Source organism: Melanerpes formicivorus, unplaced genomic scaffold (assembly GCF_026170545.1).
Source record: "Melanerpes formicivorus ecotype bairdi unplaced genomic scaffold, bMelFor1.0.p_v2 SCAF_10, whole genome shotgun sequence".
Classification (NCBI taxonomy): domain Eukaryota; kingdom Metazoa; phylum Chordata; class Aves; order Piciformes; family Picidae; genus Melanerpes; species Melanerpes formicivorus.
Window position 1 is genome coordinate 3,610,691 of NW_027142362.1, and position 140,927 is coordinate 3,751,617.

Genomic DNA, 140,927 nt, shown 5'->3' on the forward strand with positions numbered 1-140,927 from the left:
AACAGTGGTGGCACAGTCCCCAAGTGCTCGGATTAGTAACGCTCCAGTGTATGGCATTTCACAGCCTGGGACCCCGGCCCGACCCACTGTGCACACCTGCAGGAAGGCCTGGGCTTGCCATCCCTTCTCCCCCCTCCTCCTCTTTGTCTACTGCCTTCATCTCGACTCCTCTGAACAAGCAGTTTACCTTCTCTCAGGCAGGGCCTGTGCCTGGTTTCCTGTCTGTGCAGCATCCCAGGCCTGACAGAAGCAGCTCTGTCTGTACTACAGTGTCCAGACACCACAGCATCCAGAACTGTGAACTGATTTGCAAATAATTATTATGGGAGGAAGCCCTGCCTTCCAGCGCTGATAACTTATCTGGCATACATCAACCTTTCCCCAGCCTCTTCTCTGTTCTTGCTTTAACAACTCATCCCCAAGCACGCTGCTCCTTTGTCAGGACTATCCACCCGTAGTACCCACATTTAGGAGAAGGAGCTCTCTGATGGCAGGGTTTCTGCAGCAGGGCTGTTTAGATTTGTTGTGATTAAATCACAACCATTTTCTAATTTGTACCTAACACACACTCAAATCCCTCCTTAAGCCTGAGATGTACAGGCACATTCTGTCTTTGCTGCTGACTTAATCAAGCAGCAGAGCTGCTCTGTGCTCTCTGCAATTGTCTCTTGCACAGGAGAAAGAGAGAGAGGGTGAAAAAAAACAAAAGGGCAAGGAAGAAAGAAACACTTTGCAAAGGGCTGCTATTATCCACGCACTACGGCGACAGCATATTTAGTGTGTTTGTGGCTCTGGGGCTGCAGTAATTAATTGTGTGTCTGACACTGGCTGGCACAGCCTTGCACCCGCAGCTTTCCCACCACACCAGCAGAAAAGCAGGCACCCCAGTACCCATGGATGCCAAAATCAGACCCCCTCCCCCAGGCCTCCGTGGGAAATGGGTGCTCACCCCAGGTTAGCTGGGGGGAGGCTGGGAGGGAGGGAGGGAAGGTTGCCCCACTGCCGAGTGCCAGGCAATGATGGGTGTGGGGATGGCTACAATGAGGGGCTGTTAGGGCAGCCTGGGGGTCACCATCCCTTCCCCACAGCCTGGGTCCTCTTTCCTCTCCCTGCCCCTGTCCTCACTGTAATTCCCCATCAAGAGCAAGATGCTGTCAGCACCTACACATGCCCCAGTCGTTGGAAAGGGGGTGTCACCCCAAACCCCTCTTCTCCTCCATACCCTCCTGCTGCAGGTGGAGCATCTGGGAGGGAGCGTACTCTGTAATCTCCCCTCCACCTTCCACCTCCCCCAGCCCTGGCTGCCTGCACAGGGAAAAGGGGTGCTGAGGGTGGAGGGGGGGGGGGGGGGGGGAAGGGGGAGAAGGGGATTGCAGCCAGGACACCCCCCCAGCTCCCCCTCTGCCTGGCCAGGGGCTGCGCCTGCCCTCCCCTCCGCCGCTGCCTGCTAACGCCGCTGCTCAGCGTGTGCAGAGGGAAGGAGGGAGGGGGGAAGGAGCGAGGGAGGGGACCTCCCTATCTGGCTCTATCTCCTCCGCTGCCTCTCACATGCTCCGGGGAGGGCGATGCGGCTCCCCGCGTCCCGCTGAGCGAGGCCGCGCCGCACCGCGCCGGGGCTGCCCAGCGCAGGGCAGGGGGGGCTGCCTGCGCCCTGCGGTCAGCCTTCCCTCCCCCCCCCTTCCCCCCACCCCCGCCTCGGCTGTCTTTGGTGGTTTTTTTTTACCGGTTTATTTTATTTTATCTACTTTGATTTTATTTAGTTTTATTTGATTCGGATTTATTTGATTTGGTTTTATCTTTGTTTCATTTACCCCACCTGGGAAAAAAAAAAAGAGAAAAAACCCCAACAACAAAGCTGCCGCTCCCCGCACCGACCCCCGCGGCGGGCTGGAGAGGCTGATGCGGCCGCTAAGGTAAGCGGGGCTGGGGGGCTGCGCGGGGCCCCCCCCGGCTCCCTGCATGGCCCTTCCTCCGCGGGACCTGTTGAGGCTGTCGCTATCGGACCCCGGCTGCCTCCTCCCTCCCTCCCTCCCTCCCACCCGAGCCCTTCCGATAAGAACCCTCGATTATTCCTTCCCATGTTCTCTGCCCAGCTCGCTCCCTCTGTCCGGCTTGACACCAGCCTGGCGTGCATGCGGGTGTTCATTTACTCTCCCTTCGGGTGGCCGCCACTCAAAATGCGCCCTGCTGGGCCAAGTCAGTCTAATAATTCCTTGCAGCCCAGGGATGAGAACAGGCAGTACCCTCCCCCGTTATTTGCCCCTTCCCGTTGGGTAGCTCATCACGGGGCTGATCGCGCTTATCGAGATCGGAGCGCTTCGTTTGCAGACACAAAGCTTCCCCATCCCTCCCGCTGGGTTGCGAAGCGCTGGGGTGTAGGCAAGCTCCGAGGGAAAGAAGGGGGTGACAGCTGGCCAGATGTGGGGCATTGGCAGGGATGGCCACATCTGTGTGCAGGGAGAGGATGAGTATCGTGAGCATGGCTGGCCGAGGGAAGACTTTGCTGCTGGTGGACAGAGGCCATCAGTGAATAGCCCATAGCCTCAGCCAGAAGTCGGGGAGGGGGGCAAATACAGCCCGCAGCTCAGAACATTGCAGAGGCACCAGCCAGAGGGGCCCCCTGTTGAGGCTTGCTCCCACTCCTGGGACCTGCACGCTGCCCTCCCTAAACATTCTATAGGTTTAAGGAAGGCGGGCTGTGTTTGCAAGACAGGTGCTTTGTGGTGTGGTGTGGTTGCAAGGCAGGAGATGAAAGTTTGGTGTTGTTTTGATGTGATTCTTGATTGCTGCCTGTTGGAGTAATTGCATCGCAATTGCTCAGAGGTAGAATCAATTTCCCCAAATTGAGATTTTAATGGGAGCTCGCAAGCTGCTGTTATGTCATGTGGTTACAGGCGGCGTTGGATTGCATTTATTTTATAAACTGGATACTTTTGCAGACGGTGCAGGGATAACAGCACCACCCAGTGGGGCCCAGCCCGGCCCCAAGCCCAGCTCCAGCCTAGCAACCCCAGCCCAGCCCAGTCCCAGCCCAGCCCAGTCCTAGCCCAGCTCCAGCCCCAGCTCCAGCCCAAACTCGCTCCAGCTCTGCCCCAAATCCAGCCCTGAGTGGGACACAACTCTACAGAAACACCTGGTTTCATTTACTGAAATACCTACAGAGAAGCTGGATTAAGACTGTTGGGTGGTTTAGGTGGTTTTTATTTTTTTCCCATGAGAAGGAATCTCCCAGATGTTCAGGAAAAACTTTTGCATGAGCTGCTGACACTGTCACTTAGTGTTCCATGACTGAAGCCCCAGGAGAGGTGTCCTGCAGTGAGTTACATTTCTGGCCACTGCTGTCAGGAGTTGACAGAAGAGGACCTGGGAGAGGTGGTTGGGTTTCACAGTTGTTTTTTTCCATAGGGTGTTTCAAACATCCCATTCTCAAAGGGCTGAAGGTGTAGATCTACAAACACTTGATGCCATCTGCCACCTTCAAATGAGGGCCAGGAGATGTCCTTAGCTGACCTGTAGGTTAGGGGGGGGGGGGGGGGGGTGGAATTAGGGAGCTGTGCTTGCACTTTGTCCAGATACCAGTAGCTTTTAAAAGCAGGAGAGAAAGGCTGTCCCATTGCACAGACTTGTTTCTGTCTCTGCTGATGAACACCCAAGTTCTCTGCAGCTCTGTGCTGCTCACTTTTTGGCAGTTCAGACTTATCCATCCTTTCTGCTGAGCTGACACTTGGCCATTTGAACTTGCTCTTGGGCACCTCCCAGCACACTGCATTTTTATTTCTGTTTAGAAGGGAGCCCAGATGTAAAGAAGATACACTACAGAGATACTGCTTGGTATTTACCCCAACCAGGAGCCTGGGCCAGGAAGACCAGCTCCCTGCAGAGAACTAAATATACAGATGGTGAATTCCAGCCAGCCCTCCAAACACTGCCGAACAAGGGATGGTTACAGGCTCCCATGTGTAGGAGTCAGGCCTCACCCCACAGGGCTTTGCTAGCAAGGGAAAGGGAGAGACACGAATGAATGCCACCAGTCAAAAAAGTCGTATTTGCCTGCAAATATCTCTGCTTGTTTTGCTTTCTGTCATGGGTGAGACTGGAAGTTTTCCACCAGCCCATCTTTCCCTGGTCCAGCCTGGCTGGTTGTGAGCATTAAGAGGCGACTTTTATGGCTGTGAGCATGGAGCAGGCATTCTGAACAGAGAGCCCACAGCAAGTGACTTCAGCTGGGGCTGCTCTGAGTTAATCTGTGGATGCAAAGATGCAAGTCAACAAAGCATTGGTTTATGTATTGGTGTGACAAAGCTGTATTTTATTCCACCTTCAACCCCCTGGCCTCTTGTACCAGACTGGTGTGTCTGATGTTCACAGGGGCAGCTGTGGGGAGGCAGATTAGCTGCACCAGCAGATTCTTCTCTGCTCTTTGCCACACAGAAGTGAGTTGGTTTCCAAAGCCCAGCTCCATGCCACCACCTCTGCCTGTCCCATCAGTGTGAAAGCTCAGAGCAGGGCACTAGTAAGACCTTGTGGGACACTTCTCCTGTCAGCTGCTCTACCAGGCGTTCTACTGCAAGGCAACAGGTTAGGAAGAAAGGTTCAGCAGCATATTTGGCATCTTCAAGGTGCACAGCTCAGGGAGAGCATCCCCTTGGGCTGTCAGACAGGAAAACTGCAAAATGATTTTTAAAAACCTAAATTATGAGGCAAAGGAAGGTTTTTAAAGTGAACTGCAGCGTTTTTCACTATTGCAAACATCAGAGGTGTGGCTGTCACTGCAGAAAGATGAATAGGGTTTGGGGCTTTTTTTGTTGCTTCTTGTTCAGGGTTGGTTTTTTTCTTTAGAGAGAGACTTTTCCAGAGCACAGGTGTTTGGTTTTACTTCCACAAGCATTTTGGGATCAGTTGTCCAACCTCCCCAGAAAATAGCTGGGGGGTTTCCACTACAAACATAGTTTCTTCCCCCTTTAGTGAGCAGTTTGGTGTTTGCTGCTCACCCCAACCCCTGCCACTGCAGAACATTTCAGCATTGGATTCATTCACGAGTGATCCCACCTTAGCCCAGCCAGGCCACAGGCAGCGTTCACTGAACACCTTGTCCCAAGGCACAGCAGGCAAAGGCATGTGCTGAAGCCATGTGGAGAGAGCTGTGTGAAGAGTGGCCACGCAGAAAGTTCATGGGAGAGTCAGGAGCAGCCCAGGAGCCCTGACATCCATTCCTCTAACTGCTAGTTCCAGTGCCCATGTTTACTATTTTCACCATATAATTACAGGTAGTGAATAATTCCATTAGGAAGGCCGTAAGGGGAAGGATCATCTGTAAACCTTAGGGCTCAAATTAGACACGTTCATTCAGCCCCATCGAAGCCCACAGCCATGCATGGCATGACGCAGGGCAGAGGGAAAATAAAAGCTCAGATGAGTGATCCCAGCTGAGTTTCCCCTGGGAACTGGGAATCTTCCTGCTTGTCCTGCAGATACCCCCGAGAAGGCTGTCGGCTAGCCCCGGCTGTGATTTGCACGCCTTGCCTCCGTAACGACACCCAGCACAAGAGTGAAGCTGTGTGTGAGCACGGAGGCGCCTTTGCCCCCGGCGCGGAGCCGCTGCAGCCCGGGCCCTGCTGTGCCTCGGGGGTGTTTGCATTTTAGCGGTGGGTGGTTTCCCGCACGCTGTTTGCAAAGAGCGGCGGGCTCGGCGCTGCCGAAACGCGGAGCCCCCAGCTGGCCTTGGAGAAGGGAAAGAGGCTGGGGGAAACACGGTCACTCTGTGTTTGCAAGCCTAGACAGCCCCACCGAGCAAGGCAGAGATCCGAACTGCACACAGCCTGCGATTCGAGACAGCAGTTTGAAGCCTTTGATTCGGCTAATCAGAAAAGGTGAAGGACCTTTGAAAAGCGTGGAAGGAGGAGCAGGATTTCAGAATCACACCTTATTTGGGGCCTTTTCCTGCTCTGCAGTTACGCTTTGGACACATCTGTTGTTTTCTCCAGCGAAATCCGCTGCTTTGATCGGTGCCAAGAACAGCAATCCCATTTGCAATGCATGATGCAGCTGAGCAAAAGCAAGGAGAAATTTGTCCAAACTGGAGCCAGGGGCATCAGGCTGCTGCTTTATGGCAGTGCAGTTTTCCCTACAGCAAAGGCAGAAGCTTCAGCAAGGGTCTCGTTCTGAAAAGAATGCTTCAAAAGTGGATTCCAGTCCTGTTGTTGCCCTGTGCCAGCTTGCCACAAAACGGCAATACCACAGTGGTACTTCAGGTCAAAAGCACCAAAGCAGCCTCGCTGCAGCTATTTAGCAGCTGGATTTTAAAAGTTCCTAATTCAGATGGTATTTTTTGAGTTAAAGATCAGTACATCATGCTCTATCTCACCAGCCAGGATAGCAGCAGAAGTGGTGCTTTTCAGACGGAACTAAAAGCTAAAGCTGCATGGCAACAAACAGCACACAGTGCGAGCAAGAGGAAGGGATTTGGGGTCTGAAAGGCCATCCCCTGGATCTTTGTCCCCTGCCTGGGCTCTCCCCAGCACGTGGACCCTCTCCCACCCACCCCCACCTTCCCCCTAGGCTCCTTCCAGCTTCCCCAGGCCCCTTGCAGCTCCAGCTGCCTACACATCCCATCAGCAGGCATTTCTTCTTGGGTGGTAACAGCAGCTGGCAGGGTTTGGACATATTTGCCCCTGTTTGACATCCCCCACAAAGAGGTGCTTCGAGTAGGCGTTCCTCCCACACTGCCTTAGCTACAGGTCTGGATCCGGCCTGCCAGCTTTCATCTTCGGCCCAGCTCAGCCCGGCCTGCCAGCTCTTCTGCACACAGAGCTCCTTCTGACTTTAGTGGACATCACTTGAGTGCAGATGTAGGAAGATCAGGACCAAGACAGATCTCTGGTCATGCAAGCAAGGCTTCAGGATTTTTGGATCCCATCTGGGTCCCAGATGGAAAAGTTACAGCATTTGAATTCCAGTTGCAGCCTGGATAAAGCCCCAGTGAAGCTCCTCCTTCATTTGGAGGCAAGGGGGCTCAGATCCTGAGACGTGGATAAGTGGTGTTAGATCCCTTCATAGATATTTACTCCTATCTCCTCTTCCTCACTTCACCTTCCATGGGAGATCTGTTGTAGCTGAATCACAGATTCAGTCTGCAGCAGAGGAGATGACAGACTCTTCTTGGAAATGTCCAGCTACCATCATCACTCCAGAAAGTACCCTTATGGGTGATGGTGAGGCAGATGAGAAGGGGATTTCCAAGGACAACCAGAAGCAAAGTCAAGGAGGCCTATACCAAGCTGCAGGAAGAAAGACCTGCTGCTGCTAGAGGGCATTTACAGAACTGGGAGAAGAACTGTGTATCCAACAACCAGCATCCTTTTACTCTTTGTATAGGATGTCTAAGTGAAAAGGAGATGAAAACATTAGGATGGCAGGGGGGCACTCAGTTGAAGGAGGGCTGATGCTCTGTAAAAGGGAAGTTAGAGCATATTCATTAAGCACATTACACCCACAGGCACTCTCATTCAGAAGTGAAGTTGTCTTAGTTTACTGTAGCTAAAACATCTTTCCTGTGGAGCAGACCCATGGTGGGGCTGCAGATCCAGCCTGCCCATATCCTTATGCTGTGGCATCACAGGAGGTAGAGAAGAGCAGGATTCTGAAGCCCAGCAGGCAAATGTCTGTTCCAAGCTGCTGCTATATCTACAAGGTCAATGAGCAGAGAGAGTGCTCCTAGGACTGCCCTGAGGGCTGCCCAAAGGATCTCTAAGGGATACTTACAAGTGTGATGCCAGGGCAATTGTACCAACACAATGGTGAGACATTCAGCCCAGGTCTATACATGGGCTGGTGGTACAGACTAGGCTGTTGTAGTGGTCCTGAGAGAGCACAGTCCCCTCCCTCAGGCCTCAGTGGGCTGGCAGCTGGATTTGAGGAGCCTTGGCAGTTGTTCCCTTTATGAGAAGTGTCGATCTAATGATAAAGATTAATGACATTTGCTGTTTCTGAGTCACCAGGGTTTATTTCACCTCTGCCAGTGCCCGTGCAGGTGAATGACCTGGAAAGGTTGTGAAATCCTCACACCTACCAGGCAGCCAGGGCTGGAGTGGCATGGCAGAGCTCCTTGTACAGAGAGGACCATACCTCAGTGGGCTGGGGGCTACAGCATGGCTCTCAATCCCTGCTGTGCCGAGCATCTCCTGCCTCAGTTTCCCCCCTCTGCCATACAATGGACTTTTTGCTCCAAATGGCTTCGTTTTGAGCAACTCCAAAGCACTCTTGTTAGGCACATGGGAGAGAAGCAGGGAGGGCATGCTGTGTGTCGAGACCCCAAGAGGTTATGAAGAAGCCCTTCTCCCGAATCGCAATGGAGCTACCATGCGTGACTGGGAGACACAACGCAAAATCCCAAGAGCCCTTCCCGCAGCCCACCCTGCGTGGGAGCGCTCCCCTCTTGCCCACAAGGCACGGGAGGGTTTGGTGGCTCAACCCCCACCAGTAACCCCCTCGCCCGGGTGTCCGAGGCTCTCCCTTGGCCGCTGCCCGCCATGGTCGCGGCGCTAGGCGGCCGCTCCCCGCCCCTTCCCCGCCGCCAGAGCAGCATGGCCGGGGAGGCGGGCGGAGGGGAGGAGGCGCAGGCAGAGGATGCCGGCATTGGAAGGCTGCCGGGATGATTGATGGTTTGGGCTGTTTTGTAATGGGAGGGGAAGGAGAGGAGGAGGCGGAGAAGAAGGAGAGAAAAAAAAAAGTCTGTGTAATCTTGCAGTGCGGGGGCCAGCGGAGCGCGGAGCTGGGGCCGCCCGTCCCTGCATCGCTCCGCGCAGCCATGTGGGGCTTTTAATTTTGGTTTTGGTTTGTTGCGTTGGGTTTTCTTTTTTCTCTTCTTCAATTCTTTCCTTCGAGTCATTTATTTTTTCCCCTTTTGTTTGTGTGTTTGTTTTTCTGGTTGTTGTGTTGTTCGTGTTTTTGGTTCGTTGTTTGGTTTTTTTTTTTTCCCCTTCCTTTCTTCTCCTTTTTTTTTTCCCCTCTCCTTTTTTTTTCTTTTTTTTTTTCTTTTTTTTTTTTTTTTTTAAACTCTTCTTCCAGGGAGAGGATAGTGGTTAAAGCTCGAGCTGGATGGATGGGTATGGGGAGAGGGGCAGGATCCACAGCCCTGGGACTTTTCCAAATCCTCCCTGTCTTTCTCTGCATCTTCCCTTCAGGTAAGGAACAGCCTCTTTATTTTGAAGCATTTTTTTCCTTGTATTTCTCGCAGCCCTTGGATAGCCTCCTCCGTTCCCCCTGTCTCTGGGCCTCTTTCTCTCTCCCTCTCTTTGCAGCAGTTTGCCACATGTTTAAAATACGCAAGCGGGGCTCAGATTTGGGGGTGCGTGTGCCCCCCCCCCCTTCCCGTTCCCTTTTCCCTAAGCAGTTACGGTGAGTGTTTTTCCTTGACCTCATCTTCTTTGTCTCCCCGCTGCCTCATCCCACAAGGAAGGAGGTGGTCGAAATCAAAGCAGTTCCCGGCGAAGGCTGTTTCTGACAGCGTCAGGCAGGTTGCGTTGTCCTCCCGTTCCCGGCTGTGCCTTGAAAGGAAGTGGGGGGGACGGGGAGGGACCCACACAGAACACCCCAGATGCCAGATTTCTGCCCTTGAATACCGCTGGGGGGGGGTGGGTGGGTTCCCGGTCCGAGCTCTCCAGTAAGGGAAAAGCCGGAGCGGTTGCGAAGGGGGTGAAGGGGGTCGTTGCTTTGTGATTTGGATGATCGAGTGTCCGGGGGGGGGCTCATGGCCGCGGGGAGCGTAGCCCCGGGGCTCACCTGGGGCGGGCAGCGCGGCGGAGGATGCGCGGGCGGCACGGAACGGGCTCCCCCCCCCGATCCTCGCTGCACCTTCCCCGGCCTCGGGCGGGAGGTTTTGGGGGGGCTCAGCGCCATTATTTCGTTGGAAAACTTTCCCCGGCCAGGCCCTGGGAGCTGTTGTGCTGTCCGAGGGCGGGATGGCAACCAAATGGTCCGGCAAAGCCTCGGCTCCCCCGGGCGAGCCCTTCCCCGCGCCCCCCCGGCCGCTCGCACCTATGGCTGGGCTCGGCCTCCCCCCTCCCCATCCCCAGTTTGTTTGTATTGTGTCAGAAAAGGAGAGAATTTCAGAATTACAGCTGAAAACGCCATCTGTTTCCAATGAATCCCCCATAGTTTTTCACAATGTTTTTGGCAGATCTCTGCCTGCAAATTCCTTCAAGCCCTGAGTGCTTGTTTTTGTTGGGGGAGGGGAAACCCAGTCCACAGAGGCGGATTTGTTCCTTCCAAAACTCTCCAGTTTCTTTACCTCTTTTTTTTTTTTTTGCTTTTTTTTTTTTAATTTGCAAGGGGGGTTAAAAAAAAAAAAAGAAGGAGAGCAAGCAGGAGAAAGAAAAGCCCAAACGCTTCAACCTCCCCCTTCAGCTTTTTAGTTCAGCAAAGCTTTCCTCCTCTTCTTTTCTTTTCTTTTTAATGTATTAATTTTTTCATCGCCTCTGCCTTTCTTTTGCATAACCGTAGGTGAAGCAGTCTTGCACACACATGCAGCAAATAAATAAATAACTGCTTTATGCCCTTCCTTCCTCCCCCCCCCCCCCTTTGCCCTCCCAGCCCTGCTGAAGGAAAGCGAAGCCTTTTCAGCACTGCCCTTTAGCACTGAGGTGTCGCTCTGGACCCCACTTTTCCCAGGGGACTTCCCGGCAGGCTGGAGGTTGAACCCCTTTTTCCTTTTCTCTTTTTTTTTGTTTTTAATTTCCCTGGGAACTCTGGAGCTGCTCCCATGTGTGTTGCTTAACGCCCTTTTCGGAGCGTTTTGAGTTGCAAAGCGTCGAGGCCGTGAGATTTACGGTGCAAGAAAGAACTTGATAGGAGATCTGGCTGCCTGCTTTGTTTGATTCTGCCTTCAGCAGTCAAATAAGGTGCAAAGAACTGGCAGAACGAGGCAATCCGGAGCCCGCGGGAGCGGGGCGCAGGCAGAGACGGTGCTCCCCGTGCGCAGGGGCTGGGAGCACGCCGGGGGCTTTCGGCGAAAGCTTTTTGGGGTGGGAAGGTAGGAAAAAAAGGGGGAGGATTTATTCCCTGCCGTATCCTTTGCCCCTTTTTTTTCCTGTGCTTCCTGGGAATTTGCGGGCTCCCAGCAGGTTCCCAGGCCTGAGGAAGCTTTGCCCCCCTCTTGAGAGCCCCGAGTGAGCGGGGCTGCTGGAGGCTGCCCAAGTGGGTGCTCGGCGTGTCGGATCAGTGCCTCGCCGAGTCCTGCCCTATTTATTTATTTGCTTAAACTCCCCCCTACGCGCACACTCTGGGCTGGATTCCCGCTTGTGCCGCTCTCACACCAATGGCTTCACCCTGCCGCCTCCTGGGCGGCCCCCACCACCGAGCACTCTTGGGCTGGGAGCACTGCAGAGGGTCCCTCCGTGTGGGTCAGGGTGACCACTGAGCGTGGGGCAGCTGGGGAAGGAGGTTTGAGCAGAGCAGGCCTCTGCTGACAGTTTCCCCAGCAGAAGTCTTGCTCGAGGCTTGTGTCAAGTCCCAGTGTTGGATGCTCAAGGGTTCTCTGTCCTGGCTGGGACCCTGATTTCCTGGGGTGCTTGGCAGACAGCCCCTTGTGCCTCCCAGCACAGGCTGTGCTCAGTCTTCTTGCAAAAAAAATTCCTTTTGTACTTCAAAATCTGGCCATGGATGTTTTGCTCCAGATGTCAGGCTTTGGTCTCTCCCTCATACTCCACTTCGCTTTGGCTTTGCTGTTTCAAAAGCAATTGGGACTTCCTGCCCTTGGTCCAGCTGGGCACTGCAGTTGGTTCCAGAGAAGGGTCCTTCCCTGCCCTAGGTGTACCGGACCGGTTGATAAATGGCTTTTGTCTCAGCGGCAGGGAGGGACGTGATTGCAGCATTAAGCTGAAATTGAGAAGGGGGGCTTAGAGGCTGTTAAAACAACATCTCCCCAGCGCCGGGAGCGGGGAGCGGGGCTGGGGGCCGGGGAAGGTGGCGGCAGGGAGGGAGCGCGCCTGTGCGGGATGTTGTCGGGGCAGAGAAGAAGGGAGGGATTCAGATGTAAACCTGGAAATATTCTGGCTGCCCTATTTTGTTGCTCACTTGGAGCCCTTCTCATACCTCAGCAGAAATTCTCTGCCTTGCCGGCAAGGCTCCGTGGTGGTGCTGGAAGACGGTGCCTCGATTTCATGTAGATGTGTTGCTTTTTTTCCGTAGAAAATCCCAACATTCCTTTCCCTCGATTACTGGGAACAGGGGGATACTAATAGTGACTTTGGGGTAATTGTGGCCACGGCTGAGGTTTCCTTCTTTGTGGCCTGAACAGCTGTGCACATGAAAGTGCTCGCAGGGCTGGGCAGCCATAAAAACTTCCTAACCTGGGGGCTCTGCCGAGTCTCTGCACCAACCTGCTGTCCCCAGAGAGCTGGGCTGCAGCCCTGGATCAGGCCCCAGCGACGACAAGTTTTGTGGTCTCTCTTCTGGCTCCCTGGTGGGTGCATCCCATAAAGTAACCCTAGGCTTTGGCATGGCAGTTCATGGCCTGGGCAAGCCCCTCCTCAGCCCATCCATCAGTCTTTCAGGGGAGCCCACAGCTGAGCCCTACTGCTCTCAAGGGATGACTGCTAATGGAACAGCAAGGAAGGGCTTGCTTAGGCTGTGCTTTTCCCAGGAATGGTTGGACCAGATGATCCTTGAGATCCCTTTCAGCCTGATACTCTAATTCTGTGAAAGTCAAAGGCATGGGTTTGGTTCATGTGGATGAATTTCATTGCATTTGATACGCTTTTCCCATTGGAGCAGACACCAAACTTGGAATAAGGGAGAGTGTGGGAACCCAGGACCAAAAGAGCATTGGAGTCCCAAGTGGTTTGGAGGAGGCCACGGTGAACTGAAGGCTGCTGCAAGCCAGAAGTGGGATTTTGAGGAGGATGGAGGATGTTTTGAGATGCAGCTGTGGTGGGACAAGACCAGGGAGTACCCTGGCCTTTCTCTAGCTGTCTGGATGGTGCAGATCCAGAGTGAGCTGTGCAGGCAGGGCCCAGCACCCAGAGTGCACTTGTAAGAGGAGAGCCTGTAAATGCCTTTAAAAAGCTTTGTCCCCTGCACTTGGTAACTGCTGGCATGAGAAGAAGAGGATATTTATTCCCTTGTCCATGAGCTCTCAAAATAACAGGGCGTTCGATTGTAGCCTCAAGATTGCTTTGCACTCAAGTGCAGCCCGGCTGAGTAAATCACTGCTTCACCAGCTGAAATTCCTGCAGCAAGGGGGAGAATTGAATTATGGCCAACTGCAAAACCAGATGCCATCCCCTTGATGAAGTCATCGGGCTCTTACTGCGGGAGAACAAGCTGGCTCCTACACACACGCAGCCCTCGTAGGCGCAGACTGAGCCTCTCTGTCTAACGGCCTGGCCCTGCTGTGTGGGGCAGCTGGAGACTGGCATCCCTGCAGATGCAGGAACAGTGAGTCCTTCAGGGTGGAGCCCCAGAAGAGCATTGAGTCCCTCTTTCCGCTGCAGGAGCATCCAGGGGAGTTTGGCCTTTTAGTTCCCAGCGAGCAGAGCTGTTCCTGCCTGTACAAGGGTTTTATGGGTCAGGCAGAGAGCAAGCTTCACTTGAGCCTGAAGTACTTTCTCCTCCCTCAGTTTCCTCTCTTTCCTGGACAGCTGTTGACTTTGGTCTCCAAAGCCCTAGTAATGATCTATGGCATTCTGGTTTTCAGACAAGCTACCTTTTTTCCTTGCTGTGTGACACGCTCCAGCCAGCACTTCTTCTGAGATGACAAGGACATGTGGCAGGACGTTCTAGGGCTGGATCCTGCCTCCAGGCTTTACCAGCCCACAGCGATCTGAGAGCATCACTGTGCTGGGGATGAGAGGGTGGAGAGCTGGGGCAGTGGGGGGGGGGGCGCGTGTTTCAGTTAGAAAGTTACTTTTTTCTCTGAAAATTAAGCCCTGAGCTCAGCAGGAGCTACCCACCAGATGCATTTGAAACTAAATAAACCTCTGAAGGTCTGTGAAGGAGGAACAGATTTTGTGGCTTCTATGGAGAACGAGTCTGGTGCTGGGTGGGAGCCTAGCCTGCAGGAGGGCTTCCAAAGGGTCCCCAGAGCTCTCGGGGGCAGCTCCAGCACTAGTTGGGTGCCTGGTGGGCTCGTGGGGCTGCTGTTGGCCACCCCACGCCCCGCATGCCTTCGATGGAGCTGCTGCAGTTTTTTGGCAGGCCTTTAATTGTATAAATTTGCCTCATCCAGATTTATGTGCTCCGGGCTTTTCTCCATCTCCTCATTTCGTGTCTCATTTACCTCTGCGTTTGAAGGGCTGAAATTTCACAAGAGCACAGCGGGGATGATTATTCCTAGAGGGAATCCACACCTGTGAGCAGGAAAGCGTTTCCCTGCCAGCCCTGCCGCGGCCTGGGCGAGGGGGAGGAGGGCGAGGGACCCGCTGCTACACCTGGGGGGCCCCGGGCGCTGGTGGGTGGCAGCCCTGCCTTCAAAGGCACCCTGGGAAAACAGCTTCGGCGTGGGGAGAGTGATGCCTGCTGGAAACTTGAAATGCTCGGTGGTGGGGGTGGCTGGCAGAGGTGGCCATGCCTGGGTAAGGCTGCTTCAGAGGGAGGGCAACATGGGTGGTGTGGGGCTGCAGGAGGAAGTCGAGGGTGATGCTCCGTGCAGGGGACAGGAGGCTGAATCCAGCTCTCTCCCCGTTGGGCTTGTCTTGGGTGAAAGCCCTTACATCCTCATCTGAAAAAGGGACTGCTCCCCTTGAGCTTTGGCTCTGGAAGACTGTGGGTGAAAGCAGCTGGGTGCTCCCCAGCTGGAAGAGTCAGGTGTGCAGCTCCAGCACCGCTCCCCAGCCCACAGCACGCCGTGGCGGAGAGCCAGCTTTGTTAGAGCCCTTCTGCAGATGGAGAAGCGGAGAAGATCACTTCCCTCCCTCCTTTTGTCCTCCATCCACCAGCTCAAGGTGGAGCAAAACCTGCATCCTCTGAACCATCTGTTGGAGCTGCTTCCTCCCAGCAAGATGAAAGCTCAACAGTTGCGGCAAAGGCAACCCTGAAACCCGAATCTCAGGACTGGAGTTTTAAGAGCAAAGTCTGCAGCGTTGCTGCTGCTGGTTCATCTTTTCAGCCCATCGTGCCTTCTGAATTTCCCGGGATTTTTCCATTACTTCCCAGAGCAGCATCACCAGCCACTCCAGGCTGGGAACATCGCGGTCGGTGCTCTCTCTGATGGTGTCTGCGCAGCCTTCTCCCTGCCTGGGGACGTGGAGGTGAGGCTGGAGGAGCAGTGCTGGCGGAGGGGGCTGGGGAGAGCCGCATTCATCCCCGCTAAGCATGCCGGGTCAGCGGTAAGCTGACTCTCCCAGCCAGAAGAGCTGACTAAGTGACAGGAACAATCAAGGGCTCCTTCGGCAGCATCCAGCGGTTCCTGCCGTAGCCGGTGAAGACACTGACTGTGCTCTTTTCCTGCCTCTGCTTGCCCCATGTCTTTGTGATGCCTGGAAAATAGAGATGGGGGGCTGTGAACTCGGTGCTGAGGACAAAAAGGAGTTGGCTGTGGCAGCTCCTCTGGATGCTTTTAGTGATTGACACAGGATGAAACGAGGAATCTCCATCTCTGCCCCTTTTTTTGGCTTGAAAGCACTGAAGCAAGCCTTGCTCCAGCATCCTCTTGAGCAGGACAAGGACTGGTTTTAAAGAAGCTGCGTGGATTGGGGGATGCTCTCAGCTACATCTAGGGTCACTCTCTCAGCACGTCCTTTGCCTGGATTTAATGCATCTGCTGCTTGTGCCGGGAGAAACGAGCACAAACCCCAGGCTCCAGCACGGAAGGTGGCCCCTCGGAGCCAGTTTCTCCATGCACGCCCTTGCAAAATATGAGCTCCAGCTCTTTAAGAGAGTCAGGTTTATTTTTCTTCTTCAGCTCCCTCCTCTCAGTCCTTCCCCCACTTCAGTGCAACTGAAACCTGATCTAATCCCTTTGCACATGGGTAATTTATTGGTCTATTGGGCTTTTCTTGATGGCAAATTGCATTGTCTTTCTTCCTGGGTTGAGGCTTTGGAGCAGTTTGCTGCATTCCTGCAGCTTTTTTCTCAGGGCTGATCTTTCACACCCCCTCTGAGCACAGTCAAATCAGTTTTATTGGGCCTCTTTGTTATGCAAACAAGGCAATAATAACCAGGCTATTATTCTGCAAGATTGTGCTTGATTAACAGTTCAAAGGAGGTCGCTGGAAGAGCCCGCCGCTGCCATCCCGCACAAATCCTTTCACCAAGCTTGGGTCAGGTGGCCCTTGGGTCTTCCTCACCCCACGGTGCCCTGTGGGGCTGCAGGAGGGCTGCCCCTGCCCATGACACCCCATCCATCAGGGCTGTGGACAGCGCTGATGGGCTTGCTTCTCTCCCTGGTGTGATGAGGCGCCGCTTGATGTGTGTTGTAAAACAGAATCACAGAATGGTTTGGGGTGGAAGGGACTTTTAAAGGTCATCTAGTTCCAGCCCACCTTCCACTGGACCAGGCTGCTCAAAGCCCTGTCCAGTCTGTCCCTGAACACTTACAGGGAGGGGGCATCTACCACCTCTGGGCAGCCTATTCTGGTGTTTCACCACCTTCATTGTAAAAAACGGTTGTTCTTTTTATCTGTCTGCTCTCCCAGCCCATGCAGGCACCAAGATGTGAGTCCAGCATGGCCAGACTTGCCCACTGGGGAAGTGCAAGAGGCTGGACACAGAGAGTCCAGACAGATGTCTTTCATCCCCTTGAGTTTTGTTTTGGATTCCTGAAGTCTTGCTGGAAGAGGTGTCATCAGCCAGGTTTTTAAAGAGCAATGTGATCTTTTTATACTTCTTTTTTCTTAATTTTTTCCTTTCTTTTAAGTCTCCTGTGGGGTGGTTTTGGTGCTGGTGGTGGCTGCTGTCTGCCCAGGAGCTGAGCAGCCCCCATCCTGAAGCTGGCAGATGTCGCTGGGATTTAGCACCTCCGAGAACTGTGCCTTTCCTTACCGAGGTGTCAGCATAAATATGTTTATTTAGATTACTTACATAAATATGTGTTTAGGAGCCTAAGCCTAGGTGCTCAGATCTGAGGCCAAAGGTAATTAGGCTTTACTGTGTTATCCAAAAAAGCCTTTGAGTGCGTGTGTGGGGCTCGCACGCCGACACTTCGGTCCCATACATTCGGGAGGGCGCGGGGTGATGTATTTGCATCACGTGGGGGTGATGACATACTTTCCAACCCCTTAGTGACCAAGCAGTGAGCACTTGAAAACTAACAGATCTGGTTTACATGCACCCAAGAGTCTTTAAAAGAACTGGCTTTTGTTTACTGAATGCGTTGGCTTTGGCTTGCCTCAAGTACTGCGTCCTGTTCTGGTGTCCCCAGCGTAAGAAGGACACAGAGCTGTGGGAGCGAGTCCAGAGGAGGCCACAAAGATGACTCAAGGGATGCAACACCTCTGCTATGAGGATAGCCTGAGGGAGCTGGGGTTGTTCAGCCTGGAGAAGAGAAGACCCCAGGGGGCCCTCAGAGCTGCCTTCCAATAGCTGAAGGCATCCTACAGGAAGGCTGCAGAGGGACTTTACATGAGGGTGTCTAGAGACAGGACAAGGAGGAATGGTTTGAAGCTGAGGGAGAGCAGGGTTAGACTGGAGCTTAGGAAGAAGTTCTTCAGTAGGAGGGTGGTGAGACTCTAGAATAGGCTGCCCAGGGAGACTGTGGCTGCCTCCTGTCTGGGTGTATTCAAGGCCAGGTTGGAGCAGCTGAGCCTCGTTGAGAGATGTCCCTGCCCATGGTGGGGAGGTTGGAGTAGATGAGCTCTAAGGTGCCTTCCACCCTGAGCCATTCTAGGATTCGATGAAATTCATTTCCAGATTCTCATTGGAGGAGAAGAGATGAATTGTTTTGGGTCTTCTGTGTGCTTGTTTACTGGAAAAGCATGATTTGCTGAACTGAAATCCAGGTGACCTGACCCCAGCTGAAAGGGAAATAGGGGGCAATGATAATTAGAGGGCTGTTAGTCCGATGTGTGTGTGTGTAATATGTTTGAACACTTAATTTAACAGCGTGCAATATAACACAGCAGTGACAATGATCTTAAAGGTCTTTTTCATCCACAATGATTCTATGAGAGGGGCAGGGCAGCAGGACCTCACTTGTGTGGTACCCCAAGGCTCCTGAGCAAGCGGGAGCAGCAAGCTGGGGTGGGTGGACCACGGGATGGTTGCTGGCTTGGAGGAGCAGTGCTTTGTGGACTGGGAGCTCTGGAAAAGGTCATGGCACATGGAATCATGGATTTGTTAGGGTTGGAAGGGCTCTCAGGGATCATCTAGTACCAACTCCCCTGGCATGGGGCAGGGACACCTCACACTAGACCAGGTTGGTCAGAGCCACATCCAGCCTGGCCTTAAACACCTGCTTGGTGCCTGCTGAGGCAGGGAAGGAGGTGAGCTCGGGAGAGCAGTGAGCTGTGCCACAGCAGTGTGGCCCACCAGGTGGTAGGCTTGGCAGGAAACAAGCCTGCCGGGAGAAGGTCTGGTGGTGGGGCTGGGCAAACACCTTCCAGTGAGGACTTTAAAGTGCAAACCGTTTAGCTTATCTAGAGGCTTGACAAGTGACTTGATTACGGCGTGCAGTATCTGTGTGGGAAACAGGCTGGTCACTAACGGACCTTTAACTGCCTCGGAGCAAATCGCTGGGTTTTCTCATGTCCTTACAATGAAGGCAGATAAAACCCACTTAGAACCCAGGCCAGTGTTTTGTAAAGGTGATAAACTGAAACAGCCTGCCGGGGGGGGGGGGGGGGGGGGGGTGGCTCTTGAGACCCTGCAAACCAGGGAGGTCCTCATGGGAGGTGTACCTGAGCAGGCATGGGGCATCAGGCTACCTGTGGGTGAGGGGGAGCTGTCTTAGCCCAGGGGAGTGAAGGATTTCTTTTGCCTTTAAACTCTCCGAAACCAGCTTGGATGGGGTCTTGAGTAACCTGGTCTAGTTGAGAGGCATCCCTGCCCATGGCAGGGAGGTTGGGTTAGATGACCTCTAAGGTCTAGGAGGACAGACTGAGGGAGTTGGGGCTCTTCAGTCTGGAGAAGAGAAGGTTCCAAGGAGACCCAATTGTGGTCTTCCAGTACCTGAAGGGGGCTACAAGAAAGCTGAGGAGGGACGTTTTAGGGTGTCAGGGAGTGATAGGAGTGGGGGTAATGGAAAAAAAAATAGAGATGGATAGATTCAGATTGGATGTTAGGAAGAAGCTCTTCCCCATGAGGGTGGTGAGACACTGGCACAGGTTGCCCAGGGAGGTGGTGGAAGCCTCATCCCTGGAGGTTTTTAAGGCCAGGCTGGATGTGGCTGTGAGCAACCTGCTGTAGTGTGAGGTGTCCCTGCCCATGGTGGGGGGGTGGAACTGGCTGATCCTTGAGGTCCCTTCCAACCCTAACAATTCTGTGATTGTTCCAACCTAAGCTGTTCTATAAAACCACTGGTTTCAATATACTGAAGGAAATTTTGTCTCTGGTTTGAGTGGCACCAAACCCTTGACAGGAGAAGATGATGGGGAGGTTGGGAGGTGGCTGGGCTAGGAGGGGTTGAAGGAGCCTTTGTGATGGACAAGGGTGGTGGCATCATCCAGACCCGGGGCTATCATAGCGATCCCAGGAGAGCCTTGCTGGGCTCCTGCTTGAGAGGATTTGTTTCTGTGCTAAGTCATCTGTGGTTGAAAAACAGATCCATTGTGAGTCGATGGAAAATAGATTATGCAGAATTGAATAAACATCATTTCTTGGCCTGGCTACAAATGAGCCTGCACCACTGTGCCAAGGCTGCTGCCAGAGGGGACAAGGCAAGGCACGCCTGTTGGGAGGGGGAGAGGGTCCTGTTTGCTCAGCCTTTATCAGGTGTGGTCAGGGTTTGCCAGAGCTGGTGGCCGCTGCTGTGGCTGGGAGAAGGTCTGTGTGAAAGGTGAAGTGCGAGCAGCCCCCCGGCACACCCCCTGTGCCAGCACCTGGCCTTGGAAACCTGGCCTTATATGGGGCCCAGAGCGAAAGGAGCTGCTGCCAGGACCCAGCGATAGCATCTCAGAGAGGAACACTCCCCCTTCAGGCTTCGGGAGGATGGAGATGGGCTTCCCTGCCCTCCCTTTGCCTGGGAGTTTTTTAACTCAGTACCTCATAAAGTTCTGTGTGACCCTGGGCAGCGCACGGGGAGGGGTGCTCAGCACCAGGGTGCTGGGGAGCTGTTTGGCAGCAGCAGTCTGTAGGCTACCACCGCTCGTGCCTGCATCTGCTGATGGCAGAGAACAGAGCCTGTCCTTAAAGAGCAGCACACTGTGGCCTTAGTGCTGCTGAAATCTCCTCTCTGCAAAGCAGCTGAAGGGCTGCAGCAGCCAAGGTGGTGCTCGCAGGACGAGGTGCTTTGCGCGGCGTCTCCGGGGCCTTACCAAGCTGTCAGGTGAGATTGGGATGTGTGGGTCCTGCACGTCCAGGGACATGTCCTGCAGCTGCTCCTGGGGCTTTGTTGTCTGCAGTGACAGCGTGTTCAGCTGCATGCAGCCCCCAGGCATCCCGGAGCTGTACATTAACGTAACTAGGAGCAGAGTGATTTTAATTGCCCGATGCCACAACTGTTCGGGATGACCAGCAGTGGCAGCGCTGGTCACACTCCTGCAGACTTCTTTTGACTCCTCTCTTCCACTGGGAGGCTCCTGGCAAAGCTACACTTGCATCTTTCATCAGATGGGGTGAGATGCAATTTCCTTCTTTTCCACTCCGATAAACCCACATCCGCCCCAGGAGTGCTGCTGCTTGCGTTGCCCCTGCCCTCAAACATGCTGGCTCACGTCACTCCCTCCGTGCTGCTGTGTGCCATCATCCCCTGCACTGAACGCCATCTAGGCCACAGCAGGCTCCACCTTCACACGAGGAGGCACTTCTTACAGTGAGGGTGATGGAGTACTGGAGCAGGCTGCCCCAGAGAGGTTGTAGAGCCTCCTTCCCTGGATGCTTTCCTGTGTTGTCTGTCTGCTCTAGGTGATCCTGCTTTGGCAGGGGGGGTTGGACTCAATCATCTCTAGAGCTTCCTTCCAACCCCTAACATTCTGTGATTCTGTGTGCAGGGAGGTTGAGTTTGTGTGAGGGAACAGCCTCAGGCTGCAGCAGGGCAGGTTTAGAATGGACAACAGGAAGGATTTTCCCACCAAGAGTGGTCAGGCATTGGGATAGGCTGCCTGGGTGGAGTCACCAACCTTGGGTTTAGGTGGTTTGGATGTGGTGCTTGGGGATATGGTTTAGGGGTGAACCTTGCAGAGTAGGGTTCTGGGTTGGACTTGGTGATCCTGAGGGTCTTTCCCAACCTCAATGTTTCTGTGGTTCTGAGTTATGGTTGATCTCAAGGATGTTAAGGTCTTTTCCAACCTGGCAATTCTGTGACGAGTTAAAGGCTTTCCACAGTGCTTCTTGCAGGTTTAAGTGGACTGCTGCCAAGACAAAACAGTTCTCAGTGCTGTTGCTAGCATCTGAGCTTATTAAACATGAATTTTAAAGCTGTGAGGAACCTGTCACCATTTCCTATTTGCACTTCACTCTTCTTGGAAAGGGAGAGGAGACAGGCTTGTTTCCTGAAGCTGGGCTGCTCAGTGTTTTACCGCTCGGTCTCCTGTTCTGATTTTCCAGCACCAACTGTGTTTAGGTTTCCAGCACTGTGATGTTTAAAACACACTGTTTGCCCTGTAACAATACTGGGGTTTGTAACTTTCTTTTTAAACAAACGTGAAATGGTTTTGGCACAGCTGCCTTGCCAGCCTCCCTCTAAACAAACCCCGAGACAGGAGCGTGCAGGCACGCCTGCAAGAGGCACCGCAGAAGCATCTGGTGACGGTGGGGCTTTGCTGCTTGTCCTTCTGCTGCCTTATGTGCCTTGAGCCCATCCTGTCTCCAAACCCTCCAAGGGGGTTGATTTAGGAGGACAGGAAGGAAAACAGTGAATTTCAAGAGGTGTGGGCCTGGGTTTGCCCAGCAGAGCTCCGGACTGCTGCAGGCAGAGCAGTGCCCGTGTGATGCTCAGCGGTGGCCGTGTGCTTCTCACACAGCTGCTTTCCAGTCTGTTCTAGGGAAGCCACTGCCCCAGGGAACAGATGCTGGGAGTGGGGGGAGATAGGATCCAGTATTTCTTTGCCCTTCCTCTGCCTTGCCAGGGGGCACTGGGGCTCTGGTTGAGCCTGGCAAAGGCAAGGCCCTGCCTTTATCTCTGCGTGGGCAATGCAAGGCGGGTGCAAAGGGGAGGTGAGGGCTCAGCTGGCATCCCCACACCCTGCCATGCCGGTTTTTCTCCTCCACCTCTTGTTCTCTCTCAGTGGGCCGTGATGGGGAAGAGACTCCCAGGGCTGGGCAGAGCCACACGGTGCTCAAAAAAGAGGGGATTTGGCTCCTGCTTCTTTGCAGGGGGGCACAGGGACATGGGCAGGCACTTTTCCTGGCACTGCTGTGACTCTGAGGGTGGTGATGGGGCTGCTGGCTCTGCTGCAGCGTTGGTCATGGCACAGATCTTGCTCTGACCTCTGCAAACTGGCACGTGGTTAGGGCACAATGGTCATGCCAGGGCTGGGTTTCCCTATGCCCACAGGGGAGGAAGTGGGAGGTAGACAGATTTTTGCCCTGATGGACCTGAATCTGGACACCAGGCACAGTAATTGATGCAGCACAGAGCTTTGAACACCACTTTGAAACCCTCCTTGCCTCTCGCCCCATGTTAGTGGTCCTGCCTTATGCCTGCTGATGAATGCCTCCTATTCTCCCACACCCCGGCTTTCCCCTCCAGGAGCATTCATCTGAATGCCGGGTGCTCTGACCCTTTGTGGCTTAAACTGGGGCAAATCCTGTTGGTTTCTTTGACTTTGATGCATGAGAACTGGGTCATGAGAGTTGGGTCACATCTGCTGAGCAAGGCCCTGTCACGCGGTAGAGCCAATATCATGGGTTTGGGCTGCAGGGGGGAGATGCTGACCTCTTGCTGGGGGTAAAGGCACTGCCATGGGTTTGGGCTGCAGGGGGAGATGCTGACCTCTTGCTGGGGGTAAAGCCACTGCCATGGGTTTGGGCTGCAGGGGGAGATGCTGACCTCTTGCTGGGGGTAAAGCCACTGTTGTGGGTTTGGGCTGCAGGGGGGAGATGCTGACCTCTTGCTGGGGTTAAAGCCACTGTTGTGGGTTTGGGCTGCAGGGGGGAGATGCTGACCTCTTGCTGGGGTTAAAGCCACTGTTGTGGGTTTGGGCTGCAGGACAAGAGCCCAAACTCTACCTCACTGGGGGTAGGCTTGGATGTCCTCCATGCAGGCGTGCAAGCATTGATTGACCACCTTGTGCTTCCCTCCCCTCCTGCAGTGACATCTCCATGCAAGATCCTCAAGTGCAACTCTGAGTTCTGGGCGGCCACGTCGGGCTCCCACGCCCCGGGCACGGAGGAGGCGCCCGAGTTCTGCACGGCGCTGCGCACCTACGCGCACTGCACCCGCCGCACCGCCCGCACCTGCAGGGGCGACCTGGCCTACCACTCCGCCGTGCATGGCATAGAGGATCTGATGGTGCAGCACAACTGCTCCAAGGATGGCCCCACCTCCCAGCCCCGCCTCCGGACCCTGCCCCCCGGCGACAGCCAGGAGCGCTCCGACAGCCCCGAGATCTGCCACTACGAGAAGAGCTTCCACAAGCACTCGGCCACCCCCAACTACACCCACTGTGGGCTCTTCGGGGACCCCCACCTCAGGACTTTCACAGACACTTTCCAAACCTGCAAGGTGCAAGGGGCTTGGCCGCTCATAGACAATAACTACCTGAACGTCCAGGTCACCAACACGCCGGTGCTGCCTGGCTCCACGGCCACCGCCACCAGCAAGGTGAGCCCGGGGCACGTCCCCATGAGCAGAGGCGGGCGAGGGCAGAGCTGCTTCTGAACAGCTTTACTTTTCTGCCAGCTCTCTCCTCCACCATTTGCACTTCCCCTCTGAATTTGAGCCCTTGGCCCCACATGTCAGATGCCCATCCTTCCTATGTCCCCACCTTCACTTCATTTGCTTGTGGTTCTTGCTGAGCACAGCCAGCCCCGTTGTGGGTAGCAGGCTGAGATCCACAGCTCAGGGGGACACCGTGGCCAGGGTGGGGGATTGCAAATTAAGAGGGCTCCCACCTGGGAGGCTCCAGGTTGCTGTGAGCAGCCAGACCAGTAATGATATGACAGCTTGTGGGGGCTACCCAAGGTCCAAGCAAACCCAGGACTGCCCTCCACAGAGGCACCAGCTTGCAGGGAAAAGCCTGGAGGGAGCTGAGATCCTCACGTTGCCTTTCCCTCTGCCCAGGCTTATAATTGTCTCTGTGGTTTGCAGCCAAGTCAAGGCATTTTGTGGGGCACAGTCTGTTCTGGAGGTGCTTTGTCAGCATAAATAAACATCCTGAAGGTACAAGGCAAACACTGAGAAAACCCAAGTGAAAATGTGCTGCTGTGGTACAGCAGGACTTGTGTGAGATGGCCTCAACTTCAGGAGAGACCCAGAGCTGCTCAACTGTTAGGATGCTTCTTGGTGCACAAGCTCTAAAGCTAACAAGGCACTTTTTGTGCCAAAAAATGGAGGCTCAGCAGGAGGCAGCCTCTTGCTTTTGGAAGGTGTCCTGTCCCACTGTGCCTGGGAGTTCTGCTTCCCTCTGCTCGTGCAGGGAGAGGAGAAGCAGATGCAGGACAGGGACTGCTTTCGGCTCTGGATGTGACCTTTGCAAGGAAGCCTGGCTTGAGGGAAGTGGTACTTAAGGACCCCAGAGACCTGCAGTTTCTCAGCTGGATCCCAGGATCTCTATCTTAATTGAGCCTTTTCAGCTGTTATCTGCCTCACGGGCTTGTGGTGAGGAGGGATTAGTCATGAGATGTGCAGCATGAGCTGTGGGAAGCGTTACTGGGTCACTGCTAGGGGACCATGTGCTGCTGGAAGGGACGGGAGCCTCTCAGTGCCCAGGGCTCTTTGTGGTTTTGCATTGTGTTCTCTGGTCTACCCTGCGCTGGACCCAGAGGAGGTAGCAGCAAGGGACCTGTGTTTGAGCCCAGCCAAGGGTGCAGAGCAGTGTTGGACTCGGTCCATACCCATATCACCCCCAGAAGGGCCTGCCCACTGCCAACATGGGGCACATGTGTGTGGCTGTGTGGCTGAGAGGGAGCACGACGTGCTCTGGGGCCCAGAGGCCAAGGCTGTTGGGCAGTGAGTGTCGAGGGACAGGAGGAGGTCCAGCCTTATGATCTAAATGCCATGGGAGCCAGAGGAGCTTCACCTAAGGGAGGCAGGGCTCATCCCCCTCTGCCATCTGCCAGGCCCTGGAGGCAAGACAGTGCTGCATGTGTGGGCATGCCACTGCAGGCCTGTGGGGAGCCATGCTCCACCCAGCTCCAGCTACAAAGGAGCTCCTATCTTGGGCCTGGAGATAACAGGATGGATCCAGGTGGTACCTTTCAGTCCAGCCTCTGGGTCTTGACTCCATACACAGTGTCCCAATCCCTGTCCTGAGTCAAGGTGGCCATGTCTGGGTGCCTGAAAGGATGAAGCACCTGGCCCTGCTCCGCTCCCGGCTCCGCTGAGCGGATGGCTCCTTCACCTCCCCTGCTGCTCCCGGTGCCGGCTGTATGCTCTGAGGCGCTCGTTGCTCATCGTGACCCTGCTTCTTTTTTGCCTCCCCCTGCAGCTCACCATCATCTTCAAGAGCTTCCAGGAGTGTGTGGAGCAGAAGGTGTACCAGGCGGAGATGGACGAGCTGCCCGCCGCCTTCGCCGACGGCTCCAGGAACGGGGGGGACAAGCACGGGGCAAACAGCCTGAAGATCACGGAGAAGGTGTCGGGGCAGCACATCGAGATCCAGGCCAAGTACATCGGCACCACCATCGTGGTGAGGCAGGTGGGCCGCTACCTCACCTTCGCCGTGCGCATGCCCGAGGAGGTGGTCAACGCCGTGGAGGACCGGGACAGCCAGGGCCTCTACCTCTGCCTGCGCGGTTGTCCTCTCAACCAGCAGATTGACTTCCAGGCTGTCCGCTCGGCTCAGGCCGCCGAGGGTCGCGCCCGGCGCAAGGGGCCCAGCCTGCCGGCCGCCCCCGAGGCGTTCACCTACGAAACGGCCACGGCCAAGTGCAGGGAAAAGCTGCCCGTGGAGGACCTCTACTTCCAGTCCTGCGTCTTTGACCTCCTCACCACCGGGGATGTCAACTTCATGCTGGCTGCTTACTATGCCTTTGAGGACGTGAAGATGCTTCACTCCAACAAAGACAAGCTGCACCTCTACGAAAGGACACGGGAGCTGGCCCCGGGCAGCGCCGCTCCCTCAGGGGCCTCCGCTGCCCTCTGGGTGCTACTGCTGTGCTTGAGTCAGTGTTGGTTGTGCTTGTTGTAGAGGTTTGCTCCTTCACACCGTGGGAAGGGGAGCAGGAGGGAGCCGGGGATGAGACGGCGGCGCGGGGCAGCCGGAGGTTGGATGTCAGAGCTGCGTGGGGTTGTCCTCAGACCTCAGCTCCTCCGGCTGGTGCCAGGTCCTCCACTTCCCAGCTCGTGCGTGGGAAGAATGTGCTGCCAGTGGGACCAGTCAGGAGACCTTGCTGGACTGTGTCTTGGCTGGACCTTCCTCACCTCCTCTTCCTGCCAGTAGTGTGGGTGCTGAGGGGTCCCCAGCGCTCCCCTGCGTCCCAGAAATGCAAATGGCCGCTGTGGCACCGGCGTGCACAGCCGTGGCTTTGTCACTGGAGAGCAGAGCTCCTGAGGACACCGAGCAGTGAGCCAGGGCCAGCACAGCAGGGCTGGGTTCCTGCTCGCTGGGGCTGTGCTCTGCTTTTTGGGCATGTCCTGCTCTGCCCACGGCCTCTGTGTTGCAGAAGGTGATGCAAGGGGCTGGAACAGTGGGGAATGGCCCCACGCTTGCCTGGCCACCAGTGCCAGGCACCTCCTGGGTGGAAGGAGGACATGTTCCTCAAGCCTCAGCTTGTGTTTGCTGTAGTTAAAAGGGCATCTCCTGTTGTAGCCAGTTCGTTCAGCTGATTCACTCAGTAGTTTTATTCCTGGCTCCCTTATCTCTGCCTGGACCCACTGAGGACTCTTGATGGCAACAGGAGAAACCTGGCCAGTATTCAAGTGGTTTCTGCAACTTCTGCCCGGCGCTGGATGAGTCTCTTGCACCATTTGCTCTCCAGTGCCCTCAAACTGGGAGCAGGGAGGCTGCTCAGTGGGAGAGCCGAGCTGCAGCTCCCCCCAGCCCTGCACCCACTCCTGTCTGTGGCTCGGCCAGGCCCCAGGATGGAGCAGGAGCGTCGTGCTCTCCTTGTTTGCTGCTAGGTCTCTGCTCCGCTCCTCATCCTGTGAGGCTGTGACTTGCAACCCCATTGCAGACCAGTTGCACTTTAAGACCTTCTGGGCTTGAATCAGAAATGGGGCAATGTTAGAAAGCCAGCCAGGAGAAGGGATGCAGCAGAGGACCCCCCCGGCTGCCTCCAAGTGTCCGTTCCCTGCCTCCAAACCATTCATAATCATCTTCCTCCACCACCTAGTGCTTCCCATCTCCTCCTCTCCATGTTCCTCTGTGGTTCACCTCATCATTCACTGAACAAACAGCAGGGCCCCCTTTGGTCTGTATCTTGGAGACCTCCTGATGGATTTTCCCTCCTTTCCTCAGGGGGAACTTCTGAGAAACAAGCCCCAGAACACATCACTCTTGGGGACATCTCTTGCTCTCAAGGGAGGTCTCTGGGCCTGATGAGACAAGCTAGCACCAAAAGAGGTGGGAACAGGCTACATTTGGCAGTCTGAACTGGTGCCAGGAGGCAGGCTGGTGTAAATACTCAACGTGACTTAATTCATTGTGTCCTAACAGCTCTAGAGCTCCATTTGTAAAGCAGCAGAGAAATGCAAGATTGTGTCCATGGATGTAATTTATATTGTCTCTTTAATATATAGAGCCCTGGCATTGATCTCGTGTGACCTGTACAGATGAAGAGATGTAATTGGTTTTTAAATGTTTAAGGGAAGAAAAGAAAACAAAAAGATGTGTTTACTACTTTGCTCCTTGCTTTGTTTGCTGGTGCCCCAGGCCTGCCACGGAGGGAAGGTGTGGAAGTGAGGAGAGCAAGGGCTTGGAGGTGCTGAGAAGAGCAACCACTGGACCATGGCACAGGACAGTTGAGTCTCCCAATGCACTAATTACTCAGCCAAACTGGTTTGGAGTTTTGTTGCTCATTTTGTTCAGGAAAGAACCATTCTGGTTTTTGTTACTTCCCATGAGAACTAAAAAGCAGGATTTGAAAGCCAACATTTGTCACAGGGGCAGAGGAGCCCTTTGGTTCTTTCTGTGTTAGCTCCCAGGTAACAGCCAGCTGTGCACTGCATCCCTCTGAAGGCAGGAGGCTTGCAAGAGGACAGGAGGGATGGGTTTCAGCTAGAAGAGGGGAGATCTAGACTAGAAAGATGTTTTTCACCAAGAGGGGGGTGAGACACTGGCGCAGGTTGCTCAGAGAGGTGCTGGATGCCCCATCCCCGTTCAGATGGAGCTCTGAACAACCTGCTCAAGCTGAAGATGTCCCTGCCTAGTTCAGGGGGCTGGACTGGATGACCTATAAAAGTCCTTTCCAACCCAAAGCACTCTAAGCTAGACAGTACTAACAAGTCCCTACTCCCCCCAAGCCCTCCCTGTCCTCTACAGCAATCCTCCTGCAGCACACTGTGCGGTGCTTTAGGGGCAGTGTGCAGCCCAGGCAGGTTTCTCTGATCATGGTGTGGTTCAGTCCCACTGTCCAGTGGTGGCCAGATGTCCTACAGGGGCTGGGGCATCCCTTTTTTGTTGTTGTTGTGTTCTTTTTCAGAAGCAAACAGTGAAGCACTTTATTTTGGTTATGTTTGACCCAGTTCTGGTTTAAAGGTGAAGTGTGGCCAAGAAAGACCCAATACTTGGAAACAGACAAATACAGAGGCAAAGCAGGGAGGGAGGGGGAGGTGAAGCCCTTCCCCCACCTCCTCCCTGCGTTGAGACCCACAGGAGTGTCACCACCTGTATATACTGTAAATTATTTATTGAAACACAAGTAAAGTTTGAGGGTTTTTGACAAAGAATGAGTGGGTCTGGTTTTGTTCCCCCTGGCCTGAGCGGTGCTGCCCTCTTCCTGCAGCTTTCTCCCACCTCTGACCCCTTGGGAGTTGATTTCTGCCCTAAATTCTCCTGAGAGTTGCCCTCTGGAGCTTTTTATTTCTCTACAGCCAGATGAGAGGAATAAAAAAGGGAGGATGGGGGGTGGGGAGAGAGGGATAGCAATAAGCAATTTCCTGGAGGTGTGCAGCAATGGAGGCCAAGCCTGCACCATCAGCAGTGGAGGCCAAGCCTGCACCATCAGCAGTGGAGGCCAAGCCTGCACCATCACCAGTGGAGGCCAAGCCTGCACCATCAGCAATGGAGGCCAAGCCTGCACTATCAGCAGTGGAGGCCAAGCCTGCACCATCAGCAGTGGAGGCCAAGCCTGCACCATCAGCAGTGGAGGCCAAGCCTGCACCCTCTCCTTTCCCCTGCTCTCCTCCCCAGCAGCTGGGATCTGCATCCTCACAATTTCCCCTTCCAATGGTCCCCTCCTTTGTTGAGCATTGCTCTCGCCCCGGCTGGGTCTGTTACTGCCCTCTAATGAGGGAAACCAAACCTGCAAACGTTAGTGCTCATTTTCCTCTTCTGAAAGGCTCCTCCTTAGCCTAGCATCTAAGGCCAGGAAGATGCTGAGGCTGAGCTGGACACAGACACCAAGTGCAAACAGGCACGGGTTGGGCAAAGCCGTGCAAAAGACACCCAGCACCAGAGATTTGAGAGCCAGCCTCCCCCTCTGTTAGAGCCCTGGAGTACCAGGAGCTTTCAGAGACAGCCAGAGCCACTCCTGCCACCACCTACACCAGCTTGCAGGAGCTTGGCTTCAGCCCAGTCCTCAGTCAAAATCCACCCAGAGTGCAGGGAGCCAGGGGCTGTGCCTTGCTTGCTGCCCTGCCAGGGCATCTCACCAGCCTGGGGCAGCCAGCAAGCAGCAAGAGCACACTCACATCTGGTGAGACCAAGTGCTGCTGCAAGGGGATAATAACCCCTTACTGAGCAGGGTGTCCCACCCTCGTTAGTCATGTGGCACTGTAGCTTCCCCAGGAGCTGAGTAGTGAAGGCACAAGGCCATAAAGGGGCACTGGGACACAGGTGGCAGCTCTTGACAGGTTCAAATTGCTCTGCAGGCCTTGGTCCATAGGTGATGTGGGTGCAGCCCCAGCTTCTGTGGGCAGCCCCTGAGGGCACCACGGTCCAGTTCCATCTAACCTTTCTGAAGCACATCACCCTGTGATGGGGAGCTGCTCACATGCCACAGACTGGTGTCATGGGTACAGTGTCAAGCCCCATTTTTGTCTCTCCTTGCCCATCCCTTGGTCTCAATCCAGAGCTTTGGCTTTCTCAGAACTTTGCATCCATCCAGTCGGCGTGAGCAGGGACAGGGGGCACCCAGCTGCCCTTCACACCCAGCTGTCTGGGAATAACCCCAAGTGCACAACGTTGTTTACCAGAAAAGTGAGGCTTTGCTGGGACCTGGCTGCCCTCTAGAGGGTCCAACAGCTCTGGCACAGCATAAAGCAAAGGGCACTCCTCAGCCTCCCCATCGCCTTCTGGGCGGGCTGGGAGGTAGGGTTGGGGCCTGCTGCCTGCCCCTGCACAACAGCTTTGCCAACCTCCTTGGGCAATGGGTCCCCTCACTGAGGTGAGCCAGTGGCAGTGACCACAGCTCCAGCCTGTGCAATGTGGACACAGCCCAGCTGGCCCTGGCCAGCACCCTGGGAGAGCCACAGAGCTGCATGGGCCAAAACCTAGCAGCAGATACAGGGCTGTGGGACCAAGTGGGGCTATGGAGATGTGGGAGGTTGAGTCACACCAAGGGGACATTATCCCATCAGCTTTATAGAGGCCTCAGGATACAGCTGCTTGCAGCACGGTGCTGTCGGCAGGGGGGTGCTGGGGATCAGCCGTGCCAGGGAGCACATACCAGTGTCCCCCAGTGTCCATATCCTTACCAGCCCCATGGCTCCAGCTCCTCAGGCCTCTGCTTCTCCAGCTTTCCTGCAGGTAAGAGATGAAGCCAGTGCTGAATTAGAAGGATCACCTGCCTTGGGTGGGTTCATATCCCTGTGCTCTGGGCAGGGACACCCAGAGCAGCTCCCCATAGTCCCTGTGCCTCCCTGCAGCTGAGCCCTCTGCCTGCCACAGCCCCCCCTGCCAGCAGCTGGTCACTCTTTCCATTAGGAAATCCATTTGGGGGAGAATGGAACTCAGCTGTGAAATTTCACTCTTGGCTGAAACTTGGCTCAGGAGCAGAGAGGCTGGGGAAGGGCTGGACGCAGTGGCTCCAGGTGTGAGAAGTCCCCTGCACAATGAGCTCTTGTGGGAGAAATGGCTCCGGGCCCTGCACCCTGTCCTGCCGGTGGGCCTCACTGCGGACAGATGGAAGGCAAAGAGCAAAGCAGCCCACAGGATGCCATCACATCCCACCCAGGGAGAGGCACATCCTGCCCAGGAGGGGCTAGGGGTGGAGGAGAACTCCACTGATGCAGAAGGAGCAGCACTTACCCTAGAGAAAGGGGACTGCTCCCCGGGAGAGACCCAGAAGAGATGGAAGATGAAGACAAACTTCAGTGCCACCCCAATGAAATCCTGGTGGAAACGGGCAAGGAAATTCACAGCTTCTCTTGATTGGGTGGAAATTCCCATCCAAAGAGGTTTCCAAGTCTCTATCACCACAAGACTGTGAGCTATGTAAAGCAGCCAAGAAGAACATGCTAAATCCTGCAGGGTGAAAACACCCATCCTGGCATGCCCGTGGCTGGCAGGAAAGGGCCCCTGAGCCCATAACCACCCCCAGCTGAGACCTCACCTGGAGTACTGCCTCCAGCTCCACAGCCCTCAACACTGCAAGGACATAGACCTGCCAGAGCAGGGTACAGAGGAAGGCCATGAAAATGGTCAGGGGGCTGGAGCACCTCTGCTGTGAGGACAGGCTGAGGGAGCTGGGGGTGTTCAGCCTGCAGAAGACTTCAGGGAGGCCCAACAGCAGCCTGCCAGTACCTGAAGAGGGCTACAGGAAGGCTGCGGAGGGACTGTTTGCAAAGGCCTGCAGGGACAGGATGAGGAGCAACAGTTTGGAATGAGAGATTTAGATTGGATGTTAGGAACAAGTTCTGCACCATGAGGGTGATGGAACACTGGAACAGGTTACCCAGAGCGGTGGTTGAGGCCCTAGTCCCTGACGATATTCAAGGTGAGGCTCAGCAGGGCTCTGGGCAACCTGAGCTAGTTGAGGATGTCCCTGCTGACTGCAGAGAGGGTTGGACTGGATGACCTTTACAAGTCCCTTCCAACCCAGACCATTCTATCATACAATCATAGAAAGGTTGGAAAAGACCTCAAAGATCATCAAGTCCAACCTGTCACCCAACACCTCATGACTGCTAAACCATGGCACCAAGTGCCACGTCCAATCCCTTTTTGACCACCTCCAGGGAGGGTGACTCCACCACCTCCCTGGGCAGCACATCCCAATGGCTAACAACTCCCTCTGTGAAGAACTTTATCCTCACCCCCAGCCTAAACCTCCCCTGGCAACAGGACAGCATCTGCAGGATCCTGATTCATAGTATCATAGTATCAGTCAGGGTTGGAAGGGACCACAAGGATCATCCAGTTCCAAGCCCCCTGCCATGGGCAGGGACACCCCACACTAGATCAGCCTGGCCAGAGCCTCAGCCAGCCTGGGCTTAAACACCTCCAGGGACGGCACCCCAACCACCTCCCTGGACGACCCATTCCAGGGCTTCACCACTCTCATGGGGAAGAACTTCCTCCTCACCTCCAGCCTGAATCTCCCCACCTCCAGCTTCACTCCATTCCCCCTAGTCCTATCACTGCCTGAGATCCTGAGCAGTCCCTCCCCAGCCTTCTTGCAGCCCCTTTCAGATCCTGGAAGGCTGCTCTGCTTCCACCCTCTCCCCACACCCCCCACCTCCCCCAGCCACACCACGCCGGCCCGGTTCTGAAAATCTCAGTAACACTTTTTAATATACAAGAATCAAAAGTACAGCAGTTTTACAAGGTAGGAAAATTTCATACATACTATATAAACAACATATTTACAGCAGAAATCACTAGGACAGTGGCTTTGTTTTTTTTTTTTTCTTTTTCCTCATTCTTTTTTCATTCTTTTTGTTTTCTCTTCACAAATATAAATTAATTACTGTTTTCTGTTTTGTCTTTTTTAGTCAATAGGTTTAAAAGTCCACGTGGGGTTTTGGGGGTTTGTGTTTTTTTTTACAGTAAGAGTCCTTCTCTCCCCACCGAGGGGAGGTGGAGGTCAGGAAGAAATGGGTGAAAGCAGAGCAGGATTCTGTGTGGATCGCTTAGAACTAACTGTTCCCAGAAGGGCTTCGGAGTGCTGCTAAGTATCCCTCCGAGTTGGGCCTGTCCCTGCAGCAGGTTTCGGTCTGCAGGGCTTCCACCCTGGGAATTCACAACTTTCCACCATTTCCAAAGCAGTCAGGCTGAAAAACCTCTCTCTTTTTTTGTCTTAAAAATCACCCCCACAGCAAGTTGCTACTTTTGGCCTGCAAAGAGCAGAGCGCCGAGCCCGCAGCCGCCTCGGAACGAGGAGCCGGGCCGGGTGCCGACACAAACACCGCAGTGACACTTGTGACTGTGGACCTGTCCCCTCCAATCCCACCTGCACCCAAGTGACTGTGTCTGCTTATGGTCCCTGTGGTGTGTGTGTGCTCAGGGAGCGTTTTCTCCTAGCTCAAGTTCTGCAGCTTCATCAAAGCCAGCGCCAGCGAAGGCCCCACCCACCACGAGTGCGGGACTTCAGCGCCAGGCTAACGGGACAGCAGGGACAGCTCTTTGGAGGACATGGGTGAAGCTTTTTGCTGTTGCATAAGAAGGAGAACCCCAACCAACCTCACTGCTGGAGCTTGGGATGTGCAGAATCCCCCCTGCTTGGACACAGAAAATGCCTCCTGCTGGGGTGGGGTTCCAAGTTTTCCTGCACCAACCGTTAACACTGGTCTGGCCAGTACTGCCTTTTGCTACAAGGGTATGGCACAAACTTTCCACCATGGTAGCACTATTTGGTGAACAAAAAGAGCAATTCTTTATGCCCCTCTGAGGTTTCTTCCATTTTCACATTACAAGCTAATACCTCTGGAAAGAAAGGACCTCTTTGTTGAATACCACCACAGCAAGCGTGCCTGCAATCACAGCTTAGTGAGAAGCACCTCCCATCACCTGGCAGCTCCAAGGGGGGCTGTGGAAGACTTGCCTTCACCTCTTCCTGAGCAGGTAAACACTTTCTGGGGGCAGTGCAGTGCCCCTGAGGAAGCCAAACTGCCCTGCCTTTGGGGAACATCCTGCCAAATGAAAGCAAAAGGGGAGAAGGAGCAAACCACAGCCCGGGTGCCCCCTTACAGCACTGGGCTCAGCAAGGAGTGAAGGCAGCAGAGCGCAAGGGATGCACCGCATGGAGAGGGGACAGGGGACATTAGTGTTGGCTTGCATGCACCTTCCAAGGTGCTGGCTGCAGTCAGGAAGCCAGCCCTGAACAGCCATCTCCCTTCAGTCTTCTGGGGAAAGGACATCACAGCTTATTAGGGTCAGATACTGGCAGCTTAATAGGAGGCCCAGCTCCTGTCCCCCAGCAGGAAGAGGAGTCTGGAACAGGCTGGTCTTGAATACTGAGTTCTGGGAGGTGACATCCCCTGACACCATGCTTTGGGCAGCCCAGCTGTCAGGAGAGCTTTGTGGTCTCCAGGGATGTGACTCTACAAAGACCTAGGACCTGAGAAACAATCATCCAAGCCACTTCTGACCCTCTCACCACACCAGTCTCCAGGCTGGACACTGTTCCGCACCATACACTGTGGCTCAAATACTTGGAGGAGTGTTTGCTCTGAACTCCGCTGCGCTGGGCTGCAGACTCCTCTCTTCCCTCTGCCATGCTGGGCTCCTGAGACACTTGCTCCAAGGGTTTTTAGGACCCAGTCCTGAATTCCTCCTTCTCTCCCTGCTCACTCAGGTGTTAAGTCCCCAGGCACATTTCCAATCTAGACAGAGAGAAGGTCTTTCAGAGCAGGTACCTTCAGCAATTCAGAGCTACTTCTGACTGCTGGGTTGGTGGCAGGAAGGGAACTGTTCCCTGAACAGGGATCAGTCCACTGGATTCCTCTTGAACTCTGCTCTACCATCCCTTATCTTTTGGGTTCCAGCAGAGGTTTGTGACCACTGTTTCATGAAGCACAGAGAGGAAACGACTTGCCCAAAGACTGGAGCACTGCAGTGGCAGAGAGATTAGGAATTTCAGGATCCCCAGAGCCATCTTTTGACCTTCCAGCTCCCCACCAGCATCTGCTGGTTCCTGGACCAGCCAAGCTGCCCATGTCAGGAGGGAAGAGGAGTTCTGTTAAGATAAATACTGTTCTCACCCCAGTTTCTTTCCTGTTGGCTAGAACTGAACTAAGCCTTTGCTAAAGGAGTCTTTTTGCTTTTTTGGTGTCTTTTTCTATTTTTCTTCTCTTCACATATCCCAAAGCCCCTCAGAGCCAAGATTTGCCAGTTCCAGCCCTGGAGATGGGAGGAAGATCCACCACATCTCTTCTGTTGCAGGGGACACAACAGCAATCAAAGCAGAGCCAGTTCCTTGAAATGGATACAGACACAGAAATGGTAATGTGGCCAGGGAAGCAATGGATTGTCACCAGCATGGCTCCAGCTCCTTTGGAGTCACTCTGCAGGGACATCAGGTCCCTCTTTCAGCCAAGCTTGACTGCTGAGGGACTCTCCTGTCCCTCCTTCAACCAAGCTTGGCAGCTAAGGGACACTTGTATCCCTCCCCTCAAATATGTCTTCTCATTGCCCTATGCTGGTTACACACCAAGCCCAGCCCAGCCCAACCAGTTTATCCCCAACCCCAAAGCAGCATCTGTCAGGTAACATCAAGTCAGAGCAGGCACACAACCTTCTCCACCATCCTAAGCAGCACAGATCCACCTCCTTGGCTTGGGGAAACACTGGCTGGGGAGAATTCCCTTGGGTCCATCAGACAAGGACAAACAAAACTAAGAATGAGGCAGAGCAAGGCTGTTTCCAACGTTCAGTCGTAGAAGAGGGTAAAGGAAACGGGAATCCAAACAAGAACCAAGACTTGGGGAATCTCTTCCTCCACCTACTCCCTCAAAATCCTCCTTGACCCAGCCAGATGATAGCAGCATGTTCAGAGTTTCTGGTTGCTGGCCTGGAGAAAGCAGCTGCTCTTGCATCAGACCAAGCATTGCGGGCGTCCGCTTCGCCCCTCTGCGCCCCTCTACGCTTTCCTTACGTTCCAGTTATAGTCTGGGTTGTTTTTCTGTTCCAAGGACCTGTCCAGCGGTGACCTGTGATCCAGAGGTGACTTGGAGTCGTGGGGGGACTTCTGAGAGGGGGGCGAGCGAGGGTCCGACATGGCAGAGTGCGGCGGAGGGAGCGGCTGTTTGTAATCCGCCGACTTGTCTGTGTGGAAGGACCGGTAGTGGTCCGAAGGTCCCTGGCCATGGTAGCCCATGGGCGGCCTGTGGTCAGACATCCGCCGGAAGTCCTGCTGGTGGTAGTTCTGGGGCCTGAACTCGTCGGACCGTCGGCGCTTGGAGTCGTGGTGGTGCCTGCAGAGACAAAACGAGGGGGTGGAGGGCAGGCCCCAGGGAGAGCCTGGGGCCCCCTGCTGGGAGCACCGCTGGGCGCACCTCCCGGGGATCACAGGGTGCTAGGGGTAGGAAGTGACCTCTGGAGATCTTCCAGTCCAACCCCCTGCCAGAGCAGGAACATAGAATCCAGCACAGGTCACACAGGAACACATCCAGACAGGCCTTGAAAGTCTCCAGAGATGGAGACCCCACAACCTCTCTGGGCAGCCTGCTCCAGTGCTCTGTGACCCTCACAGTAAAGAAGTTCTTCCTCATGTCAAGGTGGAACCTCCTGTGCTGCAGCTTACACCCATTGCTCCTTGTCCTGTCACAGTGCACAAGTGAGCAGAGGTTGTCCCTGTCCCTTCCTTCCTGACACCCACCCCTCAGATATTTATAGACGTTGATCAGCTCCTCTCTCAGTCTTCTCCTCTCCAGCCTGAACAGCCCCAGGTCTCTCAGCCTCTCCTTATCAGGCAGTGCTCCAGTCCCTAATCATCCTTGTAGCCCTCCCTTGGACTCTCCCAAGTAGATCCCTGTCCCTCTTGAGCTGGGGAGCCCAGAACTGGATGCAGTATTCTAGGCAGGGCCTCACCAGGGCAGAGCAGAGGGGGAGAAGACCCTCCCTCCATCTGCTGGCCACACTCTTCTCCACGCAGCCCAGGATCCCACCGGCCTCGCCGGCCAGCAGGGCGCAGCGCTGTCCCACGGAGCACTGCCAGGCCGCTCTGCAGCAGGGGCAGGGCGCTTACCTGTCGTAGTAGTCCCGGTGGCCCCTGTGGTCTCGGTCGCTGTTGTACTGCTCGTAGGGCCTCTTGCGGGAGAGGTTGTTTGGTCGGTAGTTGCCCGAGCTGCGGTGGGGCTCCCCGCGGGACCGCCGGTCCCCGTAGTGGTGGTCCTTGTACCAGTGCTGCTCGTACTGGTGGTGCCGCTCCCCGCCCCACATCTGGTTGCTGTTGCCGCCGTAGTTGAACTTTCGATCCCTCTGCCATTCTCCTCGGTCTGCGGAGAGGAAAGCACCGCCGGTGAGGCTCTCCCACGCTCTGGGGTGACCCCACTGCTTGCTGAGCTCTCAGAGACGTGTGTGTGTCCCTCTTGCTGTGCCCCTCCAACCGTCTCCTCCCTGGCTTTCCCTGTCACATCCCTGCCAGCCTAAGCCATCCTATGGTCATTACTCTGGCAAACCTCACCCTGTCCTCACACTCTTTCCATCACTGCTACATGGAGTTTTACACTCCAGCAGTAAGTCACTGCAGCAGCAACAGGGGTCCCCTTCCATCACCTTTAAACCTGCCCTGCCAGGAGCCCCAGAGCCTTTGTGCCCACAGCCAACAGCCATTAGGTGAAGAAGGGAAGGTGGCTCCTGGCCCGGCGGCGCTCACCTGCGTTGCTGAAATGCCTCTTGTTGGGATGGCCGTAGTTGTCCCGTGGGTGCCCGTGCATCTGCTGCTGGGCATGGGAAGGGGGCAGGTGGATCTTCTGGGAGTGAGGGTTGTGAGGCACGTGAGACTGGGACATCACAGAGTCGCGGCTGGAGCCCGAAGGCTCCGGGCGGAACGGCTTCTTCATGCTGGACATGTCCTCCTTCTTCTTTTGCTCCTGCAAGGTAGAAGAGAGGGTTACAGCTCAAGAGCCCTTCCACCACAAGATTCATACTACCTGAGCAGCAGTCCTGCCTGACAGGCTCTGGATTCTGCTGCAGACTCCCCAGGCTGTGAGTGACACACCTCTGAGGATGTGGTGATCGACCTGTGCCTGAGCATGGCACAAACAGCAGTGGAACAAAAGTGTGGAGGAGCTGCACAGGTTTGCCCCATGTGGCTGTTTTTACTTCCTCTCTTTACAGGGCAGCACTCCCAGGCTTTTCACTCTGAAGGTCAGCTCAACACAATGTGCCACACCAAGCAATGCTTTTTTCTGGGTCAGGACAGCCAGGACAAAGTGACCAGTGGTGTTAGGTGAAGGGAGAAATGCCACACAAGGGAGGAGGCAAAGGCAACCACACTGTGCAGGTGCTTAGGAAAATCACAGGCTGCCAGCAGCAATAAAGCAAGCCCATGGTAAGAGGCAGAAAGCTCTGACACTTCAGGAGTGACAGGTCTCAGAGAAAATGCACTTCAAGATCTCACCTCCTCTTCCTGTGATCTTTTCTTGTGAGCCATCTTGTAGAGTTTGTGCAGTTTTCTGGCATCAAATTCTGTGAATTTGGACACAAATATCCATAGGTTCCTGGAAGGATGTGAACACGTTCTGTTAATTGCTACATCAGCAGTTTAAGTGGCCATCACTTTCATATCAGCATCAAAGCAGCTCTGCCCTCTCTGGAAAGAGAGTCTCAACCCAGCTCAGGACAGGATGGTCATGTGAGCTGGAACAAGTCAAGATCTTCAAAGAAAGATAAAGAAGCCTGCACTGATTTATCTAAATCATCTCTGAAATCAATCTAAAGGAAACCAGTGCAGCCTGCAGGCAAAACCCTCACTTGAGACTGGTCGTGGACTGAGTGGGCTAGAGAACACAAGGCTTCACAGCTTAAGTAAGAGGCAAATTTCACAGTCATCCACATCAAAGCCAGCAGCCTCTGACTACCATGTTAAACATCACAGAGCAACCAAACACAGCAGGATGGTCCCTCACCTTCTCCACAGCTTGATATGATCCTGGTCACTGTAGGCTTTAAGGCACTCAGAGATGCGGTCCCCAATCTTTAGGAGGCAGTTGCGTGTGTGCTCCAGCTGCTCTTGAACTGTCAGTCCCTTATCAGGCTTGTCAAGCTGCTTCAGGGCTTTTTTGACTGGTCTCATCCTTTCCTTGCACTTGAAAAAGCAACAGAGAGCAGAAAGGCATTCATTTGGCACAGGGCTCTCTACTGTTCCCTTGGTAATTAGACAGAGCTGCATCAGCATGAGGTTATTAGCGTTGTCTGATCATTAGGCAAGGAGAAATCAGCTCTGGAAACAGTAAGATGTCAGACATGCTGCAGCAAAGCACAGAATGGCTTAGGTTGGAGGGGACCTCAGAGAGCATCTACTGCAACCTCCCCACTGTGGGCAGGGATGCCTTTCAGCTAGACCTGGCTGCTCAAGGCCTCAGCCAACCTGGCCTTGAACAGGGGGAAGGCAGCCACAACCTCCCTGGGCAGCCTATTCCAGAGTCTCACCACCCTCCTACTGAAGAACTTCTTTCTCAGATCCAGTCTAAACCTATACTGTCTCAGCTTCAAACCATTCCCCTTTGTCTTGTCCCTATACATCCTCATGAAAAGTCCCTCTGCAGCCTTCCTGTAGGATCTGTTCAGCTATTGGAAGGCAGCTCTAAGGTTCCCCCTGAGTCTTCTCTAAGATGAGTCTATCCTCAGAGCAGAGGTCTTCCAACCCCTGGATCACCTTTGTGGCTTTCCTCTGGACTCACTCCTTCTTGGTCACCTGCTTTTAGAGAGGGGCAGTTTGCTTTGCAAAGTGTTAACCACACACAGTCTGCTCTTGCAGGGACCCCACAGCAGGCTGGGAAGTGTAGCCAAGCACACTGAACCGACCCACAGCCCCAGCTACAGGAGTGCTCACTCCACATCCTCCCTGTCCATCCCCAGCTGTGGTCACTTCCATCTATTGCTTTTACCACAACTGAAAGACATGAGCTGAAAGCCTCACTTTCATCAGCTGGGTGCAGCAACACTGGGCACAGACAGTAAGGCAGACAGGTTCCTGATACCTAGCTGGACCTTTCATGCATCACAGTGGAACAAAAAGCAGACCAAACTAACAGAGGCCATGCAGCAATTTTGCATTTGCATCTGTTTTAAGAGGGGTATTTATTTCAGCATTGTCCTGTGCAAGTCAGGCCAAGGAGACTCTGCCATGACAGCTTGTACCAAAAGGCTATTTTTACTGCCAGCCTTGCAGGCACATTTGCTGCAAGAGCATTTACACAGCTAGGGAAGTGCTTACAGCTCAGACAATTCCAGACCTCCTACAGCCATACAAGGTCACCCTCAAAGCTCCCCTGTACTTCCCTGCCTGGAAGAGCCCCAGTGGCTCCTTGGCTGTCACACAAGGCTGTAGGTTCTTCTGTAACTCACAGCTGTCAAAGGAGTGCTGGGAGCTTATCAGCTGAAGAAGAGAGCCCTTCTGCATGCTCTGTTGAGATGCTGCCCTTTTCTGCCCTGGCACCACTGGATAACAGGTAAGCAAACCCTGGCTCCCCTGCTGGGCTCTCTGCAGTGCTGGAGGAAGATACTCACTATGCTGAACGTCTCCTGGTCCAGGTCGTCATCCTCATCCTCTCCGATGGGGATGGGTTCGCTGCCTGCGGTAATGTGGACAGGACCTTGTGACCTCTTCCCTTTGCTTCCAGATTTGGCTTCACTACCTTTAGGCTTTACAAGGACAAATTACACACATCACACAATGAGCCAGCCTGCAGGATCCCAAGTGATCCAACCAACAATCTCCACGCTATTGTTACTGGCAGTTTGTTAAACCTGGGCACGGCTCCTACAGCTTTCCTCCCAAGCGCTCAAACCATGTAGCTGCAACGTCTCTATTTAGCTTTATGTCACCCCTGAGGGAGAAGAGAGAACCCAGAGCCAGCATTTTGGACATGAATATGGTTTTCAGACTCATGGGAAGGACACCTGCACTGAAGGCTTGGAAGAGAGGTTAAGCTCAAGAATATCTGCCTCTTGCAAAGGACATGTCTCTGAGGATCTGCAGCTTCATGTGATGCTTCTAGTCCTCAGACTCTCTGAAGAGCCACCTCACATCATGGTCTGTTATGTAAACCTTGACTTCTGTGACTTACCTGCAGAGTCAGAGCCCTTCTGAGTCAGTGTCATACCAAAAATCACTGGAAAGCAAACTTCCCCCTAGATATGCAGCAAAACTGCTTGGTTTGTACCACGAGCTCAGTGCCAAAGCACACTGGGCATGCAGCACACACCTCTTCCTTGGGCAGGTACTTCAGGTCATAATTCTAGAAGCTTTTACCCCTCTTCCAATTTGAACCCAGCCTCAGGGCAGCTGTAGTCAAAATTCAAGGGACATTTTAGTCCACAACATACCACTGATGCTCAAGCACTCATTCTGGTGAGTTCTGGACAGTGAGAAGGACAGCTCACAGTCTGGATGGTGTGGACAGTTGGGTTATTTGGGGGGAGTTTAAATTAAAGGGGAATACAGACAAGGAGCTGCCAACCCTGCAATAAATCACAGCTGAAAAGCACTTTGATCTGAGTGCTCTGGGCCCTTCCCCCACTCCTCTTCAACATCAGCTATCTGGCTGTCACAGGGACAGTTGTACTTTAAAGGCAGCCTGACAAAAACTCGTCCTTTTTGCTCACATCCCATCAAGCCCTAGGATATATTTATTGCCTTTTCTGCTTTTTATTGCAGTTCTTCACAGTAAGAACTCAGGAGGGATGAAAAAAGGATAAGAGCTCACCCCACAGGGCTTTACTGATGTCCCTTCACACAGAGCCTTTCATGAATCATAGGTCTTACAGGTTGCCCTTCTGCTCAGGTTGTTCCTTATCTCTTAACTGCTCCTGGGAGTACCACGTACCTTCTCCTTTTTGTCTTTTGACTTCTTTTTCTCTTTATCACTTTCCTTCTCTTTCTTAGTGCTTGTCTGTTTTTCCTTGTTCTCTTTGTTCTCTTTCTTCTTCTGTTTCTTTTTCACTGGGCTCTTTTCCAAGCCATCCTCCTAGAAAATCAGTCAGAGCACAAAGCTGGAGTCCCTCACCTCACAAAACACTTCCACCCGGGAAAGGTACATCCTCGGAAAGCAAGCCAGTTTTGAGGGCCATCCAACTTTGCCCTCACACCTCTTTCACACAGACAGCAAGCCCTGCTCACGCAGCTGCAATCCACCCAACCCTTGACAAAAGGACATAAAACCCAGACGAGCCCCAATCTGCAGCTAGCTGGCAGGCTGCAGATAGGCACCGCTGGCCTGTGCCAGCTGCGCTGGTGAACGTGCAGCCCCTGAGGTAGATACTGATCAGCACACGAACAAAAAGCCTTAGACTCCAAGCCAAACCACTCAAAGGCAACAGCATGACCTTGCTAAACTCCAGCTTCACCATTGGCTGGTGTACTGAAAAGGAGAGGGAAACAATTCCTCTTTCTCTCCTTTATAAGGGCAACAGGCTTTGTCCTGAGACAACCTTTTCCTAAGGTGCTACGTGGCCGTGCGTGGCCGTGCTGGGACCCCTCAGGACACTTCAAGCACTAAGCTAAAAGAGTAGGTGGGAAAGGTCCTCCTTCCACCCCAACAGCTGTATGCATGTTTTTGTGAGTTTGCCAGTCTCCTGTGGTCCTCCAACCCCACAGGATGTCTGCCAGGGGTGCTTCTCAAGGTGAGTTTCTGCAGTAACAACACAGCTCAAGGGAACTGATCCACCAGGTTGACTCACCTTGACTTCACCTTCTTCTGACTGGTTGTCTGAGTGCCTAGGAGGGGAGAGCTCATTCCCATGCTCATCTTTGACTTTGGGAGCCTTGTTCTCTTTCTTTACTCGTGGTTTCCTCTTCTTTAGCTTGCCCTAGTGAAAACATGGGACAAGTGAGGTCATGTGAATAGCTAGAGCTGCTTCCTGGGGACATATCCCATTTCCTCAACAGCATGCAAACAACTGCAGGTCCTGCAGGGTGGCAAGAACCCTGAGGAGTCTGAGCCCTTCAATAATAATTACCTGCCCCTTATTAATTGCCATTCCAGTACCACAATGCAATCAGACAACAGACAAGTCCATATTCTTTCACAGAGGTGGTGTCCAGTGGCTTGGGAACAGCAGCTGCCTCCCACCATCCTGTTCATCCTGAAACCTCCAAAATCAAAAAGCCACATCTCACCTCTTCCCCATCCTTCATGTTTTCTTTCTTGTCCAGATCTTTCTTCAGCAGTTTCAGTAGATAATCAACTCTGGTCTGGAGCTGCTTTCCCTGAGGTTTCTTATCTGTCTCCACAGGCAGGATCTTTGATAAAGAGGTAAAAGAAATAAAGTAAAATGCACCTACATTCACCTATCAAACCCTAACAAAAGAGATGCACACCAGCAGCAGTCCTTCCAGGCCCAACAAAGGGTTGGAGATGCTGCACCTGCTAGGGCAATAACAAGAGTCAAGCATTTCTTCCAGCTTCCATGTGGACCCTTCCTGTGTAGCCCAAAGCCAAGCTCCTACCAAGCATCCCTCCCCTGGGCCTTCTACAGTAGTGAAAGGGCCCCAAGGCATCTACCTAGGCTCTCTACAATCTTTTTTGTAACTGTGCCCAGAAGAAGGACAAAAACCCCAAACTTCTCCTTTTCAAACCACCTTTGGGATCTTTAGTTCCTTTGAACAGAGTCGACTCTCCCTGACACATCAGATTTGCTTGTGACAGCCTTGTGACAGCAGGCTGGTCCCCTCTGGCAGCCTGAGGCTTTGCTGCAGCAACGACACAGATGGGGAAGTCTTAGTGGAAAACAAGGCTGTCAGGTGCCACTTGGGGGAGGAAGAATCTCAGCTTGCCAGCTAAGTTCCCTTCATACTTCATTGGAGGCTGGGTGGTGTGTCTCAGGAAATTGTCTCCGTTGTAAAATGCCTTCCTTGCAGGAGGGCTCTCAGCCACAGCCTGATCCTTGCAAAGAACACTACCAGGGAAGTCATGAGATTGCAGCAAAGCTGGTGTAGAGATTCCCCCTGATCCTCAGCCCTGTGTGGCAGCTCTCTCTCCTTCCCCTGTGCAGCTGATTTCTAACCTGGATCACCTCACCGTGGCCCCATGAGCAGCTCTTATGGGAGTGAGTGAGGAGCAGAGGAACTAGATGGAGGCTTTCCAGCTGGCTTTGCTGCCACAGCCAGTCACGTACCCATACCCTCAAAGCCAACAGGGGCCAGCCTTGACATAAGCAGTGTCAAACCTGTGAAAAATTATTTCCACACCAGAAACTGAGACTCAGCTTCTTGTGAGATGCTGAAGGAAATATGAAGTCAGGCTTATGCCCTGCCCCCTCTATACCGTGCATGTAACCACACAGGGCAGCATGACCAGTCTCTTCCTCCATCTTTTCAGTGTGGTTCATATGGTACTGTTCAGAGAGGGGGAAAAAATGACTGCCAATCAAATAACTCTGCTTTCCATGGAGCATGCAACATTCCTCAGAGGTCAGTGTTTTCCTATTATTTATTGTTATTATTTTTGGAGTGGTTACAAACATAAGCAGCTGTTCCTGGAGCAAAGCAAAACATCTTCTCTAGGAACGCTGCCACAGGCCCCACGCAAGCAAGGAGCAAAGCAACCTACCTTATCAGACAGCTTCAGCTCTGGATCTGTTTTAATTAGCTCCCAGTTTCCATAGCCATGCTCATAAATTCCCACCAGCAAGCGAGAATCCTCCTCCACTCCCCAGTCCACATCGAAGTGGGCAGCTTTGACACGGCACGTCAGGCGGTACCTGGAGGCATTTCAAACAGGAGATGCTTTTAGTGCTGGGGAGGGGGAAGCACAGACACAGGTCTAGGCCCTTCTCCTTCCACTACCAAATCCAAACTCCCTCAGCCTCATTCTGCACTGCCTTCTTAGCCAAACTCACTTCTTCCTTTCCTCTGGGTCTGCAGGAATGGATTTATGCAGCATTTCAAACTCCTCTTCGTGCTGGATGATGGATTTCACGTTGACTTGCACACCAGAGATCTTGATAGTAGGGCCTCTTCTTTTCCCAGGCCCTTTCCCTGCTCAATAGAACACAGCAACTAAGAGAACTCTTACAGAAAGAAGTTCCTCTGTGAAAATGTCTAGACACAATGAGATCAACACCTTGCCTGCAACCTCTTGTTCAAACCTAAGGCTGTCTGCTATGGCAGGCCCAGAAAAAAAAGCCTTTTTCACCTAAGTCAGATCTGCAAGTCAGATCACCTAAGTTAGATCTGCAGCCCAAACACCTACCAGGATCATCTTCCTCAGAACCCAGCTAAGCTGGAGCTGTTTCTTCAGTAGTTTTGTTGAGCTGCAACAGGCAGAGACCCAATGGGAAATCCAGCCCAGATCCCTGTATCTCCAAACTAACAGCAGGAACAGCCACGGAGGGGCTGATGATGCCAGCTCTGGGGTGTGCTGGTTGTGGATCCAGCTCTACCATGGAGCACCAGCTCCAGCACACAGCACCAGCTTGAATCCCAACTCCAGGGGCAGCTAAAATACTATCTGCTTTGCCTTGTGGCTCAGCATTAAACAAACTGATGACTTCAGCTTCTCCCCAGGAAAAGTTAGGCTCAGCAGAAGCCAACAGACCCAAATGGCACTTTGCAGTCTGAGCAGAAGACTCAGGAGTTGGTGCCAGCTGCCTGGCAGAGATGGGACGGTTTCAGTGTGTGCTTGCTCTTTGCTTTTAAGTCACAGTGGAGCAAGCCTCCCTGTCCAACAAGAGAACAGGTTCCTCACCAGCTGCACTGAACACCCCTAAAACCACCACAATCAGCCTCTTGCTCACCTTCACTTGGGTTTTCCTTCAGCTGCTCCTCATACTCCTGCATGGCTGACACACAGCTGTTGTGGATGAGCTCCCCTAACCGTTTCAGATCAGCCACAGACTTGTCCACCAGCTCAGCATCCCGGGCAATGCACTCCAGCCTGGCAAAGGGGGAAAAACTACTTGATGAGGGGTATCTCCTGCCAGCCATGCCCTGAGCAGCTGTGTCACAATACTGTCTAGGTGTGACTGTACAAACACACATGAGCCAAGTGCCTGCAGGAAGCTATTTCAGTCTCTTTTAAGTCTACCAGTTGCACTGTGGTGCAGATGGAGTACAACTGGTCCAGTCTTCTGGATTTTTTTAGTGTTAGGGCAAAGGTGACAGCTGTCTATCCTGGGCACCACAGCCCAGGTCACTCTGTGTCCACCCAGCGTTACTTCATGCTTTCCCATTGCCACATTAACTCCATTTGATGGTCAAAAGCTGCCATCTGCTGTCCCTTTTGCTTGGCCAAGGCTCCACACACAAGCCTTGTGTTTCACAACAGAAGAATCCAGCCAGCTGAAACAACACAGTTGTGTCTCATACAACACATGCAAGGCCCCCTGCCTCAGCTCTGAGACCTCAGCAAGGGCTCCAGCTCCCCAGACTCAGGACATGTGCCCATCTCTCTTCCTTCCTCACAGCTGGCTCTGCAGACCCACACTTGAGGATGTTGTGTGTGCCTCTCCCCCCTTCCCTTCAAGAGGGATGTGGCAGTGAGACAAAGATGCTCCCAGTCCAGTCTTGAAACTAATATGCACAGAGAAGCTTGGCAAGCGTTTTGGGTAGCACTTGCTGTTCAGACAGCTGCTCCCTCTCCTTTCTAGGCAGAGTGGAAATGCCCCAAGGGCCAAGCTGTGCCAGCAGGATGATGCTGTGTGCAGCCCTCTGCCACTACCGCTCTAGCTGCTTGTTCAGCCAGCACTCATCAGCATCCATCAACGGAGACGTGAGGGACTGTATGGCAGTTTTGGGTTGCTGATCACACGACAGCAAGGCTTTGTGCTGTCTGTGGAGGTTATATCAAACACCCAGAGCAATGTGGGTATGGCTAGAAACACAATGTCCCCCCTGGATAACCCTCTGGAGCAGGGCCAGGCTGTGACTTACCGTTCAAGAGGCAACCCAAACTTCTTGTAAGCCTTGATAAACCTAATGAGAAACAACAACAAAGAAAACCAAAACTAAACCAACTGCCATAAAAAGTGGGTCCAGTATCACAAACATTAAATAGATCACAAGTATCATTTGCAGACTGCCACATTATCAACCTTGCATTCCACACTGATTAGCTAAGCATCACTCAAAGACTGAGAAGCCAACTCCATTAACCCCCACAAAGAGTTCTGTGCCCTGGGCTGGAGAAGAAGATGACATTATTATGAGTGGTGGATGTTTGGCAGATGAGGGGAAAAAAAAGAGGAGAGTCATAACTGTAGTGTAAAAAAAGATGGAAAGCAAGCTTTGGCTCAGACCACTTTGGTAATAATTAACTTCATTTTTCCCCAGAAGAAAAGAGGCATTAAATCAGTGTCATTAGGAAGTTTAATGCTCAGGCTGTAACAGCCCATCACAGGGGAGCCAAATGTGGTGCAAACCAGCAGAGAGGTCTGCAGACAAGGGCTGTTATTTATTCTTATGTCTTATTTTTGCTGTGAAAATCACTGCCACACAACTTGAGGGCAAGAGTCAGACACCACTGTTTCAACTGAGCAGTGCCTTGTGCTGGGAGCAATGGCTTTAGCTGCTTCAATTAGTTATTTTTTCCCTCCTCTCTTGTTTTTCCGCTTTTGCTCTTTCACCCCTTTGTGCTACATCACAATAACCTAACCTGCTGCTTTAGTTCACATTGCAACACCTCCTTCCTCCTCTATGGTTTCAGGGGCTGAATATGGGACAGCTACTGCAATCCAAAAAAGTCTGACTGCTACCTGTTTAAAAATACATCACAGCTCAAGAGTCAAGGCAAGCTCCCAGGCCTCTCTTTTCCTTAAGACAAAGATCTTTGAGAAGGGCTCAAGAGTTAGAAGATGTAAGAAGAAATCAATGCTCTGGAATTCAGCCCTCTGCTGACTTCAGGGACACACTGAATAAGAGCTCTCACAACCACTGGGATCCACAGCACCAGTGCTCCACATGGGGTTATTTTGCCAGAGCTGGTCTTCCACTTGAACCTTAAATCAGCAGAACTACTGCCAGAAGAATGTCAGGAAGGCCACCAGAGTCCTTGGCTTCTCCAGCTCTGTATTTCATGGGACTTAAGACCACAGGAGTAACAGGGAACTAACTCAATCCACTTGGCCCAGGAAGTGCAGTTGAAATAAGGATTAATTGAAGGAAGGTACTAGCTTCACTGCAGCCTGGCTGAAGACAATCCAGACCAGAATGTTCAGGTCAGCAGCTGACAGTGCAGTGAATTACACAAAGGTGCAGAAGCTGCCCCAACGAACCAGCTCTGCATAAGCCACTGATGTGCTTACAGGTGATCACCTCCTGGATTCATGTGGGGCTCTCTCCACCTGCATGGGATTTCTAGATCTGTTTTCTGGACTGTCTCTTGTGCTTGGCACTGACCTCCTGATTTCAGCATCAGTAAAGCCTTCCACGGTGTCCTTCCTGACGCTGCGAGGACGCCCCCTGCGCTTCGGTCTCTTCTCATCGTCGGTCTCGTCCGTCTCACTCTCTGACCCAGATGATCTCTGAAGCCTTCTCTTGGTTTCTGCATCTGATTCACTGTCATTTGTCTGGGCCTGCATGTGCCAGAAAAAGAGCAGTACACTTAACAACTGCTAATCTGTCAGCATTTTCTGTCCCTCCCATGCAGTGGCACTAGTTCACTCTCAGGCTGTAAAACACCTTGGCCTCTCTTCTGGAAGATGCAGAAGCTCACAGGATCAGCCCAGAGAGGCTGCACATCCTTGCAGACTCCAGGCTCTGGTGGTTGTCCTTCCTTTAGAGGCTTCTAGCCAGCAGTTTCACAGTTGCATTTTGATTTAGTGATGTATGGGATACATGAAACCCCACTGACACTGTGGCTTTGTGACACGGTCCCATAGGTGTGACAGCTCAGACATCAACCCAGAGCCATCCAGAATGAATTCTCCTTCTCTCCAGTTTTCACTTTCAATGTTTTCCTCCAGCTCATCCCAGAGAACAATTCATAACCCCTTACAGTCCCACGTCCCAGAAAACTCTCCTTGCACAGCCTGCCTTCTGTTGGATAGTGGTAGATCCCATCATCCAGAAAAGAACTTGGGAAGGCACCATCTCTTTTGCCTGCCAGACACACACTTAGATCTGGGGATCTAGAGAGGCCAAGGAGAAAAACTGCCAGCAACAAGAGGTCCATGTGCTACCTCTGTGCCTCGCTCCTGAACAGCTCTGCAGAAGATAGAGCAGCTCTGGGATGGCAGGAAGGCCTCCCCTGCGTGTTGCCTTCGTCAGCTCTCATCTCCTGCCTCTCAGTTCCTCAAGCTGGGCTGTACCTTTTTGGTGGAGCTCCTGATTCGAGGCAGCATGTAGATTTCCTCCAATTCTTTCTGCCTTTCTTCCTCCTCCACCTTTTTCCTCTGCTCCTCTGGAATGATATCGTCCCAGTCCTTCTGGGACCGCTCGTCCAGCTCCGTCTCCTCCTCCTCCATGGTTGCAAAGTTGGCCACCTTTTGTAAGCAAAGCAACACTTTCAGAAATCCTCCCCCTGGCAGGAACACCCTGGAGCTGTCTGCTAAGCCTCAACTCCTTCCCCATAGGAATTCTGCCAACACTTCCATAAGTACTTTGTAATTGATCCCTATGTCACTGCGTTCCTGGTTCCCTGCCACGTCTTTGGGCTAACAGCTTTGGAGGCAGTACGTGCAGCTGAAGAAGTACTGCTGAGCCTCTCTGACTTCTTGGCTTTGTTTCCAAATTTGGTAAATTCTGCCCTTTGTCCACAGGCTTCCAAACCAACTTGTTGGAAATTAAATTAATAGCTCTGTACCTCCCCAGCTACCAAATCCAGGCAACCCCGTCAGCAGACCGCTTTGTACGGCTCACATCTAACCAGGCCTCGGCTGTCCTCTCTCTCACTGACCGTGGCGAGGAGGCAGAAGTCACAGTCCTGCACCCCACCAGGGAGCTGCATGGTGCATACCTTGAACTGGGAGAGGAGCTCGTCAGTAGCACTGGTGGACACTTCATTCTCCCGTGTTTCAGCCAGCCGCAGGATCTCATCAATGTCCATCTCCTGCCAGCCGGAAAGAAAGAGTCATAAAGAGGAGGGTGCTGAGCACAGGCAGGAAACAAGAGGCCTTAAGAACAGCCTCGTGGGCTGCAAAGCTGCACGTGCACCTTGCCGACATGAGCTAAACGAAGTGCAAATATCTGCAGGGTGTCATCAGAGAGGGCAGGGATTAACCACCTGGGGTGGAACAAAAGAGTCTAAATAAGGGTGATAAGATTAGAAGAAAAGGAACGTCAAGGCTGAGCAGCAGGAAAAGTTTCCAGAGGGAGATCTATTAACTGTGGGCTGTTTACCTCAGGGGAAGCTCTGCTGCTCAGGCTGTGAAGAGAATTGGTCAAAGCACTCAGCACTAAACTCTCAAGCAGCGCTGAGGCAAGGAGAGAGCGACCTACTTGACTTTGCCGTGCTGACTCCTGTCTCTCTGTGAGAACGACCAAAAAAGGATGCTGAGGAAGTGTTCTGAGGAGGCAGGGAGAGGAGTTCTCAGCAGGCTGTGCTCTAACTAGCTAACGAAGCCTTGGGAGCCAAGGCACTTTCTTGGTGGCCCCTGCCATCTAACCCCAAACAACAAGGTGCTCTCTCCTCAGCCCTCTGACCCCCCAGCCCTCTCTTTGTCCAGCTTCTGCAGACTCAAACGTGCCCTGTTCACTGACCTGCTCTCATGCACAGAGCAAGTACAAAGAGGCAGCAAACACACCTGATCCCCCATGCACACCTGCAGAGGACTACAGACAGCTAAGTGATTTCAATTTCAAACTACCTGAGGCTCTGACTCTTCCCCTTCAAGCTCCTTGAAGAGATCTTCAGCTCCAAACTTCAGAATAGCTGTCAGCTCCTCCTTGTTGAAAGGATTTGAGCTGCAAGAATGAGGAAGAAAGTGTGTTTTGAGCTGTTAAGTCAGCATTGGTACAGCACAAAACCATGCCAAAGTTTTGCCTAACTAAAAGCAAGAGGGAAATTTGCTACTCAGCACTACAAGCTAAAGAGCCCTCAGCTCCCTCAGTCTCTCCTCATAAGGAAGATGTTCCACTCCCTCCAGCACCTTTGTGGCTCTGTGCTGGACTCTTTCAAGCAGTTCCCCAAGGTCCTTCTTGAACTGAGGAGCCCAGAACTGGGCACAATGTTCCTGATGCAGCCTCGAGTAGATCCCTCACTTGGCCCTCCCAGAGCAATCCCTCACTTGGCCCTCCCAGAGCAGATCCCTCACTGGGCCCTCCCAGAGCAATGACTTACTTGGACCTCCCGGAGTTGTTGTCCAGCACGGTGCGGCCGGTGGTGTCCATGCGCTGGATCACCAGATGGTCCAGCACCATCTTCTTCTTGGCCCTCTCAATGATCTCCTCCTCCACTGTACCCTTTGTGACCAGTCGGTAAATGTTCACCTGCAGGCCAAGAGAACAGACCTGTTGCCTGCACCTGAGCATGCTCTGCTGACACAGCAATGCAGCCCTCACGGGTTTCACAGGGGACGGGTTTCACTGCCTCCAGCTCTGGAGCCCCTATTACAAGAGGGATGTGGAGGTGCTGGAAGGTGTCCAGAGAAGGGCCAGGAGGATGAGCAGAGAGCTGGAGCACCTCTCCTGTGAGGACAGACTGAAGGAGTTGGGGCTGTTCAGTCTGGAGAAGAGAAGGCTCCGAGGTGACCTAATTGTGGCCTTCCAGTATCTGAAGGGGGCCTACAGGAAGGCTGGGGAGGGACTGCTCAGGATCTCAGGCAGTGATAAGGACTAGGGGGAATGGAATGAAGCTGGAGGTGGGGAGATTCAGTCTGGATGTGAGGAGGAAGTTCTTCCCCATGAGAGTGGTGAAGCCCTGGAATGGGTTGTCCAGGGAGGTGGTTGAGGCCCCGTCCCTGGAGGTGTTTAAGCCCAGGCTGGCTGAGGCTCTGGCCAGGCTGATCTAGTGTGGGGTGTCCCTGCCCATGGCAGGGGGGTTGGAACTAGATGATCCTGGTGGTCCCTTCCAACCCTGACTGATACTATGAGACCAGCCTGCTGATGCCCTTCATGCCCAGATGTCTCTTTTGCAGACTAAAACCCATCAGATCAGCTAAACTCAGGCTGGTTAACACAGATCCTGCAGCGTGGCTAAGCACAGAGCAAAAATCTTCTGCAACAATCCTTCTCAATCCAGACTAGCACCCAACTTCTCACACATCTAATAAAATCCCAGTAAGGTGGATGTTCTGCTGTCACAGAATGGCTCAGCTTGGGAAGGGACCCCAGAGATCATCTGCTCCAACCTCCCCACCTTGGGCAGGGAAGCCTCTCAACTAGGCTCAGCTGCTCAAGGCCTCATCCAACCCGGCCTTAAACACCCCCAGGGAGGAGGCAGCCACAGCCTCCCTGGGCAGCTCATTCCAGAGTCCCTTGTGCTCCAGATTTTTCAGACCAAGAAAGATCAGAGTCCCCTAGCAGAGAAGTGCAACACCATGGGTTGGGTTCTTGGTTTTGAACCATGCCAAGATTCAAAGCCTACAGAAAGGACCTGGGACTTGGCAAATCTAGGCTGGGTTTTCTGTTGTTTCCTGGCTTTGAAATAAGTTCTGCTTGAGTTGGGGAGCAAAAAGACCACGTTTTCAGAAGGTCTTGGAGCCTGTTTAGATGCCCACACTGAAACCACAGAGAAAACAAGCCAGGCAACTCTTCCAACCTGCTTCTTCTGTCCAATCCGGTGAGCTCGAGCCTGAGCCTGGAGATCATTTTGTGGGTTCCAGTCAGAGTCAAAGATCACAACAGTATCAGCAGAGGCCAGATTAATTCCCAGCCCTCCAGCTCGTGTTGACAACAAGAAACAGAAGTCCTGGAGGAAAGAAAAAAGCATCCATGAGCTAACTGTCAACATAACATAAGAGTGGTGACTTCAAAGCTGTGGAAGGAAAGGGAGGGAGGGAGGGAGGGAGGGCTCTGCTGCACTCATCCAGAAAGAGGATTTCCTTCCCACACCCTGCTCACGCAGGGTCAGCACCACTGGACTTTAAGGTGAGGCAGTGCTGGCAGGGGTGACAGTTGTGCTATTCCAGGAAGGGCCTGGCATGCATCCTTTTGGGACAGTAACACTAACAGCTCAGGTTAAGAGCAGCTTGGAGTCACTTTTGAAGGTCAGAGCATGCTGCCCACCACGCTCCTGCGAAGGCAGAGGCAAACGTCCTTTTTGTTGCCTGATGCCTGCTGGGGTTGAGATCAGCAACTACAGACTGAGTCACTGCTCAAGGGCATGGGGTGCCAGGGTAGAGCCAGAATGTCTGAGCCCCCAGGAAAGAGAAAAGGGCAGATCCTGTGGGCATTCCTGCCCCTTTCCCACTCACTGTCTCCTCACTTGTGTCAACTTTCCAACCACCATGAAGCACTGAACTGTACCTCCTGTGTCAAGAACCCTCCTTCAGCCCAGGCTTCTGGAGTGAGCAGAGGTATTTGTCCCAGCTGGGCTGACTGGCACAGAACAAGTGCCTCACACCAGTCACTGTGAGTCAGCAAGCTCAGAAGAGAGGCTGGAGATACCCTCTCCTCTTAGGCTGGAGTCTTTGCTGCCTGCCAACGCTTAAAATCCCCTCTTGACTCTGCCACTTCAAACCAGCTTCAGACTGGAGGAGTCATTCAGCAGCCATCTCATTTCCTGGACCATGGGTAGAGAATTGCTAAATTCTGGCCCTTCCCAGCCTCTTTGGGGCATTCTGGAGATGACACCTGCAGGGTCTGGGGGTGTAGGGCATTTACAATGAGGAACCTGGCTAGCTGCCAAACCTGCCAGATCTATGGCTTTAAAAGTATCTGGGGTCCCGTAAAGAGAAATGAACCCAACTTATTCCCTCCTGGCAGTCACCTGTGGTTCAGCCATGAATGCCCACAGCTCAGAGAGCCCACCCAGACCCTCCTGAAGCAGGGCAGCCCCAGCTGTGGTACCTCAGAGCCGTCGGCGTTGAAGTGGTCCAGCGCCTGCTTTCGGATCTCCCCTTTGATCGAGCCGTCCAAGCGCTGCAAAATTCAACAGTGATGATACAAGACAGAAGGCAAAGGAGCCCTGAGGAGCTGCTGCAGCCACGCTCTGGGAGCCTTACAGCCCCCTTCCCTGCCTGCAGCATTTCATAATTAAAAATAACTGCCAATTAAAAAGAAGTGCCCTGCCTTAACCCGCGGCGTCGCCAGGGCAGGAGGGTGACACAGCAGCTCTCATTACGGGCTGCCCGCCAGGGATCCTCTCCTCTGTGTTTATCACAGGACAGAGCCCAAAGCACAGGCCTGCCTGTGTGTTTTGCAGAGCCACACTGAACTGAAGGGACTTCTCAGCTCCCTCCAGTGTGTTTCAGGAAGTGCAGCCCATAATCCCAGCCCACAGCCCCTGGGAAAGCCATCAAGCGCCATTGCCCAGGCTCCCTCTCGGTGTCCCTGGAGCCTCTGCGAACCCCACCGCTTTCCACGCTGATGTCTCTCACCTGAAAAGGGTAGTGTTTGATAGTCAGGTACTCTGCCAAGATGTCCAGCATCCTCACCATCTGGGAGAAGATCAGCACCCTGTTGCCTCTCTCCCGCAGCCTGGTCAGCAGCTTGTCCAAGAGAATCAGCTTCCCACTGCTCCTGACCAGAGACTGAAGGAGTAATGGTCATTCCAGCTGATGCCTTCCAACTTCACCTGATCTACACAGAGGTAGCTCTTTGGGGGCCATGCTTCTCCTGTACACCTCTAATCAAATCATCTGGATTGACCCAAAGGCCACACACAAAGCACTGCCTGCACTACAAGGGCACAGCAGGACATTCAGGGGCTCAGCCTAGCTGTGAGGCTGTTTCTGATGGAAAAGCAGCAGAAGCTAAGGCTTCACCAGACCTTATCTTGGTGGGAGGACAGGAAAAAGGGGAAAGCTAAGAAAAACCAATAGTAACCAAAGGCACTGCCCACCTGCAGGGTCTCAAGGCCATTCTCTCTCTCATTTTCCTCAGGAGGTTTAATAAGGTAGCAGTGGTTGCAGCACTTTTTCAACTCCATCACAATGTTCAGGAACCCAGATGTGCTCCCCCTCGTGCCCTTGGAAAGGGCTTTGTAGTTTCTTGTCAAAATCCACCTACAGGCAAGAAAGTGAAAGCTCTAAATCCTTTCACAGTGCACAGTGGGCATGCTGGAGCCTCAGAGGAACAAAACCTGCAGGAGTGTCTTGTTCAGGCATCAATCAACTTCCCTCCCTCCATCTCTCTTCAATTCTAGAGGCTACTGTTGGCTCCTGACTAGAAAGCCCAACCTTACTTTCCTGTTGATATTACTACAGCTTAATATTAAACAGCACCACAGTTTTGTGGGGAGCTTTCCTCTCCCAGGAAAGACACAGCCTCTGTCCTGCAAAGCTGACCAGCTGAAACACATCATTCTACACCACCATCTCCAGTGGCCTTAGAGATGCTTTCTTCAGAAGGAAAAATATCAACTACCCTACCTAAAAGTCCTACTGTGAAGCTCCTGGTACTACAGGTGATGCCTGTGACACTGCATTCTGAAGGCCACAGTACACTGAGCACACAGAAAGATGTGCCCATTTCTCCTGGCACTCCCAGTAACTTCAGAAGTGACTCACTTGTAATACTGCTTCTGCAAAGCAGACATCTCCACACGAAGGATCTGCTCCACTTTGGCTGGCAAAGATTTCTCCACATCCTTCTTCACTCTGCGTAGCAGAAATGGCTCCAGCACCTTGTGAAGGCTCTGGTAGCCATTCTCTCTACCTTTCCCATGATCCTCTTCAAAATCCTCCCAGAACTCAAACCTAGCAACAGAAATGAGAAGCAGAGAGGGTCAGAATACCTCTTGTCTTATCACATCACACAGCAGCTACTGCCCTGCTGCACAAGACACATCACTGCCAATCGTTTCAAGGCAGAGCAGAGTCAGATTGGATGTTAGGAAGGAGTTCTGCACCGTGAGGGTGGTGGAACACTGGAACAGGTTGCCCAGGGAGGTAGCTGAGGCTCCATCCTTGGAGATATTCAAGGTGAGGCTCAACAGGGCTCTGGGCAACCTGATCGAGTTGAAGATGTCCCTGCTGACTGCAGAGAGGGTTGGACTGGATGACCTTTGGAGGTCCCTTCCAGCCCACCCATTCTGTGACTCTATAGTTTGTCAGTCAAACATCATTTTAGTGAGTTTTGGGACATGCCTGTCTTAGCCTCGACAATGCCAGACAGCACCTTTTGCTTTCAAGAGAACAAAACACTTGTGATAATGTGGACAGGAGCACAACCAGCTAAGACAGCACTGTCCCTGAGCAATGCTCCCATAAAATGGCTGGGGAGTCTGGCTGCACCACAACATACTGCAAGGCTCAGAAATGGTTGGGATGATTGCTTAAAACAAGTTCAGCTTTTTAGAGGTGGCTCTAAGACAGCTCTGAAAGGCATGGATTAGGTTTCCCCATTCAATTTGCTGCCAGAAATACTCCTTGTATTAGTCACTTAACCTCTGGTTTTCCCTACCAATGTTTGCACCACTTTCATTGCTTCATTCCCACTGAGTTGAGCCCAGGGATTTAGTGTAGGGGTTTCTGCCACTCTGCACTCCCTGGAATCTATTTACCAGGCAGGAATGGCCACAGAGGGATCTGGAAGGACCACAGGGGCACTTACTTCTCTGGCATGATGAAATGCAGCAGGGACCAGAGCTCTTTGAGTGAATTTTGAAGTGGGGTGCCAGTGATCAGCAGCCTGTGGTTGGACTTGAAATCAATCAATGTCTTGTAGAGCAGAGAGTCGTCGTTCTTCAAGCGATGGGCTTCATCCACCCCCAGGAAGGCCCAGTTAATACTGCCCAGAACAGCCTGCAGCAGAAGAGAACAGGAATAGGACCCAAGGAGATGCTGGCTCAGGCAAGCCCCACCACCTTGCACATGCTTGTGTCTCCATGGCCAGGAAGCACTGCACTTCCAGGATGTCCTGCTCCAGCCCTGGTGCTGGACACACCACCAAAGCAGCTGGGCCCACAAGGGTTTCACTCAACAAAATCCGGGAGCAAGGTGCCTACGCTGCTTTCGCCTCGCTGGAAAGGAGAGGTGACCATCAGCCATGCTGTGCAGAACCCCTGCAGTTCATTGGGCTGCTTTCTCCTCTTAACTAGTCTAAAATGAAATCAGGTCAAACCTGCCCTACCTGGTCTTACAAGTGCAAAGAGCAGCACAAGAGTGCAGAGCACAGGAGAGAAGACACTGCAATGAGTGTCCTACATCCCCTCTGCATTTCTGGCAAGCAGAGGTAGCTTTATGTCCTCTGTCACTCCTCTGGCTCTCCCCTTTGTAAGCCAGAGAAAAGCATCAAGAAAAGTGTGTCCAGCAGGTCTAGGGAGGTTCTCCTCTCCCTAGAATACTGTGTCCAGTTTTGGGCTCTCCAAGTCAAGAGAGACAGGGATCTGCTGGAGAGAGTCCAACAGAACTACAAGGATGACTGTGGGATTGGAACATCTCCGCCATGAAGACAGGCTGAGGGACCTGGGACTGTTTAGTCTGGAGAAGGCTGAAAGGGGATCTTATTAACAGCTATAAATCTCTGAGGGGTGGGTGTCAGGATGAAGCTGCCAGGCTCTTCTTGGTGGTGCCTAGTGATAGGACAAGGACCAACATGAGGAGACACTTCTGTATGGTAAGGGTGATGGAGCTCTGGAGCAGGCTGCCCAGAGAGGTTGTGGAGTCTCCTACTCTGCAGACTCTCCAAACCCCACCTGGATGTGCTCCTGTGTGACCTGCCCTAGGTGATCCTGCTCTGACAAGGGGGTTGGAGTGGATGATCTCTGGAGGTCCCTTCCAACCCCTACCATTCTGTGATTCTGTAAGAAACATCCTTGGACTCTCACCCACCTTATCCTTGAGGAGGATCTCATACGTTGTGATAAGTGCATTGAATTTCAACCTTTTGGACTGAGAGTGGATCCACTCATATTCACGGATCTGTGAGGGAGACAGAAGTTGACACTGAGCTCACACTACTGAAAGGGATGAGTTAACAACTGTTATTCTGGTGTAGCTGTGGCCAGAGACTCCAACCACGTCCAAACCTCTGATGTTCAAGGTGCCATATGAGGAGCTCAGGGTGCCCAAGGAGCAGTTCATTTTAGTGCCCACATGGTTCAGTTGTGTCATCCAGCCTGCTGCTGTGATAGTGCCCTCATCCAGTGCCCTCCTCTGCCAGCTGAATGCAGCATCTCCCCAGTGACACCACCACAGTTCCAACAGCTGCTTTCCACACCACCAGACCCCACACCCTTTGCTTTCTGACACTCACCATGTTCCTGCTCATCAGGTCTCCGATGTAAACCACCACATTTATCTCTGGTGCCCAGACTTCAAACTCTCTCTGCCATGAGGTGAGGGTGGACAAGGGCACCACCACCAGGAAAGGGCCATAGAGCTGATGCTGATGGAAGAGGTATGACAGGAAGGATATTGTCTGAATTGTCTTGCCCAGGCCCATTTCATCAGCCAGGATCACACTGTTGTTCCTGAGAAAGAAGAGGACAAATTTAAGTGCTGTCTGAGTGCATGTTTCCACCACTGCTCACTTACTGTGCACCAGCAGGAAGAGCAACCCAAAACAGGGACAGAAAGGGGGCAGTGCAAAGACATTGATCTGAACCCTGCACATAGCAAAGAACTTCCAAAAAGGAACACTCCAAACTGGCAGGCAAGGACAAAGGCTAAGGAAGAGGGGAGTCAGTGGCCTAATTTTAGAAGGACATCTCTCCAAGGCTTGAACAATGTGTAAGCATGCCCAGCTAGGAACCTTTTTACAGCTAGAGCAATGGAAAACAAAGGCTGCTACATGCCATGCTCACACAGCAGCCAAATCCAGCACGTGAGCAGGCCCAGGCAGGCAAAATGGGGTTTGCTTTTGCACAAGACTTCTTGAGTTCATGCCCCAGATAGCTCCTGCTTGCAGCGCCTGCAAGGCAGCTGGGCACAGTCACATCTGAAATGCTGCAAGCTGCAGAAGCAGGATGGGTAAAGGCCTCACTTGAACACCATAAGGTCAGATCCTACTGGGGCAAACCCCAGGAGACAAAATGCATGTCACAGAGCATCTGTACATACTTGCACCACGAGTGAGCAAGCCAGTTGAGGCCCTCCAGCTGGTAATCTCGCAGCTCTAGGTTCTCACCACCAATGTAAGAAGGTTGTTTCTTCAGGGCAACAAACCTTGGCCTCTGCTTCAACACCTGGAAAAGAAGGTGCTGTGAGCCCACTGAAGAAAAAGAGCAAGTAAGGCTGAAAATCCAGCACAGAATGGCTATCTGCTCATTTGTTCAAGTCCATCTACATTTCCCTAGCCAGTGCTGATGCTTGCAGCCCATAAAACCACTCCACAGTGTTCTGCTTTGCCTGCTGTCCTCTGGTTCTGACAACCAGGCCCCTGAAGAGCACAGAAAGCTGGAGATGAGATGCAAAAAGCTCCCCTTTCTTTTTTTGTATCCTCTTGTTTTCCCTTCCATTATCTCTGTCCTTTTCTCCACTACATCAGCACCTTGCATCTTTGCCCAGGTATGGGCTGTTTTTCCTTTCCATCCAACTGACATGAAAACTTTGCATTTCTGCAGAAGCTCCATCTGAGGAGGAAGCACTTTGCAAGATTAACTAAGCCTCCCACTCCCCAGGGGGACATCATGTTCCCAATGTGCCCAGAGCAAAGGAAAGCAAAAGGGGGTTCGTGTCTCTGCCTTCCGAAGTACCATACCAGAACAGCAAACAACCACCGGTGGGAGGCTGGGGAAACGTTCTCTGACATTTATCCTGACAAAACTTCACCTTCCCACTGCTTGTGTCATCAGCCAGCGAGAGGAGAGAAGGAAGCGAACCTTGCAGTCCCGGGTCGGAATGGTTTTGGAGTTGTTCCGGTTGTTGAAGCTGTCGATGCAGTGCTGGAATTTCTTGCTGATCAGAGCCTCATCCTCCCAGCTGCACTCAGCATAGGGCAGCCCCATCCACTTACACAGGTACTCAGGGTCATTTGAGGACGTTTTGCGACTGTTTGCTGCAAAACAGGCCATAAAAGCAATGAGCCTCAGCAGCTGCGGTCGTGGGGCTGAGCCACACGCATGGCGCACAGGGCAGCCTGAGCCACCCCAATGACCACAAGGCAGGTCTGGGCTAGCAGAATAAGCTTAGAGGAAGCAGAAAGTGCTCCTTTACCTGGGAAATCGGAATGCCCCATTGCAGACTTGCTGGTCTTCACAGCTGTGTTTGGAGACAGAAGGGAAGGAAGAGCTTGGAGCGCCGGCCGCCAGCAGAGGGAGCAGGGCAGGCAGGCTGCCGCTGCCTCGCACCCCAGGCGCTTGTGCAGGCATTGTGATGGGGTAGGTTAAGCAGCAATCCGAGCCCATACCCAAAGCAGCTGGCTGCCAGCACCTCTGACCCACAGGGCTGTGATATTACTGAAGTGCTCAGTAAGCCCTGATTCTATTTTCAATATGTAAGCTTGAAAATCTAACCCCTGAGCTGCCTTGCACTCTAAACACATCCTCAACCTCCTCACGGGAAGTGGTCCTCACAAAAGCCTGAGGCTGCACTGCTGCTTTGGCTGCAAAACCCTGGCACCCTAAGGCAGGAAGGCAAAGAACTTCAGCAGCAGCAGCAGCAGCTCTCTTTGGAAACTAGTGTATCACCTCATACTCCAGGCAGGGAGAGTGATTTGTATGGCCTGTAAGCACAAATCTGCAAACATGGGTGTCTTCTGTTCAAAGCCCTGAATGTCACACACTGCACCGCACCTAGCACTAGTTGTGCTCCAAAGATACTGGAGGAGAGGGAAGAAGAGAGCATCATGCACTCACTCTGCTATCACCAGAGGTTCAAGTTCCCACATCTTACTTCACCCCTTTGCAAGAGTGTTGGGTTCACTTACCAATGACTCTCTCCACTATTTGATACTGTTTGTTCAGCTCAGAAGCTAGCTCCTGTTGGCAGTTGAAGTATTCTATGTCTTCAGGTGACACCTTGCCCAGCCTGGATGCAAAACAAAAAATCCAAACCAAAACCACTATAATGCTTCTGTCACATGCTTAGAGGCCACAGATGGAAACTCTACTGTCCTGCATGGTGCTGTCATTGAGACGAGCCACTGAAGCAGACTACTGCTCAGGTGATGTCTCCTAAAGCTTCCTATCATTATAAATCATGACAGAGAAGCCAGTGTCTCAGGTGCTCATGCTCTCTCCCTGTCAAATGATGCCTTACTCTGCTGCAAGAATCAGTTTCCAAACCAGGCCCAGAGACTGAAGCTGCTGCTCCAGCTTGCTTGCTCTGGAAACACACCACAGCTCCTCCCCTCAGAGTTCCTGGGAGGTCAGGCACAAACTGATGAAAAACTTGCACAGAGACAAGCCCATAATTAACAGGAGTCAATAAGGCTGCAAAGCCCTCATCTCACTTCCTGGGCCAGGTACATCTGAGCACCATTCATGTGTTGCCAGCTAAGGAAATCTCAAGCCTAGGAAGTGGCAATATTGTAGATTCCATGCCTCTTTCTGTGACTTTCAACACCACAGCCACAGACATCCCCTTTATGAGGGGAGATGCTCCTCAGCAGGCAGAGAGAGATGTGAATGTTGTGCACCACACCCCAGTGCTTTGAATGCAACTTGCTTTGCAAGAAGAAACCAAACATCTTCTGTCAGGACTCTGCAAACCTCTGGCTACAGAAAGCTTTGCCCAAGGCCAAAGGACCCTTTGGAATAAAGCATACCATTGCTTGATCTCCTCCTCTTTCTTCTTGAAGTTCTCAAGCTTTTTCAGGCCCTTCACTTTCTGCTGCTGCAGGGACTCCTCGCTCTCCCACGTGCTGTGGATGTATGACCAGCCTTTCCATTTGATCAGGTACTGGACCTCTCCCTCGTCCTTCTCGGGATCGAAGTCGGCGCTCGGGTTGCCGTTGGCTTCGGTGGCGTACACCGTGGTGGAAGCGCCGGTGGCTGCACGAGAAAGCAGCCTGCAGTCAGTGCCTTTGTGATCAGGCACTGGACATCAGCTGCTCTAGGGCAGAAAGTTATTTTTCTAATACATCTTTTGTGTCAGCACAAAGGACATCCTCCAGATTCTGCAAGCCACTAAGACAGGCAACACAAAAAGTCCTCCCTGCAACCAAATCTTTTCCAACCTCTCTATCAGAAATGCTTTAAAGATAATTGAAAGGTCTCTTGCCAAGGTTCAGCCACCATTCACTTTGACAAAACCCCTTTTGTCAGGCTCTGAGAACAAAACAGCAGCTTCATTTTCATCATGGCTTTGTCAATGGAGCTATGAGAAGTGACTCTACTGGAAGATCTATTTTATATCTCAAAGAAGAGAAGAGCAAGAACAGCAGAACAATGCAGGCAGCTTTCACGTGCCTGCAACGCCAAATGAAAGCTGCCAAGCACATAAACTTGACATTTGAGGATTTTCCATACTTAATTTGACAAAAGCTGCTAGAAGACATAAATAAGAGGCACTGAGCAAAGGGGGGGGAGCAGTGAAACAACCCTTGGCCCCACTTTGAAGCTGTAAAAGCACCGCACCGGCTCAAGAGAGGCTGCGAGTGCACGTGATTGACATCAGCAATAAAGGCCTTTGCCAGAGCTACACACCTCCTTTTTTCCCAAGCCTCATGTCCAGGACTTTCTCAATAGTTTCACTGTTGTCTTGTTGTTCATCAGCTCCTTCCCCAGTCATCTCTATCAGGTCATCAGAATCCGTCTCAAAATCATCATCTTCTTTGTAACTGAAAGAGGTCAAAACCAAATTGGTGCCAAAGGCCTTGACTCTTCCTAGTCCAGACACACACAGAAGGGCATGGAGTGGAGCAAGCCTTCCCCAGCATTTTCCCTGGGCTCCAGTGCATGTCCAGCACATGCATTTCCTCAGTTAGCCAGTCAGTGTTACTCCCTGAGACACTCAGAGAGCTACACTTGATCAGATTACAGAGTCACAGAGTGTTAGGGGTTGGAAGGGACCTCCAGAGATCATCCACTCCAACCCTCCTGCCAAAGCAAGATCACCTAGGGCAGGTCATACAGGAACACATCCAGGTGGGGTTTGGAGAGTCTGCAGAGTAGAAGACTCCACAACCTCTCTGGGCAGCCTGCTCCAGAGCTCCATCACCCTCACCATACAGAAGTGTCTCCTCATGTTGAGGTGGAGCCTCCTGTGCTCCAGCTTGTACCTGCTGTTCATTGTCCTATCACTGGGCACCACCACAAAGAGCCTGGCAGCTTCATCCTGACACCACCCCTCAGAGATTTATAGACATTGATCAGATTCCCTCTCAGCCTTCTCCCCTCAATACTAATGAAGATTGACACTCTAACTCATCCATGTGTGTTTTTCTGGCCTTGGCTTCATGAGGAGGTGGAACAATCCCTGCAGCAGAAGCAAGACCATGGACAGTGGAAGATTTTAACAGGGGAGGCTGCAGAGCATCGAAAGGCTGCATGGGTGTTTACACTGCCCTAGGAACTACATTTCTTCTCTTTGATGAACCACTACAAAGTATTCTTCAGGTGGCTCACTGCAAGTGCCTTGTTAGGACAGCCAAGAGATGAGAAGGTATACTGGGGAATGGATAATGCTTCAGCTCCACCATGTCTCAGTGCTGTGTCTCAAGGCAGTCTTCATCAGCCAGTCTCACACAACTGGTCCAATCTTTCACAGCTCCTTTTACTCCTTTTTATCTATTATTTGCAAGCTGCAGTCTCAGAGTGCATTAGAAATATTATGGAAAGCTCCTCACATTTCTCTAAGGGAGCCTGGTAAATATTTCCTCTTTTAGCCAAAGAAGGCAAGGAGAAGTCAGATGTGCACAGAATGAACCAGCCAAAAGAACCTCCTGGACAACAGAGGTCTGCAGGGCAGGGGAGAGCCTCTCTGCAGAGTAACACAGGGACTCTGTGCCCAGAGCAGGGAATTTGGGGTGCCCCTCTCTCCCAGGCATCCAGCTCCCATCACCCAGCAGCCCCCCACTCTCTGATACCTGACATTCTTGGAGGCTCTTCGTCGAGTCTGTCTCTTGGGGGTCTCATCATCTTCGTCGTCATCCTCCTCTTCAGATGACTCTGGTTTCTTTCTCTTCTTGCCACACTGGCGCTTGTGAGGCTTTTTGACACTGCTCTTGGCCACTGTTCTACAATGAGAATTCAGAAAATCATAATCCAGCACATTTCACCCAAACATCCACTTCAGCAAGTGGTTAAGGAAGTGTCAGACTCCTAGGGCTTTAGCCTGCTCTAACTGCCATGGAAACCACTGCATCACTCGCTGGAGCATGAAATGGGGAGACAAGAGAGTAACCAGCTCCTAGATTTACTAGGTCATAAATAAAGGTAATACTGCAGAAAAACTAAAAGCCCACAGTCTTTAGCACCAAAGAGAAATCACCTCTCCAGCACAGGCAGAAAAAGAGACAGCCTGAGCCACCAGCTCCTTACCTCCTTTGGGCAGGTCTCCTCGCTTTAATTTTCTTCGGTTCAGGCTCACTCTCTCCACTGGTGCCCTGTTCCCCTCCATCCTCATCCTCCTCTTCACCAGAGATCTCTCTTTTCCATTTATTTCTACAGTCAGAAAGGTAGGTCAGGAAGGGCAACCATGTTTCAGCCCAAATCCCTGTCCAAGCTGACACCCAAGCCACACTAGCAGGCCATAACCACAAGCCAAAGGAGCAAACTTGGCTCTCGGCTGGTCGGTGCAATAGATGAGGGATTTTATGGCGTGATTCTTTGCTTTTAGCAAGAGGCCTGAGTCACCCAGGGTTTAGTTCACATACTGGCAGTCTGTCTTCAGTGCCTTTGAACACAAATTACAGCAGTGCCTGTGGCAGGGTCTTGCTTCTTACAACTGGGTGGGCAAGGGCTTTGGTTTATTTGTTTTTCTTTTCCCCCTTCTGCTTTTCTGAAATGAGCTGTGAAGATCTTCAAGAGAAGGGCTCACTTTCACACATGGAGTACAAACCACAGCATGCTCAGTTACATGATCTCCTCCTAGCCTGGAAAATGGAGCAAAGCAGCCTCCTGCCATCTAAATCCAGGCAATTAAAGCTTCCAAGCATGAAACCAAATGACATTGTGCCCTTAGTGGAAGGAAGCATGTTTGCTGTGGGCAATTCAGAGCAATGCTGCAGCTCCAAAATACCCTTTGAAGGAGCAAGAGAGGATGTCCTCTCTCCAAGGGGATGTGGAGATTACTCTCCTTGCTCAGGAGAGGCCCATATTACCACAGCCCTCCCTGTGCCTAATTAGTTTTCCTCCTGCACTGATGTGTGCAACTGAATGAAAAGCTGAGAGACGAGAAACAGAAGAAAGGGAGCAGGATTTGGTGGCTGTGTTTAAAGTCTTCTGCAGCAGGCATCTCACAGCTCAGTTCACTGCAGTGTGTGGAAAAACTTGAAAATACTTATTAGGTGGGAAAAGGCAGTAAAATCTGGCTGCAAGTCAACTCAGGCACAGTGATCAGACACCCAAAACAGCCTCTGTGGAAATCCTTTCCTTTTAGCAGGTATCACTGCTAAAACCAGGAGGATAACTTGGCATTTTACTCTCTGCTAATCAAAGAGGTGGGAGGGAAAGAGACTGAACTATTTTAGGAACAAGTTCTTTACCATGAGGGTAGTGAAACACTGGAACAGATTGCCCAGAGAGGTGGTTGAGGCTCCATCCTTGGAGATATTCAAGGTGAGGCTCGACAGGGCTCTGGGCAACCTGATCTAGGTTGAGGGGGTTGGACTGGATGACCTTTGGAGGTCCCTTCCAACCCAGAACATTCTATGATTCTATTTTAAGTATCTCTGAAGGAGAGCAAGTAGAAGGACTAAGAGCAGTAAGGGAACCTGACTTGTTGAGATTCCATCACAGGCAGAGTGGGCAAACAGGAACAAAAGCAAAGCTGGGAAATTGTATCCAATGTTCACCCTTCAATTTCAGTCTCCCAGAGTACTGCCACTGGAAATACTGAACAATTTCTTTTGCAAGCTCTCCAAGGTGACAGCACCTACCAAAGAACCCAGTTGTGGAGAGCAAACCAAACCAAAGTGCCAAAGTTCCAAACCCTCGCCCTAGAAACTTACGGTTTCTTCATTTGCTTCTGGCCTCTTCGTTTTGGGCTCTCATTTTCAGATTCACTACTTGCCTTCAATTGAAAAGAAAGAAAATCAGGTTGTAGGCTTCAGCTCTGGACTCTCTCTCTTCAAGGATGCAACTCAAACACATGCAGGTGGTCTGAGCTCAGGCAGAGCCCCACTGCTCTTTCACTGCAGCTCAGGAAGCTTTGGTGCGACTGCGCAGGTTCCCAGCACCATTCCCTCCGCCCTGCCTCAGCTGCAGGGTCAGTGCTGCTGTGCTCTCAGCATGGAGAAGGTACCTCTCTGCAGAAAGGCTGGAGAGCTCTACTGGAACATCTGTCCTGGAGTTCCTGAGCTCAAGATACACGAGGCTGCAACCCCCCTACCCCTCATCATCAACCTCCAGGACCTGGCAGATGCCATCTCAGCAGTGGCAGTGGCCAGGCAGACCTGCAGTGTGTGCAGCACTCCATAGATAACAAACCCACAGGTGAATTCAAGCCACCAAACCTTGCCCTGCAGCCTAGGAAGAGCTCAGCTGCTGGTACCTCTGCCCATGGTGCAAGGTGAGCATCACTTCTGCCTGATGTCAAAGACCCAGCCAGGCTGCAGCATAATTTTGTGCTTTCTGGCCAGCATTTGCAGGGCTTGCTGCAGTGCTAAGGCTCAGCCATTCTACAGGCCTTGGAACTGAGAGGGCAGTGGCTGAATGAGCACCCAGGCCCCCCATTGCAGCAGGTTTGTTCAGGTTCAGTTTCTGTGACTGCAGAAACTTTGGCAGCCACACAAATGCACCACCATCTCTGCTTTCATTACAGACACTTTCTGTAAGGAAGGAAATGCTTCTAAAAAGGCAATGTTCTCATCACAGGAGTGTCCCTGCTCCCCTGAGGACCTGACTGGGTCAGAGCCATGCCCCTACTGCTTTCCTTCTAATCCTCCAGTCTCCATCAGTGAAGTCTCTCTGGCTAAACAGATCAGGAGATATTCTGACTACCTGCTGTGCTGTTTTAAATGTGGGTGTCATTAACTGCTACAGACCAAGGTAGCTACACAAAAACATCCTTAGGCAGGCTGGACACAACTCCACTCTCACAAAAACTACTCAGCTTAAAAGCAGATTCTCACCCCTCAACCTCTTTGCCTTGTTCACTGGATCCAGAAAACTGAAAGCAGCACTGGGAGGTTTCTAAAGGAGGATCAAAATGATAGAAGTAGCCTTCAAACCTTGCTTGCTCTACACACTTACTGGGAGCCTTTCCACTTCATTCTGCTTTCTGTAGCACTAATCAGCTCTAGCTGTAGGTAATGCCTACCCAACACCTCAGGTACCTGAGTTTGCCACCTCCTGCTACACCCACCACCACCCCCCTCCTGGATACAGCTAGCAAAGCTTACCAGCAAGAGCTGTTCACACAGTTTTGTGGGAAGGTGTCAGCCGCAACATGAACAAATGGAGGCTCTGGAGAGCCAAGGTCCACCCCTCTGCTTTCTTTAGTTCCATTTTCCAGCTTCCCTTCCACCAGTAGAAACTTCCCTCTTGTGTCCCTGTTTCCATTGAAAGACATTGATACCCTGCCTGCCACATTAGTCCAGCAGCCTTGCTGAATTTTAGATGTGACACAGGAACACCACTTGCACCAACTCTTGCTCTGAATGTCTCTTCCACCACCTGTCTCACAGCCCTGCAGGAGATCTCACCTCCTTCCCCAAGGATCCAGGAAGCAAGCGACTGGCCAACACCACAGAGCATCCTGCCTGCCCCTGTGACATAAGCCAAGCACTCCCCAGAGTTCAGCTGCAACAGGCAAAGTTTCCAAAGGCCTCAGTTCTGCTTTCATCTCTCCTCTGCCCTCTGAAGCACGCTGCTTTGTCATGCCAATCCTGGCATGGTTTTGTGAGAGCTGCCCCTCACTGCATGTTCACTTTTGCTGCCTTTGGGCAAAGCCCAAGCAGAGAGGTGTGTCTGTCTTCTGCTCTATGTCAGAGAAGATCACACCTGGAGAAACCCAAACAGAACCTTTGGCTCTCTGAAACTAACTCCAAAAGCTTTGCCAAAATCCCATTGCAAAGTCTCTAGTGTCCATTTTCCTAATGCCTCTGCTCTCCCCCTGCTCTCTCTACAAAGCCAATGTTCATCTCTTACTGACTCCTCTTTCCCTCACTTCTTCCTGCCTTGAAAAAATGTACCTTGTGACTGCAACTCAGCTGCCTTCAGTTACAGCTTTCAAAGGCATCATTGTCTTTTTTGGCTGCACGTCAAGGCCAGCTCCATCTCCTCTGACACAGCCAGTCCCCAGCCTGAGTCATCTGCCTGCCTTGTGCTCCCACACCCTCCCTGCATGGGTGCTGGGAAGTGCTGTGCCTGCAGCAGCCACCTGTGACTCAGCCTCTCCTCACTGCTCCCTCACCTACCACTGACCTCTGTCTCACCAGCTCCTCCTGCCATGCTGCCTCTGCTGTGCCAAGCTCCAGTCCCTGGCCAAAAGCTGCTTTCCACCATTTCATACAGAACTACTGATTGATTTTTAAAGAAATAAAGCAGAAGCACATTCCAGCAACCTCTTAATTCTGCTTAAATCCACATTTCAGGATCCAGCTGCAAAACTCTATCCTGAATTCTATGCTGCTTCTCTTTCTCTGGAGACATTCAAAACCCACCTGGATGTGCTCCTGTATGACCTACTGTAGGTGATCCTGCTCTGGCAGGGGGCTTGGACTCCATGATCTTTGAAGGTCCCTTCCAACCTCTAACATTCTGTGACTTGCTCAAATCAGCCCAAGGGTGAGATTTGCACCTCTGCCTTGGGCTTTTGTTGCACCCCATTGTCAACATCAACCCACAGGCTTTGCCTGGTGGTCAGTTCCTCACTTAAGGAAGTGTAGATGACAACCAAAGAGCTGGGAGCGTGCCAGGTCCAGAGCATGCAGCTGAGGTGCCAGCTGCACTGCAGCCTGCCACTCCCAGTCACCAGAAGCAGCCTGACTGGGCAATCACCTGCAACTAGAACTTTAGTACTGTCACTTCCCTGAATGACTTGAGCCAAGATGATACAATCCATCTCCAGGCCCCACCAGGGCTTCTGTCAGCCCAGTGAGATACTGGGGAACACACTGCTCGCTCTCAGAGCCCAAGTACCAGCACTGGCAAAGTTCTACTGGGCTCTGGGGTGCTGCTGCTGTGGCCAAGGGGAAAGGTGACTCGCCTTCAGTGGCTCCCCCTTTCCCTACTCTGCCAATCTGCTTCCAAGTGGACTAGGAACTGGCCTCTTATGATTTGCTTTCCCCAGCTCCAGCTGAAGGGATCAGCCTTCCCCCTCCATGCCTCACTGCCTCCTCCCATCAAACTTAATCTTCTTCTCTCCCAGCACACCAAGTGTGCACACTTCTACTCAAGTCATTATCTATGGAGCAACACCGTACAGAACACAATGATGCTGCACACACAGCACCAAGCAGAGCAATGCAGCAGCAGAAGCTTTTAAGTTCTGGTCATACAGGTTGTCCATGAGTGTCCTCACCACTAACCCAGGGCAGGAGAAATGGAGACTCAGAGCCATGGGCACAGTCCATGTGAGCCTCCTGAGCTCATGCTGCCTACTAGGAGAGATGAAATCTTGCTTACAGGGAGGCAAGAAGTATTTCAGACTGAAGCTGAAGTGAGGATTTGCTCATCTCAGGCTTCACAGAAGCCAAGCTCTAGTGCTGCTGAAAAGGTGGAGAACCTCAACTCACCAGGTTAGTTTTCTTATGTCTGCTGAACTTCTCTCTCAGCAATCCTAGTAGCAGCACATGAACTTTGAGCAAAGACATGAGGGACAGCACTGAACAAAATGGAAATGAGCAGAAGCTGGTTTTCAGTAATCAAACCAACACCTCTGATGTGTGACTTGGGGCTTCTCTCACCACGCCATTGATCACTGACTTCAACCCCAAACTATCCTTGTAATGGCAAAAAGGTTGTGTCTGCTTTGGGCCCATTTATTTCTCAGCTGCCTAGAGCACTCTAAACGGCACCTGGCTCTGCACGTCTCACTTCCCCTGGCTGAAACCTGAGGCTGATTTATGAACTGCAAAGAAAACACATGGGGCAAGTACTGATCTGACTACAAAATTCACACATGCTCTTATTCCTGGAGACAGCCCTGAGCCCTCCCAGCAGCTCTGTGCCCCTATGCAAAACTGCCCTTTCACTTTGATTCCTGCCCTTGTCTCGGTATCGATCACCATTTACCACCCTCTCAGCTGCAGCTCAGAGACCTACGCCACGCTTGGAGGCCTCTGGGCAGTTCCCAAGCTCTCAGAAGGAAACAATTTCTAACACAGAAGTAACCCTGCCCAAACTGCTGGTCTCAAGAGGACAGAGTTGAGATTGAACAGTGCCCCCAAAACTGAACCACCTCCGCCTACGTGCCACCTTCCCCCGCCCGGGGTGAGTCACGGGGCAGCGTGGGGGCAGGTGTGACGACGGCTGGTTCTTGCTCTCTGAGCCTGCCAGCAGGCTGCCTGGCCGATGCTGTTTGCTAACACTGCAGAGAAGCGTTAGGGAAGAAGGCAATTAAAAGCTCCTAGACACTGTGCTGGAAGTCCCAAGCAGCAAGCAACAAGAGGAGGTCACTGGCGACAGGCTTAACCCTGTAAAGGTAAAAAGCAGTCTTCAGAGGTGTCAAGCGCCTGGGGTTTCTGCCAGCTCCAGCAGCAGCAAGGAGTGCTCAGCACCATGCAGGCTCGAGCTATGCTATCTCCTCCCTCTGGGCGTTTAGGTCTTGCAAAAGCAAGACTGTCCACATCCTCCTGCTCTTTGTGAGGCCCCAGCACCGTGCTCCTGACACGTCACACCCTCCGTCAGACTCTGCTGCAGACGGGAGTCGCCCTACAGGGGATCAGTCAGCGTGGCAGTGGGGGGAAAGAGATGGGGAAGGGGGGGTGCCAATTCTGGTCCTTTGGGCTGGCTGTTTGACAAAAGGGGGCAGTGGGATCACTTGGAGGAGTTGGATTTGTTTTGGTTTGGTTGGGTTTGGGGGTGGTTTTTTTGTTTTTTACAATATTTTGTGGTATAGCAAAGTTTTTCCATCTCAGATGGAGTTAACGTTTTGGTTTTTTGTTCGATTCGCTTTTGTTGTTTTGTTTTCTTTTGAAAACTTTATCGTACCTTAAGTAGTAGGAAATAAAGATGTTGAAAAAGCAAACAACATTTGCAAAACCACGTAATATTGTAAAACAAAAAAAGATGGGACTTACCTGAGCCCCCAAGAGGGCACTCGGGGCTGCAGCGGAGCTCTGTGGTGGGTGTGACATCGCCGGCACAGTGCATGCCAGGGCATCGCACAGAGAGGCGGCCGGCGAGCCTGGCCCTTGCAGAACTTGAAAAGGAAAACAAAAGCTAAGTCAATGACGTGCCCCCGGCCCCTTCCTGACCTGCTGCTGCGTGGGACGTCCAGCACAGGAGTCTGAGGGGGGCGCAGGCGGAGGCGCTGGGGGTGCCGCAAGGTTCGGAGCTAAGGCAGCAGAGGAAGGAGCCGGAGATGTGTGTGCGCCGCGCGACTCGCAGCCCTCCAGCCTCCAAAGGCGCGTTTTGGAAGTGAGGCACAAACATCCTGACCGTCAAGAGAGCGCCACTGGGCTTCTGCTCTGCTCAGACACTGCCTCTCTTATCTTCAGGTTCCCAACAGCATGTTTTTGCACCTAGCTGTAAGCCCCAAGCTTTACTTTTGGCCTAAGCCTCTCCCTCGTTTCTTTCCCCTCTGCTACAGCCGCTCAACCTTTCTGAAGACCTGCAGCTGGAAGTGCAGAAACTCTGCTAGATGCAAACGAAGGTGGCAGCTTAATCCTGCATCTTCTGAAGAAAAGGAAGGCTTGTCTGCCAGGCTCTGACCACCATCACCTCCAACTGAAGCATAAAAGACTCCCCAATATTCACTCAAAGAAGAGTGGATGGCTCATACAGCTGAACACACACAAACGCAGCTATCAGCATGATCCATTCCAGGATGGGCCACAATGGCTCTTTTGTTGTGACGAGGTGTTTCTGGGAAGTTTCCTTTATTCCCAGTTGGATTTGTGTTGTGTTTTGGTGTTTGTTTTGTTTCATTTTGGTTTTATTTTTCCACACAGCCTCATTCTCTCCAGGATGTTTCTACAGCAGAGCATGACTTGCATTACTCCCCCATTGCAGCAATCACATCAGGGCATGCAGATCTCAGCGTCCCGCTGACTCCAGAGCTCTAGGGCCAAGCAGATCCGACTGGAGGACTGAGACCTTAAGTGTAAACTCCAACATCCATGCATCAAGCTAGGACTCAGTGGTTACAAGGCAGTGCAAATGAGAGCTGCCTTTGCTCTTTGGGATTGCTTGGTTTGCTGTGTTCAGTAATCTCATCTTTGGGTTTTTTTCCTTACCTCATCTTTTATATTAAATCGCGACGGCTCTTGTCTGCTTCGGTTTGACCTCCTAACCCCATAAACATCAGGATATTCTTCCCACATCTGCAAAATAAACAGACCATCAGAGGGCCTGCTTCATCCTCCTTACTTCTGACATTTTAGAAGTTTGATGGTGAATGTTTTTGGGTTTTTTTAAATAAACATAAAACCATTAGGGGATTAGCAACCAGCACAGGGACACTTGAAAGAACTGGCTGGAAAGGATTCTGAGTATTGGGGGGTATTTGGTAACACTCTAAAGCACTGTGTTTTATCTCAGCTTTACAGTGCTCCCATCTTTCCACCAGGGTAAAAGTTACTCTCCAGCTCATTCAGGCTGAAAGACAGAGTGTTGACAGCCAGTCCTCTACAAGAAAAGGTGCTGCAGGTAAGGTGGCAACACCTTGCATGTGGAATGAATGGACCTACTGACTCAAAAGGACTGTCCACTGTTGCAAGCAGCTTCCATCACGATTCCTTTCCATAGGGAATAGCTCATCAGCTGCCTGACATCGCCAGTAGCACCTTCAAAAGCATATTCTGTGGCCCAATCTGGCTGACAAGGCAAAGGTGCTGCAAGTTTTACTCCTGAAGGCACTGATGCAAATGTGGCTCGGCAGTGAAGGACACATGGATGTGCAGAGACAGCTACTGGGAATGGTTGTGCTCCACTTGCTGTAAGCAGGCCCTAAACAGTTTACACAGTGTGCACTTGTTCTTGCTGGATGGACAGGAGAAGGGGGAGACAAGTACTGATGCCTAGAGGGTTATGAATGCAGAGCTGTCTTGGCGACACAGGACACCGGAAGATTCCCAGAGCAGATACAAACCACCACCGTGCCTCTCAAACACCTACACCAACAATCCCTCTCTCCCTCAGCAGAGCTTATCCTCTTACAGCTTTCTAAACTCATTCCCCTTCAGCTTCTCTCCCTCCAGTCCTCAAATGTCTCTGAAAGCCGCTGGCAGGAACAGGAAATCAAAACACACTGCCAGATGCTGCAGCAACTTGGGATTGAGAGTCTGGTGGATACAAGGCTCCATCCCAGCTATTCTTTGTGCTACTGTTAAAGGAGTAATAGGATAACACTGCCACAGACAGATTGCAGAGGTGTTTATCAGCTGGGCAGGGAGATAAATTCTCATGAAACAAAACCTCAAAACAGTCCCCAAACCATCTGAAGAACCAGACACGAGTTTTGGATGAGGGATTTACTCCCATGACAAATCTGAACAGCACCCAACGCAAATTAACCTCACTCTCATGGGTGTATCTAGACAGAAATACCAAATAAACAGTAATATCATAATTAATTGCCTTGGTTATTCAAGGGGAACAGGTATCAACATGTCTAGGTAAGACCTAGCTAAGGAAAACACCCATTAACAGAGAAATTAATGAAGGGAGAGGCCTTCTTATTAGAGGGTGCCCTGACCTTTTCACGTTTCATCCATGCTGTGTTACTCCCTCACAGGGTAATTTTGATGTTTATTGTTAGGGACATGCACTCAGGAGCCCAGAGGAAAAGAAAGCTTCCTTCAATCCCTGCTTATCAACCATAAACCAGAAATATGGTGTCACCACAGCTGCCCTACAAACACATCCTCATGAGGTTTAGCCATGACTGGCAGCCTAACGATTTGTGAGGGAGAGAAGCTGTCAATAGAATCCTTTACTTCTCCCTTGCAAGTACATGGGGAACACAGGCTGCAAGCACTGCCCTTCCTTCTCGGTCTTTACACGCACAGCAACCTTCTCCATACAGCTCTCTCTCATAAGCAAACTGGGCGAATGCAAAACACAGCTAAGAAGGACAGGAGAGGTACACACCACAAACAGACCTGACCTAACCTGATTTTCTTCCCTCCAACTTCACCAACTTTCTGTCCCCAAATGGATAAGTGAGCTCCTCTTTCTCACCTCACACTACACTCTATTAACTCAGGTGTCTCCACCCCTCAGGTAAAGTGGATACCCAAAGCACAGCTTTGCACTGGGGAGGTGCCAAGCAGGACACCACACACATCAGACACTTGCAATTCCTTTTCCTCCTGGGAAGCACCAGGAGGGCAAACCTGGCTATTTGAGAGGGATATTGCTAGAAGTTAGCTGGGATGCTGCAGGGAAAAAACACAATAAAGAACCACTATGGTTTTATCCTCTTCCTCTGTTTTTGCCCTTTACTTTTTTCAAGAAGGAAGACAGTGAGAGAAAAATCCATGTGGTCCAAATCCTAGACAAGATCTCTCCTGATTATATATTACATGAGTAAGCTTTACTGTCTCTGAGGAAGAGGAGAGACAGTGGAAAGACAAAGAGACAGGATGAAATGACAAGGCTGTGTAGTGGTTACAGCTGTCTGCATCTTGTTTGCACCAGTCAGTCCCATCACTATCTACCTGGTGCCCAAAGGGTTGTTCTATCAAACACACAAGCTCCTGCTTGCAAGGATGACACCAGCAAGGCACTACCACAGACCACAGCCAGCAATTGCCTTGGGGATACCAGAGTTTGGAAGCTGTTTGGTCAACGTGCAAAAGGGCAGGGAAGCTGAAGATGGCTTTGTTAATGTCCTGCTTTCTGCCCTTTCAAGGTGGGCACAGGAGTAACATGGCTGTGCAGAGCAGCAGGGGTGATACCTTCTTAACATCTGCTATCCTTTCCTTCTTAGAGGCTGGTTTTTCTTTGGTTTCAGGAGGGGTCTGCTGGGATTTCGAACATGTTGATTCACTTTCGGATTCAGATTGACTCTCGGAGGACTCCGAGCTGCTGTTTGACTCGCTGCCCTGTTCACTTTCAGACTGGCTTGCAGAGTCAGAGCCAGAGGCTTCTTCAGATGCCGAGTGACTGATGGTAGAGAAAGAAGAGATTACATTTTAACTGTACTGACACAGCCTAGAAATATGCAGCAAACAAACCTGAGCCACGTCCAATCTACAGCAAGAGGCTTGGCACAGCCTAAACCCAAGTGTGAACTGTGTGGCTCCACACAGATCCCCTGCACTGGCACACTGAAGCAGGAGCAATTCCTTCCCAGGACAGGCACTGAACACACAGGGGGGAGTGCAGCCTCCAAAATCACTGCCCAGTATCTTCTGCACAGATTTCTGAACAATCCTGCTTCATTTCTGAAAGAGACCAGCACCAAAGACTGCATGCACAATACTATACATTACAGTGAATATCATGCTGCTTGCAGAAAGAATACATTCAGCAACAGAGCAGGAGAAAGGAGCTTACACAGGCATGTGCTGGGGCAATTCCTGATTGAAGGATTGCACCAATGCTGGGCAGACTGCATTCCTCAGGTAATAAGAGAGTAAAACTTCAGATAGGTGTGTTGGGGTTTTATTTTGTTAGGTTACAATAGGTTAACATACAGAACATTCACTTAAATACAGGCTCCTGCATAAAACGAGAGGCCAAGCTACTTCAGGTGGCCAAAATACTCAAACACCTTTTTGCCCAATCACTCCAACATCGACTTTTTTTTGTTTAAAACCCAAATAAACTGAAAACTCACTGCAAAGTGTAACACACAAGATAGTAAAGGAGCATTACAAATCCCACTCTGTCACACACCAAAACCCGGAGTGACAACAAGGAGACTGCAATGAGTTTGGAGCAAGGAGTGTTGTCTTTCCGAGCCAGCTGCTGAGCTGCAGCTGGATGCTTCTGTATTATTTCAGGGCATGCAGCAGGTAACACCAGGAATAAAAAGAGCCAGGAAACTTTGCAGAGGGAACCAGAGTTTTAATTTGCTTCCTCTTGTACGAGAGGACAAAAGTAATGAGACGTGTTGAAGGCTGTGCTGAGATTTCACCATTCGAGAAAGACTACAAAGACAATAAAAAGAGGGCACGCCCCAAGCGGGGGTACAGAGTCGGGCAGCAATCGGTCCCTGGGCTCGGCTGCTGCTCACAGGTCCAGCCGTATGCAAACAGGGCTCATTAACACCGCGCCAGTGAGCTTTCTGCTCTCAGGTAAAGCCTCCGAGGCTCTCGGAGGGACCGGAGCGGGATGGCCCCGGCAGCTCTGCAGCGGCGGACAAGGGCTCAGGTCCCGGCTGCCGTCTCGCCGGGAGCGGGCAGAGGGCAGCAGCCGAGCAGGGCGGGATCTGGCTGCAGCAATCCCTGCGGCGCAGGGCAGGGCGCGCCGCCAGGCTCCCGGCCGCCATTTTACACCCGGCCCTCTTCCACCATCTTGAGCGTCCCTTGCGGTGCCAGCAGCTGCTCTGGGGCCGCACAAGTCCTGCCGCCTAAGAGCGTAGCGTGCGCGGGGGGAAGGGTAGAGAGGGAGAATTTTTCAGGCTGAAAGACTAGGAACGAGGCTTTCTCAGAGCGGAGGGTGAATGAGTGCAGTGCTGGTTTCATTGTCCCTGCAGGGTTTCGAAGGAGATGGAGGTGTCACATCGCTTCCTCCTAGCAGGGCTGGAAAAGCAAGTTGAACTTCCTCCCTTCCAGGCCACCCAGGCACTGCCGTCTCCTGCTCTGTCCCATTGCTGACGCCCTCCGTCACGTCCTGCAGCTCTCTGAGCAGCTTCCCCTTGAGCACATCCACACAGCTGCTGGCGGCTGCTCCCAACGTCCCCCTCAAAACCATCGCCTTGCCCCCGAGCCTACTTGCAGCCAGTGAAGGACCTCCAACAGCAGGAGCTTGAGAGTCACAGGCTTTGTTTTCAACAAAACCAAGGGCCCTTTGTTAGCAAACGCTGCCACACCACTGGAGGGAAGGATGCTGCTGCAGCAGCTCTGGGGACAGCTGGTTTGCACAGCCAGGGCTTGGCAGGACACCATCCCACAGAGCCTGCTGCAGGGATGGGGACCTGACCTCCATGAAAAGAATGTGATCTGGAGGCATCCAAGCCTCTACTGGTCCAAAATGGCAACACCAGGCTCCTGCTGAATCGTGTTGGCATCCCATGTTCCCCAACGATGCAAGAAAGAGGAAGACACTTTTCTTTGATCATATTTATTAGCAATAACTGGAATAAATTCTAACAGCCCAGGCTAGAGCGAGGCCAGACAGCTTGGGCTGTATTTGTTTAAAGGCAGAGCAGTAATTACTGGTCTCTCGGCAGCTCTTTTGTTTCTCAAGGCCCTAAGCTTTACTTCAAGGGCACAGGGGCAAAGCCCTTCCCACATATCAACAGCATTTGCTTTATCCACAACGTTAGCTGGACACTGTAATTCTGAGGTGTTGCTTGGTTGGTTAGTGGGTTTTGTCAAGATGTGAATGTGTCATCTGAAAAGAGAGCAACTTCTTAGTGGCAAGATGGCACACACATCTACAGGCATCCACTTGCCTTACTGAGGAAAAGAAATTGATAGGAGAAGTATGTCTTATTGAAGGCTGGGGCAAACAATTCTTTTTAAGTAAGCAACCTCCTGCCAAGGCAGAAGGATGTGTGCTTGGTAGAAAGACAACTTAAAAGGCTAATTCCATACAGTAATCCTATCACCAGGACACAGGAAACACTCCTTCCTTCACCATGGGGTATAAGGGATCTGCAACATTATAGATCAAGTCAGGCCTTATGCTGTGCATAACTGGAGATTTAAGTCCTCTTTTCAGAAGCTATTTTGAGACTGTGCCCTGCTTTAATGTACCTAAGTTAACATCCAGGCGAAACCTACTTTCAATTAAACTGTGAGTGGGGGATAAGCTATAAATGACAGTTGCAAGAATCGTGATTCAACCAGTTTACTGTCCTCCAAATCCATCAGAGAAACACCCTGAACGTCCAGAAAGCTACAGCTGGACTGCTGGGAACTCCCTCGAAGTGGGAAACTGCTGTAAAAACAGAGATCTGCTAAGACTCAGCCAAGTGTGTTCCTCTGGTTTCGAAGAAATACTGCAGGCTGTAATTCTGCTTTAATTAAGTGCCTGCTCCTGACTTGAGGGAAAAGAAAACCAAATCATCCCTTACTAAGAAGGACGTGTTGGTTCCAAGAAATAAGTAGCTGAACAGCAGTGATAAGACCCTTTACAATCAGGCATCAAAGTTTACAAGGCAATTAATTACAGCAAGCCTGAAGCCTCCAGCCTTAGCATTTAATATTTTACATATGACTTCATTTTATAGATCACCTTGGCTAACAGGAAAATAAGAACATTGTAAGCTCTGAACAAGTGCAAACAGCAGAGAGGTTTCCAGAAAGTGCAAGACAAGATGAAAAAATAACCCAACACAGGACTCAAGAGCTGAGAAGGGAATTGCTCCAACTGGGACTGTTCTATGCAACACTTTGAAATCTGGCTTTGATGGACAGAACTTGAATTTAACCAAGGAGAGGAAGACTAACAACTCACTGCCTTCCCACAAGCCATGCTCCTCCTAGCTTTAAGAACTCCATAGCTAAGTTTTGAATCTAACCAAGTTTCACTTTACAGGCTGAGCACTGGTGAAAATGCCCTGGGCAGGCTCAAGGACAGACAACCTCTCCCCTTTCTGACCAATCCTCACTCTACAGTCCATGTTTCCAGTACTCACCTCATGCTTATGCCAGCTCTGACGAGGCTGATGAACATCTCCAGGGCCACTGGAACTTCAATACACGTCAGAGTCAAACTGGTCTCTGCCAGCTTAGTGAGCAAGCTGCTCCAGGAACCAGGAACACTGCGTCTGGCAGCACAGCCGGGTTGTAGAGGAGAAAAGCAGCAAGCAAGTCCCCAGTTTTGGGGCACCAGCAAGCCAGCTGCAAGCCAAGCCACTCAAGTTGGGCCACCTCTGGCTCCTCAGCGTCCCTCCCTGGCAGAGCCAAGCCAACTGCCAGCTTGCTCAAAACATTCCAGCTCCACGGCGACCTCAGAACCACGGGTCAGCCCACTGGACCTGCATGGCACAGCAGCAGGCAGCCATGCTGCACTCTGAAGCGAGGAGGATGTCTTCTCCAGATCAGATCTATCTGCTGGATTTAGGTCTACCAGGAAAGGAGCAGCTCTTCAAGCCAGGGCTGCCAGCCACACCCATCCACCAGTGGCACTGGCCTTTGCTTTACTCCAAAGCACAGGCCAGCAAAGCCAATGCAGGCAACCAATTGACAGCTCTTTTAACCTAAAGTCACCTACACAAACTGTTGTGCACACAAAGGGACAGTGACAAACCACAGAAGATGCCAACACAACTGCTCAGCAGGACACCCTGTTGTTCATCAGTATTTCCTTTGAATACTTGATCTGTAAATGTGACTATTTATTACTACATAATATCACATTATTATATGAAAAGCCTACACCTATTGCAAGTAAAACCCAGCACCACCAGTCAACCTTGATGCATGCACTGGAGGCTCACAGGAGCTGTAAAAAAAGCACCAAATCACATTTTATCTCTAGGCTAAACAAGCCAGGGAGAGAAACAAAAGAATGATTGTGGCTGCAGATCATCTGATGAAGAGGGGACAATATTTGATAAAGGGGGATAATAGGTGGAGAACAGAGAACTGAGAAGTTCCTGGGATCTATCCTTCGCCTTGGGCAAGGAAAAAAAAAGGCAAATGCTACAGTAAGCTTAGTCATAAAGACACAAGAGTACAGGGAGCTTGCAGGACAGCTGAGTGGATGCCACTCAGACTGTGATACTGCAGACAAATTCAATTCCTGGCTTCTTGAGTTCCCTTCATTTTATTCTGGAAGTCTGTTAAGGAGAGTGATTGGTGCTTGCCCCTCTCCCAAGGCAGAGATGTTCTGAGTGAGAAGTGCTGAGAAGGGTCAATCGGTGAAAGAGCTTTTCCCAACTTATTTCCTGCAGGCAAAAGTGGAAAGGGGGGGAGGAGAAAAATATTCCTGCTAGTCTGATCCTACCCACTCATGGTAGGGATTTCTAACATGATCTGCCTCAAAGCAGGAACTTAAACTAGAATGTACTAAACACAGCCAGGCTCTTCATGCTGTTTAGAACTGAGTCTCAAACAACTCTGAATAATCACAATATAATTAGGCCTGCTCTGGGCAGGCTTCCAAGTGGCACAGCAAACACTCTCAAGGTTACAGGGTTGCCACTGCCAGATAACTAATATGCACTTCAAAACAGTACTTCCCCCTACCTCATTTTGGGACCTTTCCTCTCAAACAGGGAAGGGGGAATTCCCCTGGAGAATATAGTCTTTCACGTGTGACTGCAAACCTTGCTGGTGGAGGTTGGTCATTAATTACACTGGCACAGCACTAGGCGCAAGAGGACCGTGGTGCTTCTGCAACTGGGGGATTACACACTCGGCAGGGACCCTGCCTAAATAACCACCGGAGCTTGAGCCTGGCTCAAAGGAAAGGACGGGGAAGAGGCAGAGGGAAATCACACACGGTGTGGCCACTGCTCCTTGCCCCAGCACGGGGCTCCCAAACGCCAAAGGCAGAGCAGCTCCCAGCACACAGCGAGCTAAATCTATCCCTCACTCCTGTGCTGCAGCTCCCTGCAGAGCACGTTGGGCTGTCTTGAACGACAAGCATTTTCCAAAGGTGGTGGTTTGTGGGGTTTTTTCCCTCCACTACAAAGACTCTGCATTCCACTTGCATAAGCAAGTAAAGCCAGCAGTTCATTCAGGATTGGGAGAGCTGGCTCCCTGCTCTCTGATCTTTGAGCCAGAGGCTGAAAATGCTTCGGATGTTTAGTGGGAAAAGGGGGAAAAAAAGCCAAAACACCCAACACAACAGCACAGGGACAAAAGGAGTCAAAATCCCTCTGCTTGATTAAGGAGGCCGTTGAGAATGTCCAGAGGCAGCATCCTTCCCCTCCCCTGCACAGAAAGCGAAGGACAATTGCTGTTGTCAGGGGTTTGAAAAGGGATCATCTCCCCCTCCCCTGGAAGGCGGGAGCGCTCGGTGCTCCACATCCATCACCGCGGGAGGACCTGGGCTGGCTCCTGGCAGCCAAGAGATGAGCCCAGGGGCACACACCTTCCCACAAGGGTTAGCTCCGTGTGCCCTCCGCCACGCCAGTCACAGCCTCTTGTCAGCTGTCACAGCAGGGGAGAGCTTGACTAAAGCTGAAAGGCAGCACAAAGGGAACTGCAAACGGGCACCATCCGACTTGTTGTCAAGAAGATGCAGATGTAGGAGGGGGATGACTGGCAGCACACACACGGTTTTGGTTAAAATTAGGACAGAAGTGGTGGTGGGGTTTTTTCCTCCCCTAACAAACGTTTACAAACTTCTTTTAAGACCTAATAGATTAAACAAACGTAGTAATATGGAAATGCAGGACCCAAACTCGTTAACAAGCACACAAAGGTGCAGAGACTCCGTTGTGGCTCCAGATAACCTGCACCTCAGAAGGAGGGAGCCTGGCCTGGCCCGAGGGTTTTATTCTAAGTGACTGTTCCAAGCTGGCTTTAACAGATTTGAGGCTCATCATTAAGCCTCAGTTTTACAGACAACACATGGCATTCAGAGCTCTCAGCTGGTGACAACTCTGTAGTTATAGCAGAGGTTCCTCCCCCTGAAAGAGATGCAATCAGCTCCTATAATTAATAGATTTAGCAACTCCAGTCAGTCATATCTACCTCCCAATAAAAACCTGCCAGAACAGACACAGTTGCAACAGGACTTCTTCCTAGGGAGCCAGCAGCTCTGCAGTCAGTGGATTCTTGACATTGCAACGCAGTTGTTCATAGCCGGGGTCAAGGTTCCTGAGCAAGGAAGTGTTCAGCATCCCATCCCTGCCTGTGAAGCACCCGGTGCTTGGCAAGCATGCTCCACAGGCACAAGTACCTGGAGTACTGTGTCCAGTTCTGGAGACCCTATTACAGGAAGGATCTGGAGGTGCTGGAAGGTGTCCAGAGAAGGGCCATAATGATGAGCAGAGGGCTGGAGCTGCTCTGCTATGGGGACAGACTGAGGAGCTGGAGCTATTCAGTCTGGAGAAGAGAAGGCTTTGAAGAGACCTAATTATGTCCTTCCAGTATCTAAAGGGGGCCTACAAGAAAGCTGGGGAGGGACTTTTTAGGGCATAAGGTAATGATAGGACTAGGGGGAATGGAAAGAAATAGAAATGGGTAGATTCAGTTTGGATGTTAGGAAGAAGCTCTTCCCCATGAGGGTGGTGAGACACTGGCACAGGTTGCCCAGGGAGGTGGTGGAAGCCTCATCCCTGGAGGTTTTTAAGGCCAGGCTGGATGTGGCTGTGAGCAACCTGCTGTAGTGTGAGGTGTCCCTGCCCATGGCAGGGGGGTTGGAACTGGCTGATCCTTGAGGTCCCTTCCAACCCTGACAATTCTAAGTATGCTCCACAGAAGCCCTGCCCAAGATGAAACACTCTGTGAGCCCCACCAGCACAGGATCAGAAGGGAAGCAGAGATCATTGTTTCAAACTTTTTATTTTTCTAACCTTAATACATTCAAGGCCAGGAAAACACAACTACAGCCTGGAGTGTCTCAGCCCACAGGTAAATAAACATAAAGCAAGCTGTATGTTGAAAAGGAGAATGTAGCAGCAGTGCTGCACAAGCAGTGATGCAGGAAGAGCTGCTGTACATTGGGAAAGACTCCCATCAATGTTTTGCTTCTTTTCACGTCCAAAACATACTCCCTGCTCCAAGAAAAGGAGGCATTAATGTTGTGACAGACTTCCAAAAGCCTCAGTGCAAGTCGCTAGATGTGGATTTTTCATGTAAGTCTGGTTTTGCTTTCATTTCAAGGATCTAAAGGCAGAGTTTACAAGCACATCACCACCTGTTGAAAGAGCATCCTCAGATGGCATTTCAGCACGTGTTGTTCCTTAGAAGCAGCTAAGATCCCATGGAAGTAGAAGAGCAGAGGCTTTGCTGCAAGCCTGCTTATATCTAATTATGGTAATCCAGGCCATCCCCTCCTGCATTGATGTTCTTGCTTGCATTTATCAAAGGAACAAGAATGCAGAACAGACTCTTCCTCCATCCATTATCACTGCCTTCCTGAGCGGGATTTCAGCTAGGGACAATGGGAGATTTAGAAGCAATTCTCTGTCTTCAGAACTTGACAGCCTAATATAATTCATGCTGTCTGTGACAGGAAACAAGACACAGTGGATGCACACACACACACCCCTCCAAGTTGTGTGTTAGGAGAAGATGCAATTTCAGCATAAGATGCCAAACCCACCCAAAGCAGGCTCGCTTTAGCTGTCTCCTGTTCAAGAGCCAGCAAGGCCATGGCATCAGAAGCTTCATTCCAGGCCATACACTCCTGCTCACAGTCCCAAGTACTTTACCACTAGTGAGACTAGTAGCTAGTCTCACTGCATCTGCCACTGGTACCCTCATCTGCTCCTTAACACTAGTGGTGGTAAGCCTGAAGAAACAGACAGGTCAGCATAAAAAATCCTCAGAGACAGGCTTAGCAACTCGGTAGCCTGCTGGTCGTGTAAACAGCTTTCTGAAAGGAGAAGTAAAACATGGAAACAAAGGTGGAATCTGCTTTCTCACCAGACCAAATTGGTGAGATTAAAATCAAGCCCTCCAGACCATACCTCTGAGGAAGTTGAGAGTGGGAAAGTTTGTTTTAATGCAAATGCAAGCATGGCTATTGCAGCCCAACAGCTGCTCCCAAGGCACACACCTGAGATCTCCCACCTCCTGCAAGCGGTCAGATGCGACCCTGTGGCACTATTAACACTTTTTGTCCTCCTCAAGCCGTGGGAGAGTTTGGTTTCGGCTCACATAGGAAGTGGGGAAAGGTGCAGATAAGGGCAACTGTTGCCCTCAAAGTAGAGCAGGTGAAACATCAATCCAACAGCAAGCGGAAGAGGCTCTAATCTACAATCTCACCCACACCAACCCCTCTTGGCTGAGGGCACGGCTAGAGGCAGGCAGCAGCGCCGTGGGAGCGCGCGGGCACACGAGTGCGGCACGGCACGGCCTGCACAGAAGCGTTTTGGCAGGGTTACAGAATCACCCAGGTGAACTTTTGTCCCTATCTGTTTCCATTTTTATTCAGCGAAATAGCCACGTGCTTAGACAAGAGGGAGAATGTTATTAAGTAGCTGAAGATGGTTAACTAAAACAAACAATGCAGAAAAGATTAGATTATTGCTACATGTAGCTGGAGCCTTGTATCAACTCCTGGCAGCAAACACGCCACAGGAAAGAGAAGCTGAAAGTTTCAGAATTGTGTCTTTGTAATTAGATGAGACATTTCCTTGGAGAGTGTGATGCCAAACAGAAGTAACAAAGCAAAGCAAGAACAATCTCCTTTGTGCTGCACGCAGATTACATCACGAGCCCAATGAATTCCTTGCACATGATTCCTTTTGTGTCCTCCACTGATCAAGCATTAAAAGAAAGACAAAAAAGGAGAAAAGGAAAAACAAAGCCTCTGGAGAGTTTCATAAAGGGTTAAAAGGTCAAAAGAGGAAAAAGAATCCAGCAGGACAAGTGAGATTGAGAGACTCCATACATACAGGATGGTCACAACAGATAAAATATAATCCTGGTTAAAGAATCCAGCAGCACAAATGAAATTGAGAGACTCCACACATGCAGGATGGCCACAACAGATACAAAGAATATAACCTGCCCAGCCTGGCTGAAAAGTTGAAGCCCACAGAGAGCTTTGTAATAAAGGTGCTTGGTGTTTCCACTCAGCTAAAGGAAAAACCAGCTGCAAAGTGCATAGTGAAAGCAAGAGTGAGTTTCAGTGATTTGAGGATGCTGAACACCAGGATGATATTAAAAGTAATAATTAAAGGCGGTAGATATTCCAGGAATACTACAAAATTGTGGAATTCTTTCTTAACGTAAGAAACAAGAAAAGAAAAAGGGGGAAAAAAAAAAAAAAGAAAGAAAAAGGGGGGAAAAGGGAAAAAAAGGAGAAATGGGAAGGAAGTAAAAACAGGAGAAATTTGAAAATGGAAAAAGAAAAAAGGGGGGGGGGGGGGGAAATGGGGGGGATGGGGAGAAAAAGCAAAAGGGAAAAAAATATGAAAGAGAAAAGCTGCACCAAAAATAACCCGGCTCCTTTTCAAGTCGCTCGCTTCTCAGAATAGCCGGCTCTGTTCAAAACGTTTGGAACACCGAAAAAGAGCCCGCGCCCCTGGGGTGGGGAAGCGAGGCCGGGCGGGCGCAGGGCGCCGCTGGCAGCGCAGGGCGCCGCTGGCAGCGCAGCCCGGCGGAGCCGCGGGCCGGCGGGCGTGGGAGAGGCCGCGCGGCGCGCGCAGCCATCGCGCGCAGCCATTAGGCGCCGCCATGGCTCTGCCCCCGCGGCAGCCGCCGCCGTCCGCCCCGCCGCCTGTTACCAGGCGAGCGCAGCCAATCGCCGTCCCCAGGCAGCACAGGCTGGCCTTTGAACTCCCCAGCAGCAACTTCCTGCTGCTTTTAGAGTACACACAGTGCAATGCAGTATGTCTGTCAGCTATGCGGCACAAAGGAACAGCCATTTTGTGACTCAACTGGACCCGCACCAAAATGCCAGCCGGTGCAGCCTCTCCTTCCCCTGCTGCGGGGAATCGGGGCTTTCTGAGCGCCACCGAAACCAGACAGGGCTGCCGGCCGCTTTTACAGGCGGCCAGGAAGGACAGTTTTTGTTTAACGCCTTCGCTTCTCTCCTCCCCACCCCCGCCAGATCCCCTTTCGCATGCAGCTACATCTTCATAAAATGGCTGCCAGGAAAAGCAGGGAGTTCTGCTCGGCGAGGGCTGCAGCGCACGCTGCACAGCCCTCTGGAGCCAGCCACCTCCCAGAGGCAAGCGCCCCACCACTGCACACCTCAGACTTCCCAGCCCCTGAGCAGAAACAGGCTGAGGGCTGACCCACTCAAACCTTTCCCCCCCAAAAAAAAATTACAGTATTTTATTGCTGGAGAAGCTGGACAGAGATGCAAGGGTTTGTTCAGCCCTGCAGCAAGCAGCAGTTCCCACGCTGGGGTATTTAGGAGGTGGGAGAGCAGCTGCAACAGATGCTGGCTGGGGGAAAGGAGAGGAACAATGTATCCAGGGCAGGGTACTTGTTACCCCCCATGAAGTTGCTCACAGACTGGAGGGGAAGGTCCCCAGCCTGCTCTCACCTCTGAAACTGACATGAGGGTTGCAACACAAATGTATCCATCTCACACCACCTGCCTTTCCATGAGGTAGCACAGAGGATGCTAGCAAACACGGCAGGGTTTTGTTCAACTCCCAGGTACACAGGCAGTGGTTATTAGTAAGTGCAGCACAGAAACTTTTATCCCAAGTGGAGAAAGTTGCACGAAATGGGCCAGCTTCAAGTCTGGAAAGAATTTACAAAGGACACAGGTGTGGCTGTTCATCTTGCAAGGCATCAAGTACACACCTCAGGTTACAGACTGGAAAGAACTGACACTCATTTCCCTCCCCAGGAATCATCCATTCAGGGACAATTCCCAGGTATTTGTTTATCCAGCACAGGCCTTTGCATTTCCTTTAGGCCTGGAAAGGTGAGGAGTCAATTCCAAACATACTTCTCTCCCCCAGTCAGGGCACTAAGGTAGTGTACAGGAATTTCATTTTCTTCTGCTTGAACACCTTCCTCAAGTCCTGCATTCCTGCTTCTCCAGCCCAGGTGAATGACACTGGTCATATCCACCCATCTCCACCATCCAGGCCTCCCACCAGGGTTTATGCCACAGGACTTCACTTATTTCCACAGATGCTGAGCTGGTTTCACAAGTGGGGAGAAAGGTGGTCAGCAGCACGTGAAGTGCAGACACCGGTGCATTTCTGGGCCACAGTAAAGCAAAGTGGTGGCTTTACTTCCTAGAAATCATTTCCCCTACAACTTCAAGTCAACCTCAGGAAGTAAAGCCCATTTTACGACATTCAGCTGACTCACAGCTCAGAAATAAGCTCGACAGGGCTCAGTCACAAATATCCTGTGCTCAATTGTTCCCACACTCTAGGTGAGTGGATGTTACCCACCGCAGGTTTATTTTGAGAAAGAACTGTGGAGGGGGAGAAGGGCAACCTTGCACACAACAGGTGTTCATGGAAATGGCTCAATTATCATAAAGAACTTTTCAATGAAAACACCAAAAGCACACGAGGCACTATGCAAATATGCTTCTAACCACCCCCCCAAAAAAAATATCAAAGCTCTTCCTTCTGTGGAGCTGCTGCTAGGTGTTTCCAATTTCATCTCTTATTTTGCATATTTCTAACACCAATGAAATACCTTCATTTAGATTTCCTAAAAACAAAAATTCTACCCATTATTGCTCTGATAATCTGCACTTAAACCGAACAAAAAGCTCAGGGGGGTTAAACAAACCGAATCATAATTATCCTTACATCCACTTTCCCAGCAGTATTTTTTGTGCAATAATGTAAAGGTAACGTAGTCTGAAGTGTTTTTAAACTGCATCATTAAAGAATCACTCTATGTAGGTGCTGTATGTAATGCTCCACCAATCCCCAAGGCTAACTGAGTTAATAATCATCATTTCGAATTAAAACTTACCCATATCCATTTTAGGATTGGAAATCTCAATGCAAATTTAAGACATCCAGACCAACATATCCAAGCTTAAGCTGCGAGAAGGTTTGCAGTAAAACTGCTAATAAATCTTATTCCCCACAGTATTTCACGTTTGTGTGCTTAAGGAAGGTTAAATGCTGGACATGGAGAATACTGCTGAAAACACCTTGCAGACATCACATAGAGCACATGGGATACACCAGACAGTTCAGAATTCCTTTTTATTCACGTTGGTTAAAAATGACTGAAGGCAACACCAGGTGAAAAATAAACAGGCCACGGTTCGATCAAAATTCACAAAATGCCAAATTCGAGAGCAGTTCCACACCGAGAGACAAAAATGCATACAGTCCAAAAATAATAATAATAATAAATGACCCTTTAAATAGAAAACAGGCAAATCCAGTCATCCTAAATCTGCATTCCTAGCAAACAAGCATTCCCAGGGTTTCACACTTTTCCTACAGCAAGGTTAGGTTTGTCAAAAACCTGCAAAGAATCTCGTTACTCGACAAAAGTAAATAAAAACACTCGGAGCGAAAACATACATTCAACAAACAAGCAAAGCGTTTGGAGCCTCCGGTTCATAGTCCCGGTGTGTGTTTTATGCTACCAAATGCTATCACCAGCGGGAGAAAGTCTGGTTAAATTGTATCAAAATGTTGTAAAATACCTCAAGAGTATCAAAGTTCCACAAGCTGGAACAAAACCTGAAGGAAGGGGTAGGAGACAAACGGGCAGTTCCCAGTTTATATTTCCAAAATCAGCCTTTTTTCATTCATGTAACTTTTCCTTGTGCCTATTTACTATAATTTACTACTACACCAGGCTTCTGTATGGCCCTCAGTTGAAGTTTAGACTTCTGAGATTCTTCAAAGGAAAAAAAAAATTTGCCTTGTATGTAAAATGGTGCAATGCAGCAATGGCTAAACCGACAAGGTCATTTTTCACAGCACAAAAAACCTAAAAACCGAAATCCCAAAGCTGGAAAAGCCTCCTGCAGAGGCAAGGGCTGCCCTGAATCAAGGTACAGTACCTTTTGACTATGACATGGGCCCTTAAGTCACAACACAACTTTCAGAAATTGCTACCCAAAGGAAAAAAAAAAAAAAAAATTAGGGTGTGGCATGCTAACAATCTCAAGGTCATTCCTTAAAAAGGAAGCAAAATCAGTAAAATGGTTTGTATTAAGCACTGACAGTAGCCCCAGGCTGTCAAAGGAACCAGGGTATTCACAGGTTTTACCCAAAAAAAAAAACCACCAACGAAAAAGTAAGTTGATAGATCATACCTCGATGCATTGCTGTGGACTGAACCCTCCTCTCCTTGGCTTTTGTCCTTATTTCTCATCATCTTTTTATTCTTAAATATTAAGGGGTGGGGGGGGTCAGGGCTGTCTGTCTGCTTTGAAGTCCTGTGCCCAGGTATTTACTGTCAAAAGTTGAAAGAAAGGTAAGGTCCCGGTTCGTTTCGCTGCCTTTCATAATCAGGAACAAAGTCCTGACGCTGCAATGATATTGTTACAACAATACACAACCCCCAGCACCACGGCAAAAAGGGCGATTAAAACAAATAAGCGGTTTTTTTTACGCCAAAAACCCCGGAATAAGCACAGCAGAGGAGCATCCTGCAAACTTTCCCAAAGTAACGCTGGATGCAAATAATCTCTGTATCTTATTGCGTCATCTCAATACAGCTCAAATCGGTCGAAAATCAAAGTAGTCAAAAGGGCAGAAATCTAAAAAATCATCGTTATTAATTGCTCACCTACCTGATCCGTGCACCGCCGCCAGGACCAAGTCGATATTAGTTTCGGGGAGTGGAAAAACATTAGATCCAAAATATTTTAGAGTTATAACGATAAAATACAAATTTCAGAGAATGGGGAAAAAATATATATTCTAATCCCCAAAAATATGCTGCCGATGAAGCGAAAGAAGCGATAATTGGTACAAAAACGTCCGGGGGAAAAAGCTCATTAGGAGAGCGCACAAAAATGGAGGTACGCCATGGCTTCTAAGCTGGAAAAACAACGACCTGGGCTCTCTCCACGGCTTCTTCTTTCCAGCAAGGCACGAAAAGGGAGCCCTCAAAAGCTGCTTTTCTGCCCGAAAAAGGTCCGCTCTGCCCCCGGTTAGTGCCTAGGAGAGGCAAGGGGCTGTGGGGGCCCCCTGAGGCTGCCCGAAAGTTAGGGAAAGTTGCGTAAAGTGTTGGGGAAGGCACGGAGCTGAGCGCGCTCTAAGGCACAGCCGCCATCTAGAGCTCCTTCCCAGCTCTGAGCTCTGCCTTTGATTGACACTCTCTACATTTACCCCACAACTCAGGTGATGTACCATAGACCCACCCCTTCATTTCTACCAAAAAAAGAGATAGCCTCCACCTAAAGGGTGCCTGCTACCCCCACAGCCCTGGCTCCCTCCAACTACCCCAGCTGAAGGGGCACCTTAACCCCATGTGGCTCAGGCACCCTTTTGAAACCAGAAAGAAATGGAATTTGTGCCTTTTGTTTTAAAGATTGCTAAATATTTCAGTGCCTGGGCTAAAATTACTTCCTCCCTGGACAGGAAGTGGTGCTGCTACAAGCCATTTTGAAAGCATGGCAGTGGAGCTGACAGCCATGCAGCCAGCAACAACCCTCCTTGGGGTTCACCCCACCCAAGGGGTAGCTTTTTTTCAACTCAGGGGCAGTATCCCCAGACAACAGCTCCACCATTTGGCACCCAGCACTTGCACTCAAAGTGTGGGATGGGAGCTCCAGGCAGTCCTAGGAAAGCCCCATGCTGCTGGTCTCCCCCTCCAGCTCGACAGCGCCTCCCTAGTGGTCTTCCCCAGCAACAACAGTCCAACAGCTACACAGTTTTCATCAATTATGCAAAGGCACCACTGGGGCATCAGCTCAACACCACCAAAAGGTGATCCACTTTAACCCATTGATGGTCAACAACAGATTTTAACACAACAAATTCATCTAAAGCCATGTGATAGCCAAGCTGTATAACTGGAAATCAAGCACCATCTCCAACACAACATCCTAAAATCAGAAGGATGTACCACAGACCAACTGGAGGAGACCCAAGGCATCCCCTAGCCACCTCTGTTTTGACTACCAGTTGTCTTCCCACAAGCAACAGACTCCTTAAAGCACAAGGACATCTTGAATATTATCAAACATCACAACAAAACAGTCAAATAAAAAGCTGGGGGAGTGTTGAGGGGAAGGAGGTATTGGACTATTTGGGCTTCTATGAGGACATCCATGGCACAGCATCCCAACAGCCTGAAAACACTGGCTTCTACCAGTAGGACCAAGACAGTTCTCATCAATTCTTACACATGCTTCCCCTTCACATGCTCCAACAACCTCTATCGCCTTTTCCCACCGCAGGGTTAGAGTAGGCACACACCACTGCCATAGTCCATTCCAAACAATTTCACCCTATGGTTATTCACAGAAGGCCCCTTACACCTCAACAACAAACCATTCCAAACAATTCTGGCTAACACCAAGGAAATCCACTCAACTGAATGGGGATCCCTTGAGGCTGGTCCCAGCATCCAACTCCACCATGCAACACATGGCAAAACCAAGCTTGACCAAGCACATATCACCAACATGGCAGGATCAAACAGGTATGAACAGTTCCTCATGGGAAAAACTGATATCAACAAAGACAGCTGGGCAAACCCAATGGTTAAACACACACAATGGAGGTTTTGTTTGTTTCAGTCTGTGTATTGCTTGGTTTTAGAAGAGAACACCTAGGTTATCTCAACACCAGGTTTGTCATCTTGGCCCTCCAGCATAAAAACAAAGACAACTATGAAACTGAGGTGAAACATACAAAGGAAGGTGGCTATGGTTTAGCTATTTGATCCAAAATTGACTTGAACAGAAATTGGTTTTGAACATCAGCACCATTTAAAAATTCATTTGTAAAGGTTAACATGTCATCCATAGCAATAGCAAGAAATAACTTTTCTTCCTCAAACACATGGCCCAGTACCACACAGCTAAGTCTACGTTAAACAGCAGTGAAGCAGATTGGACACCCAGAGAACAATATCAAGACTGTATGAAGTATGTCATCCAGGAAATTTGTTGAGAAGTTCCTGTAACAATATACAGCCAAAGAACCAGACCTTGAAAAAGTCATACAAAACATTCAGGCGCTCCTTTATTGTGGCATTTGCCCAGCCTTCATTTGATAGCAACTTCACCTTAAGATTACTTCAGAAAGTTCAGCAGAAGTAGCCTGACAATAGACCAAGTACTGCAAGCCCCTAACATTAAGCACCTGAATGAACAAACGAGCAAATAAAAATTCATTGAAGTCATGGCAAAGTGAACATAATTTGCAAATGAAAACCACATTTTAAATCAAGTATAGCACAGAATTTTACCTTGCCTTTAGTGCTTAGCAGCTAAAGTATTTCTCACTTTAATAGCAACCCAGAATGTAAACCCACTTCAGCATCAACAGAATGAAACACTCAGCCAGAAAGGACAAACGCAAAGTGTGAAAGAAACCAAAACCTTTTATTAAGTCAATTAACAAGCATTACATTTTCTCCAAAGGGGCAGCAATAGATCTCTTACCAAATGCATTCTCCTCTTATGCATACACAACCCAAAAGTCAAGTTTTGCCACCCAGTCCTCAAAGAGATCCTTCATTGGACAGTCACCGACAGTCCCCTGATTAATTCAAGTGCAAAGTCCATTTGGATAGGATGATCGCAACCCAGATCTTCTCTGGTTTAACAACACGAGAGTCCATGTCTCAACATCCTTTTCTTGGACAGACATATGACAGCACTCATGCATCAGTCCATTTCCTCAACCTCTCAATCAACAGTGGAACTGCCATCTTGGTGTCTCACTCGTAGGTTCCTTTTGACACTCTTCATGTGATTGGATTCTTTATGGAAAATTAAAAGAGAAATGCTGTTGGAATACAGGTCACATCTTCAAACTAAGACATTCAACTACTGTACCTTGAAGATCATTTAAACACACCATGTTTCATTCCATATTACACACTCCAGAACATCTACTTTTATCACAAACAAGCATTGGCAAATCATCAGTCCAAGAGTCAAAAAATGCAAACTTTAACCAAAATTATAAAGAATGATTAGAAATTCAAGAAACCTTTCAGGCTCCATAAATTCCACTTCAAAATTCTCCATAGTGTTAGAAGACTACAAAAAAAATCAATGGTGGGAAAGCTGAGATATTTGCTCTGGCAACCATCTTGATTTGGCCCCACCCATTTATTACAGCTGATGCTACCTAGCTGAAAACCAAGTTTATTACAACAAAGCCAAATGTTTAACTGCTGCCCATGCTCCTTTCTTAAAGGACACAGGCCCATCACAACCAATGTAGCTAGCATCAAAACTGGGTTTCCAGATACAGATGGTGGCTGGAGACAAAATATTCCACCATGTTAACCCAGTTTTCCAGCTCATGAAAGACATACAATGCAACACCAAAGGCACAATGGAATGACTGCTTTAGTTACTGGTGAGAAAGGACACAGCAGAGTCAAATGGAAATGGCAACAAGTTACACTAGTTGCCTTTAGCAAGGCCACCATACTACTCCTGATCCCTATTTCAACTTCACTCTTCCTATAACAGCAACTGAGCCCCACAGGTGACTGACAAACCAAACTGATCAAATGACTTCCACATGAAGAAATACAACCCAAATGTCCCCATCTTTACATTTTCTTCAGAGTAAAATAACTCACGTATTTAAACACTACTCCTCCCTATGTGCAAAAAAATGAAGTAAAGGAGAGTACTAAGCATTAACATCATCATTTTTAAACCAACACTAACTGTAGAAGAGACAGAAACACAAAATAGGTTTTAAAATGCCTTCATGATTTTGAGTGTCTCCACCACAACATACTTTTTTTTTTTCAAGTGTGTATAGCTTCAACCTCATTTCAGTTTGAAGGCCAACTCCACCACTATGTGGCCCTGATAACCCTGGGCCGACTGTCTCAAGGTATGCAGAAATTACCCACAGTACAGCAAAACCCAGTGGAGCCACCTAGTGGTCCCTGCCTCACCACTCCAGTTTCCCCCCTCCCCTTTCAAAATCACCAGTTATAGCAAACAGCAATGGAACCAGTGCAACAAGCCTCGCTCTGACTTTCACCACTGCCTGTGTATCTTGTTTTATATTCCTCTACAGACTTCCTGCTCTAAATGCAATGGAAAAGAAGTACAGCATATAGAGAAGTGGAACAGAGGATCTGGGACTTCGTTTTGCCTTGCATCGTGCAACACGTGCAGTTGTAACAGTATTCAACCACAGGAGCTTCAGGCTTCCAGCGCCAGGAATCGAACATTCCACGCTGCAGAGCTGGCTTGTTTCAAGCACTCAAGTCACCCTCAGCTAAGACAGGAATTAAATATTTTTTAAAACTTGCTCTTTTTTTTTCTCCTCCACACTAAGCTGAATGATCAGGACTCTGGGGTTGGTTTGGAGATTTGGGGTTTTTTTTAGTTCTTACTGGTATACTAGCCTAATTTCAAAGATAATTTGAAAATAAATTAAAGCTCTGAATAATTTTTAATGCTAATGCCTTGACTGAAATACCAATGCATAAAAAAAACACCCCAAAACACCACAAAACTGTCCATCATTGCCACAAACACTCACAAGCACTAACATGAGCACAGTGGAAACCCCTTAAATAAGACAGTTCAAATATTTTTTACAGTTACTCTAAGAAGCTTCACAGAAGGGAATTTAATTACTGGCATCACCTTCCTCCACCTATTAAAAATGTAATTTAGTTACATATTAGTCAACCTTGAAAGGCCCTTTTCAGTTGGGTTTGCCTTCTGCCTTGGACACTAATGGCATCTGCCAAAAGCAATTTACATGTAAATTTCCCTGCTAGGTTCACCTCTGCTTGGTTGTTCCAAAAACTTTGCAAGTAACCACCACATCAGTGTTAAACTCTTCTCTTGACCTTGTAGAATAATTAGCAGCAAGCAGAACTGAGGATATAGTATAATTAAGAACAGACCACAACAGCCCTTGTTCTAGAAGTTATTCATACATCAAAAAGATGCCACAGTAATGGACCCAAATCATAATCTCTACCATTTTTCATGTGAAATCTAAATTTACTTGTAAAGATTTCACAGCATTTATTTATGAAGTAGGACAAATGTTACTAAGAAGTCTCAGTAACGTTGCAAAAATACATTCCTCCTCAACTAAGATGCATGCAGTGACCCTACACTTAAGGTAGCTAGAGAAGATGCCTATTTTTTGGCTAGATGAGTAATCCAATCTTCCATCATAACATTAATTAGACATCATCTCATTTGTGAAGCTTCTGTTATCTACTATTTAACTTTTTTGTTTCCAAACACAGTATTTTGGTGGTGATAAAGATATCTTGTTAGTCTTCTAGTACTTTCATTCTCCTTCAAGTCACTGGTAACATTGAACACTCCCTGTCAAGAGACAGGAATCATTCAGGGCCATGTCTACAGCTTTAATGCAATGGGTTTGAAACATCTGAATTGACAAAGTTTTCTTCTTATTTTTTCCAGTTAATAATTTGTTGCTCTATTACAAGACCACAGCAATCAGGCATCTTTTTTGGCCAAAAACAAGGGGTCAGCAGTTTCATGTCTACTGAAACTTTTAATTTCTGAAGTGTGAGACTGAAGGTCAGTAACACCATGCACAACAGCCACGCACCAGACCAAGTGGGGAAGACATCAATGCATTCACCAAGCTTTCTGCAGTGAAATCTCTTGTGTTCTGAGGCTTACACCTGAAAGCCAGGGTGACACACTGCTAGTAAAGGGGATTCATTCCAACAGAGGGAGCTGACTGGACAGAATGAGGTTTTGAGCAAACCAACCCTGTAGTTTTACACCTCAAAGTTCATTAAAGTAGGGTTTTATTCTCAAAGGCATGCTGCTGGTAACTTCCACGCTAGAGGAAAAAGCAGACATGCCCTTCATTGACAACTGAAGTCCACAGTCATGTTCTGTCCAGTCTTTAAAATTAAGTAGTCATGGACAGTCCTCTCTCTTTTTAGCAGAACTGGATGCTCAGTAGGCACAGCAGTAAATGCACAACTCATGTTGAAATCAGGTACTTTTTAGGTAAGAAAGGCTGTTTGCCAGGTTCCTCAGAATTAGAGATGAATTTCAGGTGAGATTTGACTTTTTTCCACAGATGCACTCTTCTGGGGGTATTTTTGTAAACAACAGATTTCATTGCATTGAGCAAAGAATGTCAACTTCAACAAAGCTCCTAGTGTTTTCCAGCATTCCCCCCCTTCTATTACAAAAATCAAAATCAGGGCTTCAACTAGCATTATCTGTGTTAAGCAGAGCAGATAACACCACATCTTTCAAGATGCACACATTTGGATGTTTTCACAAACACACTCTGAAGCAGCTTCTTCTGGAGATAACTAAGTCAACGAAGAGTTTCACATTCACCCTTTTTTTAGGAAAGGTTTATAAAACAAGAAAGAAGAGTTGTTCACTGTGCCACTGAAAAGCAACATTTCTGATCAAGAAACCAGATGTGACAACAGCTACTTTGCAATCCAGTGAGAGACAACAGGAAAAATGCACATAAAGATGGAGGAAAAAAGATTAACACAAAAATGGATGACAAGTCACATGTTGAGAGGTTCTAGCAGGTGACTGAGGATAAAAGGCAACAGCGGACAGCACAGGAAGAGTTCTCAGGAATAGTTGGAAGGAGTAGCATTTACTGCTACCACACCAAGAAACATGCTGCTCTATCCACCTGCAATGTGAAAATGCCTTAAGGCTCTTCAAAGGATCAAGTAAAAAAAAAAAATCTGAAGACAGATGAAACACTAATTGAGGATCATTAAAACTGAGCACACATATACACAGTAAGAACTCCTCAAAGAGAGGAGAATTCCTCAAATTTCACCACTTCTGTTTTGCTTCAGGACTGAAAATCAGTCAAGAGTTTAACTCAGTAATTTAACTCAGGTTAGATTAGTTCAAAATGAAAGCAGCACGAGGCCATACCAACATGGTTTCTTGAGGTTTGCATCTTACCCCCACATGCTCCCTTCTTCCTTTCCACAAGAGCTCTACATTAGTCTCCACATCACATGGAGTCAAGCTCTGGAGTACAAACAGGGAGTAGCTGTTTTTCTAGCACCTGAGGCAGCGCAGATGGCAGTTTGTACAAAGGAAGCATGGCTTTGCAGGTCTCTAACATACACAGCCATTGGACAGTAAAAAAAAAACAATCACTATTATGACTGAAACAACAGGGCCAAGCTTTTCCCAAGACAGGTTGGACCAGATGATCAAGGCCCCTTCCATCCTGGTATTCTATAGCTCTATGAATATTTGCATCTTGGAACAACATTTTCTCAAGCTGTCTGCAGTCTAAGGCAGGCGTGACTCAAGGAGGTAGCAAGTCACACTGAAAGAACCGGCTCCAAGAAACTGTCTCTTCTACAGAAGATCAGGTATTCCAAAGCATGGCTCAACAAGAATATAGCTTCCACTACAAAAGTTAATTCATGCACACAGACTGCAATAGATGCCTTAATTAAGAATGTAGCATCAAGGAGTCTGAATTTTAAGCAGACAAGATGACAAAAGGACTTGGGTCTTTCCAGAGGCAACTTCCTACTGTCACAGAATGTGCCAGGTCATCAAGGCCAAATTCCTTTTATCTGAGCAAACTGGGGAAAATCCTACCCCAGTGTTCATCCAGTAGAGAACTGAATGCATTTTTCTACTTAAGCCTTCCAGTTTTGCATTGTAACTGTGTGAGGAATGATTCCTAAATGAAGTCTATCAGCTAGGAGTTTCATACAGGAAACGGTATCAGCATTACACACCATTTCCTGCAAAGCTGAAGTTTTAGGAATGAAGAACAGCAACAGGACAATCACAGAACAAAAGACTCACTGGTAGTGACAGAAGCATAAAGAGACAACACAGGATGCTTGTAAGACAAGTTCTTCCTGCTATGATGCTTTCCACACCATTTGTAATCCAAATGGTGTGTAGCAGTTCTTTGTAGGGACATACATTTGTGTACCAAACCCTTCTGAACAAGCTAATCTATGATTTAATAGTTCTGTGACATATGGAGCCAAATCACAGAAGACCAAAGAACTAGAATTAGATATTACAGATGTTCTCTAGCAAGACAGGTTGAGAGCACTATCCAAGTACAGCTTCATTTCTTTAGAGCCCAGCAAGCTCAGTTAGAAGGATGGTTCTTGCTAGAGACATCAAATACAGACACAATTTCAAGAACTTCAGGATGTATTTGACAAAAACCTTTAGCAAGTAAAACACAGCCATGTGTGGTTGTTGTGGGGTTTCTTTTTTTAAAGCTAAAAAGTAAGTGTTATTAGGAATAAAAACTTACCAGTGCTTCAACCAAGAGCAGTTATTTTGCTTACAGTGAGTATACCAATTCCTCAACATATCTGTAGGGAAAATGATATATTAAACACTTGAATTAAAGGCAGTTTAAAAAATGTAATAATAAACCTTTAAGGGTCTACAAGACCAAAATACTAGCCTAAAAGTATTACAAAAGCCCAATCCTCAACCAACCAACAACAAAAAAACCCAACCATTCCCACATCACAGCATGCAGTACAAAAGACATTAAAAGAAAATAATCGAGTATCACTAGGCAACCCAAATCAAAGAACCTGTGCAAACCACCCAAGAAATCCAGCCTTGCACACAAATCCCTTGAGAAACAAGGCAGCTACAAGAACAACAAAAGTATTTGCTGGAAAAAAGCTAACAGGGCATCAGGTGAAAGCATGCTTAAAGTAACTGCTATGCCCTTCACGTCAATAAAATACTTGTTCTTACTGAGAGGTGCTACCTCCCAGTAAGAGTAACTCTGCTGCCAGATGCAGCAGAGTTATTTAACACTGTTGAAAAACAAGTTACCTACTTTGTATCTCAGTTATCTGCACACTGGCAACGCCCAAATCCGAAAACTCCACTTTGAAAATGCTTATTTGCAATCCACATCAATAAACATCTCATCAAAATAATCTTAAACAAAGACAGTGAGATTCAAGCAACCTCTAAAACATCAAAACAATGAAACTCCCTTTTTATCCTGGGAATTTCAACTGCATGGAGTCATCCACTATCAAGAGGCATACACATTCTCCGCCTAACATGCACGCTGTGAGCTCTCAGAATCTACTTCTATTGGAATATAGCCTCATATATAAAAATTAATGAATCTGTTCAGTGAAAACACACTGGGCATGATTTTTCTATTGTCTTCTAAATTCTCCTCTTCAAACTGATAGCTACTCATGTGTGTAGAAAGGAAGCTGTGATGAACAGACTTGCAGTTTCTTTGTTGATGTCAATTTAGCTGGCATTATAAATACGGAGAAACACTCTTCAGAAAAGGTAAATGGTAAAAAACTTAGTAGCAAACCAGCACAAATGTGGAGTGTCCAAAGGAATGTGAAATGCAGAGGTTTAAAATATCCATTGAAATCTGATCCAACAGCTGCTGTGAAATGGAAGCACAAAGCTGAAGTGCTTCTAAAATGGTGGCTGGGCATGTTGCAGAAGAGACACAACATGGCTGCTGGAATGTGATCAGCCAAGAGGCATCTATCAGTCATGCAAAGCGTCAGAAATGAACCACAGAGAGAGGTTCACTTCTGCCCTTCAAATCTCTTTCCGTCCTGTATCTATCATTTCACTCAGACAAAAAGCCACTTAGAAACTACAATTTAACACCTGAAGACTAGGAAAAGTTATTGATTGAAAGATTTTTAGCAGCTGTCAGCCATTTTTCATCATTTACAGGACAGCTGAACATACATCAGCAGCATCCAAGTTCATTCCTGCATTAATTTTAGAGTTAACATCCAGTAAGGGTAATTTCATAGGAACTTTTAATGAGGATATGTGATATGGCTGTCTCACCACAGAGGAACAGCTTCTCCTGTACTGAAAAAGTTACTAAGACTTGCCCTGAGCAAAACTTTGCAAAAGGAATGGAGTTTTGTCAGGCTGGTATCACTTAGTAATAAAGTCTTTTCTATTCCAAAGTGAACAGATGAACCAAACAATGAGTTTTGTCAAACCAGCACCCAAGATGTTAATACCATACAGTTTCTTTCACAGCACATGAGGGATCATTTCTCCACCAGTAGAAGACTTATTGCTGTATTTTGAGCTTTTGAATTTTAGCATTTTAAACACTTGCTTCTGAGCTATGGAATGCATCAAAACAAGATGAAGGTTTATGGCAAGAGCCACAAACTATACAGCTAGTAAATAAAACTTTCAGCTGAAGAAAATTAGCCTTTCAGATTAACACCTGTATTCCCTGCTTAACATTCAGTTTAATGTCAATCTAAAAACCTTTTAATCAGACTACAGTAATTGCTGTAGTCCCCATGTGATTAAAATTTCATCCTCCATTTAAAACTAAGCATGAATTTACCTTTTTTTAGGCAGTCTCATGTTTAGTTTTCAATTCCAGCATGAGATCTAAGTACAGTATAGCCTACGACACGTAAACCATGCCTTGCACCACACGTCCGTGACTCCTTCACCCAAGGGCTGGCAATGCTACATTTGCAGAATCACAAAAGCCTATCTGCTTCTACAGCATGAGATGAAGTCAGATGCTCCAAGGCTATTTACCTGACATCACACCCTTTCTTGGGATAAATTATGAATCTTGGCAAAGATGCTGCATCACCACACCAATGGTTTTCCATACAAGCCGTCAACGCTACAGATTAATTCCAGGCAAATTCTTAATGTGGCTTTTTATCAAGAGAGAGGAACAGCTTCCTCTACTGAAAGAGACTCAACCAGGGAGCATTCTTCTGACCTTCTTAATTCTCATTAGTAGGCTGGAGGGTGGGCACAAACTTAGAACTTCCCTCAAGTTCCCAGTAGTGTGCATCTAGCCTACTGAGATGTACCTAACCTAAATACCAAGCTGCCATTTATGAGATGAAAACATCTTGTTCCTACAAGAAAAGGCAGCTCCAAAGAACTCACAAAAATAATATAGGACATTTAAAATTGGTGTTTGTACCTAGTCAGCACAAAGAGCATCATGACAATATAGGAAATATGTAAGACCACAGTATAGGAAACATGTAAGTCCATTTAGATCAAAGTGCTTAGCTCAGGATTCATCATAAAACGCTCAGGTTGGTCAAGTAAGACTCTGCTCTTGAGCACTGTACTTTTAGGTTTCTTGTTTTTCTTTTAGGAGCAGGTGAATTAGAAGTTGCAGCTTTAGACATTTAAGGATTTAACATTAGGAATATGTCCTGAGTTTGACAAGTTCAGTGCTGTCATCACCAGACCTGTGTGAATAAGCCTAGTCTTGCCTTTATCGTAATGGGCTGGCTAATAACTGATTTTGACCCTCCAAACTGAAAATTCACACAGGACTTCAAGTATGTTCTGCTGTTCTTCTCGAGTTACCAGATCATTTCTAACACAAACATCCAATCCTCAAACCTCACAACAGTTACACAACGAACTTCTAGAACATACTTAAGAGCCTCGTTCGTTGGCTGTGTTTTGTTGTAGAGTGTGGCACATGTCTATTGTCTCTCAGGCTCTGAGCCCTGCCTGGCAGAGTAGCAGTGACTCACTGCAGATGAAGGTTTTATTACCATCTAAAGAGACATTCTTGTAAAGCTTATGCAAAATGGGTCCATGACTTCTCTCTTATCAACAGGCTGAAGCCTTCCTCCAAGCCAAAGAGAAGAGCTGCACTCAGATAGGGGCTTCACAAGATCTGTACTCTCTAAAATTGTATCTTTTAGCACAATAACTTAAGAGTGAAGTCTCAAGAGGACTTTTGAGAACCCTGATACACGTCTTCGAAGACGCCTTTACGCTTCGAGGTCCTGAGTATGAACTGAAGTGCATCAGCATGGTAAGCTGCAAAAGGCACCAGTAAAAACAGGCAAACAAGATAAGATCCCCAACTTTTAATTACATAGTGGTGAAAGCTTGACTCAAATGTAACATTTGCCCTGTCTCTAAAGGCAAAACTAAAATAATGAGACATTAGAAATCTGATTTTTTATACTGCACGAAGGACAGCAAGATTTCATTAAGACTGGGTATACATTTAGGCTTTTAGAGTAAAGTTTGCACTGAAAGACAATTTCTGTCTATTGTATAAAATCAATTTATTGCAGAGGATAGCTTATGAGTGTCACTCGCTAACGAACCAATGCTCTGATCCGAAGGACAAGTATTTCTGAAGTTTGCTTAGACTGAATGCCCTTGGTAGAGACGGTGATTCTCAGCAGCAGCTTTATTTTACAGTGGTGCTGACATGGTCATTTCACATTCTTAAGGGAAGTCTTGTTTAAGAGTGACCATGAAAACTGTAGAAAAGTGTGTAAGGAGCCCTCAACATCGCTGCATTTAGTACATGTTAACAGTCTGAAATGCACTCAAACTCGAAAGAAAATTCCACAAGGTGAAAGCCCGTAGCTGAAACGTTCCATGTTTATTTTGCAGAGAAAAAGAACATTACTTCCAGAACAACTGAAAAACAACCAACCCCACCACACACTGTAACGTACCTGGTATGCACAGCACAGAATTTTCTTCTAGGTCTTTCGCTCAACCAGCCATCTGCATCTTTGGATACCCAATGAGAGCCTTTAGAGAAAAAAAACAAAAGCAAACCAGGTTTGTCTGATGACAAAGGTACAGGCAGATTTTACCCCCAGTTCCAGCATGCTCAACTGCTACGAACTTTTTCAAAACACAAAGTGTCCTATGATTTGTAAACATTTAACCTACAATAGAAAATACAGTAACACTCTACCCTTGCCAAGCACCAGCATTCAGACCTCCAAAAATTACAAACAGGCCCCCAAAAATCTCCTGAGTGAGTATCTGGTGTTTAGGGTCGTTACCATCATATACAAATCTTACAATATCCCCAAGCGTCGATGCTACAGACTCACTAAGTGCAAAACAATTTGTACAGTCCAATGCACGCATTCCCTGCTGAAATGGGACATGCTGAACTCCTGGGTTTGTAGTGTGTACACGTTAAAAAATAACCCATTCACCAAACAGGCTGAAATTAATCAAAATTTGTAGAGAAGGAGCAGCAGAAGCATCAGGACAGTCTACCATCAGCAGAAGCATCAGGACAGTCTACCATCAGCAGAAGCATCAGGACAGTCTACCCTGTCTGCAAAGCAAGGTTTTCCCAAAAGTCCAGCTCATTTATCAAGTGTGTCCTCTCCAATTTAAAAATGAGGGTTTTTTTTTAAACTTCCCATCTGCATAGCAGCAAAAAAAGGCAAACACTAAGGTAAAAAAAAAATAACAAGGAAATGAGCATACTGCCACAAGTTAAAACCACTCTTACCTAGGAAAATGAGGTCCGAACGACTCTTCTGGAAGCCAGGCAGGAAACAAGGTATTGTTCATGGAATCCTACCTAAAAAACACAAGAAGCATGGAAAGTTTCAGCAATTTGTTTCACAAAACCAAAATAAAGCAGATGCTTGAAATTTACTCATCTTTAGGTACTTCAGTTCAGACAAAACTTGCAATAGCAGTAACTGTATCTGTACAACTCAACTCTAAAAATAAAAGTCCGTGTGGCTGTACATAGTTGGCTGAAGAAAACCATCAAGAGTGACTGACACACAACATGCATGAGCTGTGTTTTTGAAGGAATAACTGCAACCTGCTCTTCACTCTACCATTACTTTGGTTCTGAATGACTTAAACATTAAATGCATAGCCCATTTAAGATGTTTCTAAGAGAACTGATCACACACCACCCCTTAACTCCTAGTACTGTCTTCACGTTAAAGTCTTTAAAAGTAAGGTTCGCAAAATTGAATCAAACTGCAGTGCTAGCAAAGCCATTTGAAAATGGCTTCTGTCATCAGCTTCTCTGAACCTCAAGTCGTAACTTACTTCACCTCCTCCAAAGAGCTATCTTTTTTCCCTTTCAGAACACAGTTTTGAAGCCTTCAGCTTCTCTAACCTTTAACCAGACCCCAAACTCTGCTCCTTAACGCAAGGAACACCACATTCGCACTACCTCTAGCCCAACTTCTCTCACCTTTTGTGAAAAGGTCTAACACTTTTGCAACAGTGATATTTATCACCACTATTTCAGACTCCTCTTGAGAGGAGTCTGGGATCACTCTGTAAATACGTGAGCAATCACAAAAATAAACATTTTAATGCTGCAGCGAAATACTTCTAAATAAGTGCCCAAATTCCTGCATCTCAAGCACACAAAATTGTAGAATAATTAAATAGAAAACGTTAAGAACTCAAGGCAATTTCTCTTCAGAGACAGCTGCTATTTTATTTTTGGTAGCAGAAGGAAACAAGTCAAAGCTATTTGAAAAATTATCCCTCAATATATTAATTAAAAAAAAACCCCGAACAACAACAACCAACCAAAAAAACCAAACCCCAACACAGCAGACACCCACCTAAAGCTAGAACTTTCTTTTCAGCAAAGTGTCTCTGCCACAACCTGTTCTACACTGCAGAACTGTTGCTGGGGTTATAAAACCACCCTAAGCCAAACGTAGAATAAAGGTAGCCAACACTTTGCAGGAAGGCGAGAGAAGCCCAACGGTTGCTGAAAACTTGTATTGAGATTTCCAGAAGCAAACCCTAAAAAAACCCAGCCAACTTTCATTGCTGTAATGACAGAGTCGTATCTGCGGAGGAAGTACCGAAAAAATGTAGATTTGCCTCCAACTGCAATATTTAGAGCCTGTGCAGAGTTTTGCACTGCTGTGCAAGCGCACAGCGAGAGAAATCCAACAAATATGACGATAAGACGATCTCCAATTAAAACTCAACTTCTTATCCTTTACCTCTCGCTCTACTACAGCGACTTTCCGCACGTTCGGAAGGACAATTTTTACCCTTAAATTGCTAACTTCTGACCGCGAGCCAACGGCAAACAAATAGCAGGCGTTCCATTTAAGCCTTCATTTTCGGCAAAGTCGTGCGCTAAGCCGCTGTACAACTTTTAAATTATTAACCATAGAAACAACGATTAAAACGCTACGTAAACAGAAAACGCCTGCGAGCTTGCCGAAAAACGCAGAAACTGAGGACTGAACCCCCAAACCGGCTCCAAATGAACGCTTTTCAAACGCTCTCCACCTCAGACACAAACCCATTCGCTTCCTTATCGTGGAATTCAACGTTTAAACAACTCCCTTTTCTTCTGGTAGCGTCGTCTAAATCACAACCGTGAGTATTTTGCCAACTTCAAACTGCAGACTTGGCGTGAACAACCTTCGCCTTTTTAAGCTTTTAAGTTCTCCTTTCGCCGTTTTAATTGCAAAAACAAAAATCATATTGCGCCCAATTCCTCAGAGTTTCCTTTAAAGTTCTGCACCTGAACTGCGGTGTTTCAAGGGAAGAGCATTTTTAATCTATTGTTTCAGTAAAGTGTTAAGCTGTCTTATCCGCAGCCTGGTTGTTTTTTTCCTTACTGGTTTAGAAAGAGTTAAAAGCCAACACCCCACAAAAAAAAAAAAACCCACCACACCAAGTTTTATTTTTAAGAGAAAAGGACATGGCGTCTTTGTTCTTACAAAGTATGAAAACATCTCCCCAGCCGAGCAGCAATGGGCAACAAATGTCCTTCAAACAGAGAGGGGTTCGGGACTAAACATTTACCTGATGGTGTACAACAGTCTTCACCTCTCTCCCCCTCCCTCCCTTTACTGCTGCATTAGAGTTAGAAGCTGGTTTGCAGATGCCCCCCTTCCATGCTGCACTGGAGAGGAACAGGTCTGCAGTCCCCCCTCTGCTTACTGCTGCATCGGGGAACCGGTCTGTCGCTGTGCCCGTGCTCCGTGTTGCATTAGGGGACGGGGTATGCGGAGCTCCCTCGGTGCTGCATGAGCAGGGGGGAGGGGGAGCGCTCTGCAGCCCGGGAGCCGTCGAGTGTCACTGGGGTGGTCGACGAACTGGGCTCCCGCTGCAGCACCCCATCTCCCACCGCTCCCTCCCCAGACTGCGCGGCTCCCCCCTCACCCAAAAGGGGTTACGGAGACGAAGAGGGGTCCCCAAGGCTCCCCTCAGGGAAAGGCGAGGGGGGGCAGGGAGAGGCAGGCGCCCCCTCCCCCTCCCAGCTCCAAGGACATTTTGTTTTTCCTCCCAAGGACAAAGGACAATGAGAAACGAGGAGACTCAGACACTTACCCGATGAAGACCAGCCCGCTGGCAGGCAACAGGGGCCCAAAGAATGGGGCGCTGCACCCCTTTCCGCCCGGTCGGAGGCGAAGGACAGCCCCGCGCCCGCACGGCGAGGGAGAGGCGCGGGCAGAGCTCCGGAGCCCGGCGCCATTACTCTCCGCCCGTCGGCAGACCCGCTCGGCAGCCTGGCTTGCCGCTCTCCATCGCCCCGGAGCCCCCAGAGTGCCGGGCCCGACTTAGCCACCGAGACCGGCACCCGGGGCTCTCGCCGGACCTCCCCGCTCCGAGCGGCGGGGAAAGCGCCCGGGAGCCCGACTGCAGCTGCGGCTGCTTCCCCGGCCATCTTGTGCCGTGTGTGTGAGAGAGTCTCTCCCGTCTCCTCTCAACTCCTTCCTCCCCTCCCCCCCGCACAACATGGCCGCCCGCTCACTACTCACTGCGGCGGGGAAGGGGCGGGCCTGCGCCCCTGCCCCCTACCTACGGCGCGCGGTGCCCCCCCTCTTTGCTCCGCACCGCCCTCGCCTGCGCGCGCGCCGCGCGCCACTCCCCATTGGCCGCGCCGCGCCCTCCCCGCCAGGCCCGACGGCGCGCACCGCTCCCATTGGCCGCGCCGCGCCCTTCTTCGACCTCCCCGCCCCGGGCCCGCGCGCACCCCGGCCGCGGCCTCCCATTGGTCGCTGCCGAGTGTTGGCGAGCGGCGCCGGCCGCTCCCTATTGGCTCATGGATGCCTTCTCCAGCCGACCCGCCCGCCGCAGGCTCGCCCGCCGTCTGCACGAGCCTCCCCTCAGGGGGCGGGAAGGAGGCGGTCCGAGGGAGTTGTCTCGCGGCGCCCTCCCCGCCGGCGGCCCTGGGCGCTGGCGTCATCCCCTCTGCAAGTCCCACCTGGCCGGAGCGTCCTCGGTGTCTCCCCGCCTCATCTCAGCCGTGACCCCGCTCGGCCTCAGCACGGCCTTTTATTCCTAGCCCACGCTTCAGAAGTCTCCTCGTACCTCGGCCTGCCCCGGGGTGCCCCTCGCTCATGTGTGCCTGTCTGCAGAGAGAGCCACCCCCCCAGATTTCACTTGTACGAACCCCTCATCTAATGGCCCGGTTTATTATCGCACCCTATCTTGCCATTCCCACAGAAAGCATCTCTGTTCTCATTAGTTATTGACAGGGAGCTCAGCCTGGGCCCTGGCACAGCCCAGCGGCCAGCCAGGCCTGGGCACCACCTCCAGCACAAAGCGATGCCACAAAAACTCCTGCTCTCTGGACACTACAAACTGCTTTGGCTCTCCTAGGCATTGTATCCCCCACACTGCTGCTCAGCTCTGCTGGGGGGGAGAGCCGGAGCACCTGCACCCCTGGCTGGCTACAGCATCCCAGCACCACTCCGAACCACTACAGACACCCAAATAAAAGTAGATAGGATGCTTTATTTAGCCAACACCATAGAAACTGGCTCGCATGCCAACCTCACCAGGACACTGCCTCCTATTTTGACTACTGCCATGGAAACAATTTCAGATACCAGCTGGATGGAGGGGGGCATCCCCCACGTTCTTGGCCAATGTCACGAACGCCTGTCCCCAGCCACTCCGTTAGGATGTTTCCCTGCAAGAGGCACACCCACAAACATGACAGAACAGCCTAATTAATATTTGCTACATCAGCACTCACTTGGGTCTACATGCCTTTCTCCTTTCATTTGCACAGCTTGCTCCATTGAAGGGAGAGAGAAAGGTGTCTTACTCTTCCTTTTTTTAATACCAATAACGTGGGTGGTTATTGCAGCAATTAAACCAACAGCGCTTAAAGCCATCATGGAAGGTCTCAGCAGTTAGTCTGGCACTTGAAATCGTGCAGTTGGACTTTAGCACCGATCTGCTGAGCTGGGTCCTGGAAAAGCCAGAAGTAGCTGGTTAGCTGAAAGGCATCACTCACTAGTGTTCCCGAGGAGAAATTATTCTGAGCTGAGGGGTGTATTTCCTTTCAAAACACAGGGGAAAGCCAACCTCCTTGTACAGGAGTGGAGGAACGAACAAATCCACTGGCTTGTAGACAGTGGTGATAAGGTGCTTGCTGTCTTTACAGAAGGGCCAGTGGTGCTCTGTGAAAGGTACCACAGCATGGGTGTGGTAGAAGAACAGCAGGCACTGCTTCTCACCAGGAAAGAGCAAAAGGCCTTTGTTTTTTAACTCCACAAGAATGATTAAAGTTCTGGTCTGCAGAGACTATGGAGAGCTGATAGCCTCTTCCACAACTTCATTCCTGCTCAGATTCTTGCAAAGGCTAATCCTCTTGCTCTCAGTGGAGCTAGTCAGGCGTAACTCTATGTAAAGGTGTTTGCATGGATAGAACCCAGATGCTGTCCTCCTTGGAAAACTACCAATGGCAAAGAAAGGGGAAAGGCAGCCAAGGATAAGGCAGGAACTAGATAAAAGTAGGGCACAGCAAAAGCACTTCTACGTACGTCAGCGTTTTCAGCCAGCACTGCAAGGTACAACTTCACGGCAAGGACCAAGCTGAGAGGTTTAATGTACAATTTACAGTTGTTTCTTCCCAGAACACAAGTACCTTTCTAGCAAAATATTATATAAAGTATGATCACTTGTAATAACCACAGGAAAGGGAGAAAAGAGAGCTGGCATTCAAGACATAATTGCAGTTTGGAAGAGTAAAACTATTCTGGCTGGGATTGTGTAAGATTGTAACTGAACAAGCTCACCCCGCACACTCCAAACTGTTATCTGATTTTCTCTAACTAGACCAGACTCTCTAGTATAATAAACTGTCTAGTATAATAAACTATCCTCTTTGGGGGGAAAAAAAAAAAAAGAGAGAGAGAAAAGTCTTTGTGTACATTTACAGATGGAATTGGTTTTGAAAGGTCACTGTACCGCTGCTATATGCAACCAAAAAAATTCCTGGAAGTCTAATATCCTCATTAAATGTGTTCCATGCTGCTCTCTTGCTTCCTGGCCACCAAGGCCTAGAGCAGCTCCAAAGAAGCTTACACAAGCATCCTCTTCTGTTTCTCAGCTCCAAGTGAGTTCTCTCTGTGTGAATATAAGGACAGTCCCTGTGTCTAGAGCCATGGCAATCATCAGACACCTTCCCTGCTCGTGCACTGGTACCAGTCTGTTTGTTTGCATTCTTCACAGCACTGCTGGCCTCCTTTCTCATGTTTTTATTTCCCATAAACACTGCTGCCTCTGCAGTTCCTTTACTGACTTTACCTATAAAGCTCTGCATTTCTACAGAACTGCAAATACTCCTCCATACCATTTATTTCTTCTCTTCCAGAGGACCCACCTTCATAGAATCCTACAATAGCTTAGGCTGGAAGGGACCTCAGAGATCACCTACTCCAACCTTCCCACCATGGGCAGGGACACCTCTCAGCTATACTCAGCTGCTCAAGGCCTCATCCAGCCTGGTCTTGGAAGATCCCCAGACAGGAGGCAGCCACAACCTCCCTGGGCAACCTATTCCAGAGTCTCACCACCCTCCCACTGAAGAACTTCTTCCTAAGATCCAGTCTAACCCTACTCTCCCTCAGCTTCAAACCATTCCCCCTTGTCCTGTCTCTAGACACCCTCATGTAAAGTCCCTCTGCAGCCTTCCTGTAGGATGCCTCCAGATATTGGAAGGCAAGCCCTAAGGTCCCCCTGCAGTCTTCTCTTCTCCAGGCTGAACAACCCCAATCCCTTGGTCTATCCTCACAGCAGAGGTGTTGCATCCCTTGGATCATCTCTGTGGCCTCCTCTGGACTCACTCCAACAGCTCTGTGTCCTTCTTATGCTGGGGACAGTGGAACTTCTTGCTTTGTGTATCATTAGACTAAAGACTTCAGCCATGTTTTATGAAGCACATGTCTGATAACAAAGAGACAACATAATGTTTCCATTACTAATTTGGAAACTGTTTTTTTGTCACTGCATCTGCAGTTAGAATTCCAGATGGAGGCACACAGCCTCACTTTCTGGTACTCACTTGAACTATTTTCTTTTACAACCTTTTTTTCCCTTCCCCCTAGCTCCCATGAAGATTGTTATTATCCCTTAGGGACAACAGGCAAAAGCATGCTGTAATTTCACAGGGCAGTGTCCTTCCTTTGCCCCAACATGCCCTTTTGTACCTGAGGATACCCAAAGGCTGGTGTAGAAGCTTCTTCTCTGCAGTACATGAGGTACAAATGTAGCAGAGAGCTCTTTGGAGACAAATACAATGAAAATGCCAGAGATCTGACAACCAGTATTTGACAGAAAGTACTGTATCTGTTTTATGAAGTGGAAAACAGGAGTCTGAACAAAATTGAGATGTGCAATGTCACCAAACTTTAGCTGAATTTCCAGGAGAAATCAGTAACAATTTTCTAGGCCCTGAGCCAAATGTGATCGTTAGGACTACTTGATAGAGATTATGCAAACAGGATACCAGCTGCCCTTTGAACACAGCAAGCTCCCTTGTGGTAGGCATTTAACTTCCTGCTACTGGGTGTTCACAGAAATTGCTGGTTTGTCCTGAATGAAGCAAAGTTCTATTTTCTGGTTTTGTAAGTAACCTCTAATACCTGCCATGAGCAGGGATGCCTCTCACTCAGCTGCTCAAGGCCTCACCCAGCCTGGCCTTGAACACCCCCCCAGAGGAGGCATCCACAGCCTCCCTGGGCAGCCTATTCCAGTCTCACCACCCTCCTACTGAAGAACTTCCTCAGATCCAGTCTAAAGCTACTCTCCCTCAGCTTCAAACCATTCCCCCTTGTCCTGTCTCTAAACACCCTCATGAAAAGTCCCTCTGCAGCCTTCCTGTAGGATCCCCTCAGGTATTGCAGGGCAGCTAAAGGTCCTCCTGGAGTCTTCTTTCCAGGCTGAACAAACCTCCCACAGCCTGTCCTCATAGCAGAGGTGCTCCAGCCCTTTGGTCATCCTTGTGGACTCCTCTGGACTCACTCCAGCAGCTCTGTGTCCTTCTTATGCTGGGGACACCAGAACTGGAGGCAGTATTGGAGGTGGGGTCTCAGCAGAGCAGAGTCAAGGGGCAGAATCCCCTCTCTTGGCCACACTCCTCTGGATGCAGCCCAGGACACCATTTGCCGTCTGGGCTGCATGAGGACACTGCAAGCTCATGGTGACCTTCTCATAATGTATTACTAAAACAAACAATCTGCTTTTGCCCTGGCTCCTTTCTCAGTAATTCACCATTGTCCAAGCAGATACAAATTCACCTTCTCTCACACTTCTGCAAATCCAGGGTTTTGGAGCACTGAGCTGAAAGATGCTGTAAGAGTACTGCTGTGCTTGCACTGCTCTCATCTGTGGGCTCCTCACAGCAGTGACACAGAGCAACATGGACAGCAAGTGCAAACACAAAGCTCTAAGTGTGGTTCCAACTCCCCTGGTGAAGCTGAGGGCAGCGTACTGATCCTTGCTAAAGCTTTTTGCTACTGTCACAAGACAAGCAATAGCAGCAGCAAGGATAAAAATCCCAATTCTACCCATCAGCTCTTGCTGTTCATTCTCCTCTAGGCCTGGAACTGGAATTCAGACCCAGACTTTTGTTCCAGCTTGTAATGAATAATTGCAAACACATCTACACAGAGAGAACTTTTGCAGATGCCCTTTTTGTTCCTTGGGTTTCACACTGAAAACTAAGATGATGTTAATATGGTGACTTTACTACGCTCTTCTGGTGCTCATGTTTAGAAAGATGAGTCTTGTGAGCAGCAAGGAAAAGATTTATTAACATGAATAACTAGAAACAACTTCTTATCAGTATCATAAACATATGGTAAGGAAAGAAAAAAACCCTTTCCATCTGCTAAGCCAAACTCTGGTGGGTTTTGGATTTATTCAGAATGAAGCAATTTTAACCAAGATTCAGCTCTTTTGATTCCTGTTTTCAAAGTAAGTCATCAATAAAAAGCATAAATATGCAATGGAAGTGAGAAACCAACATCTTCTGTAGGATTGAACTGCTCTTCCCAAGCAAATTTTGCACTTGTTGGTCACAATGCATGGAAGAATCACTGTTGTTATTGTACACAGGCTCTTGTGGCCTGAGCTCAAATTTTAGAGCAAAGAGCTCCTGAATATCCTGCCCAAGTTGCGGCTTCAGTTTTGAATGACTTCCTGTACACAGCGAGGCATGAGAGAGACCAGAAACTGTTGCCTAGTGAGAAGATTCATTCTTGTAGTTTTTATTAACTTAAGGAATCTATTTTTCTTGAGAAATCAAGTTCACTTTTCTTAAGGAGGTTTGAAACTTGGGAGTTCTTTGTTCTAATTAGAGATCGCCTCCATATTATCTGTTGATGCCGTCTTAACTGTAAGCAAAAGTCAGTCTGGGTACTTATGCTGTGTTTGGTCAACACTTAACATACAGTGATTGCCTTAACAGCATAAAAAGCAACTCAAAAAGATACAGCAGCTCTTATTTTCATCAAATCTTGTGACAGTTTAAAACTCCAGACTCTTTTGAACATAAAGAGTTTGGGTGTTTGTGTAAGATGTTTAATCGTTTCTTAAAGTGGAGAAAGCTGGAGCTTTTCAGCAACAAATTTGTTTCTTCACCCCCTTTTTAGCCCCTGTTACTGCATGAAGTTATCTGGTTTTCAAGGTCAGCTTCTAGGTAGCAAACCATTCTGCTTGGCTTGGCAAACTTCTGTGAGAGGACTGGGACGCGGTAGATTAATCATTCTGCTTGTACCTACTCAGACACCAGACTTTATACAAGTGCTAACAAGGCACTGCAGGTCTCTGTACACGAGGGATAAAAGGACATCACTTGGCTGAGTACTGAAATCCTTTCTGAAAGCAGATTAGAAACTTCTACACCTTCCCAGGAACTCTTAACACCTACAGCTACAGCATGCAAAGACAGCTTCTGTGACCTAACCCTTTAACTTCTCTGGCCTGGTGAAGTTTGCTACTTGGACACTTGGAGAACTAGAAACATGCAAGGATTAGACAAAGTCATAGAATGCCTTAGGTTGGAAGGGACCTCAGAGATCATCTACTCCAGCCTGTCTGCCGTGGGCAGTGACACCTCACAACCAGACTCAGCTGCTCAAGGCCTCATCCAGCCTGGCCTTGAACACCTCCATATTGGCAGGGCTTCAAGTGTCTTTGGAAGGTAGAAACTGTAAGCTGTTTTTTCATCTTACCATTCTGGCTGCACCTACGTTCTGCAGTTACAGGATCTTTCTGCTGGGCTGGGAGATGATCCTCATTTTATCAAGAGTCTGGAAAACAAAAAAGGCAGTGGCAAGACTAAAAGAGCCATACCTAGACTTATGTCTCAGAGTAAAGACATTGTTCTCCCATTTTCCTGTACACCCCCACATACCCATCTTATGTCTCAAAATGAAGACATTTCACAATCTACCCCACAAGTGTTACATAAAAAGTCAACACAAAGCTTTGCAGTAATAACTTCAGAATATCTGGATTTTACATAGAGCTGGGTGAAAAAAAGGAAATAAATAGAAGATCTGGACAATGAAATTAATAATCATTTTGGGTTTCTTTTAAACTTGGATAATCTGAAATTCTCTATCTGCACACAGCAGTAATTATGCTAAAGTTCATTTTCCACAGGCATTCAGCTGTTCGTCCTTGAGATTTCTTCGCTGCAAACGTGGGCCAGGACAGCTTGAATGCTTAAGTGTTGGAAGAATAGGATCAGAAAAGGGAGGAACAGCACAAGTATGTGTTTACACATCAGAAATAAGGACAAACCAAGCCCAACTGTAAGCCTGAATGTGAGTTCTAGTGGGGACTTTGGAAAGTTTAGCTGACAAGCAGAACAAGTATTCCTTCTCGGTAAAAGAAAACCTCTCCCTGGAGGTCTGGAAGCAAAGGGCTTCATACTAGCCTTGCAAACATGATGAATTTCACTCAAATTGAATAAGATGAATTGCAGCTACTCTAAAATGAAAAGAACAACAACCCAGGCCTCCAAGCCCACAAGGACAAAACGGGGGATTTTTATTTCAAGCCCGTTTCCATAACAATCTTCATTCTTGTCTCTCGTGCACAGGTAGCACCGTAGGGCATTGTATTGATTGCTGTATAATAGCTGGCAAAATGATGCATTATTCAGCAAATTGCCACATGCAGTGAGAGGAAACCTTGGGCTTTTACTTCTGAAATCTTACAGGCATATACTTTTGTAAATTGTATAGGCAGGCTGACAAACCAGCGAATCACCCCCTTGGAACGTGCCACATACACAAAAGAGAAAGCCACTCATCTTGGTAGCTCAGAACAAACTTCTTCATACTTGTCAATACTTGTCAGCTGTGCAACCCAATCAATTCTTGATGTAGTGATACTATATCAGGGACACGCTTGGATTAGTATGTCACCTGAACAGAAATAGCTTCTGTGTCAGACTGATGTTTCCCATGAGCTTTTGTATTTTCTTGCTGAGCTTGATTCACTATGAACTGGCTCCTGCCAGAGCTTTATCCAGCTGGGAGAGCTCAGCAGCCCAGGGACTGAAGCGGTTTTGTGCATGTCGGGCATGTGGTCCATCTAAACTCCAGAACAAACAGCTTGAACTGTTGCAGGCAACAGATTTGCATGTGGAAACAAAACCTCTTTCTCTCTGACCAAGCCATTAATGATGATAATCTTGTCTCAACTTGAAATCCTTCACAGTGTGAGGTTTTTTTACATAGTTAGTCAAAGCTTAGCCTTAGAAGGTGAGCTGGTGAGAACGTGTAAGCACCACAGGAAAACACAGTTGGTACAGTCCTGTCACAAAATGAGGTCAATGGCTTCTTGTTCAGTTAAAGCAGCAGAAGTAATGCAGAACATCCTGGGTGAGACAGCCACAGCTCTTGATCACTGTCTGAAATACCTGGCTGCAACTTTCATCCCAATTTCACCTAGCAGAGGACCCAAACAAGGTTCCATGTGCCCAAAATGCAGCTTAACTTTCTTCAGGATTTAATAGTGGATTTAACAAGAAGCCTTTACCTCTCTCTACAAATATGTCTTGTTTTAAGGTCTGAAACATTTAATTTAAGGACAAAAGCTGCTCTTAAGTTACGTGCCTATGCCTTTAATTAGGCACTGAGTAATTACATTTAGGTACAGTGAAATCACTTTAGGTTTTTCCTGAGGTGTCTAAACTGAATGTTGTCCTCCTAAGACTTTGGAAGCATATGAAGTGAATTCAGGAATGAGAAGGCACTTGGCAAACAGGACTGAAATGAACTAACCCGGTCCACAGAAGGGAAAGAGAACACCAGGCAGAGGTTTACATTTCAAGAGTTGGAGCAAGCATGCAGTTTCACACATGCAGGTATAACTGCAGCACTGTTCTGTTTTCCCCAGCATTTCTTTTTCTTGCCTGGTTTTATCAATAATGGCAAAAGGAATAATAGACATTCATTCATGCTAGGTACTGCACCTCTTAGTCAATATTCTATATACTAAAGGGGATGAACACCAAGAGACCAGATGTTAGGCTTAAGTAGAACCAAATCCTATCATGGTTTAGGTTAGAAGGGACCTCAGAGATCATCTACTTCAACCTCCCTGCCATGAGCAGGGATGCCTCTCACTCAGCTGCTCAAGGCTTCATCCAACCCGGCCTTGAACACCCCCCCAGAGGAGGCATCCACAACCTCCCTGGGCAGCCTATTCCAGAGTCTCACCACCCTCCTACTGAAGAACTTCCTCAGATCCAGTCTAAAGCTACTCTCCCTCAGCTTCAAACCATTCCCCCTTGTCCTGTCCCTAGACACCCTCAGGAAAAGTCCCTCTGCAGCCTTCCTGTAGGATGCCCTCAGGTATTGCAGGGCAGCTAAAAGGTCCTCCTGGAGTCTTCTCTCCAGGCTGAACAACAGCAGCTCCCTCAGCCTGTCCTCATAGCAGAGATGTGCATTCAATCCTGGTACAAGCCACACTTGTTACTGTATTAACCAGCACGTTTGAACACTCTGACCTAGTGTGTAAGATAAAGAAGACCACAGAACACCTTGGAGACAAAAAACTTAGGGAGAAGATGAGTTTGTATGTGGAGGAAATTGAGTCAAATGCTTGAATAATTTAGAATCCTAACATGAACAAAAATGAAACACTGGGACTTTAATAACTGTCTGATTAATTTTTCTCCTTAAACTCCAGTTATTAAGATATAGTGCTCCTGGCTACCATATCAGGTGCTGGTAATGAATATTCAGGAACAGTACTTTTACTTCATGAATACAATCTGAGCTTTCAAAGAATTAATAAAGGATTATCTTTATATACACACACACACATATATATGCACACATACACACACAAGAGAATGAAAATTGGAGCCAAAAAAAATGAAGTTGAAGTCTACTCAGTAAGTGCTAATGAAATAAAATTCAGTGTAGGAGAAGATATAATTAAGAAGTTCATAAAGTCATATTTAGTGTGTGTTGGGGAAGTGTATGAAAACTGGTTTATGCTTTGTATTCTAATGCCTGGTCTGACACAAACAAACCAAAGCTGTGCATGAACTTGATAGCTGAGCGCTGTACTCTTATGTCCACTGGTGTACATCTATGTCACTGGTGCACAATGGACAACTTACAGTTGACCCACAGGTTTAATGGAACCTCAGCAGAGTACAAAAGGGCAATAAAGAGAACAAATGATCTCGAGGAGGCCAAAAGGTTTCTTTGCATTGCTTTTCTGTAATGAAGGAACCACTGACTCTGAAATCTTTGTAGGGTGACAGGCTTGGAAAGAAGCCATTCTTTTAGACCCAGAGAGAGGAGATCGAAGACCTTGCTAAATTCAACTGCAGCTGACATGGAGGAACCTTACCCTTGGTTTTAAATATGACTTATGCTTCTGTCAATCCCAGTTTGGACTGGAGTCCCATAGCTAGAAGTGATCAAGCCTTTTGTGAGGCCTGCTTTGCTGCTGGTGGGCAGCTGCACACCCAGCTAGCACTGCATTGCTGCAGCATCCCCACTCTGCACCATCCTCAGGCAGAGGCTGTGATGTTTCTGAGCTATATCTTACTGCCTGGTCAGCTGGCACAGGTGCTGACTGCTTGGTGGGCAAGTAAAGCAGAAAAGCCTTTGCACTCAGTTTGTAGCTATTCTTCAGTGGAAGAGCAGGAGGCTGCAGGTTATGGAGACAGAGCAGTGCTTCTGTTAAAGCATGAACTAAAGCCTCCTCCAAAGTGCACTGAAAGCAAACTGAATTTTGTTGAAGCTGAACATCAGATCAAAAGCTTAAGGCCTCTAACAGCACAATTTCATATGCTGGTGCCTCCTCGAGAAGCCAGGATAAAAATACAGCTTACATGAAAAATAAATGAGCAGCTCTTCCTGATTCTGACAGTAGAGAATAGTGACACAAAACCAAAATCAAATGCAGCGATCTCGCTTGTATTCCCAAACAGCAGCACTAATGCTGCCTCTCCCAGCTCCCAAAGACTTGTTAAACAAATGAGCCTTGTAATGTATTTTGCAAGTGAAAGATCCTGGAGTGGGGGAAAGAAAAAAACAAGAAAGAAAAATCCAACGCAGAAGACCCTTAACAAAAAAAAAAGAACCCAAAAGTGTTGCTTGCTGTGAGTTTTATGCTGCAGGGGATTCAGCCTGACCTCATTCCTGCCACAATCAGTATTTTCTCTTTTGATCAAACAGCAAGTAGTTTGAGATATTCTATCCAAACTCACATTTCAATTCCTGGAAGTCAAGTCAGCCCCTGCAAATCAAGAAGGGACAGTACCATGTGTGCACAGACCAGCCAGGGCAGGGCAGCTTTTTACACTGGAAACAAAGCTCTTCAAACCATAGCTGATCGTCTGCATTTCCCCTGAACACCTCAGCTGTGCTGGTTAGCCTCACTACAGGCTCCGTGGCGTTTTTAGAACCGTGCTACACTTCTGAAACCTTCCAGTCTGCTTGTTGGACAGGGACCTGATTTTAGTTGCACTCTGCCATGCACTCAGCAGAACTTTCCTCCTTGTTTCCTTCTTTTTTTAACTTGTTACTACTTTTCAAAAGTTATATATCTATATATAAGTAAAGCTTTTGCTCTGAAAAGGGGTGAAAGTGAAAGAAATAAACCTCTTGACTGCCCGCAAGGAGGAAAGAAAGAAAAGCGTACAGCACAAAGTGCCACGCACACAACATGTCTCCTGCTGCTGCACTAATGCCGCTTCACGAAATGGCGACTGCCTCTGGAGACAGCTGCCTGCAAGCGCTCCCGGCCCTGCAGGGGGGCACAGACTCAGCTTTTTTCCCCTTCTAGGTTATTTTGTTGGGGGGTGTGTGGGGGGGTTATTTATTTATTTATTTTTAAGCTTTCCTTTTCCTCTCTTTGCACGACTCCCGAGAGCTCTGGGCAAAGCCGTGAGCTGACAGAAAGCCCGCAGGGCGCAGAGAGCTCTCCTTGGGCGCAGAGAGCTCTCCTTGTGCCCAGAGCCAGCCTTCGCCATCCGCCTGCAGCCCTGCGGAGCGCCCGGGAGGGACTCTTGCCCACGCTGCTGTGGGGCGGGCTGGGAGACGGCCGGGCTGGGACAGGGGGCTCTGGGCTCCGGCCCCCTGTGCTGTGCAAACCAATCTGCTGATCGAGCTGCTATCACCGCGATCTTTGGCTTTCCAGAATTTTCTCCCTCCGCTTCCCAAACATAAAGGGACTTTTGTAGCAAGGCTGGGGCTGGAGCGCTGATGGGCTCCGAGCAGGGAGCCATGTGGTATTTGGTTTCTCGCTGCAGTACATGTTTTTATAATGATGGGGGAAGGGAAGAAGGGAGCTGCTTTTACCAGCATGCCAATAATCTGTTGCAAAAGGACTGGAGCTCTCCGAGCCAATTAGTCCTGCGGTTAACCGTTTCACTGCTGGATAAACGCTGGGATCTCAGGCAGAGACAGAAAAGGCTGTGTAGGTGTACCCACGGCGTCGAGCTCACTGCAGATCCGTTCAGACCTCCATTTTTCTAGTGTACTGCTTCAAATGCATGAACTGACCACTGCAATTTCCCCGACCCTGGTCACAGCATCCCAAGGTGGGACAGCTCTATCCAGAACACACATACCACAGCAGTATCAATAAAAGCTGGATGTGTTTCAGGATCTGTGCCAGCCTGTGGTGGAACCATGAAAGCCACCCACAGGAGCTACACTTCTGATAAGGATTTGGGGCAGGTACAAGTCCCTGCCATGCAAATGGCAAACTTATGCTGCCCACTGGGGGGTGGGAAGGGTCCAGGGCATTGCCCTGGCAGAGGAAACCTGGCTGTGTCACTGCAGCATCTCCCAGCGACATTGCTGTGGATGGAAAAACACCTTAAGGTGGGGCAAGTTCTAAGAAAGCAATGGCATAGTCTTGTCTCACTCCCACTGGGTATGTCTCCATCATCCCTGAGCTGTACCTAGTCCAAAGAAATCCTTTAGACCTCCCTGCACCAGATTTGTTTTTCTAACCTCTTGGCTGCATTAGAACAAGGCTCCAGACATTAGTTCTCTTTATATTCGGCAGTTTGTCATAAACTTTTAATGCCCAAGCTTACTGTGCACTGCTGAGCACACCAGGGAAGAGGCTGCATGCACAAGTCCCAGCATCCTTCTTTTTCTTCAGGGTCAAGTCTGAGCATGGCTAGGGAGTACAGACAAGCTACTTCTAATGCAGAGCAACAGTAACATGCTCTCACTTGACCCACTGAATCGGTAAACCTATCTGTGTGCTGCTTATTCATTCCACAATGTACCTGCACATACTGGATCAGACTCCCAGGGACACCAGGAAGACCAGAGTTTGCAAAGCAGTATATAGCACCCTGGCATACTGAGAGCAGGCTCTCCACCCCTGCTCAACAGCCCAAGCAGGAAGCAGTTGCATTTGCTTGGGAGGGGCCATACAAGTGCTGCAGGTCTGCTTCCAGCCTAAGCAAGCACTGCAGCGTACAGGAAAGGCACATTCTTACATCTCTAGCATCTCTCATTGATGAAAATGAAGTCAAATCTCCCTGCTTGCCATGGAGAAGCTCCAGTGCACATGGAATTTTTGTCCCACTGAGTAGAATAGACTAGAATAAAACAGGTTGGTAAAGACCTTTGAGATCATCGAGTCCAACCTATCGCCCAACACCTTCTAATCAACTAAACCATGGCACCAAGTGCCTCATCCAGGCTCTTCCTAAGCACCTCCAGGGATGGTGACTCCACCACCTCCCTGGGCAGCACATTCCCATGGCCAATCACTTTTTCTATGAAGAATTTCTTCCTCACCCCCAGCCTAAACCTCCCCTGGCACAGCTTCAGACTGTGTCCTCTTGTTCTGGTGCTGGTTGCCTGGGAGAAGAGACCAACCCCCACCTGGCTACAACCTCCCTTCAGGTAGTTGTAGATGGCAGTAAGGTCTCCCCTGAGCCTCCTCTTCTGCAGGCTAAGCAACCCCACCTCCCTCAGCCTCTCCTCCCAGGGCTGTGCTCCAGACCCCTCCCCAGCTTTGTTGCCCTTCTCTGGACACCTTCCAGCACGTCCAGGTCTGTAGCACGATGGCACTGTAACCCATCTCGCTTTTAAGCTCCAGGGAGAATTCTGACTACATGAAAGTCTGACTTTACATTCAAATTAAGAACACTGGTGGGGGGGATTATTGCTAAGCATATAGATTATTTAGGCATGTGAGCTGTCAGAGCTCTGGCAACACAAGAGCTCTCTTGTTCCTGTTGCCTTCCACAGCTGCATTTACTAAATATATCCTAGGCAGAGAACTGCATTTCTCCACCCCTTTCTCAGCCCAATGGGCTTCCACAAACACCACCCTTGGGACATGCAGTCAGGCAGCAGCAATGCCCTAGTTACAGGCATCATGAAGGACAGAAGTGACTAAAAGTACCTGCAACTGGGTGAAATTGCCACATCCTCAGGTTATTTTGAGAGGGAGGGCATGCAGCTGATCAATACTTCAATGTTCAACACAGGGTGCTTTGTTCTCCCTGAGGAAAAAAACCCATTTGAACACCAGTCAGCTGCTGGAAGTTATTCCCATAGGATAACTTCCTTGTGGAAGGATCTGGTGGTCTCAGAGCAAATTGATGCAGAATGGTCACTTCTTCTAACATGAAAAATTAGCCCCTGGCAGATTTAAGGGGGAGCAGTGGTCTGCAGTGCCTCAGGGACTGGCTGGCCCACAAAGAGCCATCCCAGTTCCACCCTCCATCAAGTCAGGCATCTGTGGCATCTTGCCTTACCATATATCTCCCTCCAGGGAGGGAACAACCTACAGCTGCATTTCCACAGGGCCAAGGCGCTGCCTTCATAACCTTCATTCTGCTCTCTCTGTTTCTCCTACCCCCGCCTTGCATCTTTTACTGGCAAGGGCACACATTGGTCTGCCACAATGGAACCTTGGTCCCTGCTGCAGCCTTCAAAAACTGCTACAACCACAGCAACAAAGGAGTTTTAAAGCTGCCCCTTCTGCTGTGGTTAATTCTGTAGTGGATCAAATTCTGGAAGAAAAAAAAGATTGATCGTGGTGAGCTTCCCTCACTTCCAAGCTGTGAGCCAGCAGGGATTTTGCCCCTCCTGGTCCCTGCTGCTTCTTTTCCTCACAGTTCCCTGTTTTCTTCAACACCTCCCAACTCCTCTAGCAGCAAAGCAAATTTGACAGAATCTGGTCAATTTTTCAAGCTCCCTCGTTTTAAGAAGTCAGGAGGAGTAGGCTGCATCGTGCAGCCGAGCCTCATAGGAGGGAGACTTAAATATCTCATGCACAACCTTAATCCATAGGATTTTGTAGGTAGTTTTCCTTGTACTCTCAATACTCAGAGCTTAGCAGGCATTCAAATCGTATCTGTAGCCCTAGAACGCTTTGGCAACAAAAGGAACCCACATTCACTTTGATGTAATTATGCAGTCACACGAGTCACATGCTTGCCCTGGCAGGAATAGCCTGAGCTTTTGGGAATAACTGGCAGACTTCAATGGAAGTGTCAAAACCTCCCCAAGAACGAAAGCTATCTGTTATATAAGGAAAACACCCCCCCCCACCCCCCCCAATAAATCCATTTTAGATGTCAGATTGCAGCAGAGGAAAACGGCACCCTGTGTGTGTAAAGGCTTTTAATAGACCTTATTTTCAATCTAGCTGGTGTTAGAGAGTCTAAACTCATACTCAAGCATCCACATAAAGCAGGGAACTTATCTTTCCAAGGCAGTGATATCATCTGAGGTATTTAAAACCCTCAAAAAGCAGAGAATTGATACAGAAGATGGCTACAGGTCCTGACATTTCCTCAGAGCTGAAAGGCAGGAAAGCTAGAAAATTGTGCTGGGTTTGGGGTGGGGTTTTGGTGTCTTTCCTACACCTTCTTCCCTTCTCTGCTTTTCTTGCCTTCCTGAAACAAGCTGTCCTCAAAGACTGATCTAATTTTGTCTTTGGAAACTGGCACTATCTTAATTAGCAGAGTTGCTGTAGAACTGTGCCCTGCTGCACCCGTTGTGCGCTGGGGACAGCAGTGGGTGTGCCTGCTCTGATCTCCTAAGGTCTGCCGGATCCCGTGGAGCTCGGAGCACTCACAGAAAGCTGCAGCCTCCTCTACGTGCTTTTAAGAAGGAAATACAAAACATGAAACCAGATATTAAAGACTGAGCCACGGGGAAGCCACGGGAGTGTGAGTTACCTCCAACACCACTGCGGTTCTAAAAGCAAACAAAGGCACAAGAAGCTGGGATGGAAGGTTTCAATCCTCAAACACAAGGCAGTGACTCACACACATTCCTAACTGCTCAGACAAGGGAGGCAAACCCTCCTCCTGGCAGGCCGGATCCTCCGCCTCTTACTCTGTGGAGCAAGTCCCAATGCAAGGGCAGGCTGTGGCGGTGGCACACTGTGGGCAGGCACAGCACAGGGCCAAGTGAGCTTCAGAGAGGGGTCCTCCTTCACCAGCCCCTGTACTGGCCTGCCTTTGTGAAAAGATCTGAGAGTTCAGAAGGTCTCCTTTTCACAAGCAGTGAAAGGGCTACCACCACCAACTGCTTTTCAAGAGCCAAATTCATCTTTTCTTAGGTACCAAGGTTTTCTGAAATTGCTAAGAAGCAGTAGTTGACCTTTCCCCCCCCAACAAAACGCCTAACCAAACAAAAGGCACTCCCAAACAGCTCAAAAGACACCAGAACAACCCAAGGCCAGATAAGACAAATCCAAAAGTTAACTGAAGAGAGAGCCTAGCAGTGTGTAAGGTGCTGCTCCTACCCATTGAGTTGTCCATATGGGAAAATCTGACCTAATGAGACAGAAACTCATCGTCCTAAACATCTGTTTAGTCATTCCCACCATGCACAGCAGACTCCACTGATGAAGGACAAGGATATTGCAGATGACAGACAGCATGCAGCCAGGCTGCTAAACATGCCCAGCTCCACCCTTCCTGTGTGGATCTCTGGAATGTGGGGAGCACAGTGAAGGTCCCCAGATGGTAGCTGAACTGCTGGGTGGGAGCAACAGAGCCATCAGCAATCAGGGCGGAGGAGGAGATGGTAGAAGGGCTGGATGTGAGGAAACAGGACCAAAAAGGAACACAGAGAGCAGAGAACACTGCTAATTTTCAAGAGAACCTCCAGGAAGCCACATCTTTAAACTATAAAACTCAGCGAGGTTATGATGAGGAGACAAACATTGCTGGGTGATGGTGCAAGAGTGAGGGCTGCAGGTAGGGCTAATGCCAGTGCCCAGGGAGAGAGACCTCAAAGCCATGCTTCATCTGGAGCCCTTCAAGGAGAGGTGCTGGCTAGGTGGCCCCCTCTGTACTTGTGCCAAGCCTCTGCTGGGTGAGGTTCATATGTCTGCGTGATGGAGGATGCCAGATTATGAACATAAAATTCCCCTCTGGCTTCATACTCCATGAAGCAAAATGAAGGCTGACATTCAGCCTGTTCCACTTTATAACAAGTTGTTTAATTCTCAGGTTTCCAGTGGCTGCCAGATACCCAGATGTTCTTTCATTGCTCCTGGGGCACAGCTCCTGAGGGTGCAAACGGCACTGTCACCTAACAGGGAGGACTTGGTTGCTTAACAGTTATCAGCTTAAGTCTGGCTGCTGGCGTAGGAAGAGTCCTTGACAACGCAGGCTGTTAGCAGAGGGACACAAAGCTGTGTTATGGGTGGAAGTATCAGGCCTCTACCAAACAAAAGAAGCTGTCCTGGAGCTGAAGCCATGCTCCAGACACGATAGAAAAGCCTGTTGCACTGATGCCGCTGCTCTGCTTGCAGCCCAGCCCCAGCGAGCTGGCAAAGCACACAGATTGATCCTCCATGCTGCCGCAGGTCTTGCTGGCAGCATCTGAAATATTTCAGGCATTTCAGACAACCCTCAGCAGGCATTTGCCCATCGGGGCAGCAGAGCTTGCCTTAAGGAAAAGAAACCTGTTCATCAAGTTGCAGAACAACAGCTATCCATCTAGTTTATTAGATGGAGGCAACAAAAGCAGGGGGAGATTTTGCTGACATGATTTCCCCCCGGCTCCACACGCTGCCTTGATTAACTGACTCACTACGACCAGTCCAACGGCACACAAACCACACGAGCTTGCGGCAAGATATTTCCTTGTGCAAAGGCAGAGAAACCAGCACAGGAGACGGACCCCGCGCAGATGATTATTAGCGAGTGTTTTTGGCTGGCTTGTGCTGTTGAGGACCCCCGGTTCTGCCAGGCTGCTTGAGAAAAAGCAGCGTTTGTCCCCTGCCTTGGGCATGAGAAGGCGGCTCGCGTTCCTCCCGGGGAACAAAGGTGCTTCCCAGGAGCCTGGCGCGCTGCCGGCATGCCGAGCGCGTAGCCAGGCAACGGCAGCCGGAGCGGGGCTGGCAGCCGGAGCGGGGCTTGCGCCTCACCCGCGACGCGTTCGCCTCCACAAACAATTCCTGCCACGTAGTCAAGACCGTGCAGGGTAATGGAAAATTACTGCAGGCTTTTTCTTAAAGGGCAAGACTCTCCGTTGGCGGAGAAGGCTGGGCTGCAAGCCGCTTCCCAGCGCTTCCCAGCTTCGCTTTGTGTGCCCTGCGAGGAAGGCTGGAGCGCGTCAGGAGCACGCCGGGGGCGTTCGCAGGGGCAGGTTTCATTTGCGTGGCATTGCAACTGACTGTGGCGATAGGAAATGGAAAGCAGAGAGCTAAGCTGCAGCGAAGGGGCTGAGCTAAACAACCAGAGGGGAAGCAGCCAGCAGCTGCCTTGCTAAAGCGGCTCTGGCCACAGCCTGAAAGATGGCGACTCGGCGCGGTGCGGTTCGCGTCAGCTGCGGGCTGGTGCCAGAGCAAGCCTCTTGTGCTTGGCAGGAGGCATGTTGGAACAACTGCCTGGCAAATTGGCGCCTGCGAGGCTGCCTCTAACGGCAGAGCAAACTTGCCTTGCCAGTTGTTAGGCTGTTATCGAGGGAACTGCAGTTTTTGAAGGCAATGCCACATTTACCCTCAGTTTCTAGTTAGAAAATAACGGGTTTTCTCCCAGACAGCACCGTGCCTCCCTGGCTTAAAGTACCAAGTTAAAGAGCTACACAAATATCCACAGCAGCCCCAAACATCCCATGCAAGCTGCTGCAGTTTTGCCCTGTGAAAATCAGAGATTGGCAGACTCGCCCGTCGGGCAAGGCAACACCGGCCTGCCAGGCACAAGAGCTGCCCAGCAAGAGGGTCCCAGCACTGCTGAACAAACACTGCTCTTTGCAGGGCTCAAAATTAGCTCCTGTATCCATTACAGGTTTCATTTCACCTCCTCAAGGCACGGACCACACTGCTTGTTCCCCTGGGGCACCCATAGGAAACCAACTGTCTAGCCCGAAGCAGAAGAGAAAAGCAGACCTGCTCCGCTTGCTCTAACCTTTTTGCTCACTGTATGCAGCTGTGGCTCATAATGGCCCTGCTTTGGTTCAAGGATGCAGCTGTGGCTCGTAATGGCCCTGCTTTGGTTCAAGGATGCAGCTGTGCCTTCTACTCCCTCTGAAGCTGCCTGCAATTTGAAGGTCAGCTCCCGCAGCACCATGGCTTTTACTCCTCCCCATCTTTGTGCTTTAATTAATCTTCTCTGGTTTTGGGTTTGGTTTTGTTTTAATCTCAGATAAGCGCTGGTTAAAGTCTCAGCTCAAATCTTTTCATTTTCTTGTATCTAGCAGAGGAAAATGAAGTCCCTGTGCACCTAGTTAGGGGACTTCTTTGTAACAGAAACTTCCCACCTCCCTTACATGGAAACCTTTGTTGTGAAACTGCTTTCATTGCAAGCTCCACAGGGAAAGTCATTACATTTGATGGAGGTTGACCTCATTTTGTAGTCCTCAGTATTAAAGCTCATAAGGAGGGAATGTGATTAGAAGTGGTGACTTCCAAACAAAGGTATACAGTACTTGTTGCTACCTCCTTCTTACCTAAGGATTCATTTACTGTAGCTTGGAAAGAGTAACTTGAAACAGCTTTTGGCAGATAGGCAAACTCAAGTCAGATGCAAAGATCTGGTTTCCAAGAAGCTCTTTACAAGCTGTACAGAGAAATGAAATCAACCCCTTCAAGAGCACACAAGGCTTCCTACAGAGAGGTTGCAAATGTGCATTCCGGGTGAAAGCTAAGCTCGCTCTGAGCCTGGGATTACATAAAAGACATCTGATGGTGGAGAGGGCTGGTGGCTGTGCATGGACCTGCCCATGTGGCAGCTTCTGCTTGGCTGGAGGCAACTGCTGGAATTTTCTACCGCATTTCCAATGCTGTGGTCTGAGAGAAAGAAAGCAAAATGGTTTGAGCTCAGCAAACATGCACGAAGCAGCGAGTGCAAAGATGCCCCAGCTTTGGTGGCTTTCCAGGTTGCTTTCCACACAGTGGTCACAGGGCAATGGGCAAACACAGCCACTGGCCACCACTAAACAAATACAGCTTCTAAAGCAAGGCAGTGCACTGCAGCAAGATGTGGAGGTGCTGGAGCGTGTCCAGAGAAGGGCCACAAGGATGAGCAGAGGGCTGGAGCTGATCTGCTGTGAAGACATTGAGAGAGTTGGGGCTGGTCAGCCTGGGGAAGAGAAGGCTCCAAGGAGACCTTCTTGTGGCCTTCCAGTATCTGAAGGGGACCCACAAGAACGCTGGAGAGGGACTTTAGAGTGTGTCAGGGAGTGAATGGAATAGATCCAAGCTAGAGGAGGGGAGATTTAGAGTAGACATTAGGAAGTTCTTCCCCATGAGGGTGGTGAGAGACTGGCACAGGTTGCCCAGGGAGGTGGTGGAAGCCTCATCCCTGGGAGTTTTTAAGGCCAGGCTGGATGTGGCTCTGGACAACCTGATCTAGTGGGAAGTGTCCCTGCCCGTGGCAGGGGGGTTAGAACTAGATGATCCTTGAGGTCCTCTCCAGCCCTGGCAGTGCTATCATTCCATGTGCTGCACCATGCCAGGGCCCCCTCTGGGCACAGCTGCATCGTGGCTTTTCACCTTGACGTCTTCTGAGCTTAAAGCACCTGTTCATAGCCTGCTTTTCCAACACTACCCCCAGACTTTTCCAGAGTGGAGGAGTCCACTTGACATGCACATTGTGGATTCACTTCCCCAGCTTTGTGCTCTTCGTGTTGCTCTCCTGCACCGCGAGCATCCCCTGCATCTCCAGCGCTCCGGGTCCTGCCGGCTGAGTTTCAGCTGCCTGCTGTAGCACTGCTGCATTGCTAGGAGAAGCTCTCATTAATGTGAAAAGAACAATTTCTTACTAAAAGCCCCAGGCTCCTTTAAATTTCCCTTTAGCCTTTGTGGTTTGAACCAGCATTTCTGCTTCAGCAAACCTCAGGACGTCCTGGTTTTGGCACGGTGCTCCCTGCCACAAACAACTGAGCTCAGCTCTGCTCAAAACTCAGCTTTGGGCACAGTTTCTTGAGAAAGCAAGACAAGTGGTGGTGTCCCCTGCTGAAGCACTTTCACGTGGTGCTAAACAGCAACTCCCTTTTCTGTAGTACCTCCTCCCCTGGGGCTGTGTGCCCTGCGCTGAGCAGAGAAGTTGCTGCCCACACCTGGGGTGGGTTTGCTCTGCTGTTTGCCCTGTGGTTAGTGGCACAATGGGAGAGCAGAGAAAGGCAGCTCCTCCAAGAAGGTCATCAGAAGCTCCCTAAAGGCCACAGCACGGCGGCTTAAAGCACCCAGCCTTTGTTCCTCCTCCTCCCTGGGAGTGGATTTCCACTCCATAGAAGCAAAAGGGATCATAATCATGAAATCTGTGTGAGGAAGCCCAAAGTGGGACCACAGCAGCCTGGCACAGAGCCAGAGGGCTGGGGTGTGGGACTGGGAGCACACATCATAGCCAGTGGCTGTCCTCTCGCAGTCCCACAGGGATGGAAGGATGCAGTGTAGTTAGGATACCTTTAGTCTTCCATCCTGCTTCACCTCCATCCTCAGCGAGGCCACGACTATTCTGGCTTAGCCACCTTCTTCCTCGGGCTCCTCTTACATCAGCGTTAATGAATCACACCAAACAATCCCCACCACACCTCCAGCAATTAACCCTGTCCGGTGGCAGTGCTGGCTGGGAAAGCCTAGGACAGAGCTGTGGGACTAGAGTGAAGCCAAGAGCAATTTGCCCATCCAGCCCAAAGAAGGTTTAGGCTTCTCCTGTTTATTTTCAGAGCAGTAAGTTATTTTCAGAGAGCCTCTCTGTCAGGCTTGGCTTCATATACTGGCTGCCAAATCATCTCCTCCAAGCTCTGTGGGCATGGTTAGCAGGGCTGAGTGTGATGAAGTGGTGTCAGCACTCCCATTACAGCACCCTGCCCCTGCTCTGGCCCTGCTATAAATGGGATGCAACAACCCAGTTCTGGCAGAGGCATTCCAGAGCCAACACAGAAAACAAGGCACCTCCTTAACCTGATCCTTGCTAAAATGCACCTGGCTGGGGGGAGAGAGTGGGGATTTAAAACAGACTCTATCCCTCCCACACCTCAATCCTGAATGTTAAGATCCAGCTGCATCACGCTCAAATTACTCATGGGGAATTATTTTTAGGGGTTGAGGGTTTGTGTTTTCAGCCACAGGCCTGGCAAAGGGAGAAGTGAGCCTTTGCCTCCTCCACCCCTTCTGCAAGCCTGAAGCCTGATTAGAAGTTGCCATGGTCAATCCCATTAATGGAGGCCAGGGTTAACAGCTGTTCTGACTGGGCACAAACCCATGGCAGCGTGGAGCAGGAGGGGCAGATGTCCCTGTCACTATCCTCAGCCACATGCAGCCACCCAGGGGGCTGGGGCAGGGAACTAATTTAGCTGAGAGCTCACTGGGAGTTTCCAGCCAGCTCAGATCTGGCTGAAACCACCTCTCACTGTGAAGCAGGACCCTGTGGTGCTGGGAAACGGTGGCCATGGCTGGAGGAAAGGAGGATGGCTCCTGGCATCAGGGCTTGTGCCTGTGGAAGATGTTTCCTAACAACTGGCTTCTATGTCAGCTGCTGGCTCCTTCTCTTGGGGAGGTGCTTGCTATTGAGTGCTCCTGTCACCAGCCAGGCTGATGAATTAATCCAGATTCAAACTTACCTTTTCTCTCTGCTATTCAGATGGATCCATGCCCTGAGCACAAGGGCCAGCACACACAGAGCAGGAGCAGGGGAGTGGGGCAGAGAAGTGCAAGGTGCCTCCTGCCAGCGGCACCAAAGGCTTGGGCTGCTACACAGTGACCTCAAAACAGCCCTGTGGTGCCACAGCCCTTGGCATGGCTGGTTCCTCTCCCCCAGGCCAGCATGCAGTGAGTGCACTGTGAAATCAGCAGGGGAACAGAAAGAGCCTAGGGATGACTTTGCATTGCCTTAGTGAGGGAGTAAATGGCCATCTAAGGGGGCAGGTAGGGGTAGAGGAACTGTAGGAAGGAGCCTACCAACTCTTTGACTCCTACCAAGAAGTTTCACTACTCTACATTTGCTGTCTCCAGCATCTATTTCTGTTACCCCAGAAGAGGCCAAGTCTAGAAGCTGCCACAGGCTCCAGCCAGCAGGAGCTGGTTGTGGTGTAAGGGACATCTGCCACTCCAGACTTGCTGAGGATGTTTAGGACACAGAGGAGAGAGAGATTTTATGGAGTCACATGAGACAGCAGCCAGCCAAGCTCAGCCCAGCCCTGCTGTCCCACTTCCCTGTGGGAAGGCTGTGCTGCCTGATCTGGCAGTGCCTCCTACACCACTTCCAGTGCCGCTGCTGGATCCAGCCACACTTGAGAGACAATGCAGAGGAGCCAAGGAGAAGTTTCTGCGTGTCTCCTGGAAAACCCTTCCCCCAGCTGACCTCCAGACACTTGAGCTGGGGGTAGGAAGGCTTGTGAGCATGGCCATCTGCCATCCTGCTGGGTGGCAGCTGCCCAGCCAGGCTGCACGTGTGCCTGAGCCTGCTAATTAGCCTGCACTTAATCACAGCACACACTCTGCTTGGAGGGGGTGTGATGAGAGACCTGGGGAGGGAGTCAGGAGGTTTGCAATAACAAAGGACACAAATTAGCAGGAAACAAGGCTTCACTTCCTGCTGCTGGAGAATGGAGTCCCACTGCTTGGCTTGATGGTGTAAATGTGGAATGAAATGGTGGAAGGTGCATATTCCTTTGCAGGAAACAGACTGAATGCCAACCTGGCAGCACTTGTAAGGTGCCAACTGGTGGGATGGCTGATGCCCTCCATCATAAAGGCATTAGAAGATGAGGAGGTGCCTCAGCAGGCTGGGTCAAACGTCAGCACCCCAGCCTTATCCCACACCCTGCTGTTGGCATGAGTGTGCCAGTAAGGATCAGCACCGAGCCTTCTCCTCTTCCTCTGGGGAGCTGCAGTGTTCCCTCTGCCATCACACACGGTGCCAGCAGGTCATTTGGCCAAGCTCTGCCATGGCCTGCACCTGGCTGAAATCTGATCTCCCCTGGGAGGCACTTTACCACGGGTAAAGAAAAGCCTTTGATGGAGGAATGCATGTAAATACCAAAGGTAGGGGAGAGATTAAAGCAGTGCTCAGAGGACACTGGGTTTCACAGGGACTCTGACCTCACCTCTAATCCATCTTTTGGCTCAGACTGGAATTTACTCCTGTTCAATATGTAGCTGATAAAGCTACTCCCCTGCTGGGAGAGTTGCATCAGTTTCCATCCCTGCTGCTCAAGCTTCTGCTAAAGCTACCATTAAAGAGTGAGGCAGTCACTGGGCACAGCGCTGCCTGGCACACGTGTGGAGCCTGGTCTGTGTCAGGCCAGGGTGGTGTCTCCTCACCCTCTCACCTGCCTGTGTAAATGCAGGTCTTGGACATACACCTTTGGAAACTGGTGGTTGCCCTTGTGTGGTGCACTGGCCCCATTCCCCTGTTGTAGGTGAGGCTGGGACTGCTCTAGACCCAAGACCCTTTTCCATGGCTGGCTGGGGGAGGTTTGCACAAGCAGGTCCCCATCTCAGGCCTGATGTCACTGTGAAATGCTGAGGTCCTCTGTGTGCCTCATGAAAACGAAACACAGAGATTAAATCAGCCCTGGAATGCCTTCACTCTGCCAGGAATTTGGCAGGCAAAGCTGAGAGGTGAACGTGGCTCTGGTTGGCTAGGAACAAAACAAACCCTCTGCTTTTCCCCATCTGTTTGCAAGATGGAGGCACAGGTCATGGCTTTCAGGGCATGTGTTGCAGCCTTTCTTTTTGAAACACAGAAATAGCCTGTCAAGTGAAGAAGACTGTTTCAGCAGGCAGGCACAAGCTGGCTGCAAAGGCTGCTGCAGTTATGAGCTGTTTCAGTTAGGAGTTGGGCAATCGTTTTGATTGCATAATTTCCTAGTGCTTGAGAATATCCCAGCAGAGAAAGAAATGAAGAGAGAAATCATGAAAAATGGTCCTTCTCCTTCTCCAAATTGCCAGCAGCAGATCTAAATCCCTCTGGTGAGCTGAAGGAGGAGGAAGGGATGTCTGCTTTTCTGTCTAGCACCAGCCACCACAGTGCATAACCATGGAGCACATACCTACGTATTAAGCTATATATAGGAAGACTCAGACCTGAAATCCAGCCCAAACCATCCCAGTGTGAGGAAGCAAGCCTGTCTTTGCCATGCTCTGCTTAGTCCATAGCAGCAAACTGGAAAGTAATCCTCACTTAGGAGTTAAGACATCCCTATTGCAAAGAAGAAAGGGGGAGGAAACAAAGGTAGCAATTAGGAAGGGCTGCTGGTCTGCCAGACCTGCTCAGTGTGTTAACAGCCAGGAGGATTAAGCTACAGCTGACATTCAAATGGACAGGATGAGATGAAGTGCAACACAGGAGAGAAAATGCACCTATACTCCCACAGCTCCTTTAGGGAGCCCAGGGGAAGGTTGAGACCTATTTCACCACCCAGCAGAAGCAGTGAGAGGTCCTTAAACCCTGAGTCTGCTAAATCAAACACTAAACCATCTTAGTACACTCCTAAACCACCCCAACACACCCCTAAACCATGCCAACACCCCCTAAACCGCTCTCTAAATGACCCAAGCATCCTCCTAAACCACTTCAACACCCCCCACACTACCCTAACACCCCCTAAACCACCCTCTAAACAACTGTAACACCCTCCTAAGTCACAGCACCCCCCTACACTACCCCAACACACCCCTAAACCACCCTGACACCCACCAGTTAATAACATTGCCCTTATCAGTGATACTGGGGCTAAATCATCCCCCTGCCCATTCTCAGCACTCCCTAAGGCTCAGGAAAGGGCTCTCATGGGGCATATGGAGAAGCAGCAACAACAAAAGCACTAAAAAGGGGCAGAGGAAGCACCACAGGAGTGGGAATGTTGGGGCTGGGGCAGGAATAGGGGAAGGAGCAGGGACAGGGGAAAAGGAAAGGATAGGGGAAGGGAAAGTGGAAAAGGAAAGGGTAGGAGAAGCAGAAGGGGAAAATGAAGGAACAAAACAGGGGAAGGAGAAGGGGAAAAGGAAGGAGCAAGGACAGGGGAAGGGAAGAGGAAAGGGTCGGGAAAAAGGAAGGAGCAAGGACAGGGGAAGGGGGAAAGGAAGGAGCAAGGACAGGGACAGGAGAAGGGGAAGGGGAAGGGGCAGCGAGACGAGCACCGAGAGCGCTGCCATTGCCCGGGCCGCGCCCGGCGGCCCCGCTGGAAACTCTCTGCTGCCACCTGGTGGCTGCCGGGCCCGGGGCGGGGGTCCCGCTGCTGGGCACGGTGGGTCCTGGCGTCCTGCTGCAGAGCCCGGAGGAGGCCGGGAACCTGGGGAAGAAACCAGACCTAGGCATTCAGGAAGGACTCTCAGAGACAAACAAAAGAGTGTTTTTCCTCTCTGCTCACGCGGGAGTGCTGTGGGCGTTGAGCTGGGTTGAAACCCGTGTCTGCGAGCTGCAGCTTTGGTCTTAGACAGCCAAAGGGCATCAGGAGAGCTCCCTGCACACCCCCAAATGTTCCAAACAGCCTGAGCAGCCAGGTTCTGCGAGGAGGCTTTGGGGAGTGTGTGCATGGATGTGTGGATGGGAGGCGTTGTGCCTCAGGCTTATGAGAGAGCAAGATGAACTGACAAGTGAGAAGTGAGAAACAGAGGGGGATCCTGAACAGCCTGAATGAGACATGGTGTGCAGTGCTGACAGCGCTGTGCGAGATCTGGGCCAGGGGATCTGAGCAAGGAAACTGCCCCAGTCCTTCTCTTCAGAAAACCAGGATTCTCTGTACTTGTACATGCACCACGTCACAGAAATTAACCATTCTGCTCTTCAAAGAAATTAATCATTCAGCATCTTCCCTTCCCTTCCCTTCCCTTCCCTTCCCTTCCCTTCCCTTCCCTTCCCTTCCCTTCCCTTCCCTTCCCTTCCCTTCCCTTCCCTTCCCTTCCCTTCCCTTCCCTTCCCTTCCCTTCCCTTCCCTTCCCTTCCCTTCCCCCTTCCCCCTTCCCCCTTCCCCCTTCCCCCTTCCCCCTTCCCCCTTCCCCCTTCCCCCTTCCCCCTTCCCCCTTCCCCCTTCCCCCTTCCCCCTTCCCCCTTCCCCCTTCCCCCTTCCCCCTTCCCCCTTCCCCCTTCCCCCTTCCCCCTTCCCCCTTCCCCCTTCCCCCTTCCCCCTTCCCCCTTCCCCCTTCCCCCTTCCCCCTTCCCCCTTCCCCCTTCCCCCTTCCCCCTTCCCCCTTCCCCCTTCCCCCTTCCCCCTTCCCCTCCCTTCTCCAAGTAAACTGTGAGCCCTACATTAAAAAGCACAAAGAATCTTCAGGTCAAGACTGATTTTATCTCATCAGAACTTTTGTTTCTTCCCTTCCCCCCGCCGTGGGAACTGCAGGCAGCACGTGTGGCTGTGTGGCTGCCTTGCACAGCTTGTAGCGTTCTGTTAGCTTCCTGAAGTGACAAGGGAAGCTTCTTTGCATAGCAGCTTGGTTTACTGTCAGGTTTATGGAGCATCACTCTGTAAAACCAAACCGCGGCAGCTAGTCTGTGAAATTCTTGCAGGCACAGGAGGAAACACGGCAGGAACAAAACAGCGAGCAAAGCTTTTCCCTTGGCATCTTTTCTGCCTGGGGCCAGCCGTGGTTTCCCAGCAGTTGGTGCAGGCTGAGCTCCCTCTCCTGTTGAAAATCATCTTTAGCCCCTCTCCGCCCCTGGGGAGGAGACTCGGTGCTGCCACCGCCCAGCCTTTACGGGGATCGGACCTCCGGTAGCGAGAGATGCTCTCAACAGACACCAGCCTCCCCACCTTGGGACAATTCTGTGGTCTGCTGGAACGGGGCAGGGTTTTTTTAGAGGGTGAGATGCTGCTGTCTGGCAGGCAGACGACCCCATGCCCTGCTGAAGCACCACTGCAAAAATGCAGCAGCTGAGGCTGACTCAGGGAGGACTTTCCAGGAGCATCAGGTGGCCGCCACCACATCCGCTCTCACCCAGAGTCTGCACCCTGTGGGAATGTCTCCTGTCAATAGGGTGGATGCTCATCAAGTGCTCACTTAGGTAGCCAAGCCAGTGGGGTTTTCAGAGCAGGTGGGGAAATAATTGGACCTGCACTGAATGGCTTTGTTATACCAGGTACCAAACTGCCCCAGCAATCTCAACTGGCTGCTCATACTTCTTCTGGGAGGACTGTGCCCCCCGACCCCATGTAACCAGGTTTGTACTGAATAGCTCAGGTTTTATGAACTGGAAGGTGCTGAGGCAAGAAGCATTCTGAAAAGCTCTGTTTCCCATGTGTCAAAAAGTCTCTCCAGCCTGCTGAAACATGGCCGTGGATGTAAACTGCTCTTTGATGAAGGGGAGTTGAGAGCACAGCTTGAGGGCAGGAAAGAACTGGCTGAAACACAAGGTTTCCACTTCCCAGGGACTTCAGCAGGAGTCAGTGACAATAACTGGATCAGGCTGAAAGCACAACCAGTGAGGTTCTGTCTGTGAATGAGCAACCCAAGAAGAGGATGCTCCAGAGCAGGGCTGGGAGGCAGTGCCTGGCCTCCAGGGTGCAGCTCAACCCTCTGGTCCGTTCTCTGCTGCCAAAGTACAACACATGGGGACGTCTGGGAGGCAGCCTCTGGCAGGCCCTGGGGTTTGCATGTCATGAGGATCCCTTTGCCATGGTGTGGAGTGGAATGCCTTGCTCCTCCAGGTGCCACCAGGGCTTCTACCTCTGCTCATCCAAACCACCACAGCCCTCAGAGCCCTCAAAGCCTCTGCTGCACTGCTCCATGGCCACAGCCAGCTCACCCTCTGGGTAAATCCATACCACAGGAAGTGTTCTCCATGCATTTACCAGATGGGGAAGCTGAGGCATGGGATCAGTGTGGGGCAGAGGAGGAAAGGGAGGCTTGTCTTCCCACTCCTCCATGGTGACCATCCCCTCCAGCACACGATGCCAGTCTCCAGTGTGGCTCTGACTAGTCTGCCAAATGCTGTCTGTTGATGCTTTGGTTTCATACTTGGAGAGCTCTGTGGAGATAGTTAATTAGACAAAATTAATTCCTTTGAGAACAGCCTGCTGGCAGCACTCTGGGAAGTGCTAGGTAGCTTCTGTTGTTCTGACACTCCTTAAAAATTGGTGTTAGCCATTGCCTGATTTGTTTTTAAAAGGACAACCAAGCCACGTTGTTCTCCAGGTCAAATGACAGCTGTGACTTGCCTGCCAGCATCACCATCAGGAAATGAGCTGCCAGACCCTCTCATCTGAAGTCTCTTCCCACAGCTGCCAAGCCCTTGCTGTTGTTGTCCAGAAAGGTTTCTTTCCTTCCTGAGCTGTCAGAGCTCTCTGGTCTCTTTGTTTTCTGTCCCTTTTCCTTGGCCACCTTGACAGCAATTGTGGGGTCTGATGGTGACAAGACAGGCATGGCAGGGAGGGGGAGCAACAGTGGTGACCTTGCTGGACAGCCCTGCAAAGTGACATCCCCTTACAGTCACCCACTTTAGAGCAAGAGGTGGATGGCTGCCCCTCTCATGCCTGCCCCTCTCATGCCTGCCCCTCTCATGCCTGCCTTCTCCTGCAGCCAAACAGGGATACTTGTGGGACCTGAGACTGGTGAACGTGTCCAGAGAAGGGCAATGAGGCTGGGAGAGGCCTTGAGCACAGCCCTGTGAGGAGAGGCTGAGGGAGCTGGGGTTGCTTAGCCTGGAGAAGAGGAGGCTCAGGGGAGACCTTATTGCTGCCTCCAACTCCCTGAAGGGAGGTTGTACCCAGGAGGGGATTGGTCTCCTCTTCCAGGCAGCCAGCACCAGAACAAGAGGACACAGTCTCAAGCTGTGCCAGGGGAAGTTTAGACTGGAGGTGAGGAGAAAGTTCTTCCCAGCAAGAGTAATTGGCCATTGGAATGTGCTGCTCAGGGAGGTGGTGGAGTCACCATCCCTGGAGGTGTTCAAGAGGGGATTGGATGTGGCACTTGGTGCCATGGTCTAGTAGTCATGAGGTCTTGGGTGACAGGTTGGACTTGATGATCTTTGAGGTCTTTTCCAACCCTGTTGACTCTATGATTCTATGAGCTCATAGCCACCTTCCAGTACCTGAAGGGGGCCTACAGGAAAGCTGGAGAGGGACTTTTTATAAGAGCCTGTAGTGATAGGAAAAGGGCAATGGTTTGGAACTAGAGCAGGGTAGATTCAGGTTAGACATCAGGAAGAAGTTCTTTACTATCAGGGTGGTGAGACACTGGACTGGGTTGCACAGAGAAGCCGTGGATGCTCCATCCCTGGAATTGTTTAGGATCAGGCTGGGTGAGGCTTTGAGCAGCCTGGTCTAGTGGGAGGTGTCCCTGCCCATGGCAGGATGATCTTTAAGGTCCCTTCCAACTCACACCATTCTATGAATTAATTCTGCTAACCTCCTACAAATAAGGACACAGAAAGGCAAAGTCTTGGTACAATTAAAGTGTAGGAGCCCCAGAGGTCTGTGTTTGCAGCTGTACCTGGGTTGGAGCTGAGAGGGGAATGCCCCAGGCTGCAAGTACTGGGCAGGACCCTGAACAACTCCCCTGAGCCTCTTGCTCTTCACACTGCAGCCAGCTGGGCTCTGTCTGCTTGGGCACACTCACATCAGGGAAGAGACCCTCGGGGTCAGTGGCTGGGAGAAGGGTCCATGTGAAACTGTGCATCCTCCTACCCCACACCACTCCTTGGACACTCCTTTTCTGTCCTAGTCCTCTTCTGCTCCCTCTGAGGTGGCATGGCAGGGCTCCAGGTGTCCACAGGGGTTCCTCAGGCTTTTGTTTTTGCTGCCTGCATTGTCCATTGACCTCTGTGCCTCCTTTTCTTGAGGTTTGCGTTGACACCTGTGCACTTACACCGGGACGACACATTGCACGGCTTCGTTGTGCGAGGGGAAGGGCTGAGGCAGCTCCGAGGAGCTGCAAGGTTCAGCCCTCTTCTGGCATAGCCTGAGCAATGCAGCGGTAACAAAGGGCTGCACAGCACGCTCGGGGTTTTGTTCGGCCTCCTCACCTGGTTTCAGATCGATCCCAAACAAAACCAGCATTTAGGTGGATCTTGAAAAAAGCCAAACCACAACAACAGCAAAAGGCCACCAAAAACCCCAACCCAGCCCAGCCCACCAACCAACCAACCAACCCCCTCCCCCCAAACCAACCAACCCAAACCAGCAAAGCTCTGCTCATCTTATGCCATAAGGGGAGAAGGAAACGAGACTTAAACACTTAATGAGGGATGTCAGCAGAGTGCTCTGCAAATGGGAGCGTGCTAGGCAGCTGCTATTTAAATATAGCTGCATACCCCGCCCTCCCTTGGCCTCCTGAACCCCTGGAAGCCTCCTAGCAGGTGATCACACGCCAGTCTATAATTGAAATCAACTTAATCCTGACCCAAACGTGGCAGCAGCTGCTCTGAAGGCTGTGGCTGCTCTCCAAGTGTTCCTTCCATTACCCTGGCCTGCGTATCACAGCCAGACTGATTGCTGTGTTGCAGGCTCCTGCCCACAGAGTCTCTCTTACAAGGAGGCTGCTGTGGGTTTGGATTGAGGGCTTTGTTGTATTTTTCATAGGAACACTTTTCTCCTGTGTGATGATCTGAGCTGTTCAGATGTTAATTACTCAGGGCCTGCAACAATACTCTGAAGTGAAAGGCAAATATGGCTCTGCTCTCCCTTTCTCACATGCATCACAGCCATACCTCTGGGCAGCTGTCTGTGTGGTGGGCTGGAGAAGCAGGGCTCTCTTTGGAAGTGAAGGATGCAGGATGTTGAGAGCAGCCAGCAGCCAGACAGAAGGAGATATGAGAAATGACTGTAGCTGCCCTCCTAATTTAACCTTCATGCCACAAATCTCTGCCTGAATGCCAATGTGCTGTGGAGATGGGGGATAAGGAGCAGCTCCTCCTGTAACTCCTGACTGTTCACTGGTGTATGAGAGCCCCCCCAGCCTGTCTTGGCTCCTCCAAATCTTTCCTCTTTCTGCCTTCTCCGTGTCTCCTCCCTGGGCTTTGCTGAGTGGGACCTGGCATTTATGCAGCCCTACCACAAAAGCAGCTATCAAGCAACTCTGGCAAGGAAGAATGTCTTCACCTCAGAGCCTTGCAACTCCAGCAGCAGAAGTCTGGGGAAAGCTGGGCTCAGCAAGTGCACAAGATGGGTTGTGCAGACCTAGGAGATACTTCTTCACAGAGAGGGTCCTCAAGCACTGGAATGGTCTGCCCAGGGCAGTGCTGGAGTCACCATCCCTGGGGCTGTTCAAGCAGCCTGTGGACCTGGTGCTTAGGGACATGGTTTAGTGTTGGCCCTGCAGTGCTGGGTCGAAGGTTGGCCTGGGTGACCTTGGAGGTCCCTTCCCACCAGATGTTTTCTGTGATTTTTGTGACCAAGCACTGAGTTCCCTCTCCCTCGAAGCCACCACAGTAATGAGGGGGTCACAGCCCTTGAAAAACCCTATAAGCAGGAGCACAGCCACCCCAGTGAAGGTCCCTCACCTGAGAAACCACGCACCTCACAGAGGGCTGCCCGAGCTTGTGAGGGATCCCTGCTGGTCCGCAGGGCTGGGCTCACACTTCAGTCACTTGTGCTCTCCCTGCTTCACGCTGCGGCTCCCAGCACGGAGAACAGCAGCCCGAGCGTTCCTCAGCCCCGGGCAGGTGCCCTCAGTTTCAGTGCGACAGCTCAGCCTTGTTCAGAAGGCAGGACAGAAGATGGTGCTGCTGAGCCAACAGATTTAACAGGAAAACTTCCTGGAGCTGCTGCTCGGGCTGGCTCTCGTGCTGGCTTTCTTGCTGGCTTTCTGTCTTTCTTCCTGGCTTTCCTGTTTCCCCCTTGACAGCTCCAGTTCCAAAATAATCTTTGTTTAAACTAAAGAGTTGCCAAGGAGATAAGTTTAAGAAGCCCAGGAGCTACAAAGAGGCATCCCACAGCCCATTCCCTCGTGGAGAAGTGAAATATTGATGGAGCAGGCTCTCTAATTACGCCTCCTTGCGAGGGGCTAGCTGGGAACGCGGAGCTTTCCTGCTTTGTATGCAGCACTGCTGGGATGGAGTGATGGGATCCCTGGCAGAGCTGCATGGGCAATTGGGCTGGGATGTATGTGGCTAATGAACAGGTGTCAAGCAGGCAGCTTTGTGGGAGCTAATGAAATGTTCAGCACAAAATGTGTCACCCCCAGGTATCGCCTGCGCCTCGCTCCTGCAATTCCATCCTCTCCTCTGCCTCCCTGCCTGCCTGGGCAGCCTGGCTCTCTGGTTGCTGAGCTCTTCTCTGTGTAAAGCCACAGGAGCAGCAGAAAGAGCTGGGGCTCTCCTGAGCAGCAAACTGGGCAAAACAGTGTCCAGCTGTTTGGTTGGGGGGGGTTCCCCCCCCCCCCCTTATTGAGCCTTGTGTTGCTCCAAACCAAAAGAAAAGGCAAACAATCTCCACCCACAGTGCTGGCAGCCACATACTTTATTCATTTTTCTTTTAATGGGAGAATTTTTATCTCAGGCTGAGAACAACCATAGGAAATTGCTTCATTTTTCACGCCCAGGGTAGCCTTGTGCCTCCACCTGCCTGGGAAGGGC

General features: G+C 50.2%; 2 protein-coding genes and 1 long non-coding RNA gene across 12 annotated transcripts; 1 reads left to right on the top strand and 2 right to left on the bottom strand.

Annotated features, from left to right (window-relative positions):
• Positions 1-1,761: 1,761 nt before the first annotated feature.
• Positions 1,762-29,080, top strand: RGMA (repulsive guidance molecule BMP co-receptor a). The gene is made up of 4 exons (XM_068143361.1): positions 1,762-1,913; positions 9,067-9,182; positions 23,343-23,854; positions 25,680-29,080. Exons 1-4 carry the CDS (start codon positions 1,900-1,902, stop codon positions 26,379-26,381), a joined length of 1,344 nt encoding a protein of 447 aa, XP_067999462.1. The 5' UTR covers positions 1,762-1,899; the 3' UTR covers positions 26,382-29,080.
• Positions 29,081-33,047: 3,967 nt separating this feature from the next.
• On the bottom strand, positions 33,048-107,021 carry CHD2 (chromodomain helicase DNA binding protein 2). Of its 10 annotated transcripts, none has more exons than XM_068143362.1 (43): positions 106,577-107,021; positions 103,749-103,820; positions 102,946-103,024; positions 98,748-98,808; positions 90,089-93,234; positions 89,609-89,748; positions 75,553-75,760; positions 72,889-72,975; positions 66,496-66,557; positions 64,865-64,987; positions 64,411-64,560; positions 63,029-63,162; positions 62,149-62,374; positions 61,309-61,409; positions 60,597-60,641; positions 60,263-60,438; positions 59,502-59,626; positions 58,696-58,912; positions 58,272-58,361; positions 57,052-57,242; positions 56,007-56,195; positions 55,340-55,502; positions 54,876-55,028; positions 54,346-54,417; positions 53,096-53,245; positions 51,677-51,825; positions 51,204-51,300; positions 50,354-50,446; positions 49,707-49,880; positions 48,796-48,971; positions 47,332-47,373; positions 46,197-46,336; positions 45,300-45,441; positions 45,011-45,161; positions 43,579-43,701; positions 43,140-43,268; positions 42,287-42,427; positions 40,968-41,102; positions 39,365-39,543; positions 38,857-38,956; positions 38,110-38,326; positions 37,480-37,729; positions 33,048-36,706 (listed from the first exon to the last, which is right to left on the bottom strand). In XM_068143362.1, exons 6-43 carry the CDS (start codon positions 89,668-89,670, stop codon positions 36,373-36,375), a joined length of 5,496 nt encoding a protein of 1,831 aa, XP_067999463.1. In that variant the 5' UTR covers positions 89,671-89,748; positions 90,089-93,234; positions 98,748-98,808; positions 102,946-103,024; positions 103,749-103,820; positions 106,577-107,021; the 3' UTR covers positions 33,048-36,372. The 10 variants fall into 10 exon arrangements, with proteins under 10 accessions (XP_067999463.1, XP_067999464.1, XP_067999468.1 ...); XM_068143363.1 differs by having other exon boundaries at positions 90,085-93,234; XM_068143367.1 differs by having other exon boundaries at positions 45,300-45,438; positions 89,609-93,234; positions 106,577-107,020.
• A 168-nt stretch (positions 107,022-107,189) lies between these two features.
• LOC137443598 (uncharacterized) lies at positions 107,190-118,455 on the bottom strand. Its single transcript, XR_010987958.1, has 3 exons — positions 118,233-118,455; positions 113,719-113,796; positions 107,190-108,449 (listed from the first exon to the last, which is right to left on the bottom strand). It is a non-coding gene; the product is annotated as an uncharacterized lncRNA (long non-coding RNA).
• Between the last annotated feature and the right edge of the window lie 22,472 nt (positions 118,456-140,927).

Bases quoted from the DNA above. Each gene is read 5' to 3' on its own strand.
- RGMA (XM_068143361.1), top strand. The intron at 9,183-23,342 runs GTAAGGAACAGC...CCCCTCCTGCAG, and splicing joins TCTCTGCATCTTCCCTTCAG to TGACATCTCCATGCAAGATC. The intron at 23,855-25,679 runs GTGAGCCCGGGG...CTCCCCCTGCAG, and splicing joins CGGCCACCGCCACCAGCAAG to CTCACCATCATCTTCAAGAG.
- CHD2 (XM_068143362.1), bottom strand. From the start codon at position 89,670: ATGATGAGAAATAAGGACAAAAGCCAAGGAGAGGAGGGTTCAGTCCAC. The intron at 59,627-60,262 runs GTTCGCTTCCTT...CTTCTTTTCCAG, and splicing joins TTCCGACCCGGGACTGCAAG to GTGTTGAAGCAGAGGCCAAG. The intron at 57,243-58,271 runs GTGGGTGAGAGT...CTTCTGCTGCAG, and splicing joins AGATCCTCCTCAAGGATAAG to GCTGTTCTGGGCAGTATTAA.